This window comes from Rhea pennata, chromosome 3, assembly GCF_028389875.1.
Source record: "Rhea pennata isolate bPtePen1 chromosome 3, bPtePen1.pri, whole genome shotgun sequence".
In the NCBI taxonomy this organism is placed as follows: Eukaryota; Metazoa; Chordata; class Aves; order Rheiformes; family Rheidae; genus Rhea; species Rhea pennata.
Window position 1 is genome coordinate 113,561,350 of NC_084665.1, and position 142,996 is coordinate 113,704,345.

Consider the following 142,996-nt stretch of genomic DNA (forward strand, 5'->3'; position numbering starts at 1 on the left):
CTCAGAAAAGTGTTACCTTCACCTGTTATGTTTTTGTTGCATTTTTTTAAAAGCTCTCCAGGCTTGCAGCAGTTTTTAATAATGATGTAAATGGCATCTGTTTTCATTAGCAATATATGCACAGAGTTTTGGGGAGAGAAATAGCACTGTTAAGTTTGCTATTTTCTTCTATCCAACTTAGCTTTTACTTGAATAAGAAATTAAGGGGATATATTGACATGGTTTGCAGCTGGGCAGCAGTTTCTCAGGGCTGAGGTGAGTGCAGTTATCTGACAACATATCTGGTTCTGCTGTCTTGTCATGGCCCTGCCGGTGGGGAATGCTCTCAAGGGATGTCCTGGCAAAGCAGTTGTGACTGCCCCTGTGCTGTCCTGTGTGATGGATAACTGGAAAGCTTCTTGCTCCACCTTGGGGTGCCTGAGAGCTTCCCCCTCATTTCAGATCATCTACAGCTTGCAGAGAAGTCCCTCAGATGCTTGGCTTCTCTTCTGGCAACAGGCAGGTCACGAGATCGTCTTCCTGAACCCATGGGCTCCAGTTTACAGGTACTCAATCCCTATCCCAGGGCTTCCCACCTTTCTGCTCATGCTTTCATTGCAATTACAGTTCACATCAACCACTAAAGATTATGGTTTCAGCCCAGAATAGGGAAAGAGCATGTTAAAGTTTTTTTTTAAGTTAAAATTTATTTTTGTTGTCTGAGAGTGACAAAATTCAGCAGGTTCTTTCATATTTTAGAGTAAAGCAGTGTGAGAACTGTGGCTGGGTGAGGGGCTGGGATATCTAGAAATGTGCAGATGCAGTGAAGAGAAAGTGAGAGAAAATCCAAAGATTTATAGATGAGCCAGCTTAATGTAGCACTCTCCACCCCAAAAGAAAGTACAATAGACTGCTGGAAAGCTCCTGGAAGGGCTGCACAAGACAAGTAGCAGCAAATACAGTGTGTTCTTAACAGTTCCCTCGCATCTGCCCTTTATTCTGGGGTAATAGTTAGTGTGCTCGGGGAGAAACAGGTATCAGAAATGTCATGCTGAGGCTCTTGATGGTCCATGTGAATGTCACGTTGGCCGAAGGAGAGAAACAAGCCTGGCTGAAGCTGCCAGCAGCTGAGTGTAAAGGTGGCTGATAGCAGTGTATGAAGTGCAGTAATCTCACGTTTCATCTCAACATGAAACGAGGCAGCAGTCGGGCATTACCGAGTCAGTCCTGGATGTGGTTAGATCGCAGCCTACAGAAAAAGGGAGAGAGGGCTTACAGCGACCGTACGCTTAGAGTCAGGTTGTCGGGGAGGTGGACATTGCTCTCCTGGAAGCATATGCAAGGCCAGGGAAGGAGTCATACTCACCTTAATGCTGTCTGGGCTTCAGTGGGGGCACAAGGGCTGGACCCAACTTGAGAGTCTAGAAAGCATGAGAAATGTTTGAGGGAACAAGTGTCCTTAGCATGAAGGCAAGGAGATGATAGGGAGTAGGGGAAGAAGGTGTGTGGTAGAGCAGCGAGGAGATCTATAGCAGATTTTCAACCATATAAGGGGCTGTGCAGAGAAGAAAGGAGAAATCAGTTCTTCGTGCCCTTGGAGGATAGGATAAGAAATGAGGAGCTTAATTTTGCAAAAAGATTTAGGTTGTACATTAGGAAAAAAACTCCCAAATCACGAGGAAAGCAAGGCCATGGCAAAGCAGACGGTGGAAATGTTTTCTTTTCTTATGTCTCCATTCTCTCAACCACCAAATTATTAACAGCTGAACTATTTCCGATGGTGGGCAGGCAAGTTCATCCGAATTGGTTTCAGGCAAGTGTTTTGTGTTTTTCAGATCAAAGCACGGAGATCAGCACTTGGCCGTCTGTCTCCATGACAGCAAAACACTAATTTTGTGGGGAGGGGAGTACTAGGGGATATTTGAATTATGAATATTTTGGCTGCTGAAACCTGGTGGATAAACACTTGTTTTGCTCCTGGCAGATGTTCTTAGCACTACCCTTAAAGAAAGTAAGATATGAAGTTAGGGTGTGACCTGCTTTGTCTGGACAGTTTTGCTAGTTCTTTTGGAATCTGTTGATTTATGAAAAACATAAAATCTCTGATCAAGTTGTGAATAGCACATGAGCAGCTGTGGCAGCCCTGACTTTACTAGCAGAGTTTGCACTAGCGCTGATTCCCTGCAGCCTGTGGGACATTCTGGGGAAAGCCCAGGGCTGGGTGTATTGACCACCCTTGTGCGTTCTGTGGTGGATGGGGGCTCTGAAAGAAGCTCGCCTTTGTCTGCCCACAGGCATGTGCTTTGCCTGCGCTGCTTGGAGGCCTCCCTGTCTTTTTCTAATTATACAAAATCACAGTGTATATTTTGCAAGGCATGATACAGAGCTTATGTGTAACCTTCACTTTTGCATCCTGACTTTTTTGGCTCATAGGCTCTGCCCTTAATTGCTGTCTCCCATAGATTTCCTCGGTAGAGCACACATTTCTTTGTGAGCAATTGCAATTTTTTATAGATATTTCATTAGTAGTCCTGCAAAACTATCATTCTGTCCCTCTTTTTTCTGATATGGGATACACTTTTAGTCTCTAAGCCAAAGTGTCAGTGTGTGTCACCCTCCTGTGCAATGGATATGTAAAAACCCAGTGTCCTCTTCTCTTCTTGTATCTCAGAAGGAATGTGATGTGATGAATAATCTTGTGGTCATCCTGTACACTAGTGTTATTAGATGGTCTAATGCAACCCAACCTTAATTCACTAGATAGCAGACAGTGTAGAAGCCAGAAAACAGAGGGGATTTTGTCATTCTTAAGCTCACCAACATAATATAGACTGAACCAGTCAGAGAAAACTAGGTGGTTTTCAATGGTTGTCAGTGGTGTTTTAGACCCCTTTCCTACTCCCTGACATCTCTTTCACAAGTGTGGAATTACTGGAGATGTTTCCTTTTACAGAGCTCATCCATCTCCTGAAGTTTGTATGATGGCTGCAGAAAGGCTTGTTTTAATTCTATTGTTGATGACTTTGGCAGATTTTCTCCTTAAATAATTTTGAAGATGAGGAAACAGAGAGAGGAATGTGCATATGCACTTCGGGAGCCTGATGGTTGAAGTTCAAGCAATGAAGAAATCATAAATACCCATCAGCCTGGCAGGCCTGGTGATGCCCATCCTGCCTGGACTGGCTATCAGGGCAGGCACTGAGCATGCAGGCCATGTGGGGCAACTTGCTGCCTTCTGGGCTGAGGTTTCTTCACTATGAAAAGGGCTGAAGGAGAGATGATCCTGTCTTTCTTTGCAAAGCTCTTGAGAACTAATGAAGCAGAGGACTATATATGAGCTGGGCATTGCTGTTAGAGTTATAGATGAGCTATTAAAGCAGAAAAATGGAAAGACAGAGTCATTCCTTTTTGTCCCCTGTTCTCTCCTTGCGTACCTGCATTTCATACCAAGCAACAAACCATGTGCTTTAGCAAATGACTACTGAAGTACATATAAGGGGCTAGTAGTGAAAACTGACTTGTGGCATAGCCTCATTGCTCATATTAAAATTATTGTAACATAGCAAGCCAGATCCCCTCAAATGACAGAGAGAGAAGGGGAGGGCAGGGCAAGTTGCCCTGCTCAGCTTCTCAGTCCTCCTCCCAGTCCTGCTGTCACAGCTGGGAACAGCAGGCTCTGTTACTGGCCACACTATCCTTGCAGAGCAGGTGGAGACACACTTTCCTCACTGTGGGACAAGGCCGTGATTTTCTTGAGAAATTATGGGGCAAGAAGGCATGGAGCAGCATTCACAAAATTTTTATCATGCCTCCAGCTGCACTTGCTCCTCTAAGTATTTGCACATGCTGAAGTGTCCTGGATTTTGCTGCACTAACATGTAGACAAATAGCACACTTATTTCTAGATGCAAAATAGTGATAAGCTTGATAGGTTATGTTTGTAAGAATGAATTCTCTTCTCATGCACAGTTGCCCATTCCGTTAATATGAATGTCTCTAGATGAAAGGCAGTGTTTGGTTATCTGTTGTTTTACATTCCTTCTAAGTTTCTGACAAATCGAATTGATAAATGATATATGTGAGTAGATTCCTAGTCAAACTGCAGAGGTCCTACTCTGATATGACATGTCAGGATTATATTACAACCTTTAGAGATGCTGGAATGCCTTTTGTAAGATGGATTCATTTAGTGGTCAAATATATTGAATCTTTCATGACTTACTTGATGAATTAATCTTTCATTCCTATTCTAGCAATCAGAATAATAGATTGAGTTTTCTGATTGCTTTCTGGTATCATCTAGCAATTCCAAATGCCCAAGGACCTTCACAAGGCCTGTTGCTTGCAATATCAGAATTAAATATGTTAAACAGAAATTCATGTGAATCTTGCTTGCTTCACCATGGAAAGCATTTCCAGTTTAATATCTGAGATGTTACTAGTATCTGCATAGCAACTGCTTAGGGCATGTGCTTTTCTGAATGGCTCTACCTGACAGAGCATGACAACAGCTGTTAGCATGTTACAGATTATGGTTTTAGGCACAAGAAATTGTTCAAGTGCATTTTCTTGCCTGGATGATGATGCAGCCCTTCACAGAAATATTGTGATTTGCAGAGACCGCAGTAGAAAGGTGAAAGAACAGGGCAAGCATGTAGCAGCATGTTCACACCTTCACACACCTGCATCTCCAAGCCTTTGTGAGCCAGAGGTCGTGTTTCTCTGTGCTGATACTCTTCAGTGGGTTCTCATCCTCTCCCTGCTCTGTCTAGATCCATTTTTCATACCCACAAACTTATTCTATCTATGGCCTTTAGTGCCAAGGAATTCATGAGCTTAGTGAGATGTTGCATAACAGAATATAGTCTACATGTTCATCATTTTGCCAGATCCAAGAATTGGAGGGTGTTAAACAAAGCCAATTGGTGCTGAGATTGGAAACAGTCATTCCCCACCTGCCTTCGCTATTCCACTGAGCTGTTGCGACTCTCTATCGTACCTGTGCTCTGTTGTCCCTTCCAGCCTGAAGAGGACTGGTCTGTTGGATTGTCCCTTGCAGCCTGTAGCCCTTCTCTGTGTCCCTCCCACTTCTCCTCTTATTTTCTTGGAGGTATCATTACTTAAAACTCTTTCTAGCTCATTATATCCATTATCACTTCAGAATCTTTTTCATGGATGGTGACAATTTGTTCAGGCACCACTATCATGAAAGCAAAGCAAGAACTGTTTTTCTCATGTTTGTTTATCCACAGTGAATTGTGCAATTATAGATGTTTTTGTTGCTTTTCTTTGTTTTAATAAAAGGAAGCTATTCATTTAAAACCTATTTCTTTTAAGAACAAACTTAAACTATGGTAATAAAACTGATGATTTATTTTAGGACATGAAATCATGACAAGTATATTACGTTGCTAAGAACTTAAGTCAATGTAAATAAAATGTAGTATTCAAGAAGAATATGCTTATTTCCAAATTTAGAAAAAGAAAAAGCCTTAAGCTCATAAAAGTCACCAGAAAAATATCTTAAATAAGATTTCTTTTGAAATAATAGGACAGTTTTACAGTTATTTCATCTCAGCGGGAATACAGTGAGATTTTTTGTTTCAGCATGTTCAACTAGTTCAGCTCAGTGATGAGTTATTTGAAAGCAGAAAAACTGTTTGGAAATAGGAAAAGCAAAGTGTGGTTTTCCTGCACTAACAGAGAAATAGAAGTGAAGTGTGAGATTGCCAACTCTACTAGGTTTAATCTTTTGAAGGACCTGGTGGTTAGTTACTGCCAGTTCATTAGCCATAAAAAATGTATATGTTAATAAATGATAAACTTTTTCAATTATCAACAACTTCAATTATCACAGAATCACAGAAACACAGAATGGGTAAGGTTGGAAGGAACCTCTGGAGATCATCTAGTCCAACCCCGCTGCTCAAACAGGGTCACCCGGAGCATGTCAGAGAGCATCACATCCAGGAGGGTTTTGACTATCTCCAGAGAAGGAGACTCCACAGCCTTCCTGGGTAAACTGTGCCAGTGCTATTTCAATAAAGTTTTAAAGCATATATAATAAATACTTTTTTTTTTTACATTTCTTTTGTGCTTTGTATCTCTATTTTTAGCCAAATGCACCTTGACCAAAATTGCCTAGGAAGAAAGTCACAAGCAAATAACAGAACTGTGACTTCAGTTTTATAATAGGAAATTATGAACAATAAAAGTTAACAGTCTGGATGAATATGTACAAACACAGTAGATCTGTTATTAGCAGAAAGTATCACATGTCTTTCAGTTGGTTGCAAAATGTCTTATTCTAGTGGACACCAAGCAATAAGATTTTTTTTAGTTTAAGTAATAAATTCAGAATATGATTAATATTTCTTTCTTTCTGTCTGCAGTTTGCAGAACTTGTTGAAACTGATGGAAATTGCAAGTGATCCATCAGCTCTGTAGGAGCGAGCCATCTGCTGAATACATACCCTGAAAAGGCACTTTCTACTTCAGGATCCTCTGGTCAGCTGGCAGCTCAGTGCGCTCTCCTGCCTGGTCGATGAAATAAAAATAATCTCATAATCTTCCTTCCAAATCTATACATAGGCTATAACAATTAGATAGTCATGCATGATATCTGTCTATGGCAATAGGTTAAAATCGAGTGGAATGTTTACAGTTGGGAGACTGGAGTCATATATTCTGGCTAAAGCATTAATGCAATTTAGCGGCTATTCTAGGTAAATCTTATCATTTATAATAGAGATTTCCTGAGTAGAGAGGAAATGGGCATTCCTTGCTTGATAAGGACTCTGGCAGCCAGAGTTTGTGCCAGTTTTCGTTTTCAGAAGCTCAGGATCCCTTGGTGAGTGCTTCGTGCCTGCCACAGCTTTTTCCCATCCTGGGGTTTGGAGACTTTCCCCCACCTCCTCAAGGGCCATGCACTCATGGTGATCCAATTCTTCAACTTCCCAAGGGCAGGAGGTGGACACGCTGCTCCTAACCCCATCTGTAAACCTCAGCAACTTGCATGGACCTCCTTCTTGACTCTTCAGCATTGAGCAGATTCTCAGCCAGGGAAAATCTGTGTAGCCCCCTCAACTGCAAAGGAGACCAATTAATAGGAGCCGTGAACCTAGCCTTGTTTGTGCATATGTGTGCATTTTAACTCTAATATAAAAGAAATGTAGAGATTGTTCCTGTTGATAATGGCCTCTCTCCTTCATCTCCCCCCACTGAGGTATGAATTAGCTTTCTTGCTTCCTCTTTGATGAGCTAAACCGGGTGGCCTTCTCAGACATGGATTCAATTAACATGCAAATATCTGATTGTATAGAGAATAGCTGACACCTCTGTCTAGACCTTTGTGAACTTAATTCACCAAGTATTGTAAGCAAAATAATTGCTTCTTTTCTCAGGCTGTAATTGCTGAGTACATTAAACTCAGTGTTCAGGAAGAAATTATAGCTGTGCTATCAGACAAAATATCAGGAATTAATTGGAAACACACAATTTTGTGTCAGGGAAATACAAAACAAGGTCATGTAATTTCTGCCTGATGCATATAATTGTAATAATGTAAGACCTAATTCTGCAAGACCAAAAAAAATCACTCACTGAACAGGAGGCCTCATCACAAGGGTAATTTAGGAGTGGGCTGCTATTAAAATAACTGTGAATAACATTCATAACTAGATTTAAGTTAGGATAACAAAGAACTGCAGTTATTATTCAGAACAAAGCACTGCAGTTACTGTTTAGATAACACAGATATTAAATACGATCATAAGATGCATATATAGATAATGACATTTAAGTTTCAGGGAGCCAGTTAACTTGCTTTTATTGTATGCAGCTTTTTTAAGATAACTATAAAAGATGGCCTGATTAGGGAGATTGTATCTCCATTGCTGATTTGAGGCAGAATTTTCGAGTAGGTGCTTTCACTGCAAATCAGAGATCTAGTGTGGTCTGGAAAATTTCTTTAGACTGTGGTATTTTTCTGGATAGCCCAGATCAAGGAGACAGAGTTAGTCTTAAAAAGAAGATTAGGAATGAAAAATAAAATTCATTTCTAGCAAAGAAAATATGAAGAGAATTGTATTGGAAAGGAAGGCTGTTAGATGCTGAAGTCTCAAGTACTAAGCTCATCTCAACAAAATGTCTGGAACAGATTTATAAGCTTCGAAACAAGGTGTGTGTTGGTGCAAAAAGAGATTTTGTCTTTCCCTCTGTAAAACATCCAAATATTATAGTTGTCTTCTATTTTGGAAGGAGACAATAAAGCCTCTTTAATTATTCTTTCTAATGTAACATGACATTGCAGATGGAGGTGTGCATGGGCTTGCCTTGGATGAGTTGAGTGAGTAAGCAAGCTCTGGCACAATTACTGTGTAATGGGGAGGAAGATTATCCCTTGGAGAGTTTTTCACTGCTACTAGATTAAGCTAGTTAGGCTTATTTGTGCCAGAGGGGTTGTGAGTACGTTCAAATGAAGAAAAGACATGCTCCTTTTGGGGGATTTACTTGCTACCTTGGCAATGCTTCCCTTTCCCTGTCCTTCCTCTACTGGGGGTATGTGATAGCTACAATCCTTGTCAACTAAAATTGCAGCTTCTCTCACAGTTGGACCCCAAAGTTAGGGCCTCTGGGTCCTATTGTAAACAACAGTTTATGGGTGGTAGCATGTTGCATAAACTATAGGAGAAAGACACATTAATATGCTTATAAGACAGTCTCCACTGCACTCTTGGATTTCAAAAACTATTACCTTCTGCATGCGCATGCCACTCTGTACTCAAGATTATTGCCAGAATTTTAATTTACATGTTAAATACAATGTACTCATAGTAGTGGTGTGATATTACAGTGATCTTCTTATCTTTAATTTCAAATGCCTGAAAAAAGGAATATTTTATGCTGGTATCTGCATTATTTGTAAAATGTTGTCATTCATCACAATAATTTCATTTCTCCTCTCTTCCCATATGCGTATGCAACATATCGGTTGGATTTCACCATTTTCTTTCTCTTACTATTGAATATTAAATTTCTTAGAATTGTATTTTCTCTTCCAAATAAGACTGACCATGCAGTCTGATATTGCTTCTTTTCTGGGAGTATTAGATTTCTCAGTAGATAAAATATGGGTACTGTTAGATGGCACTGACATTTTTAAAGTTAAAATAGTAACTGATAAAATCAGCAACACAGACCACTTTAAACAACCTTTCATCTCATTCTGAAATTTGCAATAATTCTTTAGCTCACTCTGATATGGAAATTAATTTCACATAATGGGAAAAGACATATATAGGAGTCTTGAGAGAGCATATCTTCTTCTAAGTTATTGTGTAAGAGTAGCTCTGTTTTCTTTTTGATATTTGTGTCATTCTTTGTGGTAAATGACTAATGATGTTATCTTGGTATATGTGTTAACTTTCTGGGCAGTGGAAGATCTGTCGATCTGAAGAACGGTTATTACAATCACTCTGTGCAAGTTTTATAACTCCACGAGGGTCTGTGAATGGAAATTGGAAGCTGATGCTAAAACTCGTGGCTGTTTGTAGGCGATTGCTGTCTCACAGAGCAACATCTGAACTTCCAGCAGCAAAAACAGTAAAGATGAAGTTAGGAAGGTGGAGTTGCAAAAGGACCTCTGCACCAAAGTCCTCCCCTGGAGAAGATGCGTGTGGTTGAGGATGAGGGAGAAAAGCTGTGCTGATAATAGAGAGGTAATAGTGTTGATTCATGTTGTTTTAACACCCAGAGGGCAAAGCTTCGGGCTCTGCTGCATTGAGTGCTGTGTAAACACAAAACAGCCCTGACTAAATGATAGCAAATGTCAGCTTTGCTACGAGGTGAGAACCTCTTTCTAATTAAGGGTAAACTAAAATCCGTGACAGGCCCAAATTACTTGGAAATGTCATGTTCTGCAGTATGATGCAGGGTAATATAGAGACCTGCTTTGGAGGTAATTATACAAAGGATTCCTGAGCTATCTCCTAACCAGGAAAGGTCTTCTTTTGCCTTGTAAATCAATCCTACATTTTCTGTCTCGCAGAAGTTTGAATGGGGTTTTTAGGAAGAGACTCAGCATATCCACTGGCAACAAACAGTCGATTTTTTTGGAACTTAATAAAGATAGTCTCTGATTTTCAATATTACTAATCTGAAGACCATTACAGAGAACTTGTATTTCAACAAAACTTATCTTTTTTTTCTGTGCCTCCAGACTCTTGGATGAGGAGTACATTTAAAAACTAGATGTTGCATGGTTGTCTGACTTAGTTTCTGGATAATTTCCATTCTCAAATCCTGTTTTCAGTTGCTTATGCCTTTGTCAGACAAGTTGAAATCCAAGTAGATTACATATAATATTGCCAATCTCAGGTTTAGAGCGGAGCTGAAGGCAGAACTCTTCAGTTAAAATTGCAGTTATCTCATTTTTGAGCAGGAATTGAAATTCAGTAGCAGGGTTTGGTTTGGAATTGGATCAAATCCGGTCAAGATACAAACCTCTGAAAAAAAAAATCACTATTTCACATACTCTTGAGATACCTGCTAGTGTGGGTAAATTCTTGGAAGATTTCATCTCCAAACCCAAGGCTACAGCCCAGCATATTCTCTTGAGGTCTTTCTTTGTAATTCGGCCTTGGAGCCAAGAGCAAAGAAATGTTATAGCTGTAGCAGAAGCATATGGGTTCATAATGCAGAACTGTGAAGAAGAGATGAAGATGAGACAGACTAGTGAGTGTGGAACAGATGCATAGATAGGCAGGGGTAGGAATAGGAGCAGGGTGAAAAAAACACAGGAAAGAGCTAGGATATGAGACAGAAGAAGATGTGGGGGTGGTAGATGGGTCTGTAACCAATGAAGCGTACAATCTTCCTGAAACTGAATGAAGGATGAATGGGTTGCTTCAGCATCCTCCCCAGTGAATGGACTGGAAACAATAAGTAAAATGTGAGTCTCTTCCTATGTGAAAGAGTCTGCTGTCTCTGCTCTGCTAGCTTAGGCTGAATAGACCCACAGGTCCCAACAGCTCACTTTGGGTAAGCGCTTATTAAAGCCTTGAGATGGAGTGAGGAGGCACCTGAGATGCCCCATAGGCATGTTGAGCAGGCCAGTACATCAGAGAAAGCAGAAAAAAACGTTGTGGCATTTTTGTGGAAAGTCTCCTTAGTCACGCAGAGCTCTTGCACCTTGCATGGAGCACCCAGGTGCTGACTCCTGCCCTCGGGTTCACAGACTGGGTGTCTCCTGTTCCCAGTGTCCCAGGGGGCTTTCTCAGAAAGATCTGCATGCTGCTTCAGAGCTACCCACTGTTCAAGGCCACATACTGCCCCAGGCAGAAACACTTGGAGAGCAGCAGCTATTTTACCATTCATCCTCTCTCAGCTGCCTATCTGGAAACAGGAAATTCTGTCACTATTTAGCCATCTTTCAGGACAGTGATGTTAGAAACATTGTGTTGTTATGAAGCAGTCAGATATCACAGAGAAGCCTGCAAGACTGTTTAGTGACTTTTGCACATCAGCTGTATGATATGGATGACCTGAGACACCGATATGTTCTTTGAGCTCTGTTCATCCTGCACAATGAAGGACACAGACAACCCACACAACAGATATCATGAGAAGCATCTAATGAATATGTACAGAGATTAAATTCTGTTTGTTTTTCTTTCAGGTACCAGATTTTGTGATCTTTGTGACATTTAACGCAGTTTTAATTCTTAAAAAAAAAAAAAAAAAGCAACTAGTGGTCTGCTAATTTCAAAAAGCAAACCAAGAAGCAGCTGACTGGGTAGAACGGCAAGTATTCAGCAGGCACTGCTGTGGAGCACAGCCACCTCCAAAGGAACATGGCTACAAAATTAAGCAGATGAGTCTCTAGTGATAGGATTTGAGTAATACAACCGAAATGCTGGCAGACATCTTTCAGAGCACTCTAATATCTTATATAATATCAGCCTACTGATTGCTTTGCCAAGCTTCATCAGCACAACTGGGACAGACTGGTAGAGTACATCATACTTCAGGAAACATGATACTTAAAGGAAGAAAGGTGTCAAGGAGATGAGATATTAAACTTGATATCTTTTGGATCAGCACAAGCTGCAGAAAACAGAGCATTGCACATTTTTATGCAAAATAAGAAGCAGTCTGTTCACCTTTGCATTGTGAACTCCAGCACTAACATCTGGGAGATGGGTGTGCTTATCCTGGACAGAAGGCCCAATCTGGGTTGCAATGAAAGGACTGTGAAAGGCTGTAAGCATTTGAACACAGTCAGTGTGAAGATGTGAAGAAAAGCCCAGGACCAGGCAGGCATTAACCTTAGTAGGTAACTTGGGTGGGCTGGTTGTCTGCAGGCAGCAGGTCTGCAGCCTGAACATGGGCTGGGTGCAGTGACTCGACTGGGAGTATGGAGCAGGAGCCTCGAGAGCCTGGGGAAGTGGGGACACAGATGAGCCCACAGCAGGAGGAGGTGGGGGCGTGCTTTGCGCTCCCATTGAGAGCAGGGGATGGGCAAGCGACCATATTCCCATTGCGAATGACTGACGCAGGCGTGTTTTGAAAAAGAAGCCTTAAGTCCCTGCAAAGCTTTTGTTGGATAAGACTTTGCAAGAGGCATACGTTTCCAGTACGAGATTAAACCCCTCAAACCCAGCGGAGGAGGCTTTGTGGTTTGTCTTGCAGGGAGCCTGCTGTAAGACGCAGGACTGGGGCAAGGCAACCGACGGGCTGCCCATTAAGGGAGCCCTGAGGCACAACGAGAGGTGGCTGGCGATGCTCAGAGCATTGGAGCAGAGACCTGACGTTAGTGCTGGGAAAGGAACTTCCTTTGCATATGTGTATGTATATGTATACGTCTGGTCTCAGGTTTGACCAATGCAATGCAAACAATCTCACAGTCTGTGAGTGACCGTTTGTAGAGCTGCTGGAAAATAATAATGAATTTGCAAGAGAGAACTCAAATAATTGAACTTACTCGTTTGGAAATTTTTCCTGAAGCCTAGTTGGACTTTCACATGCCTTTGGCATGTGCATATCCTGTAAGCACCAGAAGAAATTCTGCATGCAGATCATGAAACAGATCTTTGAATGGCCTCTCGGAGAAATGGTGGGATATTTAGAACAAGTTGGAAAAAAAAATTCTGTGGGGCAACACTTCGCTGGCAGAGAGATGGCATAAAAGGCCAGCTTGATCATGCAACATATATCAACACAAAAAAGTGTTTGGGTCTTACTTTCAAAACAAGATAGGATTTGATACTCTGAAATACTGGATTTATCATAAAAATATAATTTATTAATTTACTGCAAATAATAGCATACGTTTCATATTGGCACCAGCCATACGTAGACTGAATTTAAAATGCTACCCAGGTCTATGACACTGTATCATGCAGCCTTGGTTTCCCAATCCCCAGATTGGGACCAAGCTCAGGGTTTCCCTTTTGCAGGCTGAAGGGACAAACTGGCATGTATGCCAACTACTAATATGGACCTGGGCAGTGTCTGGGCCCCTCTACGTGAAACAGAGCCTAACAGACCTTGAACATATCACAGCAGGCTTTTTCTTGCCTTGCAAAGTTTCAGATAAAATAAATTAGCCTTGAGACATACTTTCAGCAGAGAAATTACGTGCTTAACATAGACAAAGAAATTAGGTTCATGCATAGAACTTTACTAGAAACACAATTTTAATGGGACAGCTTTTTCTGCTACTGTTAATGATTTGCCTTGGAAATATGATTCTATAGCTCTCTACTTAAGTTCTTAATTTGAATAAAATACAATAAATTAGGAGCTTCAGCATCTGTGTCAGAGCAAGTAGGTAACATCTGAGAAGTCATGCCAAACAGTTCTGGTGACAGCTGTGCCACATTTCTATAAAAGCTGGTTTCAGTGCTGGTAACACCAGCATCATATTTGATCAATCATATCAAATCATATATTTCTGTTGCAAAAACACTGTATATCCAGCAGGAAGAAAAAAGCATCTGCTTGGAGCTATAACAGAATTTATCCCCTTCCCTTAGGCTCGTAATTTTTTGAATCACTCATTTAATTCTGTGGTTACTGCTCAGGATCTCCTGTAGGGTGTTTTGTGTCTCCTCTTCTTCCCTGGGAAAAAGGTTATACAGGGAGCTTCCAGCTGTGTTTGAGTGCTGTATAAATGCAAACTTTTTTAAAAAATCATCTTTTTAAAAAGATGAGAGCCAAGCATCTTTGTGCAAAGTTGCAGGAAATGATGGATAAAGTTTGGAAGCCTGTTACAAAGATGTGAGTGATTCTGCTGCTTGATATCTTTTTTTTGTATTTAATTTTGGTTTATCTTTAAATGAAGTTAAATGCTAGAACTGTCAATTTAGCACAGAAATGGTACAAAATCTGGCTGCTGAATTCACGTTGCTCAAGGCAACCTGCATTCATAGTCAAAGAAAAAGGTAGCCTATCTTGCTTTTCTTACAACAGCCAGCCAGCCATTTGGATGATGTATATACTGCTGTCTACTGTAAGTGTTGGTGATACTTTCCATGTACAAAATGCCATCAGAGTGACAGATATTCACTGACAATACATTGAAATGGAAAGTCTGCTGCAGTTCTAATAGAAATATCCTGGGAGAGTCTCAACTATGTTGAATTAAGGAAGGAAAAAGAGATCAAATGTTTTTTTGTAAGCTCAGTTAACTCCATGAGAATAAGACACAGCTGTGAATCCCTTAAAGGCAGTACACATTCTCTGCCAAGTTAGAAGGCAACTATTCTTCATAAATCTGTCTTTTTAAAATCAAGAAAATCAATTGCCTTGTCCATCCTTTCACTACGCAAGCGCCTGGAAAGAATCTTTGGCAGCACCTACGACTCAGCACCCTGCTTAGCAGTAGAGCCACCATGGAGGTAATGAAAAGCCTGTCAGTCATATATACCGCTTTATGAGGCAGATACAAAGGTATGTTCAGCTTTTAAATATTTTAAGCAAGCAGTCTCTATGTTGTTTTTAAACATTATCTGACCTCAATTCAAAGAAATAAGGTACTCCTACACATTTATTGTCTAGCTATTAGTCAGAAAAGTATTGAAAGATCTAGTAGTTTTCTTACATACGCTGTCATGGTTGCGTCAGCATACAGATCCCTGAATTATACCAACTGGCTTGGTTACAAGTAAGACAGTCAGTTTCTAACAGTCCTGCTTTGCCTTATCATCCTGGCTCTGAAAAATCAGAATGCCTTCTGCCCTCCCTGGTCACCTATGACTACCAGTAAACATTCAGCAGGCAGAACAAAGGCAGAAATTCTTGGTGTAGCTGTGAGCAATGCCTGTTATTAAAGTATATGCGAGACTTGGGAGGGCTGGTGTTCAAGAGCTTTAAGCTACTCGTTCTGATCTGGAGTAACACATTTGTCTTTTTTTGATGTTCTCTGTTTTTTTTCAGACAGGGATGATGCTTTGCAACCTTTATAAAGTGGTTTTTAAGACCGTACTAATTAAACTCACTGCTGTGGTCTGTCTTCTCTGGCTGCCATTTCATGGATTTACTAAGGCCGTGAAAAATCAACAAACATTATGAGAAAGGGCAAGGAGTTAGAATAAATTTTCTTTTCTCACGCTGCAGTGGGACAGCAACAAAATTGAGTGCATACATATTTTTTTTTTCTAAAAAAGAGACCGCATTGATGTCTGTACCTCATTTGTATTCAGCCATAATGAAACAAGGCAGGTAAATGAGATATCTGTCCTTATCAGCGAGCCTCCAGGGCCCCACAGCAGTGATAAGCTGAGGAGAGCTGAGGGGTGGGAAGTGCTATGTGATGGACCAGCAACAAGTCCTGGCTCTGCTGCTTGATGGCACTGGGTAGGATTAGGGCAGCTTGGAAACATGCTGTTTGCTGCCAACTTAATTACGGAGAAAAAGTGTAACCTATATATTAAGAAGTATGGGAAATTCTGCTGTGAGTTGGGAAATTTCTGCTTTACCTCTGTTGGCACAGTAGAAGGAAGCTCTGGAGGTCTCTAGTCACCCCCACTTTGAGCAGGACCAACTTCAAAGTCAGGTGGGGTTGTCCAGGGCCTTGTTCTGCTGAGTTTTGAAATTGCAGGATGGAGATGCCGTGGCTCCTTTGGGCAACCTGCTCCAGTGTTTGACCACCCAACCTCACAGTGATTTTTTTCCCCATTTGTAATCAGACTTTCCCTTGATGAAACTTGTAACTGTGAAGAACCCTGAAAGGCTGTGTGAATCTCAGGTGTGGATCATTTCTGCTGCAGAACCAGAAGGAATTCAGAAATGTCAAAATCTTGGTGTTGGCACTTCCAGGACAGAAATTTGAAGTTTTTATTTCATTTTAACTTTGAAGAGGCTTAGATGTTGACAGGGGATGTTGGGAGAGGAAAGGCTTAAGCAACATGAAAGGTGAACTGAAATATTATTCTTGTTTTGATCTGACCAAATTTTTTATTGATATTTGGTTCTGCACAAACTATGATAAAAAGATTTGAGTGTTATTTGCTCAGCTCATGAGGAGATCCAAGCACAGTTTGCTGGTGACTGTAGGTGGCTTTTGTGGGTCATCCAAAAATGACTTGGTGTCACTGGACTTAGACAAGAGTGCCTCCACTTTATCCCAATATCTCCACAGTTGTGCTAGCTGGTAGAGCTGCATTTTAAACCCTGAAAATGTGGAAAGCTGCAGCTATGAGTTGTCTGATAAATCATAGAAAAACAGTGCTAAAAAGATTCACAAGGGCTCGTTTAATCTTCTTTCCTGCCTGAAGGCAGGTTCTACCACTTCATCATCTCTAACCACTACTTGTCTGACCTGTTCTTGGTATGATGGAAATTTCAATCCCGACAGCAATCCAGTCCAGCCGTTTTCTGCCCTTACCTGTAGATTTTTTTTTCCTATGCATGCTCTGAATCTTGCTTGCTTTAACTTATACTCATTGCTTGCATTCACCATGGATACCCCCCCTCCACTGTAAGACAACATTTTACATAGCAGGAGGGTTATGTTTCCCCTCAGGTTTAACTTATTTGGGCCAAACCCTAGTTTAGTTGGTCTCTCTGCAGAGGTTGTTTTTGACACCTTTGCTCCTTCTGCAGCTGGGCTCTGTGGCAGTGCCACTCCCCAAGCCAGGGTGCAATACTCTGACTGGTGTGGAAGGGTAATTTCACATTTTATGGGCTCTGCTCCTGCTTATCTACCTGAGAACATCTGCTTTTTCCACAACAACGTGACACTGTTGATTCATGTTCAGTATACAGTTCACAACCACCCTCTCAGACCTTTTTTGGCAGAACTGCTGCTGCTGAACCCAATCTGTATTTGCACAGCTGATTGTTCCTGTCTACCCTACATGCGTTTCTACTGGATTGCATCCTTTTTTTCCAGGCCATTTCCCCAACTTGTCAGCATTACTTTGAATTGCCATTCTGCCCTCCTCTGTGCCTGTAGCTCCTGCTTGCATGATGCTGCCTGTAAGCTAATAAATGTACTCTCCCTTTCTCCATCATCCTTACCCTTATTGCTTGTTCTTCTCTTAAATTGACCTTTATGTTTTTGCACACATGGAAAAAGTGTGATACTTCTTCTGCCACACCCCCCTCCCCCCAGAATACCAGCCTTAAGAGCTGAATCTTGTAGAAACAGCTTTCTATTCCTCTTACAGCAAGAACTCGATGGAGGAGTTGAATGCAGTTTTGACGGATACAGTAATCCTTGCTTCCTCTACCCACCCCCCTTTTTTGTGCATAGTGTCAAACAGTTGCTGTACCTATGAAAGAGTGAAAGAGTACCTCTTTATACCATGTCTCCTTTTAAGCACATAGGGTTCAAGGAATGACACAGGCTTGTAGGAAAGCCTTTCACCTTTAAGGATACCTATGCTCTTAGTAAATGGAGACTACAGGAATATCATTGTTCACCACTAAGAAAACAATATCTGTTTAATAGTACACAGTACCAAGTAACTTAATACCAGGAATGAGTAACGTCATAAAGGGGAGTTCATGGAAACATGAGCTGATACGGATTTTTAACAGGACAGCAGGGTTAATGAACATTGGCTCTCATAAAATCGTCACAGGTTCTTTAACAAGCACAGGAGATTAGGACTTCCAGTTTACCTTGAAACTGTCAATTCATGAAACGTAAAAAAGATCAACAGATCGTGCAGCTTGGAAAGGATTGACACTGGGACTCTTGCTCCTGCCTGCTTATCCTTGGACATATCCTCTCTGCAAGAGGAGAGATAGAAATGCAAGGAACTTATATTTTATATAAGTATTTATCTGCCTTTACTGGAAGCATTGCAATAGCTGTGCACACAGAAATCAGCTTTGCAGAGCAGGAGTGGGTATGCTGGACACTTCCTTAACGTGTTGGACTTACTGCACAAGACTATACACTTTTGGGAAGAACTAGCGAGTGGCAATGGGTTTCTGCATTGTCTAGGGGCTTTTAGGGGTCAGGCAAGCCCCTGCTGCCTTTCTGCATGGGCCTTTGCCTGGGAGGTGCAACTGGAAGTGCTTGGTCCTGTGTTGCAGGAGCCATGCTGAATCATAGCCCAAGGCACTGCGCAGAGGGCCACCAGCGCAGCTTTTCTGAGGCAGTGATCCTCTCCCTATTTGTTAATCTGTGAATAGGCTGTGGGCTTCTAGCTTGCATAAAACTGAATTCTCAGGTGATCTGCTGTTGTTATTAAAAAAAAAGGCAATAAACTGCTGCCTGTCTGTGGGGACGGTCTTCCTTCAGAGAGCAGCACACAAAAGTCAAGCGAGTCTGTCCTGGGGAAGCCTGTACAGAGGCTCCGGGAGCCCACTGAGACTCTGAGGGCAATGGAGTGCATGGGGAGTGCACCACAAAACAGTGACCAAATGTTGGGGCCTCCACTATTCAATTATAATGTACTTTTTTCTTTCTGCTGGTCCAGGGTGCCTGTGTGCTTGCACGTGTACAGCACATACACACACAGCACATGCCAAGCACACAGCTTGACTCTGCGTGTTCTTCTGCAAACTGCAAACATCCTCCATCCCCTACCTGAGAGTGCAGTTTCAGTTAAACAAGCAGTCTTTCTGGCCCAAGGAACAAAACAAAACAAAAAAAAAAAACAAAAAAAGAAAAAAAAAAGAAAAGAAAAGAAAAGAAAAGGCAACCCCCCCCCAAAAAAAAAAACAAAAAACAAAAATGAATCAGACACTCTACACAGTAATGACTGTCTTAAAAATTGGGAAACTGAAAGAAAAGATCTTTGCCTGCTGACGACTAAATGCTCAGGGTAAATATTTTCAAACTTTCCAGGAAAAACATGGATGAGTATAACTGCTTTGAAGAGTGAAGGTCTGCTTTCTCAAGCAACACCTGAACTGCAGCATCTGGAGCTTTAAAAAACCTCCAAACGTGATAAGGCCTATAAACAAACTGAGATTTTATAGGACGAGTAGTAATAGAGTGGATGTGATATGCAGAGGCTGGGGGAGTGTTAAACTAGTATTACAACAAAGTATTTCAGAAAATAGCACTTTATGTTTACACCTGAGGCATGAATGCTAACCTGAAATAATTTCACTCATTTCTTTTATGCTTTCCATATTAAGAAGTGCTATTTTAGATTCCTACTCACTTCATCAGTCTAACCGCAGGGTCTGCTGTCTCTGCCTGGGTTAAATCCATCCCAGAGGAGCTCTGTACAAGACTGCAGTTCTGTTGAGTATGAATTTGACCCACTGTGCTCAGCTGTCCTACTAATATATCTGTCTAGGGTCCAAGTGTTCTCCCAATTTGTACTATAATTATCCTAAAACTAGATTTTTTCTAAGTTTCATTCCCTTGTAGCTTTTTATAGTTCTGGGAATTAATTATTCAGAGCTAAGGAAGTTCTCAGCAGCTCTTTTCAGCTTTTATGGACACTGACGCATTAGACTAACATAAAGTGGAGTGTGCACTGGCATTTCAGATAGAGAAAAGGGAATGGCTTTTACCAAATATTAAACATATTGTGTTCAGCGTTTTCTTCTCTGTGCCTCCAGAAATCTCTGCTAGGCACTGATGATCTCTGAGGCTAATAATGTCGATATTCTCTCCCTGTTTGCACCTTTGGAGTCACCCTTCCTGCTCTAGCAGCTGCTCTTGTGCTGGTGCAGGGGGCAGGAGGGGCTGGGACAACTGCAGGGCACCTGTGCAGTAGGGGGACACCAGCTCTGGGCAGACTGGAGCTGCTTTTTAAGTGTGACACTTGGCAGGGGCAGTGTGAGCCGTAGAGAGGTTTCTTTCGTAGGTCTGAGCTACAGGAGTGTCACTGAGGTTAGAGAGACAACGGTTTTATGCCATTGTCTATGTATGTGTGTTTTTAATTTTCCATGAATTGTAGCTATGCTATAGGCAATGGCATGGCATGGGGAAACCCAAGCTAGCTTTTCCCTAAACAATGTGGCAGGGAGCTGCAGGAAGCTTGGTGCTGACTGACTGACTTGGTGCCCCAGCTGGCCCCATAGCAATGTGGTTTTCTGTACCGGCGGGGTCGCGATACCCAGCACTACAAGCACCCGAGGCAATGAACCATAAGAGCACTTCTGGTAACCAAGCCTGCCAAAGCAAAACAGAAGCAAATCTATTTTATTTAACCCTTGAGTTGCTAAAGAGCAGCAGCTTTAGGAAGCCGAAGCAAAGGCGAGAGGACGAAGGGACATGTTCAACTCCTGATATGGGCCTGCCTGTCTTTGCAGGACGGCGATTACTAGCTGTGCTTGCTGTCCTCTGCCTTTCTCCTCTGGTCAGGGCAGTCTGCAGAGCCTGCGACTTATGGAAACACATCAATATATCGTTGTTTCACCTGGGACAAGGAAGACATCAGGATAAAGATGGTGGGGAGTTTGGACAAGACAAAGCACACTTCCAGTGTACAGGCAGAAAGCTGGGGACAGGGAGAAACCTCACTCTGCTGGCCCAGGTAGAGAGGATCAAGGAGAAAGGCAGGGCAGAGAAGTAGGAAGAAATCATCAGAGATGCCTCAGTACAGGTGGTGGAAGACATGTCCTTGGTCCTTGTAGTCCTAAGGCTTTGTTTGCATTTCACTTTGGTCTGAAGCTAGGAGGCACATTTGGAGAACGCAGATGCACCATACCCGTGGACCCAGCAGGTCTCTGTGCTCCGTCAGCCTCCTCGATGAGGAACAGAGAGGTTGCCCGATGCCGCTGTGCTGAGAGCAGTACCTTTGTAAAGACTGTCACTCTCTCCATAACATGCTTGCTCTGTGTGCCTTGTGAGTCATGGCAGCTTATTTCACTGTCTTTTTTTTCTTTCTCCTCTCCTCTCCTCTCCTCTCCTCTCCTCTCCTCTCCTCTCCTCTCCTCTCCTCTCCTCTCCTCTCCTCTCCTCTCCTCTCCTCTCCTCTCCTCTCCTCTCTTCCTTTTTCCCTTTTCCTTTTTCCTTTTCTTTTTTTGAAGATTGCCACTCAAAGCTCAATCCTCCTGCAGCAGGGAGCTGCAGTGAAGCCAGGGTGCCGCGTCAGAGCCTCCAGGCCTTGTGTAGGTGTTGTGGTGAGCAGGACGCACATCATTGACTCTGCAGAGGCGATACAGCAGTGGAAAATGAGATTGATCCTATTCTGCCTCCCACATCCTCGTTTGGGTAAGTGCAGAGAGTATGTACTTTAATTAGTGATGATGCATGAGGGAGACAGGAGATGAAGCAATGTTCAAATTAAGTAACGACAAAGCTGGTGAGAAGGTAAATATGAGATTGTGCAGTGGGGGGTGTGTTTTCTTTCAGTCTCTTTTTCCACAGCAACAGTTTGAGTTTTAATTTAAAAAGTGAAGAAATCATCATTGCAGCATTCTTTTCCAAACCTGTCACTTTTGTGGTCTATCTTCCATCAGGGTACCGTGTAAAACAGCACACTCCACTATATACTGTTATAAAGTCTGGGCAGCATTTATTTGGGCCTGACTTGGCTTCCACGGTTACCCGGGGCTGGTTTGCACCCAGCATACTGGCCCAGGTGTAGATCTTCAGGGTAGTAGTGTGTCTGGGAAAAGGTTGCTTCTCTAGCACCAAAAACAAAAAGGGACTACAGGAACATGTAGTCTGACACCTGCATGGCATAAACAGAATAGAGTTGTTTTTTTTTTTTTTTTCCTCAAATGGAGACTCCAACAGACCTCAGGTTTTCTACTGACACAAAAATGCCCCAGGACTTTGGTGTGTGAATAATCCTGCAGCGCACCCTTGCACTTGGCTCTGCTGCTCATCCCCAGAGTGTCTGAGCACCATGTGGACCTCTTGTGCTGAACCAGCTGAGAACGCTGAACACAAATATTCGATACACACCAGCAGGAGGATAAATTAGCATTTATTATTGATGGAGCAGCTCACTCTGGATGCCATCTCCAAGCATATGAAGGATTAGAAGGTGATCAGGAATAGTCAGTATGGATTCACAAAGGGAAAATCATGCATGGGTTCACCAAGGAGAAATCCTGCTTAACCAATCTGTGATGGAATGACTGGCTGGGTAGAGGAGGGGAGAGCAGTGGATGTTGTGTACCTTGACTTCAGCAAGGCTTTTGACACTGTCTCCCATAACATTCTCCTAGGTAAGCTCAGGAAGTGCGGGCTAGATGAGTGGACAGTGAGGTGGATTGAGCTCAGAGGGTTGTCATCAGTGGTGTAGGGTCTAGTTGGAGGCCTGTAACTAGTGGTATCCTCCAGGGCTCAGTACTGTGGCCAATCTTGTTCAACTTATTCATCAATGACCTAGATGAAGGGACAAAGTGTTTCCTCAGCAAGTTTGCAGATGATAACTAGCTGGGAGGAGTGGCTGATACACCAGAGTGCTCTGGTACACCATTCAGAGAGACTTGGACAAGCTGGGGAGATAGGCAGAGGGGAACCTCATGAGGTTCAACAAGGGCAAGTGCAGGGTCCTGCTCTTAGGGAGAAATAGCCCTATGCAGCACTACAGGCTGGGGACTGACCTGCTGGAAACCAGCTCTTCAGAGAAGGACCTGGAAGTGCTGGTGGACAAGAAGTTGACCATGAGCCAGTAATGTGCCCTTGTGGCCAAGAAGGCCAGTGGTATCCCGGGTTGCATTAGGCAGAGCATTGCCAGCAGGTTGAGGGAGGTGATCCTGCTGCTCTACTCTGCTGTGGTAAGGCTTCATCTGGAAGACAGTTCAGGGCTCCCCAATACAAGAGAGACATGGAGCTCCTGGAGCGAGTCCAGCGGAGGGCTACAAAGATGATGAAGCAACAGAAGCATCTCTCTTATGAGGAAAGCTGAGAGAGCCGGGCCTGTTCAGCCTGGGGAAGAGAAGACTGAGGGCAGATCTTATTAATGTGCATAAGTATCTGAAGGGAGGGTGTGAAGAAGCTGGGGCCAGACTCTTTTCAGTGGTGCACAGCAATAGGATGAGAGGCAATGGGTACAAACTGAAACACAGGAAGTTACATCCGAATCTAAGAAAATTTTTGGGGGGTAACAGAGCACTGGAAGAGGTTACTCACAGAGGCTGTGAAGTCTCCATCCTTGGAGATGTTCAAAAGCCATCTGTACAGGACCCTGTGCAACGTGCTCCAAGTGACCCTGCTTGAGCAAGTGGGTTGGACTAGACGATCTCCAGAGGTCCCTTCCAACCTTGGCCATTCTGAGATTCTGTGATTCTGTGATAAATGAACCTTACACTTCAGAACTGTTGATTCTGAAGTGGTTGACTTCCTGAGTTCCCTACATGACAGAATTCTTGTTTGCTTTGTAAATAATATAGCATTTAATTGTAGGGTAAAGAATACTACATCATAAAATATGGTTTAGAATGTATTTTAATCTGGTAAATGCCAAGTATTCAGGTCCTCTTTGCTACAGTTTTGCTTTACTAATGATTGCGGTGTTTCACTATGAGTCAGGCAACATCACAGGAATTGCTGAAGAAATTTCCCTGAAAACCTCTCTGAAAAAACATCTATGAGTCAAAAGAAACAACAGAATTTTACTGGTTCAAGCCTTGCTTATTTGGGTCTGTGTACTTAAAAAAAACCAATTCCACATCTGGAATGCTCTACAATTTGGATATTATTAGGATGTTTGTATTTTTATTTCAAGACTACCACAAAGAGATTGGGCTTACTATTGAGAAGGCTGCTCCAGCCGGAGTAGACAACCATCTTGCAAAGAGAATTAGTGATTTCCTGCAACAGTCGAGTGGCCTTTTTCCCGTGGAAAAATGCATTGCTAATACAAAAGAAAACTGTGAAAAGTGGTGCTGGTGCAACTCATTCACCTACAGTTCTTTCACTAAAAAATGAAACTGTTTTGCCATTAAAAGCAGGCTGTTTGCAGTATGAGCCCCAAGCAAAATGCAATTCAGTTGGACCATTCTTGGGAGTGTTTGTGTGCAATGGCAGTAATGTGCTCCTTGTGTGTTTGAGACTACTAAATTAATAGGCCAATGCCAAATGCTCAGGATCTAACAGTTTATGCAAAAGGCAAGCCTGTCCAGCACTTCTAAATACTCCATTTAATATTCCATACTCAGGCTCTCATCTGGTGCCCTCTGTTACTCCTTAATCTCTGGCAGCGTGAAGACACAGAAGGGCAGTTGCAGCCTGTGTCCAAAAGAACTGGGAGCATCCATCAGCATTCACATAGTGCAGGTACCCCCACCACAGGGGTACCCACAACTCTTCTTACCTGATGGGTTTCATTCTGTATAAAACTTAGTATGGTGATAAAATGAAACATCTAGCAGTGTTTGCACAGCAGGATCTGCTGTGGCTGTGCCACCCTTCCCCTCTGAGTGGTGCGTGGTGTACTGGCTCAGCCCAGCCCCACTGGCCTGCTAGGACTAGGCACCTTGCCAGGACGCCAGCAGGATGTGGACGAGGACACGGTGTCATGCTTTGGCCAACACTGCCATCAGTTTTTTTCATTGGATTATTGTCTGTTTGGAAGGGGAAGAAAATATCCTCTGCTTGAACCAAAGCCCTCATGGTTTGTGTTCTGACAAAAGGTGATTATACATCCCTGTAAACCGTGACTGCAAAGTCAGGGCAAGGTATTTGGTGAGGGTAGAGAGGAGCCTGCCCTTGGGAAAAGACATCCCATCTCAGAAAGGTGTCTTCGCATTTCGGCATGGCAGCCCAGGCGGGGGCTGTCGATGGAGGGTTGCTCGCCTGCGTGCGTGCCTCAGGATCGCCAGGTTCTTTTCACTAGTTTAGATCAAAGCAGAAAAGCTTGAGACCTTGCAGACATTTGTGCAACAGCACAGAGGAGCTGGTGATTATCTAAGTGTGTAATCAGTCTCACCATTTAATTATTAGTGTGCATTTGTCAAATGACCAACAGTGTGATTGTCTTACTTAAGTATTTTCTCCAGGCATACACCTCCATTTTAAAAATAACTAACATTTTTCTTTCTTAAAATGTTGTTAATTAATATTTTTATTGTCCTCCCCTGAGATTTTCTTTCTCTTAATTACCAACAGGAGCGCTACAAGAGTGCTCAATAGCTTGTGCCAACATTAATCTGACTTCCTCAGAATTACACCCACATGGCTTTGCCTTCAGGTATCAAAATGTAGAATTGAGCAGAAACCCCTGATACCGGGAGAAACCTCGCTTTTCCAGGTTCTCTGATTTCAGCATGCATTTAAGCAGACAGGAAGGGTGTGCAGACCCAAATGTCCCAGTAGAAAGGTTTCCAAACTCGGCAGTTCTCTGTGAGCCCTGGGTGAGGGGTGGTGGGTTTGGCCCAGCATGAGCCTGTGCCTGGCTCAGAGCCTCCCACCGCCTGAGAGCGGGGCAGAGGCCTGACCCTGTCGTGTCACCCACTGAGGCAGCTGCCCCTGACTCTCACAGGGCTCTGCAAGGTATCCTGGACCACACAGGCTTGCGGAGGGGTAAATTAGCATCTTGTCAGAGCACGTGTCCCAGAAAGAGCTATCAAATTTCCTTCTTTTCAACTTTTTTTTCTTGGGGGGTGACATATAAAAAACCCATCAATCTTACCAAGAGTGGCTGTGGGGAAATATTAGTTTTACTATATTATTTTTATTGTCCTGATTGAACCAAACTGCTTTGTTTTAGTTTTGCTTTTTAAAGCTTTTGTAAAAGCTTTTAATTTGGAGACACGTGTATTTTTCATGCTTAATTTCTGGATTTTTCATTTTTCTGTTGTAGTTCAGAATAGAAACAAGTAACAGTGCTGACATTTTCTGTTGCACAGAAACAGTTGCTTTTTCTTTTTCCACCCCACCTTTCTCAGCAAAAAATCTGCAATTTAGGGCCACAAAAGCAGAGTTAGGTCTATTGCATCCACAGGCACAACCGTTGTCTTTACATGGCTGTTGAGCTCGGTGAGACCTCTTCCACTTGCAAGGCTCCCTGTTATCTTCTGGTGTGACATATTAGAGGCGTCATTGCTGTGTTTTGAAATAGCTGCTGCTGCCAGTGTGGGGAAGCAAGGTGGTGGGAAGGGCAGAACCCCAGAGCCTAGGGCTCACACCTGGCTGTGGGGCCTGGGGGGACACCCGAGAGCCCTGCTGCTCTGCACTGATACGGGAAGCCGTGCTGGAGAACTGGATTCCTGATACCTGCAATTTAAAATAAACACATGCAGACGATGCTGCATAGAAAATTCAGATTTTTTTTTTCTTAATAGGTATAGTTAAAATAGCCCCCATGCACACCCCCACTTTGTTTTGTTAGGACAAATTCCAGCAAACCATGTGGCAAAGCAGTGCAGCACCAAACTGCAGTAAAGCACCGAGGCAAAAAAGGAGGCTTTTCAATTTTCCCTCTTTAGCAGGATTTTTCCTTTTTTTGTGTAAGAAGCTTTACTATTAAAATCTTATCTAAAACATCTAACCTTAGTGTCTTGCATAGCAACTGCAGCCTGGGGAGAAAATTCAAGTCCCTTTTAGATTCTCACATAATAAACTGGTAGACAACAGTAAATGAAATGAAAATGTGCTGGTTTAATTCATAAATTCTTCATCTCCATCAGTCCTAATCTTTTTTTTTATTATTATTTATTTATTTCCTCACTCAGTCATTCTATTAGCTGAGAGAACAACCTCACAGCCAGATTTGTTTTATGTTGCTTTAATCATTGCTCTCTGTGACTTTGAAAAGGACACCAAGTGTTCTTATATATGTAAATGTGCCTGATGGCTTTTGCTGTTCATATGCTAAGTCACACGTAGGCACTGTGGTATCCCTGGGGCAACCTTAATACAAATGTAGGTAGCAAAGTGCATTTTTCCTTTGTCCAGCTGTGCAGGCTCACATCTGCTGTTCTCGGGCTTACTGCCAATCAGCGCAGCTCTTACTATTCATTTCTGCTCGCAGGGGAAGAAAGCACCCAAGACAATCTCCTGCTAAGAGAAAGAAGAGCAATCATGCAATGATGGAGTATTGCCACTATTTTTTGTTAATCTTTTTTTTTTTTTTTTCCTTTTACATCTATCTGATGTTACTGGCACAGTGGCAGGCATAGCAATAGGCTGGAGAGGAAAGAGCATGCAAAAACTACATTAAACATTGTGCTGGTAACTAAATTCTCTGTATTCCCATTTTTTCCCATTCTTGCTCCACACTCTGATACAGTAATATAGTGATAATATAGTGATATTTACCTTTCTGATTACTTCATTGGTGCTGCAGATTCACCTGTAAATTCTCTGAATTCTCACCTGTAAATTCACTAAATTCTCTGTACTCCCATTTTTCCCATTCTTGCTCCACATTATATTTTCTGATCTAGACAGAGACTCTCAAGGGTAGCAGCAGAGTCCACCCTCCCAGCCCTCTCCACCCTCCAAGGTCATGTAAAACAGGGCAGGGAAGTACACTACAAAATACCACAGGGACCAATCCTGCTTTAGCAGGAAAGCACACTATAAAGACCTACCTACTCTTTTCCACCGCTGGTTTCTGCAACCCAGACAACCAGCAAAACTCCTTCATGTATTTTCTCTGGTAGTACATTAAATACCAGCTCTGCCTGTTAAAGCAATGTCGCTTGCCCATACTGTGGATGAGAGCAATGTGTGCAGCTGGCATTTCCCAAGTATGCTTGTTTGCATGTTAAGTCCAAGCTGGAAATGCAAAGGAAAGGAGTAAGGAGTTACACTGATGCAGCTGATTGGACTGCAGACCTCAGCATCTGGTAGCCGAAAATGCTGGGCGTTATAGATGAGCATCCAGGTTTTTAGTACTGAAAAACAAAACTTGCTGAAGAAAATAGTTCTGATAAAGAAATTTGCCTCATATTTCTGCAAACACCTGCCATGCAGTTTAGGTTTATCACAGTGAAATAACAACGGCTGCACTTCTCCATTACTGTTTTCATCTGAATTTCTCTAATGTGATTCCTTAGTGAGGGATTTCCAAAAGCAAGATTACAACTGGGTGGAAAAAATAACTACAATGTCTTTTGAAATGATGCTTTGTTCCATCAAAAGTAAGCTGTGATCACACTTAGTGATCGAAGGAGGTGCTGCTCGGACAGTGCTGCCCTGCAGCTCTTGCCCTGCCATTGCTCCAGCCAAGTGGGACCCTCATCCCTGCAATACCACCCATTAGCAGCGCTCATCCGGCTGGTCTCTTGCAGGAGAAGGAGTAAAGCTTGAGTGTCTCTTCCAGGAGAACTATCTCAAACGTTGCTGGCCTTGTCCAGGCCAGCTTTCTGCTGAAGACATCAGGTCCAAAAGTGGTTGGAGCAACTGTCTGTCTTCAGGGAAGCTGCTGCTGACCAGCCCTGCCTGATCTGCAAGTTCTTTTGATCCCAACACCCATGACTGGTATCAAGAGAAACAGTTTGTCAATCTTGGATCCTTGGCCACTGTCCCTCCTTCAACTTTTTCATGGTATTAAGAGGAGGTGACATCTCTGATTGCTCCTAGTGCTGGATGGCCCAGGTGAATCTGCAGCACTTGTGTGGCTTCAGTGAACTACTCAGAAAGGTAAATATCACTATATTATCACTATATATTCACTATTAAATATCACTATATATTAACTACTATATAAAGACTACAGAGTTAATCATATCAAACTATAGGAAGGTGGGTAACATTTCAGCATTAGCAATAGCCTTAACAATGCTACTATACTGCTACCATTGACATAACATGTTCACAATACTATGGCAGGTGCTTACAGGACAGCAGCGTACCACGCATTTCAAATACTTCAGTTTCCATTCAATCCTTGGACGATTAAACTGCAGACAGCAGAAGGAATTTCACACAGTATTTTCAAATTCAACATATTTAGAATGATCTAGGTCAATCTAATATAACCCCTGTTTCTTTCTTCTGAGTATAGAAACAGAACAAAGAACTAAACCATATCAAACTAAAGGTGAGATACCAAAGCAGCTGTAGCACTTAAATTTGTGAGGGCCCATGCTGTGTCATTGCAGGAATATTACAGATAGGCTTAACGAACACACACCACTGAAAAACATCTTCAGATAAACTGAATACACCCAGTAGGGCCAATTTTGTAAATGTGAGTTCTTTAAGAGGACATTAAGTTCTTGTATTAGGATGTTCAAGTATGCACTTAAGTGCATAATATGAGAAAGTAACTGCCTTCATATTGATTTTAACCTCCAAATGCAGAGTTTGATTGTCTTCATATAGTACCTTTTCTGAAAATGAGCTTCCAGTATTCAAATGTCACAGAGCAGGCAGGCAATGGTGCTGAAGAAAGATGCAATGGTCACACACTTATTTCTAAAATTAATTCATAACATCTTTTCATATCACAGATTGTGAGCAGCCAACAACTTTCTAAGGTTACCCCTCATTCAGCATTATCTCCCATGTAATATCTGTAACTCTAGGATTGCTCATTTTCAAGAGTTAATACTTAAAAATCAACTGAAATTTTGGCTGTGTTTATTGGCTATATGGATTGTACCGTTTTGTTTCTAGTCAATTAGAAGGGTGTGAAGCTGCCTCCCATCAGGCTCCCTCTTGCCAGACGTAACCCTGAGAGCTGTAAATCATGGAGGAGACCTCCAGTAAGCTCTTGCTTTGCTGACACCTACTCGTGGCCTGGAGGGTGGTGTGGGCAGCAGTGCCACTTCCCCACTTGCTGAGTGGTGGGGAAGGCCCAGGGCAGGCCTGAACTCTGGTCACATACCTGGCCATGTACGCCTGCAGTGGCCTCACGTGATGATTTGAGGTCAAATCAAGGGAATTACTCACATATAATGATTCTTTGTGAGGAGAACCAGACTTCAAGCATGTAAAGCTTGCAGCGATGGTGCTTAGACAGTTTTCTATTGTATGTTTCTGTCAAGCTGCTTCTGTTTTAACTGTTCAGGTTCTTTAGCTTTCACATTTGTTCTTTCCCTTGGGCTTTTATTTATTTTTTTTTTAAGCTGGAAAAATGGTTAAACTATTTCTGAAAGAGGTTGGAGAAAACAGTTACTGCTGAGTAACATTTTCATCTCTTTGCATCAATAGTTTCAGTGTATTCAAGCTTTGGCGTGTATGTGAAAGTCCTTTTTCTTTTTTCTTTTTTTTCTTTTTTTTTCTTTTTTCTTTTCTTTTTTCTTTTTTTTTTTTTTTTTTTGCTGTCCTCATAAAAATCTGTTGGACTTAGTACAGAGATAAGCTTCGGAAAACTGCCATTTTGTTGGTGGCAGAAGGCTTTTTTTGTTTGTTTCCCCCCTTGCCTCCCAAGGTTTGTCGCTAAAATCTGTGAATATCTTTTACCCAGCGTGGCCTTGATTTCAGCTATGTTGAGTTCTTATCTTGCAACTGCACTGACTGTGCTCACTTAGCCTCCTATACGGGGAGGCAGAGGAGTTTGCCGATAAAGCACAGTGGCTGCATTAAATTCTCCGTACATTTTTTTCACTTGCAAATGTTCTGGGCTGGAGCTGGGAAAAGACTTTTTTTCCTTCTCTCGATCCTTTTCTTGGCCTGTCCTGCAGGCCTTACATCTGGGCGACGTTTGCACTGGCCTCCCTGGGGAAGCAGATTAGCATCAATCCCTAAATCCCCTCCATTTTGCGAGGGGGTGCACAGCAGGCTGCGCAGGTCAGTACCTGGCGCCCGACAGCCAGCGCCGGCCTGCGGCGGGGCCGGACGAGCCCTGTGCGAGCGCTCAGCCTGGCTCCGAGGGCGACGGTACCGGATTTCCCGGCAGGGCTCTCGGCCTGGCCGGGGAGCAGCGGGGCGCAACGCGTGTGGGCTCGCGTGTGTTGCTGGACCGGCTATCTGCTGGCCCGCTCCCCAGGGCGCGGAGGACTTGCCACCTCGCACCGCGCTGCAGCGACGTGAGCCCGAAAGTGCTGCTCGAGGACTTTAGTTTGATTTCGGATAAAATATATAGACATGTTTGTGTGTATGTGTGTGTGCTTTTATATACATATATAAAAATAAACTTTTTTCCGCACGGCGCTGCCTGCCCGCGGCTACACCGCCGCGGCGGAGGCGCCCGCCCGGGCAGCGCGGGCAGCCGCGGAGCGGCGCGGAGCCGCCCCGCCGGCCCCGCACTTCCTGCCCGGCGGCGGCGGCCGGGGGGGCGGCCGGGGGGCGGGCAGGGCGATACCAAGTGGCCCGGCTCGGCGGGAGCGCGTCCCGGCCCGGCCCCCGCGCGGGGCTCGGCGCTGCGCACGCCGCGGGGCGGCGGCGGCGGCGGCGCGCTGCGCGCCCCGCCCTCCCCGGCGCGCGCTGCCCAGCCGGGGAAGTTGAGCCCCGTCTCTCGCTCTGCTCCGGTCCCTCGGCGACGGCGTCTTCCTCCCCCTCCCTCCAATGCGCCTCCAGCTCATTTCCTCTTTTCCTCCCCGCTCGCCGCGGCTCCGCTCGCCCGCGGCTCGCGTGAGCGCCGCGGCGGAGTTGTAGCTCCCAGGAAGCCGCCGCGCAGGCAGCCACTGCGCCCCCGCGCAGCGCCAGCGAGGCCGCCGCGGGACCCCGCTCCGCCAGCCGGGTAAGGGGCTCAGGGCTGCCCCGCCGCCCGCCTCGGCAGCCGCCCCGCGGAGGGGCGCGGAGGGGCGCTCAGAGGGCAAAGCTCGGCGGCTGCGGGCGCGGGGAGCCGCGCTGCCTTCTGCCGCCCGCCGCGGGCGCCTGGGGGCAGGAACCGCCGGAGAAAGGGGGCTGAGGGGGCTTGTGGAGGGGGCTTGTGGAGGGGGCGGGCGGAGCCCCGGCGCGGCGCGGGCGCTGCGCGCCTCTCCGGCCGCCGGCGCGCAGCGGGGCGCGGCGCGGCGCGGAGCCCCCTGCACCGTCGGAGCGCCGCGGAGCGGGGCGCCGGCCCTCCGCAGCCCGCCGCGCCCCGGGCGAGGGGAAACGGCAGCACTTTCCCCTGCCCGGGTGCTCGGGGCAGGGGAAATATATAAGTACATGCACACACACGCGTATATTTGTGTACGTGCATGTCTGCGTATGGGAACACACGCAGAGCGATGCGGTGTCTGTTCAGCCTGGGTCCCCTCTGATGGTACGGGAGTTACACAGCTCTGCTTGTGGTAGTTAATCGTTTACCCAGCAAAGTTCCCGCCGCCTGAATGTTGCAGGGTGTTTTGAGTCAGCTCCTGGAAATCCGGACTTCTGTGTGCCGCCTTCTGAAATGGCCTTTCAGAAACGCTGCCGTTCCTCTGCGGTGAACGGAGGAGGTTGCTGCCCAGCTGCCCGGGAGATGGCTGCGGCTGGGCCACCCTGGTGCCCTGGAGCGCAGGGGACACCTCGCTCGCTGGGGCTGCGGAGGCACCTGCCAGCCTGCGTGTGCAGCTGGCTCCGCTGACACAGAGTAGCTGCTGTAATACCCAGGATCACAAAATATAGTGAATTAAACAGGGCTAGTGTGTTTACAGCTCTGTTTCTATGCAAATAAGCTTCTGCTCAGTTTGGGAGAAGGTCGTGTAATGCATCATCTGAAATGAGGTTTGTTGAGAAGAACAGCTGGATATTCAGCAGGTCCATATCTCCTGCTTGCAGCAAGATAATTTGTAACTTTATGGCAAAACCCTGATGGTTTTTTTTTTGCAGGAATACTTATAGACAAGCACTGGAGCTGAGTATTGTATGGTAGTCCCATTCATGAATGCAAATCTGGTGGAGAGATTGAGTTTCTTCCATAGGGAAAAGAATGGAGGAATGAATCATTCCCTCTCCAAAGTATTTTGCAGCTTTCCCCATGACCGTTTGTCATGGCTTCGGGTCCAAAAGCTCTTCTTGCCTAGCGCAAAACCTGAGCAAAGACCAGGGGACTATTTCAGCAGACCATTACTGTGGTGAAACTGCACTGTGGAGGCTTTTGCCAGCATCGCCGGGGCGCTTGCCCAGCGGGCAGCGGAGCTGGGGACCGGGTGTCAGGGGGGGCAGCTCGGCGGGCCCTGCCCTTGCTCTTGGCTTACATCAGGTGCTCTTCGGTTTGTGTCAAAGGCTCTGACAGCAACTGCGTGCGTTTGGTTTCCTCTAGTGTGGTGGGACGCAGGAAAAAAGACAGATAATCTGCCCACGTCTTCGCTTTCGGTAGATGGAGAAATACTGACCAGCAGGGCGCACGCTGCTTCTTCGTGCCACCTATTTTTTTTCTGTTCTTTGCTTCTCGCCTTAAATTTGGGATTTGTCTCTGCTTAGAAGTTGGAGGGTATGGAAAAACATTGCATGCTACTATAGAATGGATGTCGCAATGCTGGCAGAAATTCTGTTGTAGAGTCAACTATACTGGCAAAAAAAGTGGTTTTTGTTGGCATAGCTTAGTCTGTTCGGGGAATGGATTGAAGCAGTGCTGACGAGAGTTCTGCCAGCTGCAGTCGGTGGGATTTGCTGTTACAGCTGGATGGCTGTACTGACAGCCACTTTTAAGTGTAGACAAACATTCAAAATTAGCGTGTAATTGTTTAGGTGCCGGCATTGTTGTTTCACTCAGTCGGTGCAGCGCCTGGCACGCTCATGTCTCCTTCTGCCACTGGAGTTCACAGGCATTGCAGTGACATGTCTCCTGCTGAACATGGCTCGGTTGTTGTGAGCTAATGAGAGAGATTACTTTGTAGCCTAAGCAACATTAAACTTGGATTATGACTCTGGGAGAAAAAAAAAAAAAAAAAAAAAAAAAAGCATGTGATCTCCTATTAGAAATGGCTGTAATTAAAAATACATGATATATTGGGCAGCATGATGTATTTTTTTTTTAAACAGGATGGTCTTCTTTAGAGTGTTGATGACTTTGGCTTGAGTGGGACCGCAATGCTGGTGGACCAGTTGGGCTATTCTGATTAAAATTCTATACTGTAGATATTTTCTTGCTGTTGGTGACACAAGTGTGATGACTTTAAGGAATGAGGCTGTGCTTTAAGCACACGCAAAATGCATTGATACTCGTGGGAAGAGGATCTGTTGCTTTTGCAAAGAACTACTGATCTTTCTTTCAAGCGTGACTTTTAGGTCAAATTCAATAACAAATGCAATATGTTTTCCAGTGAACGGAAGAAAAACATTTTTTAACATGTTTTTTCTTCTTACTCGTAGGATGCTCCACATAATGTTTGTGTATGGGATCTGTTTCTTTTGTTCATTATTTGTATTAGAAAATAATTTCAGTGCCCAACTTCAATATCTACATGGAGCTTAACTCATTCTGAAGTTAATTTCTGTTGGTAAGAGGTGATTTATCTTCAGCTCATGTTGACTGTATTACAGTCTTGTTTGGGAACTTAGGCCATGGATTGTGGAAGGATTTGCTCTTGCAAAATTGTTGGGCTTTAGCTTTAAAGAGCAGAAAATGTTTTAAATTAATGCCTGAAATTTTGGTTCTCCAATAATCCTCTACCATCCTGAGATAATAACAAATACAAACAGTTCAGCCTTTTGCTGAATAAATCTTTCATGGGTTAGGTGTGTTTTGGTGACTTGCTCATTAACCCATTGATTTCTGCATTGCTTGCCTCTTGCAAATAGATATCTTCTGCCTAGTCATGGAATCATATATTCAGTAAGGTTGGAAGGGCCCTCTGGAGATCATCCAGTTCAACCTCCCTGCTCAGCAGGGTCACCTACAGCATGGTAGACAGGGTTGCATCCAGGCGGGCCTTGAAGATCTCCAGACAAGGAGACTCCACAACCTCTCTGGGCAACCTGTGCCAGTGCTCCGTCACTCTCACAGGGAAGAAATTCCCCCTCACGGTCAGGCAGAACTGCCTGTGCTTCAGTTTCTGCCCATCGCCTCTTGTCCTGTCACGTGGGGCAACTGAAAAGAGTTTGTCCCCATCCCCTTGACACCCTCCCTTCAGGTACTTGTACACATTGAGAAGATCCCCCCTCAGTCTTCTCTTCCCCAGGCTGAAGAGGCCCAGCTCTCACAGCCGTTCCTCACAGGGCAGATGCTCCAGCCCTCTGATCATCCTCGTAGCCCTATGCTGGACTCTCTCCAGTAGCCCCATGTCTCTCTTGTCCTGGGGAGCCCAGAACTGGATGCAGTTCTCGAGATGAGGCCTCAGCAGGGCTGAGTAGAGGGGCAGGATCACCTCCCTCAACCTGCTGGCAACAGTCTTCCTAATGCACCCGAGGAGACCATCGGCTTTCTTGGCCACAAGGGCACATTGCTGGCTCATTGTCCAGCTGAATCTTCTGAAACCCTGTTACCTTTTTGGAAGTTCAGTGTCCTTTTCTGCTTAATGACTGGGAGACCTATGGGATCACCTGCACACTGAATTATGCATTCTGCAGTGACTGATAGTCTGTGGTGGAGCTTAGAGGCATGAATTTGGAGGGCAGATCCAGCTCATGATCTAAGAAATCCTGTGGTTCTTCTGGATTACATTGCATGAAATATGCCATTATTATTAGCAAATGCTGCTTATAATTCATAAACAGTGTAGTGGGTTTATGGGCACTTGTGACTAACCAGTGTGGAAGAGATCCCAAATAGTATTTCATGACTGTTTAAGTGCTTCTTGTTCTGTATGTGTATATTTTTTTTTAAGTCAGAGAAAGAACTACATTGTTTAATGAGTTCTGCCTGGTGATTTATATTAGTTGAGATCCTACTTCTGTATTGGCGACGTTTTATGCAAAAGATGCCAGCTGCGAACTGATCAGTTTTTCCCTTTTCTTGTGTGCCACATTTTTTCCGATGATTGAACTACCTATATGAGGCAAAACAATCCACTTGAAATCTGACTGGGGAAAAAAAACAGCAACAAAGCTTATTTTGCGTAGCTATAGTTACACACAGTTAATGCACCGCCAGCCTTTGAGACCTTCTGCCAATTTTGGGGGTGATTTCTACAGTTAAGTTTTCAGGAAGCTCTCCTTTCCTTTTCTGCAGACGGTAGACCAGGCTGACTAAATGGGAAATGGTGCAGCCAGATTAATCTGCATTCAACAACCAGGAAAGAAGAATACTTGCTAGTATTGCTGGAACCTTACCCTCTTCAGAGGGGTTTTGTAAGCTGATGATATTCCTTTAAATCACCAGTTGTGCTGAGAAACACTTGACGTGGGTGACAGGGACATCTGGAGACTTTGATGACAGGAGGCTGAATATCCAAAGCATGATTTGAACCTGCAGAGATGACCAGCAGCAAGTAGATGCCCTAAGGTCCTGACTGGCTGGCCAGGACCAACGGGTAAACTTGGGCAGCTGGCTTAGCCACTAACTTACATTTTTGTTTTTGGACAATGGCTTTATCATAATGAATTTATCAGCGTACTGGTCAGCGGGGCAAAGGTGTTTTTGTTTTTGATCTCACTGGCCATGCAGCAAGCCAACATCAAGCACATACTTTCCGCAAGTGGAAGTGCTGGAAGTGCTTTGCCGTGAACGCTGCAGGGAGAAGGATTGGTGTGCAAATGCCAAACTCCTGTAATTTCTTGAAAACACAAGCGTTGCTGTTGACTATGATTGATGGCATAGCTTGGGCATGGGATAAGGAAATACATCTTGCTGATGCCTGAAAGTTGGCAAGTGGCTGTTGCAAAGTCATTTTAGCATAGGCGGAGGTGGCGGCCGTGGGAGGTGTGAGGAAAAGAAACGCCTCCGGGGCCGGGGCACGTGGGTGTCGCGCAAGTCTGGCTTTCTGTGTCTTTAATTCACCTCTGCTCTGCACAGGCTCGCCTGTCTGTACAGAGCGGATGCTTTTCGCTGCTTTGAGGGAGCAGGATTTTTTCTTTTCTTTCTTTCTTTTTTTTTTTTTTTTTTTGGTAATAAAGGCCGTTATGAACAGGATTCTCTATTCTTGGCAGTTCTCGCGTTGCGCGAAGGGAGAGAGCTTGCTGCTTTGGGTCGTACTGCAAGTAATGTCAAACAAGCCAGCAGTTGTGGAGCGTCATTTGTTTTTTCTTCTTATTGGGGCTTTTTTAGTAGATGAATGGTGTTTCTTGAAAGGTATCGCTTGGTGTTTCTTAGAACAAAGGTTTTCCAGGAGCAGTGGCACAAACTTGTGTTGTGAAGGATGGGGAGCAATTTGGGGTTGGTTGATAAGAACTGCGGTATGAGGGGGTTATATGGGAGGAAGTTGTGTGTACATAGCACAGAGTTTAATTATAAAATGGGTGTTCAAAACGATCAAAAAGCAAGTAGGAAAAGGCCTAGAAGCAGCATCTGTTGAATATATTCAAAGACACTTGAAAGCTCTTCATCCTCTTCACCAAAGGTGATACGAACTCAGCAGCTTAAAATTGTGGCTTGGGAACATACAACTGGAGGAAGCTTCCTGGCCACTGAGTATTGTAGGCAGCTGGATTTTGCAAACTTGTCAAAGTGCCATCACGTATCAAGCTGGGATTTGTTTTCCTCCCACTTTAACTGTTGGCAGTGTGGTCAACATCCTTGCTTTCCTGACTGTTAGACATATTCCAGTTCCCAAGTCGGGATTCTTTTTAAATAGGTAATATCCCTGTGCTTTTGTGTTCCCTCAGTCTTTCCTTTCATTGGTATTTGCCCTACTAGTGCTCTTAAAAAGAGAAAGCCACAGTTTCTGTGAAGGTGATAGAAGAAGAAGACAAAATCAGTGTAAAAGGCTTTCCATTATTAGATGCTACTTGAAATTCTATTGGACCGAGCCTTGTTGCACTTGAGATAATGCATGCCAGCTTTGCTTCAGAGGGATTTCTAGAAAAATGGTGATCTTTTACGTAAAAGATTATTAAAAGAAACACTTATTCAAAATAAAAAAGGTATTTGAAATACATATTTTTTGCAGCCACCTTTTTGTGAGTAGTCTCTGAAAGTCTCATTCAAATGAAAATGAGTAGGTGCCTGTGTCAAACCTCTCTCATTTCTTCATGCAATAAAGCTTTGAGGCTGAAGTCCAGTGCTGAAGCACATTAAGGAAAGGTAACAGGCCAAATCTGTCACTAATGGGACTGAAAATCCCATAGCAAATGTAAGGACTGTAAATCCCCTGGGATTGGAGTTTAATGTGGAATAAATACTTTGAAATCAGGTGAGGAGTTGTGGAAGGCTTTTTAATTAATTAAAAATGTCTATTGCTGTTACTTTCTTGGCAGTGGAGCTCATGCAGGTTTGCTAGGTGACTTCAGTAAGGGCTGTGGACTCTTTTCAGGTTGCTGTGGAAGGAATTTGGTCGCTTTATGCCTGTCTGTCCTCCCCTGAGAAATACAGTACAAGCTGGAAGAATGCTGTGTTCCTCAAAGCCAGACTCATTTCGAAGGAGCAGTTCTGCCTAAGCATGTAAAGGGCTCTTTTGTGATTGTCAGAAGATGTATCAGAAGATTTTTTTTTTAATGGAAATTGGATTTCATTCAAACTGTGGGTAATTGGAGTTGTGGTAATGGTCTAAAAGCAAATGAGAACGGGCTTTTTAGGCTCCAGTCACAACTGCTCACGTCACACTTCTTAAAACATCCTTCTTTCCTAAATCTGGCCCTAAAGCTTCGTTATTGAGAGCTGTATGTTTTTCATGCAATACACAGAGTGAGGTAAGACCATTCTTAATTTTAAATTCATCCTCTAGTCTTCCTCTCCGGTCTCCTTAAGCATATCCTGGACCTGCAAACTGAATTGCACAACTAGCCCTTGTGAAGCCCTCTTGACCTCGGTGGGACTTTGCAAAAGAGCAAAGGGTCTGTTTTTGTTCTGTTCAGATTGAAAACAGCAATAGAGAGACTCCAGTGAATAATCTTCAGTTGCAGAGCACTTCCTCTGTTATGGAAAGTGAATTCTGTGATTCAAATGATTTCTCAGAGCCCAGACAGGAGAAGAGGAGTCTTTGCTGAAGAACATTGCCCATCACTCAAGCCCGCCAAGTTACTACTGGATTCTCGAGAACAGAGAACTGAAAAAAATCACTGTGCCAGTCACAGACACCGGGTGTCTGTCTTCTGACAAAATGGTTTGCCGTGTGCCAGTTTTGCTGGATCTGAGTTTCTCAGCAACACTGACTGTGATTTCTCTTCTCTCAGATCTCCTGGCGTTTGCCTGTGTCTCTCATCACTTCCAGTCTGGGTTGTTAGCAAGCCTTTAGCAAGGTGTATTCTCAACTTTCCACAAGTCCTGCGCCTTAAATGAGGCAAGCTGTTGTGAATTGATAGTAACAGAAACAAGTAAATGTACCGAATGCTCGTTTTCACAAGCATAATTCAAGGTAATCTCTTGAAATTATTCCTTTTGAAAGCAGCCATGTCCTTGCTTGCCTTTTTTTACAACTGTGGCCTGTTGCAGGACGTATTCAAGGGCCTTTTTCTTTGGCAACTGACTTGGCCATCATCTTCCTGAGGTTGGGCACCTCACAACCAGACGTTAGGTCCGTCTATGTTGGGAGATTTAGAATTAGCTGCTGCTTGTTGCCAAGTTTTGTTTGCAGGGTTGGTGTCATTGGCCGGCTCTGGGATCTTGTATACCTCTTTTTAAAGGTCCTTCTGGCTTTTTACACTTGGTAGGGAGGCATGTTTTTGACAAAAGTGCTCTACATTGCTTCTGCGGGGGAGTTTCACAAAAGTGAAAAAAACGTTTTTGAGAAAATTTAATATCCTTTTTATTTCCTGCAGCTCAAGCTGTACACATACAAAAGTCTGGGCTGACTATTTAATATTAATAGCCACTCAGCGGCTTATAACAGGTGTATGTCCTGGCGTAGGAGCCATTATGTGAGAAGGCAAACCAGTGGCAGCTTTTAAATGTTACAAGCAGTACGGCATCATACCTCTCAGTTCGCTTGCATATGTGCTTTGCTGTCAGCAGCCAGCCTGCCGCACCACCGCATCCACCCGTCCTCCTCCACCAGCTGGAGGAGCTGGTTCTTGTGGCTGGCAGAGAAGGAGCAAGTGCGTCTGCTGCCGTGGTTCGTCAGAGGCTGGTGGCTGAGCAAAAGGATGCTCGTGCCGCCTTTTTCCCTTGCAGTTCGCTCCGGGCTTGTGTCCTGGCTGCCAGCCGCTCGGTGCGTGCCCAGGTTCCCCAGCTGCCAGGGTGAAGCCGTGCAGACAGCTGAGCAGAGTCCTACTGGGCGTTGTTAGGCTTGGTTTAAACCTGAGCTCGGTGGCAGCATTGTTTTAGTATGTCAGTCATTACTGGAGGTTGATACTGTACAGTCTGCAATGCAGTGATTGAAGCATATAGGAAATTTTGCTCTTGAAGTTATTTTTCCAGCATTTTGGAGGGTCAGCAAGACACCAGTGTATCTGTTTGGTTTTGTTTTCAAGGGATTTTTTCTCCCAGCCTGTAATTATAGAGGTGAGAATGTATATACTTCTTTAAATGAATGAATGACCTATTCAGGCGTTTGTCAAGGGATTAACTTGGTTGCAGATTCCTTCCAGCTGCAAATAGCTGGATAGTGCAGGGAATCCACTTTTTATTTAGTGTAGAAGGGCCTGAATATGCAGACAGGTTTAAGGTTAGATGAGACACCTTATCTCTGCTACCATTTATCACTATAATTTGTTTTTTTGAGTAAATTTGAGCTTCTTTTAGTTCTTGGAAGTTTTTGAACTCTTTAGTCTTAACTGCCTTGTTATATCCCTCCACTTGATATCTTAGCTGATAAAAATTTGCAGTCCCCTTTAATAAGAGGCAGTGGACACTGTTTCTCCCCTGTGCAGCTACTTAGCAAATCTTATTTTAGCAGATACCCTCCTTCCCATGACCTTTGTTATTCACTCTGTTCCTCTGAAAGTTTTATCATATAACTTGAATGCAATGTTTAGTTTAGAGCATCCTGTGAAGCAGAGAAATGCAACTGAAAAGGGGAAGGGAGAGATAAACTTCCTGAGCAATGAATGCGTAATGACACAGTTTTGTTAATCGTATTAGGAAAAAAGTTTGCAAGAGGAAATAGAGTAAATAACTGGCACAGTTCCATCCCCAACTGCCTGTGTGCTTTTAATTGCAGGCTAATCATTTGTGTCCAAGTCCAACAAGGCAGTACGCAGCATTTGTCAACTGCCTGTTAAAAGAAAAAAAAATGCAATTCAGTAAGGGAAAAATGTTTAAGAGAAAATAATTCATCTTGTTCTGACACTTTAAATTAGATTTAATAAAATTTAATGTGTTTAGTCATACTAGAGTGCTAGAATTGCTGTGCCTTTCTATCTGTCTTCAATAAACAGGTACTAGAGGAGTTTTGTGCAGTATATAACCTTATACAACTTGCCTTTGGAGTCAGTTATGCGATAACATCAAGTTAATTGAACCTGGCTTCTCATTTTAGTGCTGGTGCTGTCCTGAAAGAGCCCTCCTAGCCAAAGTTTGCTTAACTGTGAATTTGCAAGGACTCTTTATGCCACTGTGATTTCCTTTTAGCTGTTTATGTGGAACCCAAGTCTGGGATGTGTTTAATACGCCAGATAGTTCTGCTTATGTGAATCTGAGCTAAGAACTGCAATGGTTATTTGTTGATACCCACATGGCTTCCTCACCACTCTGCAACAGGACATCACAGTGCAGGTGTCCTCAGTGGCCAAATGCTGTCAACCAACTTGTGACAGAGTCCCTTAGTGGGAAATACTCGAGCCAGAGATGTTGTATAATGTGAAAATGCCATCTTCAGCTTTTGGTCAAAGTGAGCAAAACTCCTCTAAAGCCAGTGGAATTGCCTCTGTCTCCACCCAAGATTAATCTATCCCAGAATCACCTGTGGTGTGTTTCATTATAGGCCGTGTTGGCTTGCATTTTTTTTTTCCTTTTTTCTCCCCTTTGCACAAGCTTCTTTCTATTAGTTTCCCCATTGTTCTCCCGGATCTGGCACAGATAATTTTTTGTGTTATGACAGCATCAGTCAGAGATATGCTTCTCATGCAGCACACTTCAGGCTGTGCTTCCGTCAATGATTTAACTGCTGCATTATAGCTGTGTTCAACAAGTAAGCCTTCAGGGATGCTGAGAGTGCGTGGGTTTTTGGAGCTGGAACAACAGTTACTGACTCTGGACCTAATCTTCTACCAATTTACGTCTAGGCTAACATATGTTTTCTGTGCTGTAAAGAGGGAGCTCCAGCATACAGCAAAAATATAATGGACCATAGCAGTGCCACTTGGAGTATTTCTTCAAAATTTCACAATAAAAATTGAAGGAATAGGCTGCATCATCTTTTAGGTTTTCTGACTACTGTGATCCCAGCTTTTGACATTTCAGAGCTAAAGCGTGACTTTCCTGCTTGTGTAGGAGAGTAAACTCTGAATATAGTCTTTCTATCAGAGATGCAACGTGCTTGGTTACATGGAGGAGGAGAGTTTATATTTATGCAGCCAGGTAAATAGTCTCATCGTGTTCTCAAGGTTTGCTAACTTACTTGATATACCTGAGTGCTAAAGGAAACCAAAGTAAAACAACTTTCCAGGGAACTAGGGGGAGATTATATTACCCCTCTATCCTCCTGTCCAAACCCAATAGCCCTACTCACCTCCCCTGGCCTCCTGCTTTTCCTGCTTTTCCTTCTTTCTCTCTCTCTCTTTTTTTTAATGATATACTCATGGTCTTTTCTGTATTGGCTCTGCATGAAAAGTGGACCTGGCCATTTCAGCTGGCCATTTCACTTCACTTCACTCTTACAGTAGTGTCAGGCTTGCTTGGCAAGCAGCTGGTAGGTACCGGTGATGCTGCAACGTGCTTGAAGTTGCAAAAAAATATGTTGGGAACGTCTTCAAATGAACTGCAGCGGGAGAAAACCTGAAGACAAAAAGCTGACAGGAGATGGCTATCTCCTGGAAATGCAGGCTATTTTAGAGCATCAAAGTAGCCTGGGAACCCCCAGCCTGTTTAGTCAGTAGATGCAAATGGTGCTCCAAATAGGCAAATACAGTCTCTGAGAAATGATTCGACCGCCTCCCCGCTGCTGGTTCCTGATGCAACCAGTGCTTGGTGGTTCCTTCGTTAGTTTGTCTGGCTAAAAATTGTCATTGTGAAAGTGGTGCTTAACGATGATGACTGCCAGGAACTTTCTGCAAGGATTTTGGGGTTTGTGTGACCATGTTTGTCTTGCATGTGCCTGCTTTGATGTGTATGGATTGAGGTGCGTTATTGTTCTGGTCAAGAAAATTGTGGCTAGCAGGGAGCAGGTTTAGGGCCACAAAGCAGATGGACCTATGGTTATTCTGTGGCTCAGGGGAGCCAAGTTCAATCTCTGCCTTAAACACGTGCTTCTTGCAATATTCCTTGGGAAGTTGCATGGCCTCTTTACATTAGCTTCCCGTTGGTGCAGTTGGGTTATAATACCTTTCTGGGGATGTTGCAAGGATGTTGCTTAGGTGAAATGGTAAAAGGAAAGGGGCTGTACTGCTACTAGCAGTATCCAAAGCAGAGAAAGGAGGGACAGCAGTTCAATCTGTAGCAGAAGTCTCAGCACTACCAGTTTGTGAGGGCATATCTACACCAGAGTCATTGCAGGGGTATTGCAGAGGGTACTTCAGTTAGCTTTTAAATTAGCCAGTGTCTAAATCCTTAGTTGTGGTACCTTGGAGCTCAATATGGGCTGCAAAACTTTCCCAGGAACCGAAGTAAATTAGCCTGTGCTGAACTGCAACAGTATCTGGGCTAGCTTGGATCTCCTTGAGCCACAATAAGTGATTTTGAGGATTTAGTCAGGTTGAAAATGAGCTCAGGTAGTGAAAATTCTTTGATGGTCAGGGTGAACTGGCTGACATCTCTTCTGTAATTTGGGGGCATTAAAGAAAACAAAGAAACTTGTCACAGGTTTGGTGTCTAAGCAACCATAAGACTGGCTTGTGAAGAATGATATAGTCCTCTGTAAGGAGTAAGATGACTTTCCTTGTGCTGTGGTTTGAGCTACCTGGCTCAGCTCTGGCTTACCTGGCTAGACTGGACTGCTCAGACCTGCGGGGGGGGGGGGGGGGGGGAGCTCTGAGTGCTGTCTTTCAAACGTGCTAATTTGAAAGGTCAGGGACAGAAAGGGAAGTGAGAAGGGATGGGTGGAGGACCCTCTCAAGCAGTTCAACACCAGGTATATCTTCTGGAATGGCCTCAGTCCTGGTGCATCCCCAAGCACCTGCAGCAGAGTGATAGTCAAAGATGGAGTGCAGTGATGGGTGATGAGCCCACTAGTGTAGTATAGTGTAGGTGACCAGAGGAAGAGGCTAGCAAATGGTGGTCGCACAGTTGTTTCTCAGCTGTCCTTGAGTGCTGCTGCCCACAAGTAGAGAAGACTGCAGAATATTGTGTCCAACAAGCCCTCATCAGTTTGCATTTAAAAGAAAAAGGAAAAAGAAAAAGCTACTTTTTGTAAAACAGCAGGTTCCAGTTGGAAAAGAAATTGTAAATGAAGGAGCTTTGCTAATTGAGAGCATAGATTTCATATAGCGCTGGAGGTCATCTCTGTACAAGCAGAAAGGTTGCTGCTGCACACACTGCTTGCAGGCAGATCGCACCGTTCGCAAAGGTAGCAAGCTAATAACAGTATCGATTTGTCTTAATGCAGTTATGAAAGCTGAACTTTGGAGGTGTGGGAGGGCCTTATCAGCAATCAGCACTGAGATTGATTAAGAATAACATCAGGTAAAAGAAAACAAATGGAGGCTAGAACAGGAGAGGGTAAAATAGTGGCCATTAAGGGAAGAGAAGTGCCTACAACACTTCAGGCTCCTCCATGAAGCAGAAAGAAATCTACTTGATAAATAATATCTACAGTAAAGCAAACGAAAAGAGTTAAAATCACGTTGGAGAGAAAACCAGAAAAAATGGTGCCTGCAACTGCTTTGATGCAAGCTAAGGCTGGTCCAAGCCTACCACGAAGAATTGCCTGGCCTGACTAGGAATACAGCACAATTAAAAAAGCTCATGGATGAGGCAGAGGGGAGTGGTGAGGATGGGTCATTGGTGACCATCGTGCGGAAATTTTCCACCTGCCAGATAGTTTAAACTGTGATCTGAAGCAAGAACTTGGCACTGGCATTCAGGACTATGTTTGCAGTTAGCAAGGGTATGATTTTTATTGGGCAGTTGGCCATGCCGAGTGTGACAGCTCATACGTGTGTGCTGTGCAGCAAGTCCTCTGCTTGGGTGCTGCGGGTGTAGGCTGCGGCATGGGTTGGCAGCACCGGCACCGGCATGAAGGCAGGCCCTCTCTGCTGAATATGTGTTGCCTGTCGAGGAGGCAAAAGGCTCCAAGTACGAATTAGAGGCCTTTCTGGTCTAAGCAAAACAAATCAGTTGTGTGAAAGGAAATCTGTGTAATTTGGGGCTGAAAGGTTCAGTTAACCATGAAGGAGGGAGCAGGAACAGTTACAAAGTGAAAGCATTTGTCCTCTTGGTTTCTCTGGTCTGTCTAGGAAGCTTTTTTTGCGAGGATGAGCTTTGCAAGCTGTTCTTTGGACCAGTCTCCTTAAGGTTTTTTGCTGACAGCCCTGAAAGTAGTAGATTGATGTACACACCTCTTCCTGCTCAGCCTCCAAAAGTTACTGATATCCCTTCCTTTAATTCTGCCTTGTAATTGAATTTCTACTATAAGTTGCTTCTGCTAATTCAATTATACCTTACTTTTAATTGACAGTGGATTTAAGTTCTTCATGCTCTGTTAGCAGAGAGATTAACTTCTGCTGTCCAGTTACCCTCTACTCCGTAGGGTTGGAGCAAAGGTTTTGTATGATTATAAGAATTTAAGTAGCCATTTTTTTTTCCAAAAGTCTTTTGGACTCCAAAATCTAGTTGAGGCTTGGGAAATGGCATGTAGTTTTTAATAGTGACCAGGTAATCTTGGTGCGCCAGATAATCGGCTCAGGTTGAGTGGGACATGCACAAGAAAGGCACAACAGCTCACAGAGGGGGCATCAGAATTGCTTCTGGGTTGTTTCCTGCCCTGCCATTGACCTGATTCAACTCTTTTGGAGCCTTTCCACGGGGTTTCATTGGGTTGGAAGCTTGGGCAGGTTGGCATTCATTTCTTCATAAAATGAAGATAGCAGGTTTTCTTCCTAAAAAAGATGTTAAACATAGAATTGTTTGTTGAAATGGTTGTATTGCTGCCAGTTTGCGACATTTGTGAGTGCCTGCCCAGTGAGAGTAATGCAGGATTTCATGGAGTCTCGCCCTTCCTTCCTGTGTGCAGAAGACGTGCACTGAAGGGGAAAGACATCAGGATAAAATAGGAAAAAAACAATTTAGGAAGCACTCACTTAAGAGTGTTTCCCCCCACCTTCTCCTGTGTACTCTGTACCGTAGAGAGCTGTGTTTGAACTCATCCCGCAGCTTTGGGGAGGATGTGCGCTGCAGGATTAGGTCTTTAGTAAAAGCTAGTGGTCTAGGACCATGTGTGGTCAGTGGAGAAGGCCCCTCTGGGGAGGGGTGACTGATGGTCCCATGCTGCAGCAGTATGACCTGACCTCACTTCTGCAGTACTTGTCTCTTCCATGTTATTTATGCAAAGAGCGCAATTTAAGCTCACTACTTAACTTTGAATATTTTATTTTCTTTGTGATGATTATATTTGAAAACCTGTGGAGAATTTGTGAGTTTCCATAAGAATGATACAGCAATAATATAGTACTGAGTTTTTTAAAGGGGAGGAGGTGGAATTATAGTACAGTCAGTCTGACTTTTATTATAGTATTTTTCTGAAAGCTAATAAATAATTTCCTATGTAAGTGTTTTTTGGGTGTTTATAAGTTACAGTCGGCATGGATTAGTTTGGAACAAATCATGTCAAACACACTAATTTCCTTCTATGGAAGGGTAGCAGGCCCTGTGGATAGGCAAAGAGTAGGTGATATATTCCAGTCTCAGCTTTTAGCACAGTTCTGATATTCTCAGAGAAACTGGAGAAAAGAAATCCTGGTGAAACTACTGTGTTACGGATGGTGCAGAATAGGTTTACTACTGTACTCCAGGATTGGCTCTGGTAAGTGATCAAACTCGAAACAGGTTTTCAGTGGGGATTTGCAGAAGTGGACCTCATGGCTTGGGTCTGTAAGCTATCACCATGATAATTCATGCTTCTGTTAAGAGGTGTTCAGAGTGAACAGGTGGCACCACACTAGTGAGGGTTATAAGCACTTGGAAGGAGGGATTAGGCTTTCGAATAACTTTTGGCAAACTGGAAAACGAACTTGGAGGTCTGAGCATTCACATCTGCAGGAGTTAATGATATATTAATGTAAATCCTATTGAGTGAGTTGGCTGTACAGACTAGCTAGGGAGTAGATCCACTGAAAAAGCATTTTAGGGTTGTGATGGGTCACACAGTGCTTAGTCAGTTGCTTAGAGGCAGACTAGAACAGGGATCTGAAAAACTGGAAATAAAAGATGGAAATGAGTGGAGTGAGTTCGTCTGGAGAGCAGAGTAAGGGATGGCATAATGGGTTTGAAATATGTGAAAGATGGCTGTGAGGGGAAAAATACAAAACCTCTTCTACATGTCTGTAGGGATTAGGACAAGGGATAATAAGAATGAATGGTATCATGAGAGGAAGAAGTTCCTGCTTGTTAAGGATGGTTAACCATTGAGGAGATTGCTGGGAAGCTTTGGTGCCTTTGCGATTGAGGCTTTATGTTGGATAGACCAAATGGTTCATGTGTCTGGAGCAGCATCCTGTGGTGGACTAGAGGCTTCTGTGAGTTGGGTCACAGCTAACTGGGATTTTGCTTGTAGAAGTTATGAAGTTACCAAATCAGACAGTTGTCAAGAAGGCTTTGGGTGCAATGGATCTGTAGGCAGCAGGATGGATTGGACTGGTGCTTCCTGGCCTTCTGTATCTGTGCAGTAGTTGGAGAAATTACACATAGTTCTGTCTGCCGTGGGGCTTTGTGGAAGGTGGGAATAGGAGCGAATCATTTATTTTTTATTTTGTAATTCATAGACTTTCAGAGATTGTGAATTGTAGGAGCAGGTGAACTTCTTCTAGTGCTCTTAGCGCTGATTCCATAAGTGCTGATGAACCGTCAGGATTTGTAGCTGGCAGCTGCCAAAGGGATGCAAATTACTATACTTTGCTTATTGAAGAAGAATACTCAGTCAGAAAGAGAAGTGATTTCTGTCCTTTCATAGCAGTGTATAATGGCTCCAGCAATCTTCAAATTGGCTTCCCCCTATTTCAGTTCCTTTCTTTTCTCCTGTTCTTAGATCTCAGCATATTAATAACTTGAGGTATAAGCCAAACAAACCTTTCCGCTATGGCATTTTGATGTAATCTGAAGTTGATTCTTCTCTATTTTGAGAGATGAGTTTTGAAGGAAGATGTTAAACAGGAAGAATAGTTTGGGTAGATTTTTTTCAATGCCATAAGAATTTGCTATCCAAACTCGAGAGCAGTCTGCGTTTTTCAACATGTGAGGTGTCTTCTATTTCAGGATAAATAATAAAATGCAAAAAAGGCAACAAAGTTGCAATTATTGCTTAGTTTAGAGTAAGAACCAGAGTTTTTGCATATTCAGACTAATTTTAGTTTCTTTTCCAATTGGGAAAATTGGTTTTGTAGAGGGGAGACTGAGAAGGGAGAGGTTGTCACTTTAAAGAAAGCTGTGCTGCAAAGCATGTTTGTTTTGTGTTTTCTTCAGGTAATTGAGCCCTGTGGACTTTCTCTGAAGAGGTTCCAAGATAGGTGGTGAGTACTTTCCAAATCCTACTGCATTCATGGTGCTCTTTTAATAAGTATAATAGAAAATATAAATGTCAACATTTATTCTGCAGCTGGTGCAGAAGTTCACCATTTGCTCAGCTTATGGTACATTTTAATTTTAGAACCCCATGAGTAGGGGTTTGGCACCAAAATATTAAGCTCTACCTCTGCACCAGAATGAATTTCCTGAGAGCTGATTAGTTAAATAAATATTGCATACATATTTTTAAACATTTGACTTCACCAGGGAAAATCTGTGCAGATTATGCTGTATTTTGTACTAAAAGACTACACTGTCCAGTGGGGCAAAGCTTTCTCCATTCAGAGAGCAACCTTCTAGGGAAAAAATCTGACCTTCTATTTTAATCTAATGGAATGGAACTTCTAAAGGTTTAAATAACCTGGATCACTCCCTCTAATCTCTGCTGTGTGTGGCTGATTTGGCTCCTGCCTGTACCCCAAACTTTTGTTTATTTCATATGTATGTGCTTTACTGGTTTCCTATTTGTAAGTAGACTAAATGTTGAAGCAGTGAAGAAAAATTGCAGAAAAATAAGATTCATACCAAAATGCTGATGTTACTGTGGTATAGCTAAAGACCTACCTCTAAAACTGATGTAAATCATTATAATTTCTCTTCCTCTGGTGGAGTTGGTCTTTTCCAGGGTATACAAACTAGGAATCTGCTCTGTGGTACCCTTTTCATTTTTTTTGCTGTTTCTAGATAAATATGTAGTCTGTTTCCTCTTTCTAGATTATTTCCAATGAGATTAACAAAATTATATCATTACACATTAATTGCTCAGGAAGTTTATTCTTTAGTTGCATTTCCCTAGTGCGCAGGATATAAGCTATTAGAGCTCTCATGTGTTCAGACTGGCTAATAAACTACAGTTGAATGCCCAAAGACTTTCATGGACTTTTTCCTCTTCAAATAATATGTTTTCCATAGATAAGGTGCCTTTTGATCCCGGATTAATGCAAAGTATCCATACTTTGCGCAGCTAAGATGTAACTGTGTTCACTTTCTTTTTGGGGCAGGGAAGGATGTTGGGGTTGGTATGCTGTACTGTGCTTGTGCCCACTTAAAAGTACGTGTTCATCTTCGTCAGAAAAGTTACTGTTGCTTAATGCCTCTTAAATCTAAATCTTTAAATCTTAAATGTATTTGTTATCAATTACATTTTTACATCAACAAAACAACCTTACCTAATAAACTCCATTAATCATGTTTTATGTATAAGGGGAACTAAATCAACTCTGCTAGAATTTGCACTGATGGTTGCAATAGATGTAGTTAGCTGGTCCTTCTGACTGAGGAGTGTCTTCATAAAACGTGTATTTTACAGGCCCAAACTGTTCCTTTTGCAACTGTTCCTGTGAGTAATAGCTTATGAACCTCTCCTCTCCGCTGCCCTCCCTGCAGATACCATGAATCTTTGTAATAAACCTGAATGCTATTTGTCCTGATAATTGCTATATTAGGACTTGAATCATTAGTTGATCTTTCTGAGATGTTGAAAGATGAATCAAACTTTCTCTTCCTCAGGGCAGAGTGGAGTATGGGATTGGTGACTGTAATGTTGTAGGTTTAAAGGCCAGGCAATTTAAAACTGTCAGTTTAAATTTTATGTATGATAAGATTTTCTTTTCTTGTTGTTTCAGGTAACATCTGAATAGGCTATAAGTGGAAAACTTATTAATACTCAAAAATATATGCACTTGCTATAGTTGCTGGGTTTTTTTCCTCCTTCATAGTGCCATCAGGTGGTATTTTGCAAAACCACAAAAGTCCTCCGGTCTTTCAGCAAGGCTTGGGCTCCTGAGGTACTTTTGTGAACAGGATTTAGAGGTGTTTATACATCACGGTTTTGCTACTTTTAAGCTCCCTGTTTCGCCTCTGTTTCACATACAGATGGTGTGTTCCAATTTGGGAATCCATACTAGTATTAAGGTACTTCTGTAATGCATATGGTTTTCATATGGAGGTTTATGGTGGTCTTGCTGTGTCAGTTCCTATTTGGCGTATTGTAAATGAAAGACCTGAAAATAGACGAGGGCTGAGTCGCTTGAGCATTTTTCAGAATGCAGTGTGCAGTTGATGGCACAGGGAGTAGCTTCAGAGCAAAGTATAGCACCTTAAAAATATAGAAGTGCTTGAAAATAATGTTGAATTTTACCCAAATTGAGCATGCTTGGAATTGATGGTGTCTGACAGCAGAAAATTGGCAGTCTGCACACGCTGGTGTGCTTTATGAAGCCTGGAGTGCATCATCGTATTCAGCTGTATGCTCAAATGGAAAAGGCAATGGTCCCAGTCTGGGAGTGTGGGAGCACACATTAAGGGTTTTTCTAGTGGGGTGTCACAGCCTCTGACTGAGCAAGCTACTTAGCCATATTTATTAGCTATAAGCACATAAATCACTCTGGGCACAGGCAAACTTGTCACTGCCTCTGCCAGCAGAGTGGCTGGAGGACCAGCCACTGACCACACTGGGGCCTCCATGAACAGGATGGCCAAACTGTCATCAGCACTGGGATCTCCTGTTCCTCATCCCTGGCCTCTTTCTGCTGCCTTGAGCACAGCTTGACCGTAGCATTGGTGCAGCTTTGTGTCAGAAGACTGTGGAGTGATATCTGTGCATAGTGGATGTGAATGTAATTTGGTCCCAGGATTTTCTGCCTTAGCCTTGAAGCACATGCAGAAGATAGGTGGAACCTTAGATTTCAAGGCGGTGGTGTCACTGCAGTGACGTTGATACATACAGGCTGACACATACATTGGTGTAGCCTTTAAACAAGTATCTTCCAACCCAGGGGCACAGAGTGAATAACAAAAGTTGCATGCTGCAATAAAATGTAACAGTAAATGGGGAACAGAGATGGATGTGGGACAAGGAGCGGCACCAAAACCATTTAGCAACAGTGTGGAAAGCCTGTGTGTGGCTTGGGCTTCTCCAATACCCTGTCAGCAGAAGTTGGTTTTGGGAGGTCATATTCAGCTCTGGAACATTGAAGAAAGTGGCTTTGGAGGAGATTTCCACAAGATGCATGCAGGGATAAGTATCTGAGGAGGTGGCTGTATAGTGTAGCTGAGAGCGAGCAGATTGGCACTGTGAGAGGTGAAGGACAGGTGGCTCTAAATGTGTAGTGAAGAATAGCAGAAACAGCCTATTGTTTGCATGTAATTGGGCTAAACAGGGCTGTTGGTGCTCTGGATTGTATGAAGACTTATGATTCAGCAGTGGAGTGTAGAGCTAGAAAACCAAATCCTTGAATTTTGAAATAGAAAATTTAAAGTTTATGCAACCAACAACTGAAAGACTTGCCCTATCAAACTTGAGAGACTTTTTTTCTAAACTGAAAACTGAGCTGAAACATGTTCAACCGTTATTTTCAAGGAAAGCCGACTGTAAGGAGGAGGAGGTCCTACGAAGTTGTTAGAGGTTTGGGGCTTCTTCTTTTTTTTTTTTTTTTTAATTGCAAAGATGCTTTAGGACTATGTGTCGCTTGTAACAGAAATCAGTAAAAGCTGTGGTCTTTGGTGCTTGGAGGGCTTGGAGGTATTTAGAAATGCTCCTGCACTTGCAGCGGCGTCATGTGCCGTGTTTGTGCCTCTCCGCGCTGCCTCTGCCACCCACTGCCGTGTGTTGCGGCTTGCTGAATTCTTGCTAGGTTTCTGCCTCCGCTGTCAGCATGTCAGACCTCCCTCATGCTGATGTCCTCCATCACCCAGGCGTCACCGCTGCCCGTCTGTGTCCCCATCCCTGAGCTCCTGTGGGGTTGCTCTCTCTGGGAGCGTCTAGGCTCCACAGGGAGGGATGTAATAATGAAATAAAGCTCAGCTGCACCATTCAGCTGGTTAGGTCTCTCCTAGGTTTCAGCCTGGGCATCTTCTGCTCTACAGCCTTTGAAAACTCCCTGGTTTGAGGATTCAGATAGTGTTTTCCTCTCTGCAATGTAACTCCTGGTTCTCATTTGTGTCCTCCCACCCACAATCCCTCAAATCCAGGAGGGATGAGGGAATTCAAGTTATTATGGAGTCTGTTTGCAGTGCCCAGCGTTGGCTCTTCGGCACCTCTGATAGGAGCCAGGTCATCCCAGGACCCCCAATGGTGGAGAGGAAGGTGCCTCGGGAGGCGCTTGTGCAGAGAACAAGCTTGAATTCAGGTGATCCGAACTGCAGGGAGAAGAGAGCCTCTCTGCACTCTCGCTGGAGGGACTGGGCTTGGGGGGATGCTTGGGCATGAGGTGGCCCCTCGCCGTGGCCCGGGTCCTCCTCGTGCCCGGGCGATGCAGTGGTACCCGGCTCGCCTGCGTGCAGCCCGTGCGCCACTCTGGCCCTGAGCGGCTTCCACAGGGATGCGAGAAACCGAATGTGTTCCTTGACTTGCCCGCCGTGCCTGGAGCTTGCCTGAAGGAACCCGGGGAAGCCCAGTGGCCGCCGGAGGGTGTGCGTGGCTGCTCCCTCCGTCGCTGCACGCGTGTCCCTGGGGAGCGCCGTCCCCCTGCCCGCCTAGGGAGGGAAGTGGTTTGAGTCAGTTCGCATGGTGTGAACTACCTGTAATGCTACATTTTGGTTTCCTGCTTTCAGGTGCTGAAGAAAGGGAGAAGTTTCATTGGCTTTAGCTTTTGGTGTTACCTTTCCCCATAGTCTGATAAAATCCTCTTAGAAAAAAAAAGAAAACCCTGCAAGGGCCATATGTCTGCTATATGTGCAAATGTACCGCAGCAGGAAAAATAAAGTGCAATGAACTGAGAAACGTTACGTAAAAGAACCAATGGGGAGAACGATGCCAAATGAAATACCTCGCATAAGTGGCTCATATAACAAAGAAATTCAGAACTATTTGTTATGTTTGAGACCACGTATCACTAATCAAAGCCTCTGCTTTTCCTGTATCCAGGAATTTTAAAATTTATGTTTGATTCTTTCCTTTTATTACTATTAGAAATAGATCCTATTAGGATTTTGACTATTGAGGCGTTTTTATGCTCTGTTGTTGATTTATTTTCTGTATGTGCTGTTTACTCATTGAAGGATTTTAAGGAAAAAGCAGAATGGGCATGCAACACTGCTCTTCATCTGTTCCTGTTTTTCTGAATGAATCTTCTGTCTGAATGCCTCCAGGCTTTGTGTGTGTGCCCGATGCACAAGTTCAGACTTTTGAGAGTCAGTATGTTAGCTTGTTTACCTGTTAAAAGCAGTTCTTGCTTTTAAAAATATGAGTTACTAGCCAAGATTACAGAAGTGGAGGATAGCAGGGTGCGGGGTTTGGCTTATTCTATAATAGACAGTGTTGTTTTCTCCTTTGTGTACTGTTCCTCCTACAAACACCACCTGTCTTCTACATTTTGTATAAATGTTGTTATATAGCATAAAAAAGGAAGTGTAAGCTAGTGCAAGTATCTCGTGTTGATTCACTGCTGTACAAACGTTCATCCTTTAATAGTGCGGGATTACAAGGCATTATCATCCTCAGATTGACTCAGGTGGTGCTATTTTTATTTAATCTGTATTAAGGTATCATTGCGAATCTTTGGTCTTGCAGCATGGGGGTAATACGATTTACTATTTTTATAAAAAAGAAAAAAAAACATGGCTATACAAATGCTGTCCATATCAAGAGCTGCAAAGCCTAGTCGTGAACTCCATGCTTCTTTCTTTTTCTTTAGTGAGTTATTAAAGTCTTTAATTTCCATGTCACCTCGGTGATGTTGGCCAGGCTTGGAATAAAATAGGAGTGTGTTGTGGCTTATGCCGAACTTTCTGCCTGTTGGGAAATGCTTCAGGTTAAGCTCTTCCCCGGCCCTCCGTAGCTCTCAGATCAGCCCTGCTCTTCTTGGTGAGAAGCGCCAGAATTGCATAAGGATTTGCTCCTCTCTCGTTGGTCACCCTGCTTGGTGACCGGGGCTTGGAGCCCCAATAAAGCAAAAATAGGTGTACGCCCTGGCACGGAGGACAGCCCAAGAAGCGCCCTGAGAGCCATCTGCAAGCGGCCCAGCTGGCGCCATGCGGGACCAGGGTGGGGGAGCCCAGCTGCAGGGCGCCCTGAGCATCGCCCACCACACACAAGGACCACCACTTTTTCAGAAGGGTCCAGAGCTTGGAGAAGCGGTGAGAAGTCACTGCCAAAAATCAAGCCACTGTGCTCCCAAACGGAGCTGTCTCTAGTCTGGCTCCCAGATCTGTGAGTATCAGCATACATAAATAATGGACCTCAACCTATTAAAAAAAATCAAAATAAGCACTTCCATCTCTTTCCATCCTCCATTTAATGATTAACGTTACAGCTTTCCCTTTATTACCAAGTATACCAAGTCTGTCTTTTCATTTACTACTTATGGTCTGCTTTACACAGGGAAAAAAAAAAAGAACGAAAGAAAGAAAATCTGCCCTGGTGGCTGCAGGACTCCAAAGTTAAGCATGGGCTGTGCAGCATTTCCATTATACGGCGAGTTTAGAAGCTGTAGCTTGTGAAGGTGCTGCAGGTCTCCCAGTGCAGTGCTGCAGCTGGCTTTCTCTAAAGCCTTTCAGTCCTATTCCCTGCTAACAACAAGCTGTTGAATTAGATGCAGAAATCATTTGATGAAATCTGGTCTCCGTTGTTCAGGGTAGATGAACATAAATTGTCAATTTTGCCATAATAAAATCCGTGAATGATTTTGATCTGTGATGTGTGCTGGGTTTCAGAAGTGCCAGGCTTGAAGGCAAGAACAAAAGTCCCCAAGTCCTAAACAGTACTCGAAAGCTGTTTTTAAAGTAAAGGCGAAAAACAAACAAACAAATCTGTCATATATGGACCTGTCTAATGCATTTTTCTTTTTTTAAAAAGAACAACAAAATCCCTTTCATTACGCCCTTTTTTTATACTTGCTTTTAATGTATATTCTAACTATTTTTAAATGTTTGGATAGCAAAGTTAGCCATTCAGCCAGCTAGCTGTGCACAGATTTACAGGTCTCAGCATTTTGCTGCAGCCTCATTGCTGCATTCCTGCTGCAGCCGGGGGCCTGGAGTCTGTTGCCTTTTAAACGATTTGCTTTGGTTTTTGTTTTGTTTTGCGAACACCAAGCGTTTCATCTTCGTTTGCGGTTGGATCCACGCATCTCTGTTCTGCAGGAGGCTCTGGTGAAGCCCAGCTCGTCATTCATCGGGTGCGAGCTGGTTTTGCCTTTGTGCAGACTGCGTTTCTTTGCATGAGATCAGCGTGCGTGAGTTAAGCTGGGCAGCTTTGCTTCCTTTTCCCTTAGCGCTTGGGATGCATAAATACTGTCGGTGGGTTACCAAGAGATCTTGTTTCTTAGCAGTCAAAATCCTAACCTATTTTTGAAAGTTTTCCTGGCTGTAACTGCTTCAGTTAAGGGATTGGCTTTGCCTTTTTCCAAGTTAGCTATTGGCACTGATACGATTCCTGCTGCAGATGTGGCGGTGCCAGTGTGTCAGTAGCTTATGCTTGCTCCGCTTCGGGAAACCGCTCTAGATTGACAAGGAAAACAAATATAGTTGTCCATCTTCTTTTCTAGATTTTGCTGTTGATGTCAAGAATGAACCATCGGGATTAGGGAGCTGGAAGAGAACTAAAATGTAGTTCCTCGACAATATCTGCATTTCTGCTTTCTTACAGAAGAGATGGGAGAAATTTTAATTTCTAGATACTTACTGGATGACTTAATTGCCTTTATCCTGATTTCCTAAGCAAATGGAGCATGGTCACAAAATGTGGTGAATCTGAAGTGGATTAAAATGTGGAATTTTCATTTCATTAAAAAATTTGAGTTTGATCTTCATCTAATTGGGGAGACAATCTAACTTGACATTTTCTTGAGTAAGATACCAGAAAAACACATTCAGAAAAAGGAGAATTTGTATAATTTGTGGAGAAAATTTCATTTTAGGGTATTTGCCACCAATAGATTAATTCATGACCTGTCAGTATTAAGGCATGTATTAAGGAATTTGTGTCATGTTTCTTTTGTTGTTGTTGTTGTTGTATACCGTTACTACCTACATGTCAGAATGATAAAATTATTGTGTTTAATTATTTGTATCGGAATCATAAAGCTAATTGGTTTTTAAGTCTTCTTCTGGGTCAAAAAAATCATTTCTATGATTTATAATGAAATATTCTAACTCTGCAACAAGCAGTGCAATTAATGTTTATATAAGAGTGTGAAAATGCAGAACTTCAAGATTCAAAACCTAGAACAGATTAATTTCAGAATATACTGTGATTACTTTCATTGAGGCTTGCATGTCTTTTAAATATGTTGAATTTGAGGAAAAGAGCTTTTTCTTCTGGTGTTCCTTTGGGTTTTTGTTTTTGCTTTTTAAGTTTGACCAAATATATTTGACAAGTTCTGCTCATGTAAGAGGATTGAATTGTCCCTGTTCACCATTATACTCGGGAGATGATTTACCTGCAAAAATGGCACCTGAATTGAGGATTGAGAGATGATGGAAAGTACAGAAGATGCTTCAAAGTGGGAAGCTACTGAATGTTAAATTTTGTCAAGTACCTGAGAAATTATTTCAGATTGTTCTCTTGAATCAATGCGCTTTTAGAAATCATATGTTTGATCTCTGAAGAGTTCGGTTTTCTAAGCTGCCGGGTTCTTCCACTGTCTCCACCCAGTCGGTGGCTCTGCCTGGGGTCCCCGGTGCCCTGCAGCACGGCACGAGCGCGGCTACGTCCGCCTCCGCCAGACGATCGATCCCTCCATGTCGCGGTGGGATCCAGGGTTTATTATGCGTGCGTGCAAGTCAAAACCTGCAAGTAGTAGTTTAATAATTGAAATGCCAACCTACCCGTGAGTACAATGATGCGACTGGATGCTTTCATAAATCTAAGGTTAGAGATGACAGTTATGATGCATGGCACTGGGAGAATGTGAAACTGCAGTCATTAAACAAAAATGCGCTTTTAAACTAATGGCAGCTGCCTAAACAGTTCTGCAGTGAAACAGATTCCCTTAGGCTACAGTTCTTCAAATTATACAGGTCCTATTGACTTTTAAAAACAGGGAAATATTTTGTTTTGGTGCTGTAGCTGTGCTTTCACATTCATTCCAAAGGTCAGACTAGGCTTTTGCTAGGTTTTCAATCGGAGATGTTAGAAAATGACGGATGGCAGTGTTTCTAGATAATTTGTTTATCATAATTCCCCTGAATTAAACCACCTGAAATACCAGGTATTCACACGTTGTTTCTAGATGGGTTTTCAAGCCAGCGTGGGCACACTCTTCTCCTTCCAAGCTCAGATGTACTTAAGCCGGTAGGGAGTTCTGTGCAATGTCTCTGTTATGCAGAATTGTATCCAAATATCTCCATCACAACCTCTTGGGTGTTCTAACTCCTGCTGTTTTCAAAATGATGCACAGTAAAACAGCATGTTGCCTTGTTGCCTTTGAAGTCATCATTCACAACCTAAAAGAGGAGGTGCTACGATGAATGAACTGTCTTTTCCTTAGTACTAGGAAGACCCTGATGCACACAGGCTACCTATGCTTTGAAGTGCCTTGGCCAATTCCTTGAAGAGGCATTTCAAGACAGTTTGCAGGTTGCAGAGGGCTGTTCATTTGCACACCCCTTTATCAGCTGTCCACATTCACATCTTGCGCTTACTTGTGGTTTTTCCCCTGTTCAGGCTTGGCCTTGTCTTGAAAACAGTGTTTTGTCTGTGTCTCTCTGCCCCTGCTCCTCTCCCCCACCCTTTAAACTTTATCAGAACACGTCATCCTTTTATTTTTTCCTTTTATTACAAGGAACAGAGAAAAGGACAGAATAACCCTGAGTGTGAAAGGATGCTGAACAGCAGAGATCATTTTCTTTGTTAGTGAAATTGTCTAAGTGAAATTCAGCATGATGGTAGGTCTGTGTCATTAGATGTTTTTGTGGTCCTGCCATGACAATGTCTCCGCTGGGATTGCTGGCACATATATTACAAGATAAGCAAGTGCTCTTTTCTTAGGGGGAGCAGGTGGAGCACTGGGAAGCCAGGTTACCTTCCTGGACCTACACACAGGATGGCACATGATGCCTTCTAGTCCCCAGGACATCATCCATCAGAAGAAGATGCAGAGCACCTCTGTGGAAACTAGCTTTGAACTGACCAAGTGAGGGCCTCCCAGAAATCGCAGTGTGTGTCTAATACAGCCAGGCTTTGGGATGTTGCTTAAAGGAGGGAGGGAAAAAAAAAAAAAGGCTGCTTATCTCAACTGGCTGCCAAACGGCTCAGGACAGGTCCTGCTGCCTTTGTTACTTCTTGCATAATACTGGCTGGGAATGGGCAGGAAGTCTCCTACATACTTCCTGAGGTGAACTATGATGTTCCTGTGGTATTGCCGTAGGTGTTATTTATGATGCCATCACATCTAGTTATGCTCAACTGAGACTGGACTTTGTTATGCTGGAAAGTGGAAGTGGAGATAACAAGAGTTTACAATGGAAATAATAATGTCAGATGGTGTGAAGAAGAAAGTAATTTGGACCTTTAACAATGGAGAAACTGCTGTCTTAATTCAGCCTTGATCTTCTATAAGCGTGGGTTTATAGCTTCCTCCCCTTATCCTTGCTTGCTGAGTAATTCTGATTGATTTTTAAGCAGACGATTCCATTGAAGTGTATGTGAATTCTATTACGACCACTCACATTTCATTGTGAAGCCCTCAATGTCATAAAATGACAGTTTGAAGTTGAATGTTATAATGCTCTCTAGTTTTTCCAGGAGCCCTGCAAAGCTGCTAAACTTAACAGAAGTTGGAAAGGAGAGGTAATGAGCATACTGGGGACCTTCTGGCAAATCTGAGGCATTGAATGCAGGTTTCAGAATCTGATGAGTTGTCTTCCTAATTTCATTAGAAATCCTAGCTCTCTGCAGGTTTTGGCTGTCTTGTGAGACTTGGATAACGTACGGGTATTTCCATTGCTTTGGAATTGTCCTTTGTTTCCTTAGTCTGTCATAAACAAAAATGGGTTTCCTGTGGGTAGTGTTCTGTGGAAGAAGAGAGCTGTCTAACTACTGTGATTTAAACAGTATTTTCTCATTCTTGGAGAGTACATTGAGTCTGGAGAGGAAATACAAGCAGAGAGGTTGGGTTAAATATAACATGAACATTTGAACAGATGGCTGACCTTTGTAACACCAAGAACCATTTCATTTTAGAAATTTGCAGGCTGTTTTTTAAGTTTGTCATGCTCTGTACAACCATCTGAGTGTAGATACATGATACGATTTATTAGCTTACCACAAGGCTTTGCTGGTTGATTTTCCTGCTGTTTGAATTGCTGAGCTTTAGGTAGAATATGCAAAATGAAAAAACCAGCATGTTCATGTGGCAGGAACATTGATGTTATCAACTCTATTTAGGCAAAGTTTCTTAAAACACTTGGAAGCTGGGGGAGCAGGTTGATGCTCCCAGCTATGCTGGAAAGGGGGCTGTTCTTGCAGAAAGCAGGGTCCCTGCTGCTTTTTCAGAAGACCCTGGTCCTCAGTTTATTTTGATCCCCTGAGAGAGCTCAGCCTCAGCGCAGGAAAGGGATAGGGAACAGTTAACTGTGGACAGAGAAGAGGCGGATGATCATCTTGCCCCAAATCACTTAACCGTCTTAAGGGTCTACCCTTGTCTGCCTGAATGAGCCAACTAATCTTCGAGGTAGCTGTACAAGTATGTTCTGAGCTCTGTGTGGTGTGAAGAGAGAGAAGACACAAAACATTCACATTCCCCTATTGCACCTTTCTTGAAAAAGCTATTCTGTGTACACCTGATTATTGGTAAAGGAGAAGTGCTTTTTGGAGCAAATTGTTTTAAGCTGGCAGATTCTCTGTCATCTGGAGGCTTTTAAATCGAGGTTATGTATAATTTAAAAATATATGTGGTAGGCCAAATAGGAGTACTGGTGCAGAAATTCTTTGAGTTTTGAGGTATCGGACTAGATTGGTTATTCTCAGATTAATTATTTCTGTGTCTGCATGTGAGATCACAGCTAATTCCCAGGGCTGCACTTTGGCCAGATAGTTGGCAACTTGGAAGAATTTCTGCATGGTGGCCTCATGTGAGGTCCTTGGCATCATCCGAGAGAACTGCTGGGACGAACGACTCTAGGAGTTGGTGACATCGGTCGGAAGGGGGGGAAGTTTGTGAAATGCTCCAAAATTGTCTTTGTAAGATGCACCACACGTTAGTCAATCGAAAAGTGAATGGAAGAAGAAACCTGCCTCGGGGGAGCACATATTTGTTTTACAGTAGGGTAGTCTACCTTGTCACTACCGTTGGCTTTTGTTAATTCCTGTTAATGCTTCTGCAGGCTGTGCAGTTGCTGAAATGGAGCGTGGCTGGCCTCGAGTCAGTGAAAGGCTTGTATCAGAGCCACTCCGAGACAGGGCATCTGCAAGATTTCTTGTTCGACTTCTGTAAATAACAACTTGACACTGTGAGAATGTCTGTCCTTTCCTGTTGCTTCACTCTGCCAAACTTGCCATTTTCTGACAAACTGTTTTAGAAAGATATATTTGGCAAACGGCTGTTTACTTCATTCTTCTCTATCACTGTTCCTTGTCCATGAAATGCGAATCTGTTTGCATGCAAGTTTAGCAGCAACATAGATCAGAGAGTTCTTTAAATTACAGTTGCTTTCTACTTTTTTAAAGCTCCTTTTTCTCTCATAATGGAGGAACTGCAAACACTTCATATCTGAAGAAGGCAACTTCAATACGTACAAAGCCTGCAGCTATTAGAAGCTGGAACAGCTGCACGGTCAAGTTCCCTTGCTTACCCCAGGAGTTTGAGCTTTCCACACTCTTAGCATTACAGAGCTATCACGAAGAGAGTGTAATGGGGATTAGATTTGCAGGGGTAAGTTTATTACGTCTGCAGAAAGCTTCTGCTAAGGAGCAGTGACCCACGTTGGGTCTCTGAGCGCCGCTGGCACAGCTGCTGAGCCAACGAGGGAAACTTCTCCATAATTACATTCAGCAAGATTGGTTTGTCAGGAGGACTTGGTAGACTTAGCATTTTTTTGAAGAAAAGTGATTTCCTTGGGCTAGGTGCCTTCTCTGAAGCAAATTTACCTCTGCGGTGCCATACGATTTGTTTCATTTTGCACTCTCAGCAGAATGTTTCTTTTCTATGGTAAATTAAATACCCCTTCATAACGAACCTCTGTGCAAAGCTGTTCTGCTCATCCTTCTCAAATCATGAGGGAATAAGGAAGAGTCCATCAATGACATGGGTTGCAACAACAATTTGTTGTTGTTTTCTTTGATAAGTTTAAGGCTGCCTCTGCTGAAGTGAGCCACGGCAAAGTTAACATGCTTTGCACATCGTTACTGCAATATGAAACAACATCGGCTATCACAGCCTAGCAATGGATTTTCATGGAAGAATGTGGAGCATAGGGACTGTAGATATAAAAGGAAATGCAATTATAAAAGAAAAAGAGCAAACAGTTGTTTATAATCTATAAAAATTGATACTCACTGCCCTCAGGTTTCCCTTCCTTGCCTTAAGGTTTTCTCATTAGAAGCAGTTTCTGTAAATACCATCTCTTTTCTTTCCCTTGGAGAAATCTCAAATTGCTGGGCTAGAATTGCTGTCTGCGTAATCAATATACCTTAATCTACATGACATTCTTTTTCCTTGAAGTTGGTAGTCAAGATAGCATGTCCAAAACAAATGAAAAATGAGACTTAAATTCAACTTGACTCACTCACTTTATACTCTTCTCATAATTTTGCGAAATGAATATTTCCAAAACAATTACTTTCAGTGCTAAGTGGGCAAGAAATGATTAACGTGCTTCTGCTTGAAGACAGCCAGTACAGTAGTGTTTTTGAAATAATTTTTGAGCCTTTTCCACTTTCCTTCCCTACAAGAATGTTTTAAAGATAAGACACTGACAATAAAATAAATTGTGATTCATAGTGTGGCCCTCTTTCACTCTACTCCTTTTCTTCAGTGGTGTGATTCTGTCTTACACTGAAAGGCATGTAACGAAAGGGAAGTCTTAGACCTTAGATGTGAAGTCTGTCCTGAGCAGAAGAACATTTAATCTTCTATTTCATTTTAGGTGTGCGCTTAGATTATCATCAGGTTAGCTGGATTTATTTGTGCATTTAGATGCATGCTAAATCTGGGTGAATAACGATACTTGAGAGCTTTTGTTGATCTGAAGTTGCAAGTGCTGTTCTTTGTTAGTTGATAGCATCATGCAGAGCATGTGACGATATTAATTGATCATCTTTTTACTGCCTGGCATAGTCCTCATAATGGACATATCTGCTTAAGCCCTGGCTTTATTTTCAGAAGCTGCCTCTAGTTTTGCCTACATGCTGCAGAGGGAGAACTTCCCAGCACTTAGTTAAACAGCTGTCAAGATGAAATTAGGAAGATGACTAAACACTTTAAAATGCAATGATTTGTGAGAGAAGAAGCAAGGCTGAACTGAAAAACTGCAGAAAAGACTTCACTTTGGTTTCTTACGCATTTTGTAAAGTTGTGCGTTTTTAACATTTTTGCAGCCACAAGTCACTGTGCAACGTACAACATTGCATTGATGCAACTGATTCAGAAAAAATCCTCTAGTGTCTGTTGGCGCTGTGGACTTTTGTATGTGCTAGTTCTGTTTTTAATTGCCTTTCTCTCTGAGGAGACATCCTCAGAGTACTTCCTCAGGTTAGAGGTTAAGCTGGTTTTCATTCTTTTGAATAGCAGCGATACACTAGGTTGCACACCCGGCTGAGCAGGCTCGTGGCTCGTGAGTAGTAGTGGAGCTGGGCACAAGTCAGGGAGTTACTCATGTAACTTCTGACACTTAAATTATTCCAGTTGCAGTTATTCCAGCAACACCCCTCTTTTTCTTGGTAAGCTGGACAGTAATAGGTTTGTTGTGCTGACTTATGTGAAGAGAATTCTGTTGTTGTGCAGACTTTGACTCTCAACAGGCTGCAGATGCAAAGCCAATTACTGCAGGTGGAGTTGAATGTTGGTGTGACGTAGCTACAAACCTGCTCACACCCATGCTCGCTGAAGCTACAGGATTCATTAAACAGAAATTGGTGCTGGTCTGTGAAAGAACTGTGTCTCCTTGCAGGGAATATTTTCTCTTCCCCCTAAAATGCAACCCTGTAATCTGTTAGTAACACTTTTGGTGGAGATAAAGAAGGTTTAAAAGTTGGATCATAATACACAGTTTGTTTGTTTTTTAATCTTAACAAAAGGCAGCTCTCTCAGGTAAATGAATCGCTGTATTTTTTTAATTGCATGTGGCAGAAGGAACAGTCATGACAGGCCTTATAAATGATGCAAGTTGCTTTTACTCGGGATGCTGGAGTTCGGGAATGAACTCTAGACAGACATCTGTGCTGCATTAAGGCTATGCAGAGCAAAGCCTCTTTATATATTGGCCTCTTCAATATACTTGCTACCAAATTTTAACAGAGAAACGTGAGGCACATGGCTCCCATGCAGATACCGTTTTGGTATCACTTTGGTGCCTGTTCCAAAATGGATCAAATTACCACTGTTTAAAAACAACCTTCTCTTCCCCATACCTCCAAGGGAGCCTGTGCTGCAGCTCCTACCAAATGAAATAAAACAGCAGTGATGTTCTGGTGAAATCAGAAAATGGATTTGAACGTAGTGAAGGAGAGGACCAAGAGCAATTTTGTCTGTGGGTGCTGAGGGGTGAAACGATAGGAGGCAGTTAACCTCACTTAATCTTATATTTAAAATAATTTTCTCTGTGCATCATGAGACTCTTTCATCATCCTGTCATTTAAGTTTATCTTTAAGCTGATGGTGGTCACCACGTTTAGAAATACCAGATTTTAAGAGTCTGTGTTGATTGGGAAGACCAGTCTGCTGCTGTTGCAGAGAGGAACTGGTCCACTTCCAACTTGGAAAAAAAAAATAAATTCCCTCTTGGGTGTTTGCCCCTACTGAAAGACTGTTCACCTCCCTCCCTGATTAAAAATGGCTCCACTTTTAGTTTGAACTTATTCACAGGCAGTTTAAGATTTGCTTTTGGGTCAGCATTGTTTATTTTTTTCCTCTTCTGCTGCATCACTGTCCTGATGCATTTATAGCAAACGCTCCTCTCCCTCCTTGTGCCTTAATTTTGTTAAGCTGAATCTGCCAAGTCCTGCTAGCTAGTCTGCCACTTCCCTTGCTCTGCAGTCATACAAATGAAAAAAAAAAGAAAGAATATTATAATCTTTGTTCTTTATTTTTATGTATGTGGTCTTATTCTGCTTGACTTCAGCAATTCCACTTCGCTTGCTGACCTCCGTGACATATCCATCGTTGCTGAGTGGCCCTTCCTTTCCCTTCCTTGTAGGCGCTATGCTTCATTCTAATACTCTTTGGAGGTGTGGGACCCGTTCCCCTAGACTTCCCCCACATTGCTTGGGGTTATAAATTCCTTTTTATTTATTTATTTATATATATAATTTTTTTGGCAAAAAGCTTCTTGCAAGTTTGTTCTTGAGCACTTCAGGCCAGTTGACTTTCCTAACTAGTTCCTTTGATTCTTCAAAGCTTATAGGAAATTGGAAATGTTAGTTTCTGTATTTCATTTCAGAGTGTTCTTCATAACACGTTGGATGGGATGATCATCATGCAGCAAAGTCACTCTCTGTGACTGGTAACCCTGCTGCTTACAATGTCTAAATTAGTATTGCCTTTTTCTAGTTTAGCAACTGGAGGGTTAGATCTGTTGTCCACTGCCTCCAAGAGTGTCTGTGGTCAGCTCTTACAATTAATATTAGGCTCTCCAGTTTAATATATTGAGGAGCTACAGTAAGACAGAAAGGCTCGGGGGCTTGATCTGGGGAGCTTGCCATCTACAGCGTGCTGCGCAGTGACTCTGCAGGGCTGTGGCGTGGCTGCTGGCACCGTGCCGGTGTCCCGAGCATCCTGTACCCGTCTGCCCCCGTGGGCCGGCCGCAGCTGCTGTGCTCCCAAATTTCTTTTCCTTCTCATATCCTTCTCTCTTTCCTGATCTTTTCATGTCTGACTTTTCCATGGTCTTACCCTGGCTCCCCGTAGTAATGTGTTAACACTTGATCTTTTTCCTTACTCATGATCTGTGAATTTCTAGCTATTTAGATACCATCCTACCTGACTGCTGCTATCGGTGCTAATACACTCTGTTCTCCCAACTTTAGATGGTGCCTTGTGCTTTTTCTGTCCACATTTACCAATCCCCCTCTCTGTTTATTAAAACCAGATGTGAGAATTAGCTGATTTTCCTGATTATTCTGTCTCTAGACAGAATATGTCTCTAGGAGACATATTTGTTTGTTTTGTTTAAAACTCTTGTCAGCCATGCCTGCTCTGAGCAGGCATATCTCATCTCCTGAGAAATGTCCTCTTTCCGTGAATGCCTTCTAGTGGCTGAACATCCCCAAACTCCCCTTGCAATATCAGTTCTTGAACCATATGGATGACATTGCATATAATGACTTTTCCTTCTTTTTTAAGGTCACAAGAACGCCCTTGGAGATTATGCTCAGAGCCTAGGCTTGGTCTCCTGAGGCTCCTTCTATAGCTTAAAGAGAGGTAGGCACCTCTAGGGAGCATCTAAAATAGGCTCCTGCTCTGAATTGGTTTCCTAGTCTACTTCTCCCCCTTGGCAGTGAGAGCATCCTCTTCTGGGCTAAATTTAGTACTATTCACATGCCTTACTCATGCATGCATGGTTGAGGTCTCCCTTTGCAAATAGAGAGCCGTGGCCCGTCCTACCAGAACGTTAAAGATAAATCTATCAGGGAGTAAAGAATTTGGATACTGTAATAATAAAAAGACCAAATAAAATAGAGTAAGGAAACAGAAAGCTGAGAATGGCACAGAGGAGAAGACTGAGACATGGGGTGGAAAAGGAGATGGAGGAGCCTAGTATGAGGGAGAAAAGTAAGGCCCCCAGCGTGCGAGTTGTGGCCTTGCAAAGACAACTGAAAGGCTTTCATGGTACAGAAATGTCTTGCAGAGTCTCTGAGGAGGAAGAATGTGGCCAGATTGCTGTGTTTACAGAGAGTGATTTTTTTATTTCCCGTTAAGAGGGTAGACACAATCAGATTTCTACTCTGAGCTGTCTTATATTTTTAGCCTGTGATTGGATTGCAGATGCACACTGGATATTTACATTTCTGGAGGCAGGCTCTGGTGCTGTCTTCTTAACCAAGATCCAAGTTAATTTGCTGAGCTTCCAGATGGAAGCCATTCGTTTCTCTATTATAAGTTTGCAGGAATGCTTAATTTAATCTAGATTTTCTAGCTCAATAGTTGGCTTATTCTAACTTAAAGCATTTTCCTTACTTCACCTTTTCTTTTGTGTGTGTATATGTGTGTGGTTTTGGGGGAGATTTTTTTTTTTCTTTGAGCTGAATTATCTCCTTGTGTGGAATAAAAGAAAATGAGTTTTGCAGAAGGAACCACCTGTGTGTCATTCATCCTGACTGGAAGCTCTTAAGCAGCAGACAGCCTCTAAAGAGCAGACATCTTCTAAAGAAAGTTTTCTAAGAAAGGACTAAGTGCCAGACGTAGCTGGTGGAGCCTCTTAGCACTGTTTCACTTGGTTTGTTGAGGCTGAATAAATTTTGCTAGGTCCTTTGTTTTAAACTGTTTAACAATCACCTTTTTATTCTAGTCTAGTACATGTGCTGAATAAGGATGTTGTTAAACTACTGGCTTTTCCTCTGTTGCAGTAAGATAAGGATATTTACAGGAGGAACTTCATAATTTTCCTTAGCAACATTCAGCTGCTGGTGAACTGAGTGACTTGTGATTGTATTATAGCCATTTCTTTAATGAAATTTTAAACTACATGCATCTTTACAATCACTTCTGCCTGAGGTTCTTAGATATCTGTGTAAACACTGTATATATATAATTTCCGTTACATGCAGTCAATACCGAGCAAGGAGATGCAGTGCAGACAGGTAGTTTTAGCTCACGAACCAGCCTCTTGTTTTCATTGTGGTAGGAAAAAATGACGCATCACGTTTTTTGCTATTTAAGTTTCAGAATGAGTGCATTGAACCAGCTTGCAGTCAACTTTATTGTTTCTTCCATGTTATGAATTCCCAGTGCTCCCAACAGCCCAGTCTCATTCCAGGAAACACCGGAGTTGGGTGCAGAGAGGCTGGAGCCTAGGTGGCTGAGTTAACAGTGTTTGGTTATTTGGTTAACTATACTCAGGCCAGAACTATCTGAACTATCAAAATGGTGCTATAAGGCTTATTTTATTAAAGCATTGTTTTTCTCCTTACTCTCTCAGTGTAGAAAAAGATGAATGTAAAAAAGAAATATTATTCGTATTAGAAAAAGAACATGGAGTTCTAGTTTCTGAAATCCAGCCATGAGATGAACTTTGAAATTGTCAACCTAGAAACTTTCTCCCCGTCATGCTGCACATGCACTACAACTGGTTCGGGCTACCTGGTAAACCCTATTAAGGCAGGAGTGTCAATGCAGTGTATGAAACCTGAGCTCAGAGGAGTCAATTTATAGCTACATCAAGAGTATTGTGTACACACACAATACGGCTTTTCTTTCACACCTAATCTAGGACCTTGGCAGTTCTGCAGTCCCCTTTACCTGCTCAGCAGCTCAGGTGCTGGACCTTTGGCAGTGCCGAGGGGCAGCACAACAGGGATTCAGGATTTTCTTCTGGCCTCTCTTTACAGCACCTGCTCCTCGCCACGCTCTCTTGCACGGGAGCCACTTGCTGGGCTCGGTAATGTAGCTCGTGGGGCACAGTACGCCCTTCAGTCACCAGGAGCACATCAGGGAGAGGGAAGAGAGGTGTGATATTCCCTAATCTCTTTAAACTTCTCAAGCTCCACTCTTTGAGGCAAGTGAGCTTTCCAAAATATTTTGAGGCAAAACATGTGAGTGTGAGAGTGTGAGTGTGTGTGTGTGTAGAAGCAAGGTCAAAGGGACCGAATGCACCAGATCTACAGGGGCAGGGTAACGAGAAGCTGAAGCAAGGAGAGGTGCTTGGTCTTTATGGGAAGGTCAATTTATGCATCCATTTGCAGTCAGGCTGTGGAGTTAAAGGCAATGCCATTGCCAGTTTTGGGGTTTATGCTGGGAAGTGAGAAAGGACGCACCTATAAACAGTTTCAAGCCTGTAGAAATCCAGCCACGGACCAAGGACCTCCTGTGTGAACATGTGTCCGCAGACTGTTTTTAGCTCAGGCTTTGGCATTTTGTGACCACGCTAATGACATGTTAAGGAATTGCCACAAATTTTATTTAAAAATAGCACAGTGTTACTGGAGCACAAACTCTCAGGGCTGCAAAGAACAGGGCAAATGTGTGTCAAACTCCAGGACTGTGAAGATGGCTTGAGCAGAGCGCTCTGCTTCCTGGAAAGAGCCCGAGATGGTCCTTAGCAGCATGGCCAGCCCCCCGCGGGATGCTGCTGCAAATTGGAAACAAACATGTTAATAGAGCATATGAGCTTTCTGCACACTTACTGCATCACACAGAGCTACTTGATTATAGGGACAGTTTATTTTATGGGTGTGGGGGGGGTTATATTCTTATTGGGAGCTGTTTGTCAGTCTGCACGGAAGTCTGACTAGCTGCGAATTGTTAACTCCACAGTATATGTTGACCTATGAAGTGAAGGATGTGGCAATAAACACAGTCCATTAGGCTGCTAAGGTGCTCTGTAGGCTTCTTTGGAGATTGGGAAGCAGAGGACTTGACACTTAAATGCCTGTCCTTGGGAGCTCTCTTGTGCTCGGTGAGGATGTCTGCAAGGCCTTGCCTTAGGGGCTGACAAGGCAAGGTGATGTTTGGTCTCTTAGGTGACCGTGGTGTTGAGCACCTTGGTGTGTTTCCAGAGGGTGTATTGTACAAAGGCTGGTAAAATACAGGTAAGTAAATGTCTCTAGTATAGCAAAAGTCCAGGGCTGTGCTAACCAGTACGATCATTTTTCTTTTAATTACAGATAAAGATTTAATTTTTTGTTAATAATTATGGGAAAATCTTTGGAAATAAGACATGCAATGATTCTGGCAAGCTTTGTGCTCTGTGGTAGTGCCTTCAGGACTCTTGGCTGTTAGTGTAACACAGCGAAGCACTGAAGGAGGGGGGCAGCAGGATTACGCCGTTAGGTTGCCCGTCCTGGCATTTGCAGAAGAGGCTGCGGTACTGTCCAGGGCAGGATAAAGGTGTATTTTTAACCGCTGTTTTGACAGGACAAGTTCGGCTGCTTAGTCAAGGTGAATCTAGGTTGCAGCATGACTAAACAGTATGTCCAAGTGCAGCCTGCCCCATGCCCGCCTGGGTGCTAGAGCACGCTGACCTGTTTAGAAAACCCAGTCCAGCGGTTTAGACTGGGAAGACAGTTTGCTTAGACTAATGCAAAGGGTGGTTGTTAGCACGTGTAATATAATGTCATAAAACCTTCCCACAGAAATATTTTGCCTTTGCAAAAGTACTTAAAGGTATCCAGAAGGCTCCACTGACTTTCATGAATGTACTTTTAATCGTACTTTAGCAGACTTCTGGTTGGAGTGGCGCAACCATCTTAGTTTCCTGTTCTTATATTCATACTTGTCTTCCTATTACTTGTCAAGATTCTGGAAGTGAAAATTATATGTTTGACAGCCTGCTTGTGATATTTGAAGCTGTACAGTCCTTTCTTACGCAACTGTGTAATCATATACCTATGTGAATTTTTCTTTTCTTGGAAGCAAAAATCAGTAGTTAGATACTAAACACAAGACAGATGCCTTCTTAGAGTTTCAAGTGGCTCAATTTTATATTTTAAGTTTATTTTCATCCAAATGGCAATTTGCACCTGTTGTTAAAAAGTAGTATGTTATGCAGAGAGTAATGAATGCAGTTCCCTGGCTAGAGTTAGGCAGCAGTTCCCGTCAGAGCCGTGTCTGTTGCTTGGCTGACTGCTAAAGAACTGGTATAGCATTTGCTAATGATCAGTCATAAAAACAGTACCATGATTAATTAGGGTTTTCAGATTTCTGAAACAGTCATTTCTGTTTTAATAATGTCTGTGTGTAAGTGATCCTGTTCTGGCTTAGCTTTTCTCTTTGAACTGAAACTGAAACAGCTTGTAAAAGAGAAATTTGTTTTCCTTGTGTGTGTTACAACAAGTGGCTGACAAGAAATTCTCCAGCCGGCGTGGCCACATCAGTCTGTTGACACAAATTGGGTATTTCTGCAAATTTACTTGCCCCTTGAATGTTCTAGGTTCTGCTCTGCTTAATGCAGAAGTCTTGCCGCTGTAGGCCTGGGTATGTAGGTATGGGCATGCTAACGTGTGCCCTTTCTACCTTATTTTTTGAGAAAGAGCTATGAATTTACAGTTGGCTTGTTTTTTAACTCTAGGGGATCTTTTAGCTTTTCGCCTTTATTTTACCTTTGAGGGAAAGTAAATGTCATACCAGCAATTTCCATGGTAGGTGGGTGACTTGCTGGATGGTCTCCTCCTGGCTCTGAAATCCAACCTTCAGAGCAGTAGACTGCCCAAGTGTCGGTGTCACGGAGAGCGTTCAGCCCTTTCCGCCTGCTGGCACCTCCCAAGCTAAAGTCTGGGGCTTTTCTTCGGCTGCTCCCATATCCAAGATCTTGTTAACACAAACACCCAAGGATCGGTGTTGGAAAAGTTACGAAAGAAAAGTAAAGCCTTCACAGACTCAGCTAACTTCTAGCTATTAGGAGGCCAAATCATATTTAAATGGATGGGGAGGGACAGTGATCTGCTGTCCTTTCCCTGAATCATCTCTTTCGGGCACTACATGTTGGAGCCCGGTCCGGAGACCTTCTTGGCAGGAGGCTGGATAGGCTCCCGGGGAGCATGTGGGGCAGGGGCCGCAGCGGGGCTGGGGCTGGGGCTGAGGAGCTGGGTTCAGAGCCTCCCGAGCGAGCTGGCCCGCAGGGGAGCTCCTGCGCTGGGATGAGCCCGGGGTTATCCAAGTGGTTCCCAGGTCCGTGTCTGACGCCTCCTGGGTTTTGCCCTGCTTTAAGGAGGATCGCTTATCTCCTCCTTCATGAGCCCCCACGGAGCCGCGTTTCCATTGGGGACCTGCCCTGCGGGACTTCACCGTCCTCCCTCCGCGCCAGCCGGTCCCTGCGGCGGGCGGCCCTGGGCTGGGCTGCAGCGGGGAGCCTGCGAAACGCGGCCGGGGCCTTTTGCTGATGGCTGTGCTGAGTGCCGGACGTTTTGCAGGAAGGCAGGGAAGGGAGAGATGAGCAGACACCACGGTTAACCGCGGTTATCTGCCTGGTTTCCCTCGGGCCAGCAGTGCCGGAGCCGTTCCTTCCCATGCTCGCTTGTCCGCTTCGTGCTCTTTCTGCCAGAGCAAAGGGAATGCTCAGCTGAAGGGAAGGAGCTGCTTTTCCCTTTTTGGTGTGGTATAATTAATTTATTTTTTTTACTCCCCTTGGGCAGGAGCCAGATGACATGTTTTCACAGCACTGCAGCACATAATGCTTTGTGCATTTCTTTACTTGAAAGACTTATTTCGGCTTTTGAGAGACTCTTGCTTCGCCCCTCCAGGAATCGGGATGCTAAGGGATGTCGTGTTAACACACACAGTGGCACAGCGATGTCTGATCTCCACTCCACCGTCTCCCCAAGAATTTCTGCGTACTGGAGGAACGTTAAATGCAAAACCCACTGCGGGGCGGAGTGAGAGGGAACGGGCGGTTTATGCATACGCTTTTGATTTGTATTTAAAAGAAAAAAATATCTAAAAATAAACTCCTCACTAGCCTCCGCTTCCTGGTTAGTGCAGGGGCTGTAGCAGAGGACAGAGCAGCTGGAGCTGTGATGAGACTGTCCCAGCTCCAGGAAGCCCCCTCGTGACTCTGCAGGCCTGCAGCCGGGCACGGCGGGGTGAGCGGGGCTCCTCGGGCGCCGCGCTGGGCACCGCGGGGGCTCCGAGGATCGCCCTAGGGGAGAGCCACCTCCGCGGCGGCGAGCAGCGCCGGCCAGGGTTTTGGGGTGCAGGGATGCCTGTTTCCCACGGCGCGGGATGGAGGAGGAAGAGGAATAAGGGGGGATCCCTGGGCGAGGCGCTGCTGTGGGCCCCCGGCGTCGCTACGGCAGTGCCTGCAGCGTCTGCCAGCCGTCGGGACGCCGAGGCAGAACAACGGGGCGCTGGCTCGCGGCCTCCGGTGCAAGGTGCGCGGCGGCAGCAGCGGCGGCAGCACAGTCGTCTTCAGCTTGCACCGCCGCCTTTTCTGGGTTTTCTGTGCCCTTTTCTGGGCATCGTGTTTCCATTGCTCACGTCAGTCATGCACGTGATGGCTCTGTGTAAAACGGGTTGCACTTCGGTGCTGTGAATGTCTCCAGTAATGTAAAGACGCTGCTTGCACTGGTCCTACGCATGTAGGTCCTGCATCAGCATGAGCACGCAAAGTTGCATGTGAAAGGAGGCGTTAGATGATTGGCTTTAAACCCTAAAACGGAGCGAGTGGTTTAGAGATTCAGAAGGGAGGAAGCAAATCTGGATGAAACGGGACAGTAGATAGAGCATTGGTGTAGCAAACAGAAATACATAAAAAATGCAGTCTATTACACAAATGCAACGGTGCAGTGTGATGATGGTTCGGTCAGAGCTAAACTCTAGAATTGTGAAGGTGTTGCTTTAAATCACAAATGTTCAGGCACGTGAATAACTTGGCTCTTGTGGTAATGCAGCTTCTCACAGGAGCAATGCTGCTGCTATGTGGTTTTGCGCCTCTGCCGTGTGATACAGATGCTACAGGGCTGTTGCAGACAGGAAGCGAAAACTGCGGTGCCTAATTGAAACTCGAAGGGAAATCGAAGGCAAGCAGAAAGCAACTGCAGAATACAGCTGGGGGGCAGCTAAGGCCGCTGCCTTCATAGAAAGGGGAAATTGGGATCTTTTTTCATTAATGATACTACATTTGCTTATTTTCAAGAAAGAATGAATGTGCCCTGTGCACACGGATTGTTAAAAGTTCATGGTAATAGTGTTTACAAATAAGCTGATAAATGTGATAGGAAGTTGCATAGTTTCATCTGTTCTATACACACCAGGCTGAAACTCCCCTAGGTTATTACTGTGGCCAGTAACAGATATTTCAGGAAAATTCATGCAGCATATAGTTCTAGCCTAAGCTGCCAACAGGGGCTATTTCTTTCCTAACCATGTGAACTAAATTTGTTTTGTTTCAGGAGTTGCTTTACCTTGCTTTTCCCAAATCCAGAAGCCAGTTGTTGATTTGGGACAACACAACGGTATGGATGGATCTCTTTGAAAACCCTCCTAAGTGTTATGCATGATTTTTCATAATAATCTGATTCCTGCTAGCATATATATCATCCGTGTATTTATGTTGCGAATTTGTGCTTCACAGATTGTTAGTTCTTTGCAGGTTTGCTAGGGTTTCCCACTAGTCCATTTTATTATGTAAAATTTACACTGAGAAAGGAAAGTACCTATGAGATGAACGAGTGCCTGAGTTTGGTCGATCGCCACCTCAGTTTTCTCAGTTGTATTTACTTGTTTTCCCAGCATGCAAGAGATTTGTGTTTGTAGTTTCAGGCATGGATTTGCAGAGTGGGAGGACTACCACGTTGCGAAAGGCTGATGGAGCAAACGGGTAACGGCAAGCACGGTGGGCTGCCAGCCTCGGCCGGCTGAGAGCTGCCGCTGCCGGAGCAGCCTAAATACCAGGTGGGCGAGCAGCAGCATCTCTCATCAGGAGCAGCTGCTGTGTTAGGTGTTGGTGGACAGTGGTTGTTCTAGTTGCATCTGAACGGTGCTTTGGAAGGTGCCTGGAAGCATTGCAGATTGCACATCTCCCCAGCACGCTGGCCAAACTGGCAAGTGGAAAAGCAGAAGAGCAGAACTTGAGACAGCCTGTGTACGGGGGAGCGAAGCAGCAGTCGTGCCGTGCTGCTTCGGTGGCATTTTTGAACACAACAGCCAAGTGAGGATTAAAGTTGCTTAATTTCTGGAAGACTGCACAGCTTAGCACAAGCAACTGTTTTAAGTAAATAATCATAGGTGAAAAGGAAAACTTGGCCGGTCTCGTGGAGCAGAGCTGTGATGATGTTCAGCAGAAATCTCTTTCTATCATAGCAAAGGATTAATAGATAATATCTTTCAGTCTGTTGGTTCTGGTCCTCTGCTTATATATTCATTAATCCACATGAGAAGGAATGCAACGAGGCAGGGAAACTGTGAGGCATCGTGAGAGCTTCTTGCCCCAGAGTTTTGAGATCCCCTATGTTCAGGCTGGTGTTTGACTGGCCGTCATCACCAGGAACCAGCCAGCTTTTATTGACCGCCAGCTGTCGTTTTACAGCTTTTGGAAACTACAAAAGTTCTGTGTCAAGCACATGCACTTTGTATGGTCGGTGAGAGAATTCGTCGCTGGTCACGGGAAAGGGGCAGATGCTTTTTCAGCAACCGCAGTTTTGGAGTGCTGCTACCCTGTGCTCAAAAACCGCTTCTCTGCACGGGACCCTCCAGCGCTTGCAAAGGGTCTGGCTTCTGCTCTTGCCTTTTTCCCCCCAGAGTGTGGCTGCATGCGTGCAGCCCGGTGCAGCAGCCGGCTGGGGAGATGCTCTGCGCTCAGGCTGGTGGGTATGTCCGCCGCTGTCCCCTTCTGCAGGAGGCGATGTCTCAACCAAGACATGACTAACCACTTATTAAAAGCAGGTTATTAATCCCCTAGGTTTTTCTCTCTCTCTGCTGAAGACCTGGCTATGGTGTAGGAATGTTCTTCTGTGCCTTTAGTGGTTTTAACGCGTGTCGAACTCCATGACCGATTGCTTCAGCAATCAGATTTGGTGTATGAAACCAGTGCCTGATAGAAACTGGCTGAAGTGATCTTCTAATTTAGCTTCTCTAAAGACTTGTCTCCATTTGGCCAGTTTGCTAGCTTTGGTGGTTGGTGAGGTGTTTTATTTGCAGGGTGGGAAGGGAAGGGTTGGGTTGTCTTTGGTTTTTCACAATGACCCTGCAATAGCTCTTTGCCTCTTTCATGTATTATAATTAGGCTGAGAAGCAGAGTATTGAGTGGTTCTGGCTAAAGCTGGCCCAAAGAGCATTTTTAGGTCTGCTGTTGTATGAAGAACCGTTTTCTTCTTTTCCGATTATACCTGCCTGCTTGTATTGTAGCAACCGCTCGTGTAAGAGCGTTGGCGGAAACGAGCTGGCTCAGCAAAAATGGAAAGCCAGACTAATCTCGCGCTGTGATAAATGCTTACCGGTCTGTCTGTCTGCTGGCACTCCCAACAGCAAACCGGGATGGGGGGGAGGGAGGGAGGAAAAAAATAAAGAAAAGAAAGAGAAAGAAGTCGGTTCACAACCAGGCCACCGAGACGGCAGAGGGGCTTGCAGAGGCGGTTCGGAGCCGGCGAGCGCCGAGCGGGGGAGCACGCGGCACAGCCCCGAGAAGCTCTAGATGCGAGGCCGGGGCCGCCGCCGCCTGTCCCGCCGCCCCCCTCGCGTAACCGGCCTCCGCGCTGCCTCCCCCTGCTCTCCCGGCGGGCCTTCGCCGCCGCGGCCCTGCCCGGCCTCTGCCTTCTCCCGCCGGGAACTTCCCGGGAAAACTGCCCCCCTGGGGTTCTGCGAGCGTTTTGAAACGCGGACCGCGAGTTTACCTTGTTGCACGCCTGGTTTTGCAGCTCGGCCTGATGCCTCTGCTCAGTGGCGTTATTTACCAAAGCTATACAAAAAATAGTGTTTCTATATAATAATAGTAAAACTACTGGCTTTTGAATAAATTATATACATATGTATATATATATATAATCAAACTGAGAGAAGTGGAGAAATGTAGAGATTAGTAGAGCATAAATAGAGAGAAGTGAAGTATCTCTCAAGAGTTGCAGTGATCTGCATGGCAGATCTGTTTAGAATGAGGATTGAGATTGATCTTTAATATTTAGGAGTTTAGTTTGTTATGAAAAAACAGCATTAATAAAGTTTCCAAAAAAAAAAAAAAAAGGTGTAGATCAGCTGTCGTAGCTGTCTGCTATACTTATGACCCTCTTCATTTCAGGCAAGTGTTAATTGTTAGTGCCAGATTGGATTTTCTCTTGCGGACTGCTGTCATGTATTTTAACTTATTCCTGCAAGTTTCAGTGCCAAAATCTGCATTTGCTCGCTGCCAGAGTCAGTGATGCTTCTTAGCTGGTATTTATACTGTACTTGAAAACTTTTGGCATCACTGCTAGATACAGGTAGGAAAATTCCCGTGTCTAATGGGGAAAAATGTTCTTCAAGTTTAAGACACGAGGCATCTGATGTTTTCAGTCAGGGTAAATTTCATGGTATTTTATGGGCAGGGAAGCAGCGGTGGGAAAGAGGTCCATAACCTTTAGTGTTAGAGGAAGCACGTATTTTATTCAGGCTTGCCGAGTGTTACCGTTTATGCAGCATCTCCTCTGTATCCTCAGTTCTTGTCCTTGACCCTGCCCAGGACTGATTTGCCAGGCTCCTCTGTCTGCTCGGAGCAAGCCGGGCTTTCCGCGGGCTTTCCCGCGGCTCCTGGGCTCCGGCAGCAGCCGGCGGATGCGATCCCAGCCCGGCGCCGCAGCGGCGAGGTCTGCCGCCTCGGAAGCGCTCACCAGAGCGGCGACGCGGAGCCGGGGCACGTCTGCTGCCGCCGCTCGCCCGGCCGCTGCGAGGGGCTGCCCTCGAGGAGAGGGGAGCTGGTCGGAGGAGGAGACCTGCGCGTTTTGGGGGGCGGGGGGGTGCACGCACAGGGGTGTTTTAAAGGGGCGTGCAGAAACGCGCGGATTTCGGAAGCCTTTTCAGGACGCCGCCGCGGCGTGCCCGGGAGGAGGTGAAACGCAGCCGGTGTTACCCAGGCACCAGGGCCGGTGCCGTGCTGCAGTCGCGTTCGTGGGGTTCGTGTGAGCAGCACGGGAAGGCTTCGCCGTGACTGCCAAAAAGGAAAAAAGGAAAAAAAAAGGCGGGGGGAGCGTGCGTTTCTCCGCGGCACAGGTCGCGTGCCGCCTGCGAGCGCGCTGGGTCCGTCAGGGTGCGTGAGCGCCTGTTTGCTGAGCTGTTGCCCGTGGCCGTAGACGCAGAGGCTGAGGCTCATCGCGCTCCGAGGTGTCTGCAAGCTGCAGGTCGCATTCAGTGGTGTTTTCTGTAAGCTTTTTTTCTTTTAACTGCTCTGGTAAAGGAGAATTTTTATTTTCCTAAGCAAACTGCCTAATGGCCTTTCTGTTCATTACAGCTGTTCCTCTGCTGCTGCCAAAGCTGAATCTCTCCCTTTAAGAGAGAAAAGAAAAAAAAAAATCCACCACAATAGCTGGATTATGTATAAAATACAAATATAGATATGTGAGAAGCTGCACTTGCATATATTTTCGCGTACACAAACCTTATTGAATAACAAACAGAGAGGGACTGTGGTCTCCCACAGTCAAGGCTGTGGTTAGATTACTTTGTTTGTTCCGTGTACAAGCCTATGTGTCTTGTTTATAAAATAAATACGCCCTGATTGCCTGCTGTCCCGCTGGATGAACTGGAGGACTGGTCCTCCCCTGTCACAGGGCACTTAGAGCTGGAGAAGAGACTGGAAAATCCACGTGTGACTCGCACTGAAAAAATCAGATCTTTCACGTGGAGATGGTCCAAAAACATGTTGGAACACTTATTTCTTACATTGTTTTTCCACTGAATTTCTCATCTCTTCCATTAGCCCTTATCAGGAGATCACTTTTTGGAGCTTTACATTTAGGAGCGCGTGGATTAAACATCTGACGCCATAAAATTGCAATTTATCGTTAACATGAAAGAAGATCAGGAGACTGTTCTGAAAGAGCTGGGCAACCCGGGAATGGAAGGAACAGAAAAGGCGTGAAATTTGGTGGAAAGCTCTGCTGTCCAGGTAGTGCGCCTAGGGGCTCACAGCCGACATCCCTGTTCATAACGGGGGGAAAAGCTGCTCCCTCCCTTGGAAGCACGGTGAAGAGCTGGCCCGAGTCCCCGTGGCGAGGCAGACCCTTGCGTTCCTGCGCGCAGAACGAAGCTGGGTGCTGGTGGGACCTCATGCAGCCTGGTGCACCGGGAGGCGTTCCCAGCCGTGCCAGCCAGCATGGCACAAGCACGGAGATGCACCACCCTTGGGCGCTCTCCTGAGCGGGGAGGCGATCCCAGGGCGCAGCTCGGCTCCCCACTGCCTTACCTCGCTCGTCCTCAGGAGCTCCCGCTCATGCACTGAGTTTCTGTGTAAAGCAACTGCCTTCCCAGCCCGAGTGCTTCGCCGCGGTTAGCGCCACGAGATGAACCTGGGCAATAGCAAAGGAGAACTGCTGACGCCAACAGTTAGGTCTTGCTAGAGAAGCCCAAAGAGGGTAAGGTTTGCACAGTTGCCTCTCAGCAAGAGGCAGGAAAAAGTCAGTGCAACGCGTGTCCATTGGCTGTTGGGGAGTTTCGTTGTTCCTGCTGTCTCCTGTGCAGCGTTACAGTCTCCCGTGTGGCAGAGGGACAGCCCAGTGCCACTTCTACCCGAGCATGGCAGAAAAGCAGCATGCTGAACCTCTTGCTTGGCCTGAGCTCTCCTAACATTTATTTTTATCTAAATGTTGATGCCATATCTATGTGCTGCTTTGAGGACCGCAGCGTGACAGTATTTCTAAGAAAAACAGCTTGTCTACAGGAATACTGAAAATACTGGGCATTGGCTGTATGAAAGCGTGAGTATGTTGAGCTACGTTTGCACTGACATACCTCTGTATTTAAGGCGTTAGGGCAGAGCAGGGTAAGGGGAGCTCTTAGGACGCTGAGATGGTTTGAAACCAAGAAAGAAGAGAGCGATAATCCGTAATAGTCCTCTCGGCTGGATTTCCCAGGACTTCAGCACTCGGCGGGTCCGTGTCGGTGCACGCACATCATGCACGTTAGGTCTGTTGGCCTCTGAGCCTTTCCCCTCTGGTTTAGGGCCGCATGACGGAGCAACAACAACCAGGCAAAGCCTTTATGTCTCGTGTTGCCCAGCGGGGAGGAGGTTTTGCCACCCTGCTTAGCGCCATGCTGCAGGAGACCTCGATGCACTGCAGCCAGCGGGCAGGGGAGCGGCGGTGGCATCCGCATCCGCGCGGGAGGCAGACATACGAGGGCAGCGCCGCCGGGATCGCTTCCGCGCCCGACCACCCCCGGCGGATCCGTTGCAAATTTGGTGTTCCCAGCAGCTATTTCTTACTCTCCGCTGTGTAATTTCAGCACGACGAAGCTTCCTTCCCAGCTCCATGCTCGCAGGATTACTTTGATGTGCATTAACAGAGATGACAGAGGGGTCTTACAGCAACAGTGCAATTATTAAGTGCGTTTTGTTGGCCGGTGAATGCAGAACCCAGTTGATAATTGCTATGACAAATCATTTTGACTTTTTTACTCCCTTGTAAAAGTGGGAAAAAGTTGGAAACTTTCTCTCTTCCCGATTTGGAACAAGTACGGTATCGATGGCTATCTCTGCAGGTCAGAACTGCGGACGGCTGTTCCACCCTAGGGGATAATTGCTCTGTGTAAAGCCATTCATGAACTAATTTTTACCTCCTGGAAGTTGGTTTTGTTTTTTCAATAGCATTTCAAAGCAATGCCTTTTCTTACCAGTAAGCACAGCATAAATGTGTACACAACTCAGTTCTTTCTGACCTGCTAATATCTTTGGGTTTGCTTGTACAAGATATCTTAGAATATATTTTTTCCACATTGCTTCTTAATCTGTCTAGCCTGATGTTTTCCAAACCTGTGATTTCTTTACTACTCTCCCTTATTTTCCATTATTAAATCCTTCTAGCCTACTGAAAACATCTGAGATGTAGATTTAAACAACTTAAGCGCAGCCTGAGCCTTCCTCTATTGGGTTAATAGGCAATGTGTGCTCCAGCACACTAAACGTGTTGGAAAATGACTGAACAGGCTTCCTTCCCATGTGCCCACTCTAAGGACAGCAAATAGGGCAGGTGAAAGGTGCCACAACTGCGTGATACATGCATTAAAAATGGCTCAGGCAAATGATATAGCTAATGCCGTCCTGTACAGAGAAAGACCTGAGTGATCTGTGTCAAATACGGATAATTGTGTTTAGGATCTGATTCTGTTATGTCCAAGCAAATTAAATGCTTCATTAATACTCATTAGGACAATTTTTGGGTCAACCTCGGTTAGCTACTTATCAGTATTGTGTCCCATGCTACCCAACGTATGGGTTGTCTTTGCTCTGGTGTTGTGGGTCTATGTGAAGGGGGACAAAAAAGACTGGAGACTGACAGACTCTCAGTGTGGGAGCCTAAAGGGGGAAAAGGTGCAGTATAAATTTGAAGGAACAGAGTGGATGTGCGGAAGGAAGGGAGTTTTTGAGAGATACGGGTAGAGCAAGGTTCACATCTTGACAGATAAGAGTAAACAGGCTGTTGCAGCCACATGGTCTTACAAGAAAGGGCTCAAAGGTAAATGGAGCTGACAAATGGGTTTGGTGTGATATGCAGCTGGTATTGCAAAGTGAAAACAGGGTATTTTATCAGCTTGTGGCTTGATCTTTGACTTTCCTTTCCCAGGATAAGATCTTGTCAGGGCAGGTCTAGGTCTACATCTTTGGAAGGGGAGTTGAGTGAACTGTCCTGATCTTTTCTAAGGGGCAGAGGGGCTTCGCTGTCAGCGAGGGGCTGCTCTCACCAGGACCACAGGCAACCTTCCCCCTTTCCCAGTGTGGGCAACGCAGCCCGCCAGGGAGATCCTGCACAGCCCTGGGTGCTCAGCTGGCTCAGCCAGGTCAGACTTGCTTCTAGCAGCAATACTTTTGGTCTTCAGCAGTGTTCTGGAGGATTTTTATTTAAAGCCCTGTCCTTTTTATGGGCTCTAGGAAGTAGGAAGTGTTTCCTCCCTGTAGATCCCTATCCAAATCCCATAGACTCTCTTGTCTGCTTCCTTGCAATCCCCACCCTGCTTGGAGTTGCTCCAAGTTCAAGCACACTGGGGGTAGCGTGCTATTGTTTGAAAGGGTCATCCTTAGATGTGTGTCCTTTCCTTTGCTCAAACAGCGTTTCTGAGTCGGAACGCCAGCTGAAGAGCAGTGTCTGGGAGTGTGAGTAAATGTCTGACTGCCTGCCCTGCCTCACCACCGCTCAGGCGGTTTGAAAAGTTGGTGTTGCAAAGAGGAAATACAGAGGCTGACCTTCCTTTGAAAATGTAATTGACGTTTTCTTATTCTTTTTGTTTATTTGTGAATCTTTGAGGGGGACGGGCAGGTCTCAAAATAAACTTCACAAATCATGATCTGTTTCTCTGGGGTATTGAATCAAGAAGCTCAAAAAAGATGTTGAACACAAGGATCGGGGAATCTGAAATGTTTTCAGGGTACTGCATATTGTCTTCAGAGCGTGGAAGGAAGATGTGAGAGTATTTCTGTTGTCCTGAATATATCTCAGGAAAGACCAGCAGCAGGAGTCTGGCTTTATTGTCAGAGGTGGGAGAGAAAAGATTGAATGAGAGGCTTCCATCAGGGACAGGCGTCTGCTGGAGAATCTACCTGGACTCTCCGTGGGCTTGACCACTTTGAACTGAGCAGATGAAGCTTCATTTCCTTCCTCTTTCAGGAACCTCAGCTTCAAGCCTCTTCCTTGATGCCAGTGTAATTCCAAATATTTACATCAGTGTCAGAGCTGGTTCCCATGACACTGAAGGTTGTGTGTCCTCTGGCCTTTCCTTTTTAACATATGTACTGCAAACAAAATACTGTTAACAGGCTTCAAGGCTAAGGGAAGCAGTCTTGCTATTGCATGCTGAAAAACATTTGCACACCATGGAAAAATGCATCACCTCACAAACCGTTAACTAGTACAGTGTCCTTCATGAATTTACCCTCCTTTTAACCACCACCACATCCTTTAAGCACTTATTTCCTGTTCTTCTAGGGAGGGAAAAATACATAGTAAATTGTTGTGTTGATGTTATACAAATGCTGTGCTTATGGAAAGCTTTTGTTGACATGCCTTCTCACACAGGTTACCTTCCCCATGCAGAAAAGTTACTGAAAATTTAAAGGTATAGATTTGTCATCCTTGAGGAAAGGGTTATTAAAAAAAAAAGGAAAATCACACACTGGTTGCTAGTGTGGATATTATCTTGTGAAAGATGTAGAAGTTGATTAAAAAAAATACTGGGTTTAGTCGGATTTTCTGTAGCCTTTTAGAACTGAAATTAAGTTATAGTTGATACCGGGTATAGCTTGTGGTCTCTTCACAGACCAGAGTAATAAATAACAAAAGTGAAGACCTGCTGAGAGCAGTAGCCCTTCCACTGTCATGGCTGGACCAAGAAAACCTTACCTCATGGTCTGATATGTTAAAATATTACTCACAGCATGTGTGTGTGTGTATATATATTTTTTTCCTTTGCTATAATCGAATGCATAGGGATAGTACAATCTGAAAGAGAGACATTGAGGTGGTATCAGAAATGTTTTTTTCATGGGGGGAGGAAGAGGAAGGAGAATGTCCACCCTCAACGTAAATGTTCAGAGAAGACACTTATTTCCTATTTTTCCGGTAAAGATCTTCACTGACATGACACTGAGAGTCAGACTGGGCAGGATGTGCTGAACGTGTGGTCTCAGGTTGAGGTTAGCATTTTAATTTCATGCCTCTTGGGATACTCCCTGCTTCAAACTTATTTCATCTTCTTCCTGTTACCTTACCCATTTAGGAAGGAAAATACAAACTTTTGGTGACTGCTGGTATCACTTTGATATAAATGTAGAATTCAATTTGACTCGCTTTTCCACCACTGCCTTGCCCAGCCTCTGCTGACAAAGAGTCAACTCCAGGCAGCCCTCGCCTGCAGCACTCGAGAAAGCACGTTCAGTGCTTTGCTGGGGATGTTGCTGTGGAAGGAGCCTAGTGGTGAAGGTTAATTGGAAGAAGCGATACCTTGACTGCTGATTGCATGCTTTGCTTCTGCAATGATTAGCATTCAAATGTTGAATGCCTCACAGAAATGCCAGAGAAGAGAAAGGATTTTCATACGGGTGTTCTTTGTCTCACTAAAAATGTCATTGTGTGTCTGGGTGAGGCTAGCTGTCTCCTCAGATATGGAGCACTCTCTTTCTACTAGATAGACACTGTCGTGCTACTCTTCTGCATAATTTATAGCAAATGCTCTCAGGAACAAATCACACCATTGAGCGTTCAGGACTATTGAAAGTTGCTCTAACTACTTAGTGCATCAACCTGGATGCAGATGCATCTCCCCGTGGGAGTAGGCTGAGCTATTGCATCAGCCTCTGCTGCCAAGGACTCATTTGCTGAAAGAGCCCCACAAGTGCAGTTCCTGACAGGTCTGCAAGGGGATATTGCCCATCTTTGTACTGCTTTTTCAGAAACTAGTCATGAGGTAATCCAGTATCTTCTCTATCTTCTGGAGAACTTTGCCTGTTTTTAATAATGGGAACTTCACTGAGAAGTGAGAGGGGGTATGGTGTATATCATCACCCTGCCTTGTGTGTGGTCAGAGAAATGGTCTGTCCCATCACTGCAGGCCAGCCACCTGGGCATCTCCACTGTGTAGTGAGCACATCATAAGCTTCTGGGAGAACATTGTGAGTTTGCTTCAGCTATGTTTCTTTCCCTCCCCATATCAACGTTGCTTTTGTAGTTCAATGTGAGGTATGTCATGTTGTGTTCTCAACGCAAGGAGGTTTGGGGTTGTCCTAATACCAACCTGAGCACAAACCTTGCAGCACAGTACTGCCATGCCTCACATGGATGTTTTCTCCAAAGTGTGTGCTGGGTACATGGCAGTCTCTGGGCTTTTGGTATCCTCTATTTAAAAAAATACCGTATGTATATATATGTGTGTGTGTGTGTATAGATACATATATACACATGTATACATATATACATCCCTCTAAGGCAGTACAGTCACCTGTATCAAGATGTGAATAACAACCTCAGCTGATGTAGAGGTTGGACTGATTTCTACCAGCAGATTTGGTCTCCTGCTGCCTAAATTGCAGCATCTGCTGGAACCAGGTTCCTTCCATACTGGTGAGATGCTGTTCTCACATAGTTATTTTATATGGTCTTTACACCCGTACAAGAAGAAAAAGCTCTCTAGGTTGGATTTTTAGATTTTTAACTTACGTATTTCTTCGTTCAACAAACAGGAAAATAGAGGTGTGAAACGTTTAGATTACTGTCGTTATTGGTTGCTACTGAAGGGAAGGGAGAACACAGTGTTTTGTGAAGAGTTTTGGTTGATTGATTAGTACAGTGTATTTTTATCTACAGGTTAACCAGTGGTCGTTGTCCTATTTTTACATTGGTGGTCTGTGTCAAAGATATCATTAGAGGTGAGATTTGTTTAGAAACCTAGATAAATAAAATAATTCTTCAGGCATTTATATTGGATTTGGGATTTTTGGAATAAAATATGGAGTTGTAGTAAAAACTGGTAGCCACAGCTATATATTTGATAGATGAAAATGGTAGTGACATGGTCTTTCTCTTTTAATTTCTTTTCCTGATGTTTCATTATTTTTAATTAAGTATTTAAATAAATGTTGAATTTTTATTAAAGGTAGTAGATGGGGGTATCTCCAAAGCCAGAGTTTTCATCATCTTTTTACTAAATATTCCTTTGTTAAATAACGTTTTTAATTTTTTAAAAGTTTCTGCCTGAAAATAAGCCCAACCCTCCCCTTCTTCCCTAATTTAAAGAGAAGCAGCATTAGCTACCCTAAAATCCTCTTGACACCTCAAAATCTCGTGTGTCAGCACAGCACATGCAGCTGGGGAAAGGAAGGGCATCAGACCTCTCTGTCCCCCTCTGTTTTTTGTTTTTCATTTTAGCATCATTAGCAGTGATGATGGTCTGGCAAACCAACTTCTGAGAGCTGATCATCAGCCACTATCTCTTTTGCAAAAGAGAGTGTCCAAACTGTCTAACTTCTGTGGGTGATGGCTCTGACACTAGAGAGTTTGTTCAGGTGCAGTTGGTTGGCTCCTGATACTGGAAATTTTTGGCTAATTATTCTGAAGCACAAGAATAAATTTAATCAGCTTCCTTTCTCCCAAGGCTGTGATTATTCTGTAGAGAGGACAGGTATGCAAAAAGCAGGAAGAAAACTGTATTTGTTGCTGAAATCAGTAGGTATGCATCCCTGAAACCAAACTTTTAAGAGGTCTGTATGCCATTGAAAATCCTTTAATGTTTTAAGGACTTTAGGAAGCTGGCCTTGCGCACCAGAAGTAGAAAAGAGATCAAGATACTGCATCTTCCTTAGTGCTTCAGAGTACTCAACATGAGATCCAACACAAAGATGATGAAGGGACTGGAGCATTTCTCAGATGAGGAAAGGCTGAGAGAGCTGGGCTTGTTCTGCCTGGGGAAGAGAGGTTCAGGGGGACCTTATCAATGTGTATGAATACCTGAAGGGAGAGCATGAAGAAGATGGAAACACACTCTTCTCAGTAGCACCAACAGACAGGACAAGAGGCAATGGGCAGAAACTGAAGTACAGTAAATTCCATCTAAAACATCAGAAAACACTTCTTTACTGTGAGGGTGAGAGAGTATCAGCACAGGTTGCCCAGAGAGGTTTGGGGTCTCCATCATTAGAGATGTTCAAAATGCACCTGGATGCAATCCTGTGCAACATGCTCTAGGTGACCCTGGTTGATCAGGGAAGTCGGACTTGGCTTATCTCCCGAGGTCTCTTCCAACCTCAACCATGCTGTGATTCTGCAAATATCCCATATTGCTGGACTGTGTATTTGAAGTATTGTTGCCAGTTCCATTGACACTGTACACAAAAATGCTAAGTGTCAGGGGATGTCCAGCAAGTGAAATAATACAGTAATCAATTAAATAAATTCATCATGTGAAACTTTTAAAATGAGAGAACAGGACAACTCATCCTTGCTATTTCTGCGTTTTTTATTTTATCATTCTATCAGCCCTGCCCTCTGCTGATTTTTCCACTTTGCTTTGCTTTGACCTTTGCAGCCTTCGAGGATGGAATGTTCTCTCTGGTTCCTCGGTTCGTATTCAGCACCTTTCCCTGTCCTGTAGGCCTGCAATCCAGAGGTTTATTTTATGTTATATGTCACAGTAATATCTTAAATTAACACGATTTGGATTTTCCCTCGTGCAGCCCAGCCTCCTCAGAAAAAGACCTTGTGTATTAAGGCATTGTGCTGACGTGTTTTCCTTGCTGTGTAATACTGTGTAAACAAGCTTTAATATTTTTTTAAGCCTTGCCAACTTTGCACAGCATCCAAAGACAGAATAAGATTGGCTACTTCTCCCTCAATTTTATTAAAAAAAAAAAAAAAAGAGAGAGGGAGGAAATGAGGAAAATCCACTCTTGATTTTCCTTTCCTTTCTCAAATAACAAGCTGCATCACTGTCTAATCTGCTCCCACCCAAATTAACCCATTTTCCTAATTTACTCAAAATATTCCTGTGCTTTTTTTATTGCTTTGGGAATATTTGCCCTTTACACTAATAAGCTGTCCTCTCTGAGCTGGAAAACATTTTAGAGAGCTCCCTGAGGAACTTCCAGTTTTCTGGTCCTAGCAGAGGTGTCGGGTTTTGCCTGCTGCCTGATTTGCTTCTTCAGAAGAATTCACGAAGGTTGGGTGTGTTTTGCGGTCCGTTTCTTCGACACGGCAGTGCCTTGCAGCGCGGTGGTGGTGTAACTGTACACTCAACAGCAGCCTCTTCTCCAGGCGATGGATGTCAGTGCCAGCGAACAGCAGCTCCCTACTGCTGCTGCCTCCACCCTGTAGCATGTAGGCACTCGGCCTCGGCTCTGCGCACGGGCGGTACGAAGGTGAAATGGTTCTCGGGTTAATGCGCCAATGCGTCACGTCATGGAGTAATGGATTTTCTGCGTGAATCAGGAATATAATCCTGAGTACAGTGATTTAAATGTATGTGAAGAGTCCAGAGCGTTATAAGCGAATTTCTTCAGTTCCAGCGGTTGCAGCTGACTCCGTGAAATCAATGAGCCGTCCTAAAAATACCCTTCTCCCGTAGCTGTTTGCAGGATTGGCGCCTTTGGTTCTCTGTCCATCTTTGGAGAGCTGGGGCAATAGAGGTTATCCACAATCTATGTTTTTCATCTATGCTCCCTGACATGGGATCGGGTTTTCAAGATCACTTAGTAGTGCCCGTGTACTTGTTTATGGTTAAACTTTCAGAGTAATACAGCTCTAGGTTGGTGACCGCCTTTCTGCAGGCAGTTTAACTTAGATACCCAAGTTGTTGCTGAGTTTTCTGAATGTGAAGGTGTGGGTGGTACAGGTGGTGGTCATTCCCCTTCACCCTGTTTTTTTATAATAAGCTTTTGAAGATGATCTAGCTTGAAAGCGAGTTGCAAGTAGGCAAACATGCATTTCTTAAAAACAGCATCGATCATTACAAGTGAAGAAGTTGAACATCCCATTTTTTCTAGTATTGTTTGTTCTTTGCTTGCCTTCTGGTCGGCTTTGTTTTTCTTTCTGTTTCAAGCAGGGCAGCAGAGGAAGTAACTCTGGCTCTTACTGAAGCAAATCTGTCAGGCATTTAACCCTGCAGCGCTTGCGCTCTGAAGTCTGCGGGGGCATTTGCAGTGTTATTTTGGATCTCAATTTTTCTTTTGTCTAACAGTTTCCATTATTAGCTTCTGAAGATGTGGAAATGTTTCTTGTGGCGTTTCAGCTTTACCCAAAGGCGTTGCTTTTGGCCCCAAATGGGTGGTTTGTAAATCTGAAGCTGGTGCCGCGGTAGCTGTTACGTAATGGTTTGTGCTGCTTTTGCCGTAGGGCAGGAAAGAGGTTCACATGAATTTACCAGGAAGGACCAGATATCTATAGCAACGTATTTGTATATCCTGTAGCTGCCTGTTGCAGCCCTTGTTGCTTAGGATACTGGCATTAAAATGTATAAAAAAATCTGCTCTTTGATTGAGAGTTCATTATCTGTCCCAGGCCTGTGTAACTGGACATTTCCCCTTGCTGTTTAGATTAAGGTTGTTGACTGTCTCTAGGCAAAAAGCAGGCTAGAAAATATCTTTAAATCCATTTTGCAGCATTTGCTACATTGTCTTAGCAAATGGGATTTACTGAAACCATTGGTCGTGCAGTCATTGCTCTTCTCCCAGTCCCAGGATGCAGCAAGGTGACTGTGCTGCTCCACAAGCTTCCCCCAGCTCTGCAGCCCCCAAGCTGCAGGTGTGGGTGATATTGCAGGGTCTCCAAAGGGAGGAGGGGGGTAGGGAGCCAGGTGTAGAGCTGCTTTCCTCCTTTTTTTCAAAAAAATAAAATTTATATAATGAAGTCATATGCAGTGAGCTGTGGGTCCTGGTGAAGACAGAGTTTGGCCTTTTATACTGTTAGGTGTTTGTGACTAGCTCGATCGAGTACCCAGAGAGCTGCACCAGGCACAGAGCGTGAGAAGCTGTCTCCCTCTTGTGGCTTGGTCCGTGGGAGCCTCAGCCACCTTAAATAAGTTTCTGCATAACCGAGTTAGTAAAAATTTGGTGCACAGTGGGTCGAAGAGGTACTGGCTTGGGAGAGAGTTTCTAAGAACAGCAGTGCAGAGAGAGCAGCACATTTGTCCCAAGGGAGTTGCACAACTGTGACAGCACAGATCTTTAGAGTTTATTTTGGATAGCTGCCTTTTCAATAGGAGGACCAAGCTGCAAAAACCCATCAGAACTAGCTGATTTTTCCCCAAATGTGTTCCAGCCCTGCGATTCCCATTCCCATCTCCCCTCTTGGCTGCTGGACCTCACTGGGAGCGCAGCGGAGCTGTCCCACTGCAGGCAGGTGAGACACAGGGCAGCCAAATTGCCCTAGAGGCAGGACTTCCTCACGGCTCTCGTCGTCATCTGGACCTAGGAAAAGGAGTCTTGAGACTTTTTCCAAGCAAAGTCTTTCTTACATGATGCTTACATGGCCCCAGTGGGCTGAGTCCCTTCACCGTTTTTTCCGTACCCCAAGGAGGAAGGGATCAGAGGTTGAACTGATGCTCCAGCTGTTTTCATAAGGAAGTTTCCATCAATGTGGGAACAGCACTTGTGTTTCAGACCATCTTAGAATGATGTTTGGTGCCTCACTTATGCACTTCTTTTGCTTTGGGCTCCTGCAATCCCAGAGGTGCAGGATTACAGCTGTGCTGAAGCCTCAGGACCATCATGGATCATGGACATGCTCTTTATGTTTTATAACTGAGCACTGTGAGATGAATGGTCCTAGATCCCCCTGCAAAGCAAATAGCTCACATTATATAAAAATTATTTATTGTAATTCTCTGTGTGCTGTCTTTCTCTGCGGAAGATTACCATAGTCCTACAGACAGGCATTTCATAAATTTTCTTCTTTTTACTAACACTAAATCAGTATCCAAGGAGGCTTGCACATGGAAGTGCATCTCTAAGGAAACATTTCTACTTTTGCAGCCTTAACTGATTCACTAAGAGAAGCCCATCAAGTGTTCAGTTCAAAGAGTTTTTGTATTTAGAAGGTTTGAAATAAAAGCAGACTTTCTGGGATATGTGCAAAAAGACTGCTTCTTGCAGTGACTAGTGGTCAGCTGAGAGTTGATTTAAAAAGTAGGATGAACTTTGTCGTAAGTTTTTGAAATACTTTGATGAACAGATCATAGAATCATAGAGTCATACAATCAGTAAGGTTGGAAGGGACCTCTGGAGATCATCTAGTCCACCCCACCCCTGCTCAGCAGGGTCACCTAGAGCATGGTAGACAGGGTTGCATCCAGGTGGGCCTTGAAGATCTCCAGAGAAGGAGACTCCACAACTTCTCTGGGCAACCTGTGCCAGTGCTCTGTCACTGGATGCTGAAAACCAGTCCATTTACTGTTAAAATTATAGAATTGCCAGTTTAGCTATTTTGGAGTTAGCTGTGGTTATTCACTGTTGTGCTGCATGATTAATAACTTGCATCAGTGAGTAAAAAGACTTTTACTCGTTGCTTTTTTTTTTTTTTTTTTTGCTATTGGATTATTACTTATTTTTTGGTTATCCTAGAAGAACAGAAGATATAAAAGTTCAGGTGGAAATTCTCTAGTATCTTGGTTTCTAACTTGGCCGCATGCTGGCACCTCTGACAGCTGATGTAGGTTAGAGAGGCAAGCAACAGCGTAGCAGAATTTTAACCAAGAGTTTAGCATGAAACTGGAGCAAAAATGGATCTGCATTTTCCCCTATTTGAGCTTTCTGTGACTGAGTGCTTCCATGAGCAGTGATACACTTGTAAAGTCTGTTGGTCTGCCATGACATTTCCAAGCTTTTTCTTCTCTAATTGCTTCAAAAGCATTTCTGTGATTATCTTTTTGCTTCTGTGGGGAATTCTGCCTGGATGAAAGTGCCAGGAACTCTGAAGGCTTCTGTTTATCACGCTGAGTGGGAACCAACCTCGCCGCAGTGCGCATGGCTTTGCTCTCCTGGATGTCACCCTTCACCTTGGTGCACTTTTGGGGCGGGGAACACAGGGGTCCCATCGCTGCTGGGGAAGGTGTTAGTGATGGGGATGTCCCTCCTCCCTTGCTGGTCTCCTGCTCGGCTTGGGTGAGAAGTGCCCCCCGCCCCAAGAAGTCTCCTTTGAGAAATGTGAGGTCCTTGTGGGAACTGCCTGTTTATTTTCCCATGCTTAGACCGCCGTCAGACGCCGAGCCAGTCCAGTGATTGCTCAGCAGCATCGTGGACCTGTTGCACCCAGAATTTGTTTTGCTTTGGGCTTGGGGTTGTCTTGGGCCTGTTCTGGGAAGTGGGCTGTGACTGTCCCTACTCTCCTGAATCTGTCGCTCTTGGACAGTCTTCCAAGCGGTCAGTCCTGGAGATCCTGGAGAAACCTCTTGCAGGGGACGAATGGTCCTTCGCGCTCAGGCCACGCAAACGCTTTCTCTGCCGGCTCACGGCTGCTGGGGGCCCGGGGAAAGCAGCAGGCTCCCTTCCCGAGACGCATAAGCTGCCGGGCACCTGGTCAAGAAGGACGTCAGGCATCGCGCGGGCCATCTGCTTTGCCCAGCTCTTGTCGAATAGCCTTTCACGCCGGCGGCCACGAAGGGCTTGGCGTGCGGCAGCTCCCTGCCTCCTCGTGGCACTGCCAGCCGCGGGGCCGCGGGAGGCGGCTTTGGGGAGAGCATCTCGTAGCAATCGAATGAAATGTCAATTGGATGCCAGCAGCGGGGAGTTCTGTCGTGATTAATGAGATATTTAGGTATTTCATTTTGTAGGAGCTACCTGAAACACAAGTCACATCTAAGAGCTGTTTTTCAGATGTGCTTTAATAAATTAATGTTAATAGTAGTTATTTAATTATTCTCAACAAATCGGTTACAACAGCAGGATTATATTTGGGTTGAACACATTACAAAGCCTTTTATAAAGCTCATACACTAGAAACAATTGTGTTTAAAACTTTGCACATTACATTTCTGATATAATACGATCTAAAAGAGGAAGAATTGAAGTGACCTGTAATTCGTTGAATGCAAAGATTACCCAAATGTAAAGCTTTTAAAGCTGAGGTTAAATGACTATCCCTCCTAATAATAGGATGTACCTTACTGCTATTAGTAGTGAACTTGAGTAAATGAAGTTAACATGTTTTACCTTTTTTTGTTGTCTAGCATCTTAAATAGGATTGATAAAGATATTGCAGGAAAAGGGAGAAATGGTATTAATCATTTTCAGACCTCTCTTTAGCTATCAGTGTTAAGGTCTGTTGTGCATCCTGCAAATGCAGCCCTGCGCACGTTAAAGCCGAGTTCGTTTCTGCCGAAGTCCCGGTCCTGCGTTACGGGGGTCTGTCGCTGTTGGTCGTTCTGGTCCTCCTGCCCCCGTGCCAGGATCACAGGGAAGCACAGTGAAGCCTGGGAGAAAGCCGCCAGGAAGGCAGATTGCTTCTGAGCTGGGCTCCTAGGAAGCACTCAAGCAGCTTACAGCAAGGAGGTTCACCAAAGGACAGAAACTAAAGGAACCTCTTCCCTAAAGGACAGAAAACCTAATGTTGCGATTTTTGCTTTTAGAACAGAACCACGGTTGATCAGTTATTTGCTCCAAGGCACTGTTTGCTGCAAATTGACTGCAACAGAGCAGAATATTGTATTTTCTGCTCTCAGCACAGCAAGGATGGATATCTGGAGCAGGGGAGATTCAAAGATGGAAAGGAAGCAGGCACAGGTGGGAGCTGGTGGTTAAGTGGAGGGCTGCCCTGTGCTTCCCTGAACACTGATGATGTCAGGGTCTGGGAGTTTTAGTTTTCCTGCAGATAGGGAGCAAGCAGGGATATGTCAGGGACCTGGAAAAACTACGCAGTGCAGTGGACAAAAATAAAGCTTTGAGTTGAAATATTTGCAATTTTTATAGAAAGCAGAAGTGCTAGTGATAACGCAGTTTTCCGTTAAGCCTGATGCATTGTATTAAGGAGCAGCTAACTTTTTTTTTTTTTTTTTTTCTGAGCATTAAGCCACAGAACAGGATGTAGATTTCTTACATTGCTGAGGCAATGCAGAGAATAACAGGAGTAAAAATAAAATGAGGTTAAGTTCAGCTATTACTGATCTCTCTGCTATACAGCAACTTTCTTTATGCTGGCCTTTAACATTTTTCAGGTTTTGATGCGTAAGTAGGATTGTTACTGTCTGGAAAGTGCTTAGTCCCTGTTACTTTATCTTTTCCCTACATTTATGTCTGCATGGTTTGTTGCTTAGCAATTCCTGTTTGCCGCTATTAAGGAATGGGACTGTGTAGGTACCCATGAGCTTTGGTCCGTGTCTGACATGCCTTCTGCACTGGCTTTGAGCTGGTGTAACAGTGCCATAAAAGGCTGCGCAAAGCAGCATCATTTATGAAGGACTCGGTCCTTTTGGCCATGGGGATCTGGATTTGACTTTGTGCAAACCTTGAGAATAAACCCCACTACTGCCATTGTGAGTACCTTCTCCTAAGGTTCCTACAGATTGCAATTTTGTGTTATATCAGACCTCTTCAGTTTGGAAAAGGAAATGCAGCTGCTCGTGAAGAACCTTTTGAGTCAGGTTGGGAGCCAGCAGCACTGCTCCGCGTTGCTCTGAGTGTCAGCACATTGGCGTGTAGCCATGCCCCTGCCTCTCACTGAGCCAAAAATACATCATCATATCTTTTTTTTTTTTTTAAGTATACATTGCCAGTCTTTCATTTTGTCAAAGGCTTTGCTGCTGCAGGGCCATCTCCGCTGCCCAGGCACCCACACAGTGCTGGCACTGCCAAGCTCAGCTGTAAGCGCCCTTTCCAGGGAGCTGAGATATTTATTGTACCAGCTCCCTCCTGAAATCCTGAAAAAAATCAGCAGGTTGCAGTGTCTTTTGCCATGGTGGGGAATATTAAACTGCTACTGAGTAAGCTTATATAAAAATACAGAGCCTGATAAACCTGAACAGAAGCTGGACCTTTTCAGTTTTCCTGATAAATGCCCATGTGAAGGCTATACAATTGCTTCCCTGGCTGCTTTGCCAAACATTTTGTTTTAAAAAGCTTGTTTTTCTGCTTATCTAGGGAGGCAGAGAATTCACATGTACATTTGTGTGGAGGAGGCTTTTGGAAGCTGCTATGGTTGGGCCAGGCATGCAAGGAGGCAATGTGAGGAGGATGGAAATAAGGTTTCAAAGAGCATCTGACCCCTGCTAAAGAGGGTTGGCATGGAGCTGCCAGCCCGTCCTGCTTCTCGTTTCTCCCAAGGTCACGCTCACTTTGCTATTGCAGTTTATGCTTTTTATCATCACTGGTGTCTCTATCAGCTCCAGCTTGGTAATAGCCCATCAGCCTGTTCAGGGTGCATCGAGGAATGAGCGAGTTGGGATCCAGGCCAGGGAACTGCAAACTGTACGGTAGGGAAGGAGCGGGACTATAGCGTAGGAAAAAAATACCGCAGACTACATAGATGCTGCCCAAACAGTCTTTCCTCTACCTGCCGAGGCAGACTAGTAACAGAGAGGACCTGGAGGAGAGCAAAACAGGTTAAATGAAATCAGGTGTTTTTCTAGTGGAAAAGGTTAATCAAATAGCTGGGCCCTTTCCTTTGCTGGCGGAGTGCCCTTTGCCCCTACCTGGGTGGCCTGCATTTTGCACGCTCACTCTCCACGCGGTGGGGAGCGGCTCTGGGGTCTGGCGGTGGCTGCGTGTTGCTGGCCACCTCTCCGTGAGCGCCTCGGCACTGGGCTGATGTCCCTGCTTTCTTGCTCCTCAGCAGCGCGAGCTGAGCCCCGAGGAGAATGGGCAAGCAGAACAGCAAGCTGCGCCCCGAGGTGCTGCAGGACCTGCGGGAGAACACCGAGTTCACGGACCACGAGCTGCAGGAGTGGTACAAGGGCTTCCTCAAAGATTGCCCCACGGGGCACTTGACTGTGGAAGAGTTCAAAAAAATATACGCCAATTTTTTCCCTTACGGCGATGCCTCGAAGTTCGCGGAGCACGTGTTCCGCACGTTCGACACCAACGGCGACGGGACGATTGACTTTAGGGAATTTATCATCGCTCTGAGTGTCACCTCACGGGGCAAGCTGGAGCAGAAGCTGAAGTGGGCCTTCAGTATGTATGACCTGGACGGCAACGGGTACATCAGCCGCGGTGAAATGCTAGAAATAGTGCAGGTGAGGCGAGGTCTTTATTTTCAGGTTCGTGTTGTGGTGTCCTCTTATCCCCGAGACATCTGGAACTGGTGATGCCTGCCCTGAATAGCTGGGTGCCTCCTGCCAACAGCTGGTGCTGGAGAACAGCTGCTGTTGCTGGGCAGAAGGAAGGCTCCCAGCAACGGGTTCCCGAGGGGGCTCCTGAGGGCACCATCCCGAAAGGGCGGTTCGGAAAGGTGACTTGACCCGCAGGGTGCAAAGGAATAAAAGGTCCAAGAGGGCAATGCATCTCTGCAGAAATGGACTTGAGCCAGTATCTTGTGGCTCTCCCTGGGGATTTTTTTTCATGTGGTTTTGACGGTATCAAAAATACCTACATGCAAATTTTACTGACTTGATTAATCTCAAACTTAATACCACAGACTTTGAAAATTTCAACTCTGAGTCAACAGAAGCTCAGAACAAAAAAGGGAAAGATGGTCCCTCCAGCTCACGGCTGCCCAGGGACGCTCCCTTACGGCTCGTGTTACTCGAGCTGCGTCGGGGAGCGGGGAGGCGTGCCGAGCAAGCCGTTTGCCCCGTGGGGTCCCGGCCCTGGCGAGCTCCTCCTGAACGTGCCCGCCGGTGGTTTGGCCTCCGACGTGGGCTGCTTGCCATGCCGGCCACAGCTGATGTGTGGCCAAACCACAACTATGTTCAGCATCTGCAAAGCACTCTGACAGGCAATGTGAAAAATGTAACACACCTAGAGAGCAGACTGGTTTTTGGTCCTCAGGGCTGAGCAGCGATAGTTTAATAAGAGAATTAGGTCTGCAGGTGTGGGACCTTTCAAGTGGATGAGAAAGTGTTGTCTTTATTCATATTCCTGTAAGCCCGGAAATGTGTTTCCTTACCCCTCCACAAAGAGCCCCCCCAAATCATATATATTCATATTTGCGTGTAGTCATGCAGCCACACGTATGTATACCTGTGTGTGTGCCAACAGCCAGCCAAAGAGATGATTGCTTACTCAGTTGCAGAAAACAGACTTATACTCAGCTGTCTTAACTTCTGTGTTTTAGCTTAATACCACTGGTACGTTAATCTAAATCCTAACTTTCTGTTAAACTGACCCAGTGGTGCGGGTGTTTCTCTGAAGTGCAAATGAATACAGAAAAGAAAACTAAAAGAATCTGGAGCCTGAAATCCCTATTTGTTTTGGTTTATAAAGTCCTGCAGCTGCCTGCCAGGGTCAGCTGCCCTTTTTATTGCTACAGGCTTAAATTCCTTTTCTGAGTCCTGACGCTTTATAGCTTGGGTTGTTTTTTGGCTCTATCTCTGTTTTCTGATACTCAGGCAATCTACAAAATGGTTTCATCGGTAATGAAAATGCCAGAAGATGAATCCACTCCAGAGAAGCGGACAGACAAGATCTTCAGACAGATGGACACAAACAATGACGGTACGTCCCCACCAGCAGCCCTCCGCGGCCTTCGGAGCGAAGGTTTCCCAGCCTGGCGTGAGCCGGAGCTGCTGGCGGTGCTTGGGGACGGGGGGAGACGCGGGGCTCTTCTCCTCCAGCCCGCAGCAAAAGAGGAGGAGGCAGCGCTGGCTGAGAGGCTCTTTTTGGGTGGTAAAGGCAAAAAAGAGAGGATGGCTCCCGTCGCCCCTCTCCTCCTCCCTGCCGCAGCCCCAGCTCCGGGCACTCAGCCTGCTTCCCCCGCGGGAAGATCCCCCGCGTCGCCGCTCGGGAGCCTCTGCTCGGCCGCTCCGGCACACCTGAGGTTTCCTGCAGCTGCTGTTCCCACCCGCCCGCCGTTTCGCTGGTGAAACCTCTTCTGGAAAGTCTCCTCCAGACGGCCGCGGTTGCACCCGGTCTTGCTGTGTTTACTGCCCTGCAGTCTGCGCATGGAGGGAGGTGGTAGCTCCCGAGCCCGTCGCAGAGCCCTGTGGTGTATTTATTACCTGACAGCGTGCCCGTGACTACCCCTCCACCTGAGCCGGCTCATTCCCCGAGGATTGAAACCTGCAGGCAAAGAGGAGCAATTTCCTCTCGCCAGCAGCCTGCCAAGATGCTTCGCTGTGCCCTGTCGGAGGTGGCGTTTTCCCTTGGAGTCACCCCGCACAGCGGCCCAAGGCAGGAGCGTCCCTGCCGGCCGTGACGGCCGGGGGCTTCGCTCGGCAGCATCAGCGGTTGATAATGCGGGGAGCCACTGGAGCAGAAATTTGAAGCTCTTTCCTACTGAAAAAGGAGATATATTCAGTGAGAGTGAGGGTTTAGATGAGTCTACCTGATCTGTGCTGAAATATGCGGACTTGTAAAAATGTGACCTTATGTAAAGAGAAGCTATTTTTTATTTAGAATAATTTTATGGTTGCATTTTGGCATCTGCTACTACAGCCGTAGGGTAAATTCCTGGCCTTTCTGACGTCCTTGAGTGTTTTACCTTTGACTTCAGCAAGACCAGCACTTCATCCCATGACTTTTTATGTGGAGAGCGGTAGCGTAATGTGATTAAAGATTTTTTTTTTCTGCAGAAAGTGTCACCTACAGATGTGCAACGGAGTAGTGATTGCAAATCCTGCCATACATACCTTCCATCTGTTGCACTTCATAACTGAAATAGTGTCATCCTGTTCCCAGTAAAATACCACCCCTGCAAGCCATGCATTGCTAAGTAACGCAGTGCACAGGCTGAGGTGTGCGATAGCCCGAGTCTTAGCCGGGAGCTGGGCTCGCTCCCCCGCCAGGCAGACCAGTGGGATGAAGAGAGATATCTTGTACATGTGCTCTTGCTGACTTCCCCATTTGACTGTTGGACATTACTAGCAGATTTGTGCTTTTCTTTGAAGTATTGCAAGGAAAGAGGAAAACTGATAAACTTCCTAAGCCTAACAAGTACTCCTTCCAGACTAACAAAAACTTAGGAAAACGCTTTATTTGGAAGCATTAGCTGAAAAACCTGGAACTAGGAAAGAAGTATGACATCTGTTTCTGAGCTTCTGTATGTTTCTACAAGATGAACATTTACTCATTTTCCCACACTTGACCTGATTTGGGTGCTGGACACTGAGTGCAGTCCTTTCTGCTGTTCCTACAGGAGGCTGAGACCATCTCAATGTGGATACCTTAAAAACATGCTAGTAAAAAACAGTGTGATGAATTTGTGCCTCCCTGCATCCTAGGGCACCTGGCCGGAAGCGGCTGGGAGCACGAGCAGCAGGGAGACCACCAGACTGCCCTTTCAGAGAGACAGCAGTGCCTGTCTCCTGTGTTTCATCTGAAATGCAGGAACATTTCTGGGAGTGAGGACCTGTGTTTTTAGGAGTAAATGACACGACCGGGTAGCTGGCAAGCACTGGTAACAACTGCTTCTAGCCGAACCAAGCCTCACTCGTGCTTTGGGCTCGTGTCGTCTCATCGCTGATTTAAGCAAAGTCCCCAAGGAAGAATCACCCTGGGGGAGCTCCCCTTTCCTTGCCCTCTGCTGGGGAGGCCGCAGTTCGTACCTGTAGCAGGGGAGATCTCTGCAGACTGTTCAGGAAAATTGTCGTTTCTCCTGCATATTATTATGGCTTATTTCTGTACCTCCGTGACTGTGTAGTATGTCTTGAGGGGAAATGTTAGAGGCACCGTTCGGTTCAGGGCACTGAACAGAACAGCGTCAGTGATGTTAGTCAAGGCAGGGTTCAGCTATGGGCTTGAGGCAGCTTTGGAGCAGGGGACTGGTTCTGCACTCTGTGGAAAAACCTGCCGGAGGCCAGACGGCCAAGGGGGACAGATCCTGGAGGCAGCCGGGGCCTTCTGCTGCGCTGTGCTGCACCACGCCACGGGACTGTGCCAGCCGGGACTCGGGGGTGGTCGCTCCTCATCTCCGCTCCTCCGGAGACTCGTGGATCAGAGCCATGGATGTATATCCAGTCAGTCCCAGCCAGCGGAAAGCAAAGATTTGTAAACCAGAAACACAGCCGAGTGAGGTGTGGGAAAGCATGGCTTGTCCAAGGTTGGCTTTTCGGTCTGCCCTGTGCAGTGTCCCCGTCCTGTACAGCCAGCAGGTCCTGCAAATGGTCTGTAAGTGTAGGAGAAACCATCGCTGTCCAACCTTACGTGCCACAACAAGCCATCACAGTGCCAAGTGAAGAGATTTGGGATGTTTAGATCTAAAATGTCATATAATATGGACATCATTTTCAGAGCGCACATGTAGACAGGTGCCAGACATCGTATTAATGTTTTGGTGCAATTTGTGTAATCTGGTTCAAGGCAAAAACTAGCAAACGATATTAGAGTAAATGGGTTTTCTTATTTGGTAATATCTTTTAAAATAAAAAATTTCATTTATTATGCTAGATTGTTTTACCCAGAAATAATGCATTTGGGCTTAAAGGCTGGGGAAGGATTTGACTGTGATGCATTGCGCTATAAATCCCTCCTAGATGCATTTGCAATAAATTAAATGTACATATATTGCTAAATCTTCTGTGAGTAGGGTTTTTTTTAAGCTACAATGATGGCAGCATCAGGAATGACTTTTTTTCTTTCTCTTGTTTTTTTCTCCCTTCAAGGTAAACTGTCCCTGGAAGAGTTTATTAAAGGTGCCAAGAGCGATCCCTCCATCGTGCGATTGTTACAGTGTGACCCGAGCAGCGCAAGTCAATTCTGATTAAACTGGACAGTTTGCAAAGAGAATACTGGCTTGTCGTTCAAGCTTTGCTCGCAAATGGATGCCTTCTCAATCATTCCTCAGCAGTTAGCGGATAAGATCCCATTGCCAGGTTGTGTGTGTCTGAGTGAAACGGCCCTCGCTCCTCTCACTAACACCAGTGCAGTTCTCCTTTGGCAGCTCCATTTCTGCTTCCCCATAATGTTATGGTTCACTCTACACGTGTAACGTTACTTGACAGGTATGTTTACATGCAGATACAAAGAGTTCAGATTGCTGGTGAGATACCACTTCGCTTAGTCTGTAAGAACGATGATGTTCTAGTAGTCCCGAGGAGATACTAGGTAGGACTTTTATCCAGCGTAGCAGATGGTAGGTAATTTATTTTGCTTCAGAAATGAGTATGTAAAAAATGTGGACTGAATGGAGTAGAAAGTTCAAAAAAAAAGAAAAAAAGAAAAAAAAAAGCAGCTTTCCTGGGCATGGTTCCAATTTTCTTTTTGAGGAAAATTGCTTGCACTTATCTAATGGTCTTTACTTTCTTTTAATATATATATAAATTATATATATATGGTGAAGTAAAATTTTAAATATTTAGGTCATCTATTTAAGGCATAAAATAGAATCCAAGCTTCGTTTCTTCTAGTTGTCAGTGATTTATTCAAATCTTGGAGATTGTTTTTTGTGATATTTATGCATTACCAAATTGCTGTTCAAAAAGAAATGCATGACTAGCAGTTTGTGGATATTTCGCTATGTTTAATTACTGAATGCAAATATTTGTTCATTTTTACTGTTGATTGTTCCAGCATTACTGTATTAACAAAAGACCTGAAAGGAGTAATCCTAATTTTGTATTTCTCAGTGGAGTCCTACTTTCTGGTAGTTGCTGCGTTTAAATGGCTTTTGAGTGATATGAGGTGACGTGACTCGCACTGCTGTCCTCAACTTTGCTACACCTCCTACCTTTTGCTGTCAATATGTTAATAGTCTTGTGCATTCCAGTGTTATTTAATATCTGCCTAATGCCAAGAAATAATAATTGAAATAAAAGACTACTTTTCTTGTCAATACCTGCCTTGTTTTAACCCATACAACAAATTTGTTTAATCCCATAAATGGCTGAAGGATAAGACTGATTCCCATGTCCTCATTGTGGCCAAGACATGTTTCATTTTAAGTTTCTTTCTTCCTGGAGATCCTGCTGCACTAAAGGCAGGAAACTTAGAGGTATTAGGATGTGTGGTATCAGGAGCCCTTCTGCATAGTGGTTTGGTCCTCCTTGCTCTCCTTTGGCTTGGCGCCGTGTCTCCCACCTCTCCCTGACAGCCCTTGAGTAGTGTGGCCTGTTTATTCAAAGAGAAACACACCTTGTTTCTGCCTGTGTAAACAGGTGCCTTGTCCGTAGGCCCATGCTGTAGGAATAATGTTTTTGGCTGCAGGGGTACAGAAAGCAGTTTCCCCCGCGTTCGTCAAGCCTGCAACTAGCTGCTGAAGTCTGTCCTTTTTTGCAAAGTACTGAAGTATCAACAAATGCTTTGGCATTAGCTTAGTTTTAAGCAGGTAATTAAGGGATTTTTGCTATGTAGGATAGCCTGCTAAATCACAGCACTAGTTAGGTGTCAGTAGGATGCATGCAGAATCCAAATGCAGGTGCATTGCTAGGTCAAAGTCAGGCTAAAATACAGACTCACATCAGTGCTGCCAAGCAGAGAAGTGTTTTCTTTGGTTTTTTTTTCTAGAAATTCAAATTCGAGCTATTAAACCAACATTCCTTTCAGCTGCAACACCCTGCTGACAAGCAAAACCCTGAAAGTTAAGTTAATCAGAAATCTGTTTTGCTTTCCCTGGACAAGCCAGGCAAAAAAACCCAAAGTAATACAAAAAATATTCCATATTTTTTGCTTATGGTCTCTCTGTAGCCTATTTATATTTATTTTGTCTGCGGGAAAATGCTGCAGTATTAAAATTGCTGCAGATGCTCTTACACTAATGGTACTTTTTGCATGGACTAAGTGGTTGACTATTTAGGTGCACAAGGTCACCGGTCCTACAGCAGCACCAGCTTTGCCTCAGTGGACTTAGGCATGTGTCTGTAGTTGGAGGAATGTGTAAAACTCTCTGACCACAGCATCTGAACGCGCAGCTTGTTTGTGTTGTGGCATCTTGAAATGAGTCAGTTACGTTTTTAGTCAAACGCTGTGCAATATCCTTTTTTTCAGGTACCAAAGATCTAAAAGCTATTTTGGTTTCACATCTAAAATGGCATCAGCACTTCCCTCATCATTTGTCTACTTTTATAAAAGTCGTCCTTTTTTCGTCTTTTTCTGCTATTTCGCCTCTGCTGCTTTCCAAGCTTCTGTCTTTGGTGAATGGCAAGTTTGAGTAACTATTCAAAAAGCCCCCCCCAAAAAAATGACAGAGTTTGAGTTCTCTTAGCCAAAAATTCTCATTTCTTTGACTTCAGACATTTTACTTTGAAGTATGCTGGCATTCCCTGGACAGAAAACTTGCTAACCTCCATAGGGCTAGTCCAGCAGGCTGGCAAGCCACCGGCTGGTGGCATTCAGACTGGGGCTGGGTCTCAACTGCCTAGTTGCACATCTCTCTTTTGCCTTTCTCGCTGCCTCCTCAGACTTTCCAGTCCTGGGTTCAATATTTTGGGCTTCGACTTCCTGTCACCCACTAGTTCCCCAATTTGCCCTTGTGGCAAAGACAGGCAGCGGCATGCTGGGCTGCTCTGGGAAGAGCCTTGCCAGCAGGTCGAGGCAGGCGATCCTTGCCCTCAGCCCTGGGGAGGCCAGAGCTGGAGTGCTGGGTGCCGTGCTGGGCTGCCCTGCACCAGAGAGGTGGGGAGCTGCTGGAGCGAGTGCAGCAAAAGCCTGCACGCCTGAGGAAGGCACTGGAGCACCTCTCAGAGGAGGAAAGGTGCCGGCAGCTGGGCCTGTTCAGCCTAGGGAAGAGCAGGCTGAGGGGGGATCTTACCAAGGCAAAGAACTCTCTGAAGGGAGGCTGGCAAGAAGACGGAGCCAGGCTCTTTTCAGTGGTGCCCAGGGCCAGGATGAAAGGCAGTGGGCACAAACAGAAACACAGGCAGTTCCGTCTGAACATGAGGAAAAACTTCTTTGCTGTGAGAGTGACTGAGCGCAGGTTGCCCAGAGAGATTGTGAAGTTTCCTCCTCTGAAGATGTTCCACACCCACCCTATCCAGGCGGGATCCAGCGATCCTGTGCAGTGTGCTCCAGGTGACTGTGCATGAGCTGGGAGTTTGGACTAGGTGATCTCCAAAGGTCCCTTCCAGCCTCAACCTTTCTGTGATTCTATCATGTGTGCAGGGCAGGTAGGGCTGGGATTTCCACAGCAAGCTGTGCTGGGTACAAGTGCCAGGCTCCAGCCCTTTTGGAGCACCTCGAGGAGGATGCCTGGGAGAAGTGGTCATGCCTGGCTCCCGGGACACTGGGGAGGGCCTTGAAGGCAGGCTGAGCTCTCCCAAAGTAGCAGAAACCATTTGATTAAAGGCCAGTGATGTCCTGGAAAGGGGCTCAGCCCTGTGTGCCAAACAGCTGTTTTAAGGAAAGCAGATCTGCTTCAGAGGCTGAAGTTTTTTGCGTCTTCAATCACTCGCTAACTTTGAAGAGCTCCTTTGAGAACATACCTGCTTTCCTGAGAGGTAATGAGGAATGAGAGGGAAAATTACAGGCTTGTCCTCCAGAATGTTTCATTTAAGCATTGATCTAGGCAAAGTTCAAAAATGGGTGAAGCCTGCAGAGGTCAATGAAAAACTCTGAGGGAGGCAAAGCTTTATGGCTGAGCAGTCTTCTGGGTGGGTCCTTCTGGCGAGGGGGTGCTTAGGGGCAGGGGATAGTACAAATGCATAAATCACTTCTTATGAAATAACATCCAAGTTATTTCCAATAATAGAAAACTTCAACTTGTTAACTGGCTTGGGTGTTTTGGCAAACTGTATGTTGAATCAAAAATAGCCTAATTTAGCAAAAGTGGAATTTAACCAAAAAAAAAGTCATAAATGGATCTATTTTTACCACCCTTTTATAAGCTATGTAATTATTTTCTCACCACTGAGATATCTTGAACTCTGAAAGCTCTGGGTAATTACTACATAAATTTAGGCTTTTCTGTTGGAATTGTAGGTCCTATTAAGCTAATTCAGAATTATGTCATTGCCTTTCAAATTAAGTTAGTGTCTGTCTGGTTGCAGCATAACTGCAGCCTGGGTGGCAGAGGTGCTTGGATTCAGTCCGGTGTTTCTCTGTTGTCAGATTTGCATTAGCCGTTTGTTTCTAAATAAGGCCCCTTGCAACGTTTTTATAGCATTAATCTCTGAGTAATGAACTCTTGTGAAGAACAACATGAACATTTCTGTAGCTGTTGGGCAGATGGTCTCTATCAAATAGTCCTCAATCCATTACGCAGGGCACCCTTTATTCATATTCAAAGGTTAAGAGCAGACATCTATTTTAATGGTCCAGTGGGCAGACTGGCATTTTGGGATCCACAGACTGTGTGAAGTCATATCTATGATGAAGCTGATAACTGCTATTATCACTTTGGGGAGGGGAAGGTTTCTCCTGGAAAAGAAGAAGAAAAAAAAAAAAGAAAACAAAAAAAGAGCAGAGCATCTCTCTGAGTAAAAGCTTTGGAGATCTGCCTGCATCGGGTAACTGATGTGTCCATAGCCAGACCTGACATGTTGTATGCATTTCCCAGGAGGTACAGGTTATTTTAACAGGCTGGTGCAGGGAGTGGGGCCAGTGCCAGCTTCTCCGTGGTCCTTCCCTGACCCACCCAGATCCCTTGATCTTTCCTAGGGCTGGCTTTGCCAGGGTGCCAAATTTCCTTGGTTCCCAGAGGAGGCTGAAGCTGCTCCGTCTCTGTGGCAGCATGTGCCTGGGGACCCGTCTTGGGACAACTTAGTGACCACGATGGGCTGGCGCTGAAGGTGGGCACAGGGCTCGGCACAGGGATGCAGGCAGAGCATCCACTGCCTTCACTCATCTGACCTCTGTGTTGTTTCAAAGGGAGGTCTCCAGATGTTGCACCTAATTTCAACCCCTTCCTTCACAGAATACTCAGAAATGACATGTTTCTTCTGTTCCAACACATGAAAACACTGATCTGTCATACATGCAATGCTTATGCACAGTAGCACTTTCAGGCTGCTCTTTCCCATGGGTCTCATCAGCTAAACCTCTCAAAGCTCTTCATTTGAGTCTTTCCACATACACAGAGAAGTGCCCTGTTTTGCCTGCTTGTCCTGGTTGCAGCCCATTCAGGCTTAACCTCAGCCTCCTCGGACCCTCCAAGGGCAACTTTCCTTCTGGGATCCTGCCACAGCCGCTGGTGGTTTTCCTGAGAGAGGAATAACTTACTCCAATCAAAATCTGCATGATTTGGGTTATAGCAGGTGGGAACAGTCTCTCGCCTGATGGCAGGACACAAAGTCCCTCCTGGCCCCACACACAGTCCTGCATCTGAGGTATATGCAAGGGAGCCTGGTTTTCCCTGCCGACGCTGGCTGTGGCTGCGGCTGCTTCGCAGGGTGTCCTGTCCTGGTAAAGACACCCACAGTGAAAATTTCTGTTGCCTTTCCTGGGGCTGTGCCAAAGCCTCTCCAAGTAGCTGTTTGCGTTTTACCCTTTGATTTTAAACAAACAAAAAGAAAACTCCAGAAAGTCCAGCTCTTCCAAGACACTGGCTGTGCCATTGGCTACCAATTCAGCCATTCCCATTTCTACCCACATCCACGGGCTACAGCTTGCTGCTGATTAGGGTCCATGAAGGCAGATGTTATCCTAGTTGAATCTAGCAGCAGAGTTTGCCCACACTTGCTCTCCTGAAAGCCCAATTATGTGGCTGTACACAGATCTACTCAAGCCTGTCCTCACTAGGGAAAACCCCCATGAGTTTGTGTTACGCACATGTTGAAACACCTCTTTAACACAGTCTTCAACTTGTTCGTACAGGAGAAGAAAAGAAACTGCCTTGTCTAGTTGATGTCTTAGGTATGCGTAAGTGCAAGAGCAATCATCCTCTTTTTCCAAGTTCTGTTAGGGTTGTATCCTATACTATGCTGAGCATTTTTAAATAATGGAGAAGTCCAAAGTAGGTAAAGGACATTCAGTATCTTCAAGGCGAGCTCTTTTTCACCTCTGCAGGACTCCCGTGTTGCTTTTGAGAATGTTTTTCCTGCATCTTTAATGTGACGGTAGCTTCAGGGCCAGCTTGTGATCACTTCACTGTAACAGTGCAGGTTGCAGGTGGGTCAGTCAATGTGGACCTGCTCCATTGCTCCCTGCTGAGATGGTTCAGCAGGTGGGTAAACCTAAAGCAGGAATAATGCAGGGCAAAAATGAAATAAGAGAAATCAGGGGGTTCTTTGCAGACATACCTCAGGTACTCAGATTCAGAGGATACTGCCAGCTAGCACTTATATCCTATGAGGATATATCCATATGAGGCAAATATCCTAATTATATATCTCATATGGAAAAAATACAGGAACGGTATAGCCAGTCCCCACATCCCAACTCTGGGCTAGCTGCCTAGTGCTGGGTTTGGCCTTCCTCTGTGGCTATTTCACCAATGTTAAGATTCCTTTGCAAGTATTTATTAAAGTGTTTTGGGGACAATTGGGAAAAATGCCAAAGCCCCATGTGAACACTGAGCACTTCAAAAGGAATAGCAGAAACCTCTCATCTATAATGCTGCCTTTGATGGAGACCAAACCTTTTTTAAATACAGAAATGCTGAGAGTATCTGTCAGTATTCAGTGTTATTTTCCTTACAATTTTCACACTTTCTCTTTTTTAATACATTTCTGGGCCCCTTTCAGAATAAATGATTGATCCTACTTTTCCAGGGATGCCATGGGTAGCAGGTACAAAGCTGATATAGCTCATTCTTCAGGGAAAGATAAATTCAATGAATGTGCATTAATATGTCATTAATAACAATGAGTACAAATATAGCATGTGCTTTCCTTGGATAAAATAATAGCTAAACTAGCTGAGTTTATTTTATAGTGTTGCATGGCCATGGTGTTGCTTTCATTCAGAATTATTAATGTTTACAAAGCTCATAGTGAAGAGGCTTGATGTTGGCTGAAGTATTGCCAGGCACAAAGCTGGCAATGGCGTCGTGTCCTTCTCCACCACGCAAACAGGACAACGCACAAAGCTGCCCCCAGCCCTGCTTGGGCCAGGAGACAGCACAGGTATTGCAGAAATATATGTCACATGCCATGGCAAGCCCTGTGCCTGCAGCTCTTCACCTCCTTCCTTTACACACTCAAGTGCCCTGGCAAAACTGTAGCTCCTGGGAGATGCTGCCGGGACCTTCCAGGATCAAGGCAACCACGGCCATACAGCAATGAGATGGCTTCATCAGTACAGTTTATCAATCCCACAGCTGCTCAGCTCTTTAGTAACTGCCAGCACTGCTGCTGGAAACTGGGTAAAAAACAGGAAGGGCAGGGGGGAAAGATTTTTTACCTCCTTGGAGTGCACTGTTTTCTGGTGATGCCTGCAGATGGAGATGCCAGCCACGGGCCACAGGCAGGGGTCCCAGGTGATGCTTTCCAGGCAGCAGGTGCTGGTGCAGCTTTGCTATGGGAACGCCCCCACAAGAGTCAGAAATAATTATTTGTCCCCTCAAAATACAGAAAGTTGGTTGAAGAAAACTTTCTTTCCATTTTGGATGACTTGACAGCCCCAGCATTTACCTCTGCAAAATTTTGAGACAAGATCTGTTTTGCAAGATATTGGAGTGGGCCAAAATCCTCCCACTGACACGCAGGTGTGCAGCTCTGCGTGGGACAGTGGCCGCACCATCTCTCCAGGGGCAGCAGGCTGTGGAAGAAAGCAAAGAGGTGCCTTGGTGCTGCAGCCTGCTGGACTGCTTCTTCCTGGAGAGGTGGAAGCAGAGGGGACGGGGCCTTCTGAATCCCTTCATTTCTGATCCTTCAATGCTGTCCAGGATATAGGAAGGGGGCAAAGGAGGCTACAAAGGGCATTTACAATGAGTTTCCATATTCCAGGATCTGATTCTCAAAAAAAAAATGACATTCAGACATTCCTCCACCAGTCGGCTAGGTTTGTATTCTTCATTGCATTTCCATGCTCATTTTTTAAGCTTTATTTCTTTAAGCACCAGCCACCATTGCACACAATGCTGAAATTTTGGTGCTGTTATTCTGCTTGGGTTTTTAAACTTCTATTTCACTCTTGAACTAGCACCAGTTGACAGTAATTTTGATCCCTTCCCATGCCTGTGAACACAGGCACTGCCAGAAACCTCTGCAAGTGTACTCACAGCTGAGTGTGTATTTGAGCAGTGGACAACAGTAACAGCCAGATACCTTGCCAGGACTAATCTCTTACTCATGGCTCTCCTGTAGATCACATGGCTACTTTTTAGATCTGACCAAAAGGCTGCAACCATCATTTTGAGTGATACAAAATGTCTTGTCTGCTGGAAATCTTTACTGTCTAAGATGTGTTCTTTTAACCCAAGTGCATTTGGTTATCTGAGATGCTCTTCTCCTTTGCATGTGTCAGAAAAGCTGCTGTCATCTGGAACAGCCTGGCTATTTATCTTCAGCATTGAAGTTAGGAGAACCTGCAGAGTCTTCATTCCTTGTCAAGGGCCAAGGTTGAGGCTCATCATCTTTAGGTTATAGTGCAATATGTGCACATATTTAAGCTACTCAGATTAAAAAGCATATACAGTAGTTAGTAGTTGATACTGTGGATCCATGAGCCTTCACAAGCATTAACTGGACATATACACGACCAGATCAGCTGGCAACACAGATCTGAGCCAGCTCAAGGCTCAGAGACTATTAGATTTCAGACAGGCACTGCTGAACAAGCAAGATTAGCACATCAAGAGCAAGATAGTGTTACACCTTCATCCCAGGTCACAGGAGCAGGGATTCCATCTGTTCATGGTTGCCTGACTAGTGACCCCACTGCATCAAGCCTACCTTCATCACACATGGACTTTCCTGCACCATGTGGGCAGCATGCAATAGCTGGTGGTATGTGCAAAGAGTTTAGCTTAGCCAACTGGGTGGAAGTTCCCAGAGCTGCCTGACTTCCTCAGCCTATGGTAAATGGTGGGAGATGGTTAACCTGCAAATGTGAAAAAAAATTGCTGTCAGAATGGGAATTGCGGTGTAAGAAAGGTGGTGTGCTTAACAGCAGGCTCGTCCTTCATTGCAACCTCGGGTGCTCACCAGGAACAGCCTGGGCATCACTGAGGAAAGGCAGGCTCTGATTTTCTGGTGTCCAGCAATCCCCAGTTCCTATCATGCCATAACCAGACAGACTGGGTTTGGGAGAGTTGTTATCAGGACACAGAGCTGCGGTGTAAAGATTTGCACTGCAAAACCTAGCAATATGATAGATGTGAGAGGTCTTGAGGCTTTGCTGGTACCCTGAAGAAGAGGTAACACCTTATTTGTTGTTCTACTTACAAGACACATTTCTTCCTCAAAAGCCAGATTACTTTGTCATATTGTAGGTCCCTGTAGATCACCACTTCCATTGCCATCAGCTCTAGTTGGTCTGGCCTTGCACATTATAACTGCATCTCCTGTAACACCTCCCCGGCTGATGCCATGCAATGAGCTAAGGTGCCTCTGATACCAGACCACAGTATCACTGTGCTGACCTCTGGTGTCTTTATCCACAGCCTCACTCACCTTTTGCATTTACCATGTCAGCAATCACTCCACAGCAATGGGACATGCACTTCCCCATCCAGGAAGGAAGACACAAAGTTTTGGTGCAAGATTCAAGGTTGGTTTCCATGTTCCTGCTGGAACCACATCTGTCCGCATGAAGACTGTGAGAGAAAAGGGGACCCAATGACAGCATGATGGGTGCCCAGTGCTTGGCTGAATCCAGGGACACTACCACCACCTACACAATTTTACATTCCTGGGAGGTAGCCCAGGAGGCCAGAGAGTAGCCACACAAGCAGGCTGGTGGCCTAAGAGAAAAATCCCATCCGGCTGCTCACTGTGTGGGTGGGAGGGAGACGCTATACCAAAATTATTCTGCATTCCTTGTATCCAGCTGGTACTTAGCCTTGCAGGATCTTGTGGTACAGTTTCCAGCAAGCCAGGCTTTGTGTTGCAACCCTTGGCAGCTCAGCCTTGCAGACTTTCCAATCCCAGCTGCAGAGGTAAAGCACTCACCTGGCAAACAAGTGCGCAGGGCTGGATGAACTGCACAGTCCACCACAGAGGCAACCTGGAGAGAAGGAGTTGGGGTTAGTGGTCCATAGGCCCTAGCAGACAGCCTGCTGATGCCTATGCCAACACAACATCCAATGCAGATGCAAAAGGTGGTGAACTCTGGGGGCTGCTACACACAAGGGCAGGTTACCTTGCAGGGACACTGTGCTTGCAGGGAGCAACTGTGCGGCATTCGGGGCATGGGTTGGGTGAGCAGCAGTGCAGAGCTAGGAGGAGCCTGCTGCCAGACCAGGGCTCCCCGTGTTTGAATGACCACCTTTCCTCTACTCTACACCAAGTTCAGATGCAAATGAGCCTTAGAATGAGCTGGTGCATTTGCTGCTTGACTGTGCCTATGGCCATCCAGTCCCTATGAAACATGCCCATCTCAGAGTCCTTTCTCAGTGTTACAGTTGTTTTGTTGCTGGTGGTTAGAGTGCCTCTGTGCTGCTGTTGTACACATTTGTCATCCTGGTTGTCTGGATATTTCCAGAGACATCAAGATTTTCCTCAAGCAAGACAAGGAAAGCAGTCATTGTTATCCCCTGAATGAAAGGGAAGCAGTTCTTTCTCCTCACCTCCCAGTAACATTGCAGGTCCCACACAGGGGCTATTTTCGCATTGGCTTGCCATGAGACCCTCCACAGCTGAGCTTACCCAGGGAGACACAAAATGGTAAGAATCTTCTGATGAGCACCTTGCAGTTTGCTTACTGGACTGGCAAGCAGGACACAGATGCTCCTTGAATATATGGTCTTTAGCTGATGGGAAATTTTCAGCTGATTTGGTTAGCCAGGGAAATTGAGCAGAGATGGACCCATCTGGGCCTGCAGGGAGAGGGAGCCCCGGTAGACTCATATGGTCTGCTATCCTTTTACAAGCAGCTTCTGAACTAGATGAAATGACATTCAGCAGCAAAAACTGTGTCCTAACAACAGCAAAGGGCAGTTACAAAACACATATCCCCAGAGCCACTGGCTGCATCTGGGCTGGCAAAGTAAGCAGTGCCTTGGATGCTCCCAGGAGCTCGTTAACTCTTAAGATCTAACTCATCAGATCATTAACTGGCATAATTTTGGCACTTACCAAACAGCACTTTCCCAATTACTTCCTTGGCACAGTTGGGAAATCAGCATCTATCCTGGTCCATGCCAAGTGTCTCAGACACACTTGATGTATGCATGGAGCCATTCATTCCAGCGAGGGGAAGGAGAAGGGGCTCACTCAGGATGAGAGGAGACCGGGTCCTCCTGGGAGCTGTGCAAGAGATGTTATGTTGCTAGTTCAAAGTGCAGGTCAGGTTTGTAACATGATATGTTGGTCATGGCCCAGCACTGTCAGGAGAAACATGAGGGCCTGTGATGGGGGCCTAGAGGAGGAAGCAGAATGGCAAGTCTTGGGCAAAGCTGCCAAGGTATGGGAATATGGGGTACCAAGCAGTGGCTGGTAGTGTCTGGTGGCCTCTCTTTGCCAAGGGACTTCCGAAGAAGTATAATCAGGGTCTTGCTCCACAACTGCAAAATTTATATCACCAACATTTTGGAAGGAGCCAAAGATCTGAAAGTGTGACCTGTGAACCAAAGGCACAAAGAGGAGATAAGGCATGAGAAAAGGATGGGGACTGGTTGTGACTGAGCCTGAGGTGCAGCAGAGGACCATGATAGCAGGTTGCCCAAAGAGCCATCTGAATCAGTGGTAGCCATCAAAGCAATTGGCACAGGTTTGACGTGTCTCCATGAATTCATGTGAGACTGACTCTTTGCATTGCTGCTTTAGTGATGGCAGAGGAGTCCAAAAGGCAGCTGCAGCATGCCTGATGGGGGATGCTCCTTGCTGTTCAGGGTGGCAATGGTCAAATGGAAATGGTTTGCAGTCAGTGAACCCTAAATGTTCATCGTTTCTCAATTTCAGTAATCCTGCTGTGCACTGTATTGGAGCCCTGCTCTGTCAAGGGTCTTTAATCACTAAGTTCTTAGATGGATGCCCAGGTTGTCCCATCCTTGCAAGCTGGGGAAATACCAGGAAGAGAAAGTCGATGAGGCCTTCTATAGACAGCTGGAGGTGGCCTCACGATCACAGACCCTGGGTCTCATGGAGGACTTCAACCAGCCTGACGTCTGCTGGAGGGACTACACAGCAAGGCACAAACAGTCCAGGAGGCTCCTGCAATGCATTGATGATAACTTCTTGTCGCAAATGGTGGAGGAGCCGACGATGAAGGATGTCCTGCCGGACCTTGTCCTTACCAACAGAGAGGGACTGGTTAGAGATGTGAAGGCTGGGGTCAGCCTTGGCTGCAGTGACTACGAGATGGTGGAGTTCACGATCCTGCAGGAAAAAACTAAGGTAATAAGCAGGATTGCAACCCTGGACTTCAGGAGAGCAGACTTTAGGGTCTTCAGAGACCTACTTGGAGGAGTCTCATGGGTTAAGGCCCTAGAAGGAAGGTGGGTCCAAACATCACTTCCTCCAAGCTCAAGAGTGGTGCATCCCTATGAGTAAGAAGTGCAGCAAACGGGGCAGGAGACCTGCAAGGGTGAGCAAGGAGCTCTTGGCCAAATTCAGACAGAAGAAGAAAATACACAGAATGTGGAAGAGGGGAGAGGCTACTTCAGAGAATTATAGGAATGCAGCTAGAGTATGTAGAGATGTGGCAAGGAAGGCCCAGCTGGAATTGAGTCTGGCAAGGGAAGTTAAGGACAACAGGAAGGGCTTCTTCAAATACATCAGCAGCAAGAGGAGGACTAGGGAAGATGTGGGCCTGCTATTGAATGGGGCAGGGGCCCTGGTGACAAGGGATACAGAGAAGGCAGAATTACTGAATGCCTTCTTTGCTTCAGTCTTCACTGCTAAGGGCAGCCCCCTTGAATCCTGCAGCATGGACGTGAGGGAGAAAGTCCAGAGAAGGGAAAACTTTCCTTTGGTTGAGGAGGATAGGATTAGAGACCTTCTGGGCAAGCTTGATATCCACAAATCCATGGGCCCTGATGGGATGCACCCACGGGTATTGAGGGAGCTGGCGGATGTTGTTGCCAGGCCACTCTCCATCATCTTTGAAAGGTCCTGGAGAACTGGAGAAGTACCTGAGGACTAGAAGAAAGCCAAAGTCACTCCAGTCTTCAAGAAGGGCAAGAAGGAGGCCCCTCACCTCCATCCCTGGTAAGGGGATGGAACAGCTCATTCTGGTTCTCATCTCTAAGCATATGGAGGAAAAGAAGGTGATCAGGAGTAGCCAGCATGGATTCACCAAGGGGAAATCCTGCTTAACCAATCTGATAGCCTTCTATGATGGAGTGACTGTCTGGGTAGATGGGGGGAGAGCAGTGGACGTTGTGTACCTTGACTTTAGCAAGGCTTTTGACACTGTCTCCCATAACATCCTCCCAGGCAAGCTCAGGAAGTGTGAGTTAGAAAAGCGGACAGTGAGGTGGATTAAGAACTGCCTGAAAGGCAGAGCTCAGAGAGTCGTCATCAGTGACGTGGAGTCCAGCTGGAGGCCTGCGGCTAGTGGCGTCCCCCAGGGCTCAGGACAGGGTCCCATCCTGTTCAACTTCTTCATCAATGGCCTGGGTGAGGGGACAGAGTGCCTCCTCAGCAAGTTTGCAGATGATACCAAGCTGGGAGGAGTGGCTGATCCACCTGAGGGCTGTGCTGACATTCAGAGAGAGCTGGACAGGCTGGAGAGCTGGGCGGAGGGGAACCTCCTGAGGTTCAACAAGGGCAAGTGCAGAGTCCTGCACCTAGGGAGAAATAACCCTAGGCACCATGACAAGCTGAGGGCTGACCTGCTGGACAGTAGCTCTGCAGAGAAAGACCTGGGAGTGCTGGTGGATGACAAGTTGACCATGAGCCAGCAATGTGCCCTTGTGGCCAAGAAAGCCAATGGTCTCCTCGGGTGCATTAGGAAGAGTGTTGCCAGCAGGTCAAGGGAGGTGATCCTGCCCCTCTACTCAGCCCTGCTGAGGCCTCATCTGGAGGACTGTGTCCAGTTCTGGGCTCCCCAGGACAAGAGAGACATGGAGCTACTGGAGAGAGTCCAGTGTAGGGCTACAAAGATAATCAGAGGGCTGGAGCATCTGCCCTGTGAGGAACGGCTGCAAGAGCTGGGCCTCTTCAGCCTGGGGAAGAGAAGACTGAGGGATGATCTTCTCAATGTGTACAAGTACCCAAAGGGAGGGTGTCAAGGGGATGGGGACAAACTCTTTTCAGTTGTCCCATGTGACAGGACAAGAGGCAATGAGCAGAAATTGAAACACAGGAAGTTCTGCCTGACCGTGAGGGGGAATTTCTTCCCTGTGAGAGTGACAGAGCACTGGCACAGGTTGCCCAGAGAGGTTGTGGAGTCTCCTTGTCTGGAGATCTTCAAGGCCTGCCTGGATTCAAGGATGTCTAACATGCTCTAGGTGACCTTGTTTAAGCAGGGAGGTTGGACTAGACGATCTCCAGAGGTCCCTTCCAACCTTACTGATTCTATGATTCTATGATCCAGACAATTCACGGCCACCAAGCAATATGACTGTCTTGAAACTCATCACCTCTTGGCTAAGACCACCAGTGCCTCATAGAGGGGTGCAGAGCTGACTGCATGAGGAGGGCAGTTCCTTGCTGCTTTGCTTTATACCACTTGCAAACACTTTTCCAGGGAAAATAACATATGGCTGAAATAGCTCTGCCTTTCCCTGCTGCTCCTCTGCTCTGAGTTTGCCTTGCGCTCCCAGTGACATGCAATTTCCATCTCTGTCCTGGACCAAGAGTTACTTCAAAGTTTTAACCTCAGAGAGCTGTACAGTTCTGTCTTACAGGCTTTTTCTGAAATAAGATTGCCTGTTTGATATCCTCCTCAATAATGTGTTTTAAATCACCTTTCAATCACCAGTCATTTCCAGATGGAGAAAGCTGCTTCTAGAAAGTGAGTTTCATTTCTAGTGAGTTTTTGAGAATGGCTACTAACCTTTGGTCAACTGATTCCTCTATGGCAGGGGAAGGGGAGGGGAAAATGGGAAATAGTAGCACATCCCCATAGTGATCAAGGCACTACTGTAGGAACACATTTTCCAAGAGTCTTAGGGCTATATTTGGAGCCCTACCTGGGCACCGCGGTTATTTCGTGCCTTCACCTGCACTGGGCACTGGAAGCTGGCAGCCACAGCTCCTGTGTTTTTTGGAATTGCTCAGTGATCTCTGAAACTCAGAGGTATCAGCACCTAATCAAAAGGTAGTTGTAAATAAGCCATGAAGGACATTACAGCTTGTGTCCCATTGCCAGGTATGCAGCCACCCCATCTCATTGATGAGCAGTGAGATCTACCCACCAGCTAATGATCATCTAGGTCACGCTTTTTCTTTAGAATATGGAAAAAGGAAATTTTACCCTTTAAAAATATAGTGGTGCCACAAGGAGGTTAGACCTAGCTGCAGTGGGTGGCATTTGGGGATTTCCTCTATAAACCAAGTTCAAAGGCATGCTCAGTAACTCTGCCCAGGTGATCTGAAGGATTTTTTGGCACTATGCAGAACGACTGTAGGTATAATGGCCTCATCAGGCATCTTGGATCATTAATGACTGTTTGGCACTGAGTTGGTACTCTCAGCTGGGGTCCTCTGCTGCATCCTGGGCATGAGGGAGAATATCACAGGCAGGGCCTGTCTTAAGCTTAGGCTGGACAAAACTGGTGTGTCACCACATTAGACAGAGAGAGGGAGCGTGCGTGTGTGCGCATGTCCATAGACCCATTTTTGTATTCCAGATTTCATACAAAAGAAAGACATTTTCTGAAAGGAATGGATTTGACCCTGGCCCATTCTCATGCTTTGCCGTGTATTTTACAGTAGCAAACAGCTGTCATCTCAGAACAGTGATGTTTTACTATTATGCTACTAGTCTGAAACCAAAGAGCCAAGTGTCAGTACTTCATTTCTCTAACCAAAAGTTGGAGCTGAAACAAGTGTCCCTTGCAGCCATGCATTACAGGGGACAAGGCTGAGAAGCTGCATCAACCAGAAATGCCACAGGAAAGGTTTCATGACCGCCTCTTAAAAAGAAAAGCTGCAAATTGCTAGGATCAGATGGCATCCATCTGAGTGCATTTGAAGAGCAGAAAAATGAGAGTGTAACCTCTCATTTATATCAGCCTTTGGCAAACATGATACCAGATTTTTTTTTTTTTTTTTTTTTTTTTTTTTTTTTTTTTGTTGCTCCACGGACAGTCTGAGGAACTCCAGACCAGTAAGACTGAGATATGAATCAGAAAAATTGGTAGGAACTGCAGTAAAGATCAGACATTGTAGATCCTAGGATAAATGTGATGATACATTAGAGAAGAGACAAAATGAGCTTTCACACATGGAAGCCTTGCCTCACAAATTTATTATCAGTCTTTGCAGGAATGAAGTAACACATTCTTAAATGATCTGAAAAGGGATGAATAAATAGATATAGTGAGATGATTAAGCTTGCTAATGTCACAGAACTGTCTAGGATCATCAGAGATGCATGCAAAGCATTGCACAAATATTACTCAGTTTTATTGGCTGGGTAGTAAAAATGTTGGTTGAGCTACCTAACAGTAACTGCAAAAGATACTCAGAAAAAAATCTCTAATGATTCATACTCAACCCTCTGCTCCAAAGTAGCATGATACTGAGATCATTTTTGTTAGTGATCTGGAAACATCAGCTCAGTTCTCAGCTTGTACCATGGAATAGGCTTGTGGAAAACCTTCAGGTTCAGGATGTTACCAAACTGTGGCTTGAGGAAAAGGGTTCTCTGGGCACTACACATGCTGCATAGGGTTACAATAGCCTCCAAAACTGCCCTCTTCTGTTCAGGCATAGCAAGCTCCCCAGGATCAGCCTGTCAGCTGATGTTCTGGTGTCTTTAGCTCCTCATTGGATGATCTGAGCTTCCAGGGCTATTTACATGGCAGCTGGTACCTAACTAAATCAGGTACTGTGTCACTAGTACTCGAGCAGAACGATGCTAAATAGCTTCACAGCTGCTTAATGCCAGCAGAGAACATTTTGATCAGCCCAGTGACCCTCTGGATAACACAGGCCAGAGAATCTGCCTTGGTAATTTGTGTATCAAGCTTGTACCTTTGGCCTGAGGCTAGAGACAGTGCTAAACATCTGCTGCTGGACTACTGAGAATGACGCAAATACTCTTTTGTCTTAAATCTGGTACTGGCTCGCACTATCTATCTCTTTCAAAGAGAAATTACACTTTATTGCATGGTATTTCTCAGGACAGAAAATCTCATTATGCACTAGCAATTTAGTGCTTAAGAAAATCTAAGTAATAAATAGTTTGACCAGAGTTGCTTTTTATTCCGTTCCTTTTTCTGCCTGTGCACATGAGCACCAGCTCTTGAGAAGTTTGGGGGGACTTGCAAGGGGCACAGGGAGACTCATGGGGGGCACTAGGGGGCTGCTAGTTGTCCTGAGTCTGGAGGCATTACTAGGGATGGTGCTGGTCCTGCTGCCACTGTCCACCAAGTGGTGGTGATGGCTGAGGGAGACACTCACACAAGGCTTTTGGGAGCCCTGGCAGCAGTGCCCCCTCTCTTGGCAGCCACTGTTGCCCCCAGGAGTCTCTGCCACATCTTGTCCTGCCACCTTTGGGGAAAGGATTTCTGGGGCTGCCAGCAAATCGTCCAGAGGGGACCAGATCGTGTCCTGGGCAGGATAGACTGACTCTCTCCGCTCTCTCCTCCTCCCTTTGCACCATCCTCCTACCAGGTGAAGAGCCCTGGGTTTATGGCATCGCTCTTCCCTGTGAGCCCTGCTTTGCTGTCAGTTCTCCTCAGTGCAGGTCGATCTATTTGATTGCAACCAAGAAATTCCCCCCCAGCACACCGAAACCAGCCCCGCTCAGATGTGAATGAGGTGATAACCCAAGTCTCGGGAAGAGTTTCAGAGCCGAAGGCCTTGGCCTGCTGAGGAGCAGATGGCAGCAAATGCCAACTCGCTATTTTGGGATTAACAAGGAGTTGGTGAGAACCAGTGGACCAAGGCAGTCTTTAACGTGAGCTGCTGCTGCCATCTAGCATCCCCTGCTGTCAGCATTTTGTGTCCTCCCTCCTCCCATGTTCGCTTCTGCTCTCTCCGTCCTCCCTGCTCTGAGCTACTGGGGAGAAAATGTCTGTTAAGGCCTTGTTTTTTGTTCTTCCTTCCTTTCTGAGATGCTGCCTTTGTTGCTGCAGGACTTAGCATTGGGATATGGCAAAGGGGTGCTAAAACTTCATTAAAACTATGGACTAAGCTCCCCTAGATATTAGCCGTGCAGGTGCTCTTTCTCCACACCAGTGTGGGCCTCCTTCAGCACCCTGCAGCTCTCCTGGGGCAGCTCAAATCCCACCGAGGACAGGGCACTTTTACCAGCGGACAAATGCTGTTTCCCTGACATTTCCCTGTTGAAGAAGGACGAACTAGCAGGATGCCTGGGTCCAATTCTCCTCTACTATGGGCTTTTCTTGTAAACCTGAGTTTCCCTAGGATGGAACCACAAAGGGAGAAGGCTGAAAGTGCTGCTCAGCTGCTGCTTCTCAAATCTCCAAGTGCTTCTAGACACCTTCCAGTGCAGTTTGCCAAGTTTCAGGTGCTGGGGGGACATGGGAGTCCCCCCACCACTGGGATGCTCAACATGCTCCCTGCCAGCCCTATGGCTTAGATCAGCAGCCCTTACCATCACTTCTTTAAAGCTTTTTTTCTTTCTCCTCTTAGTGGGACAGGAGCTCCATGGTGGCAGCCGCCTCAATACAGCTCAGCTCCTTGGCCCTGTACTTGGTGCAGGCACGAGGGGCTGCCGGTGCCTTATAGCCAATCCAGACCCCCCTGACTTCAGCATTTGCTGTTGATGAACACTGAATCTTGCAAAGTGACTAGAAAGAAGGTGGCATACATCAGTACCACGAATCTACCCCGAATCATAGAATTGGTAAGGTTGGAACGGACCTCTGGAGATCGATCATCTAGTCCAACCCCCCCTGCTCAAGCAGGGTCACCTAGAGCATGTTAGACAGGTTTGCAACAAGGACCCCCCCTTGCTGAAGCCCGGGCTTGAACCAGGGACCTTTAGATCTTCAGTCTAACACTCTTCTTGCCGAGCTATTTCAGCCCCCTGAATCAAAAGACAGCATGCCTAACCTAACCCTAGAAGCAACAAAGAGGCATAAAAGAGCCTTGGATGGGACTCCAAGCAGGAGGCTGGAAAGTGATGGGACATTTGAGGTAAAAAGTCACTCATTTTGAAGTGTTTGATGTATTAAAAAGAATCCAAAGCTCTCTGTTTTGCATTTCTGTGAACAGATGGAGAAGGAGTTTTGTTTGGTTGGAGTTTTTTTTGAGCTGCGTAATAGTTTTATTATTACTTTGTGCATACTTTTTCCTTAATGCTTTCTTATTTGTGTCTGTTCTCTCTAATAATGTCTTGCTTTTGCTGTAGTCCTGCACAAGAAGGGGGGATTCATTTGAAAGTTTTCCATTTCCTATCTCCCGACTCCTCTGGCTCCATCGGACAAAGTCTGGTGATGCTTTTTGAACCCAGCTCTGTCTTGTGGGCTTTCGCTGGGCTAATCAGTCACCACGTAATTACTGCTCACAGGATCTCCCTTGGCCCCGCTCCGCTCGCAGTTGGCTGTGATAGCCCTGCCAGGGATTGAACATGCATGGCACAGCCAGAGCCCCAGCACCTACCTCCTGGCGAGGCTGGCGAGCAGCTCTGGCAGGATGCACAAGGAATTTCCCTCTCCCAAACCAGCAGTTTCTGGGGCTAGTTGGATTTCATTATGAGAAATATTTCTTGATGTGTGAAAGTGAAATGCTGCTGCTGAACTGTATTTTACAGCAGGAAGTGGAGTTTTTAAAAGGGATTTTTTTAGCTAGCAGTATGATTGATGTCTTTTCTTTCTTCTTGCCCTCCCAGAAAGGGTGGCAGCACCTCCATTATCTTATTGACCTCTGCATTCATGTTTCTTTGTTAAAGCACTGCAACTTAGTTCCTAGTAAGAGTCCCAAAATGTAATTTATATCTTGTTAGCTAAAAGCACTGCACAACTGCTTCCCAGCTGTGTGCAGTAGCAGCTAAATATGTAAGTGATGCTTACACTCACTGAGTTTTAAGTGCCCATCTCCTTTCTGTTCCTGGGATGGGGAGCTGCATTTTAAGGATGGATGAAATAATATGTGTGACTGTGAAGGACTCGGTTATCCTTTCTGTGGAGCAGCAGCAGCTGCAATTGCACTTTCTCAGCTCACATCTGGCACTAGTCATGTGCCCAAAGTAAATAGACTGACCCTGCGCATCCCTGGCAATGGCAGGGGCTTGCTACCGTGCCGCAGGAGCACTAGTGCTCTGCATCACCGCCCTGTGAGCATCTCTGCCTCCGCATCCCTCCCCGAGTGCTATGTAGCCTGGCAGCACCTAGACCATTTTTTGGCTTGCAGTGGGGGGCTGGCTCTGTACTGTGATGCAGAGTGAGCCAGTTCACCCTCCACAAAGCTCTTTTGACAGTGTGAATCAAAGTGAGTATAACTGGAAGGTGTTTTTTCCTGTTTTCTTCTTCTTTTTTTTTTTTTTTTTTTTTTTTTTTAGGAGGAGAATACTGTGGGCAAGCCTGGGAACAGCTCCCTAAAATGAGGAAAAGAAAGAGGGAAAGATAGTTTCAATGTGCTAATGCTTCTATCTGTAGGCAAAGGCTAACAGATACGAACATCATGAAAGCATCAAGAAACGCACACAGGCAAGGGTCTAATATTAGTTGGACTATAGCAATATTTGCTAGACAAGATGGGTGTTTGCAAAAATACGGGTATTTGTATGGCTGCAAATGTCTGACTGAGGGAAGTCCCTTTGCTCACCAATACACAAGCGTTCGGCTGCAATGCGGGTGGCACCCTGTCTCTCCATGCTGGGCTGGGGTGTCCTGAGGCCATCATGGCTTGTGTCCGAAGCCCTTGCCCAAAGCCCTTGCCTCTGCGCAGAGGACAGTCTTTGTGGCTGAGACCCTCTGCATGCTCATAGCCAATTTTCCAAAAATGGCACTGCAGTGGTTCAGCTGCACTAAACTCCTCCTGTACGGACAGGCGTACAGTTCACCTCGAGAGCAATAGCAAAACTTTTCAAAAATAAGTCTCATCCCCAGATATGCTTCCTGCTCTAAATACAGAATCACAGAATGGTCGATCTTGGAAGGGACCTCTGAAGATCATTTAGCCCATCCCCCCTGCTTAAGCAGGGTCACCAAGAGCGTGTTAGGATGTATTTTTAATATAGTCAAATACAGCATTTTTAACTAGCTAAGAATGAATTTGAACTGAAGACATTTGTGACATGGGTACTCAAACCAGCCCAAGCCACAGAGACAGTAACTGCCTTCAGACTAAAAAATATCAGGTGAGACATGCCAAAACCAGGAATGCTTTTGTAAAGCAAATTATTCTGACTTGTTTTAGTACTCATTACTGCTTCTTTCAGGAGGAAATTAAAAGTGAATTATCATTGCAATTACTGATTTTTTGGGGGGGACAATCAAATAACAGGTAATCACATGAAATCCTCATGTAGTATTTTTTGATAAGTATTATTTGCAGGGAGAAGGCCATCGTTTGATCCAGAAAGGAAAACCTTGCCATTTCAATCTGATTGTGAGGTGATGGCTGTATTTAACTATGAAAGATCTGTTTAAATGGTAGCTGCCTTGCTGGTGGCAGTGTCTGCTTGTGAAGGCGCAATGAGGAAAGCTCTCCCTCCAGGCAGGAGATTGCTCCTATGCTGAGTTGTGAGCAGGGTGGCCCCACTCAGCCCAGCCTGCAGCACTGCCTGGTTGCAAATGCGACGGCAGGGCTCATTCCTGAGACTTGTCTTTTCCCAGGAGATTGATTCATGCATTTGCTGGAACTGTTTGCCCACAAGGCCTGTGTTTTAATATGTGTAGCCTACAAGTTAGCAGTTTGAAAAACAAACAAATGCCAACTGTGAGATAAATGCTCTGCTGTGAGTTAAATGCTCGTGCAGAAACAGGGAGGGAAGCCTGCCCTAGGGTATGCTCTACTGCCAGTGAGTCCTTTTCCTGTCTTTTATGCCCTCCTAGCCTGCCCCCTCCAACTGTTCTCCTCTTCTCTGCTAGAACACTCCTATGATTTGCCAGCTGCTAGGATGGGGATGTAGTTTTTGAGGACCAGTGTTTTTCCTTTTTTTCTAATGTATGTAAAAATACATTTGCACCAACTGGTCTCAGTTGAGCCATAGTTATGGAAAGAGTCTCAGCTGGACTTGCTTCCGTCCATTAGTGGCTTCATTACCAAGAAAGGGAACAAGGTAGTGAGAAGGCATTTCATCATATCAGAGAGATAGCTCGGTATTAACCTGAAATACTCCTCCCTTTTATTCCAAAAGTTATTCCAAATGAAGAGCCACCACTCTCAGTGGTGCCAGTGAGCTTCCTCAAGTGACATCAGCAGCAGGAATGCTGCGGTTCCTGCAAAGGGCTAGCTAAGGCCATTTTCCACAAATGTGAAGGAGTCAGCACTCTTGAGATTACTAGCAAGAACTGAGCTGAAGGATACAGGCTGTTCTTGGCTCAGCTTTCATATTTGCTGAGCAATTATGTAAAGAAGATGCAGCTCCTCCTTGCCCTGTATCAGACAAGCTTGCTCTAGGGAGGAATAATTAAAATTTTCAGTTAGAACAACTGGATTTGATGAATGAATGTGGCAAAACCGCAAAGGCTTCAATGGCCCAACCTTTGGGAGGAGGGGAGGACCATGAAAATGAATTGTTTTTGGCTAGCAATTTGGTAGTTGCTTTATTACATCTTTGTTGTGCTACATGATGGTCGCGCTCACAGTACTAAATGTATTCCCAGGTAGGAAACTAAGGAGTCCCCAGAGTCAGATTGGTCTTTACCGTGAATGATTCCTGCACTTAGAATATTTTGACTTCAAAAAAAAAAAAAGTGCAAGTGGACCACTAAGATTCCATGAAAGCCAGCTTCACAGCAATTTTGAGATGAAGGAGAAATATATGTACTACACTTAAGCATCCCAAAGCCCAGAATATCTGCTCACTGTAATTCCAAGTTTAAATGAGAAATATGTATCACACTTAAAACCACACACTATTGTAAAGATTTATTACAAGTACCAGTCAGTCAGCTTGCACTCACAGCTGTAGTGACCAACTACCCAGCAGTTCAAGATTGTGGAAGTGCAAAATTAATTTTTAAACAGACGTTAACAGATCCTTTTAAACATCAGGGATTTTCCTAATGCTTACGTGGTTTACAGAGCACCAGCTGAGGCTATAACATAGAACAGGAAGATGGAGAAAACTGAGGTCAGTCATCTATTTTGGGGAAACATCACTAAGCTATCAAAAATATCTTAGCTGCCAGCTGAAAGTTCTTTTTTTAAAAAAAAAAAAAGAGAGAGAAAGAGAAAAAAGAAGAAAGAAAAGACAAAGCCTATTAAAACATCTAAAATGGACCAATCAAGACAATTGGGAAAAAAAAGAAAAGAAAAAGGAAAAAAAAAACAAAAAACAAAAAACAACCAGCTGCCTGCCAAGTTTCTTTCAGGCAGCTGACTAGCCTCCAGGAATGATCAGTTCAAACCACCTGCTGGGAATGGTCTTGACTGCTGTTACTGAAGGTAACCAAGATTGTACCTGTTGCCCATAAAGGGAAGAGAATAGGCCCTCACACTGTTTACTAGTACAGATGTTATTGCTGAAGGTCTCACTACAGCTGTACTTCCTTCTGCCTCGACCATCCAGAGTCTTCAAGTAGAAACTGTCAAAACTACCTACATCTCTTTAGAAAATTGTACACCTTACAGCATTACTTTTTCTATATATGTTAAATTTTCCTCCAGTGTTTCCTTCCATGTGAAGAGTTAAGTATCCCTATGAATTTGGAGAAGCCAAATAAAAAGCCCTCATCTGGTTACAGGGAGTTTCTCTGAAAATAGACACAGGCTTTTACCTCATTACACATATGTCCTGAAGTCTGCTTAAGTTCAGGAACCAAACACCTGGCAAGCTACACTTTTGGCTGTGTGAGAAAAGGCAAGTGCTATTTCAATCACAATCTTGAAAGCAGGAGTGAAGCAACCTCAAAAAGTGATAAATATAGATGCTTCAAAAAAATCAGGAATGAGATCATATAGTTGCTTGTCTACTCAGCCTATAGACTAGAAGAGTTTAATCTCAGCTGAAAGCACAGAGCAGAGGTTAAGAGGTCTTCCACAGCTGCTCCTAGCCTTTGAAAAGGATTTCATTTCTCATTTTCCTGGAGACATTACTATTTCCACTAGCAATGTTACTTTCGAATGACCTTTCAGTTTCGTAATTTACAATAGAAATGTTAGAGCCTTACATACTTACTTAGTAAGTTTTCCCCTTTACACATCAGGCATTTGCTGAGATGTGCAATGCAGGATCATCTGGCAAACACATCTGGAACAAGGACCTGCAGATCATTTGTCCAAAATATTTTGCAATTTTAGTATAACAGTTGGCAAATTAGCATCAGGTTAGAATGCTCTACTTAAGTAGAATTGATTTCATCAGCAGATCCTGTACTAGCTAATCTTTAGTTAAACTTTAATATCTGGATTAAAGGTGATCATAACTGACATTAAGTAGTAAATTACAAAACTATCATGTGCATTTTCTTAAGATCACATAAAAACTTTAATTATAGTATATGCAAAGACGTAGTATCTTTTTTGCTTCCTCCAATCAGTCATTTTATCCTAGTCCCCTAGGCAACAGTGGGGAGATACAAGTAATGGTATAGACAGCCACATAATGTTCCAGTAGCTTAGTCTTCCCCGTTACATATTTTATACCTTGGACATTTAACAAGTAATGTTTTGGTAGTAGCCATGGAAGTCTACTGTGCTGTTTTCTCCTCATAATTAAAGATTGTGTTCAAACACCCCATAAACAATAGTTTATAGTAGCTGACTACATGTGAATAGGAACTGCACTACATTCAGCAGTTTACAATACACAACTGTGTTAATTCCTTGTTTAGTAGTCAGACTAACGGGATCCTATGAGGAAATTGTGCAATTTTAGATTTTTTAACTTGGGTCTTTAATCATATGTGATGGAAAAAACTTGACTAGTAATTTCCCCTCTACCCATTAAGAAGTTCCTTCACTAGAAGGCACTTGAGGGAGTATGAGGGGGAGGGAGAAGGGGTAGGCAAGCAGGGCACAAAATGGAAATTGTATTTTTCTACTGTTAAAAAGCTCTCATCTACTCTAATGAGAACAGAAGGTCACTGATTTACAGCAACTTCTGCTCTTATGTGCTACAAGTCATTCATGACTAAATCATGTTCTATACATTTAAAGGACACAACCAGTTATTTCAATATACTTTATTTTAAAACAGGTAGGTCACAAACACTAAGCTTAGCCCATTCTGCCATACACAAGCTACAAATACTTGTTTGACAGTTGAGGGTTAGTCTTTAGTAGCATATGTGAAAGTGAATAAAAATCCATATAAAACAATATTCAAATAGTTTCCATAGGAACACAGATAAATGTGACCCCCATCTCCTAGTTCTTTATTTTGTTGCATTTATGCCAAATCTAAGCTTAAAATAAAAAAAAAAAACCTTAAAAATTCTAGCAAGAATTAAGTTAATGGTCCCCCAAACGCCCTAAATTTGATGACTAAACTTGCAGTTAGTTACTAAGTGTTGTCTATACATTAATACTAGCTGAAGCACAAGTTGCTGGATATTCAATTCCGCTTTCCCAGGCGCAAGAGAGTGGCAAAGTAGCAACATCCTGCTCTTCCACTTCAGCTAGGAACCCTTGCTCCTTAATCTGTTGCATTAATCGCCTAGAAAAAGAAAGAGAAGTCAAGAATATTTCACTACAATGGGCTACACAAAGCAGCTAGACAAAGCATTTTGGTCACTGCCAGTGAACTAGAGTGCCAAAAGAGTGCCAAAAAAGTTACGTTTACTCATCAGCACCTACCTGTACCTGCATCTATATACCACATACTATGAGGATTTAATGACTTAGCAGTCATTACCTCAGAAATTCAGACTAACATCGCTGATTGTCCCTTACCTCATATCTCCACATTCTTAGATAACAGACTAGATATCTAAGGGAGCCCACCAGTGAGAGCCATTTAACTTTTCATACTCATGACTTGTACCAAAAAGACAAGCTCAAAACAGAAGAACTTAACAGATCTGGCTAATTTATGCTGCATGTAATACAAGAAGTTGTGGTGCTACATTGCCCATTCACTACCTTTTATTTAGATGTATATGATCTTGTCTCTTGTACAGTCACCTAGCTATTATAGTTGTACATCTTTACTTGTAGATGATATGCCAGAAAGCTTTGCTCTGTGCTACAAAGGCCTGCAGTATAATCCTACTGATACAGCTACTTTTCTGTTTTCCTAATAGTATTCAGCAAGCTACAAACTTAGAAGAAAGTGTAACTGATGGAGTTCTCTAGCTCCAGTTAATGGAAGGTAACATTTGTAACAACGTTCCATGTGTTGTGAGCGGAAAGACACCAGCCAGAGGCCAGGTTAATGAAAGGACTGGTAGCATTAGCCCTTTAAAAGTTACTTTTCCTGGAAGGCAGTACAACACAAGTAATTACTAATTGTCATAATTGTTTTAAGCATGCAGCAAAAAACTTTAGAGGCATTGCCTTTCTTCACCCCACAATGAAGCTTAAGAAAGCCATAGAAGCAAAACTACAGCCCTTTTTGTGAAGGGACAGCCAATTAAACATGATCAATTCACTTCAGATATCTGTATCAAAAGCTCTCAGCAGATTAAAGTAATGCCACATGAAAAGCTTAAATTACTAACCATGCTGGTCTTGACATCACATAGTATATTGTTGGCCTCTGGAATCCATTGAAAGTAGAAGCTGCTGCAACAGTATAGGCACCCATGTTTTCAAATAGAATCCAATCGCCAACTTGCAACTCTGGCATATTGAAACGCTCAACAATACGATCTAAACCATCACATGTTGGTCCCCATATACTGCAGGAATAGCAACTGTCATCTGGTTTAAGTCTCTAAAGAAAGGAAGTTGAGTACAATTAGTAGGATAAAAGCAATATCCTAATTAGTCTGAGAAGCACAGCACACCACCTTTTCCCACCACGGGAAAGCTACTTGCAGGTTCTTTTCCACCCTTGGTTTTAAATTAGTTCCACTGTACGCTTTATCAGCCAAATATCAAATCTTGGCTACATGGAGGGAGCAACAAACAAAGAGCAAGTAGTATGAAGATTTTGCTATATCTATGTAATACTTCTGAAATCTGAATTCACATACCTTTTGCAGAACTGGTTTAACATGTGCATGATCATATAAGATACAGTTGAATGATCCATACACTCCATCATTCACATAGTACATGAGAGTTTTGTCATTTGCATCCTCTTCATCTGGAAGAATTGAGACACCAGTTAAGAGCTTGGAGAGAAAAATACATTGGGCTAGAAATAAGATTAGGTCTTAATTTACATACCATCAGAAGCCGTTTGCTCCTTTAATACAACTTTTTTTGCAATTATGTTGACTGCCAGTGTGAAAGCTGATGCAACATAGTATCTTCCTGGTTCTGCAATAATATTTACTCCTGAATCCAAGGGAAAGTATTTATCCAGTGCTGGATTGATTACACTCGTGATCTAGGGAGCAACAAGTTACATTTATTAGTACATCAGTAGTTAAATCAGGTCATGTTCAAAAGTCTAGAACTAAGTCAGACTTATATGCCCACAATGATATGCTGGGTCAGTTATATAACTTCATATTTAATCTCTACTGATTGCTTTTATTTCATAGTCACTTTTATTGGTATAGAATTAAGGTTGTACAAGACAAAGTAGACAGCACTTAAGAGCTTAAACTGACTAAAGAACTCAGTCAAGTCTGCAGTCACCCCTCCTAGAGTCATTAAACAAGCATTACTCTCCTTCAAGTCCCCACACTTCAACAGGTGACTCCTAGTTAACTTGTACTTCCGCTTGTCACACAATATCCTCCATTCACCAGATTCTAAAGGATCTTAAGACTCAACAGGTTTTGTCATCACTTTTGAAATCCAGTTGCCTTTACAAATACAGAATTATTTCCAAATTCTGAAGATATCAATGATTAAGCTGTCTCCAACTGAAGCATTAATGTATTTGGCTCCATGGCATAATACCAGTGCCCATTTTTCTTGATACTTCATGTTAGCTAATACAATACTAGAAGCCAGCCTTCATCAATATGTGGGCTCGTGTTGCCTCACCTGTGTACTACATTATTAACAAAAGCCTTATTCTGCAGAACTCTTTGCAGATACCTTACATAGATATCTATTATCATTTATTAATATTTTGGATTGGCAGATGCTCTGACAGTGCTGAAGTAAAAGTCCTACTAATCCTCAGCCACCTCTCTTCTTCCAAAAGAAGTATTTTTGTGTGAAAACCGTTTCTAAATTTGGTTTATGACTACACAGATTCTTAAACATGTGTCTGTATACTAACATAAAAGCAAGATTTTATATTTAATCCATAAAAAAAAATTCAAAAAGATTTCACAACCTGACAAGTTAACAAAGCTATACCTCTTCAAATTTAAGCTTGACATCTTCAGAACCAGGGAAGCCACCACCAATATCAAGCAGATACATATTGAAGCCAAGCTCAGCCTAAAATGAGATTAAATAGAATAGTGTTAATATAACATTCTTAATTTATCATTTCAGCTTAACAAGTAAAGTCAAGTCACTTCATTAACACTTCAGGAACATGAGCTAACTGATCGATTTCAGCATTTGAAACTCAAGTGACTATTACTGATTTTAATGCATACCTAGCTGAGTTTTGCAGAGCTGCTGTCAAAGTAAGCCATCAAGACTTCAAGAATTCCAACAACATGAAGCTAATGACTTATCTTTTAACCCCTTCTTTTCCACAGTTATTTTGCCTTTGATTCAGTTTGCCACAACAGTTCAGGAGCAGCACCAGAAAGAGTCAGTCTATACTTACTCCCATATCGAACACACAGCGGGCATCAGAAATGGCTTGAACAAAGGTCTCTGGGTCTGTACAACCACTCCCAACATGGAAGCTAGGATAGAGATACAAGGTATCAGTTGCCATTTGGTAGCTCTGAGTGAAGTTCATACTAAACTCAAGTCTCACTGTACATCTCTAGTATCAAGTAGACCATTTAAAGAATGCTCATTTGATGTATGTTTTGATACAATCAACTCACCTAACTCCAACAATGGCAAGGTCAAGTTCTTTTGCCCGCTCCAGTAGAAGCCTACTAGTCTTAAGGGTAGCTCCAAATTTAACACTCAGACGACAAACTGCTTTGGAATCATCAGTGGTGATGCGCAAGACTAACCTAGAAATAGGAAAAAAAAAAAAAAAAAAAAAAAAAAAGAGTGGTTCACAAGCTTAAGCAGATCACTTAATCAGCCAGGTATGACCTTATAAATGAAGACCAATCTTAAAATAAGCAAGCTTTCTTGTCTGTTTCCCCCTAATGTGCTAGTAAACTATACAGGATTAGATTTCAATAGCTAGAATCATGTCCTAACTAATAAACGGCAAGTTTTAGATAACAGACATTTTAGCAACCTGGAAACACCAAACAAGAATTACAGAACAATTAACATAACTTACTTGGCTTTTGGATGGGCCCTTGCAACTTTCATTAGTTCTACTTCGCTATCAAAAGTCATCATCCGTACACCACTGCTGGCAGCATGCTTGATTTGAGATACTTGTTTGCAGGGATTTGCATATATTATTCGCTCAGGAGGTACGCCAATGCCCTGCACCAGCTGTATTTCTGTCTGAAGAAAGAATCATAGAATCAGTAAGGTTGGAAGGGACCTCTGGAGATCATCTAGTCCAACTTCCCTGCTCAGCAGAGTCACCTAGAGCATGTTAGACAGGGTTGCATCCAGGCAGGCCTTGAAGAGCTCCAGACAAGGAGACTCCACAACCTCTCTGGGCAACCTGTGCCAGTGCTCCATCACTCTCACGGGGAAGAAATTCCCCCTCACGTTCAGGCAGAACTTCCTGTGCTTCAATTTCTGCCCATTGCCTCTAGTCCTGTCACACGGGACAACTGAAAAGAGTTTGTCCCCATCCCCTTGACACCCTCCCTTCAGGTATTTGTAGACATTGAGAGGATCCCCCCTCAGTCTTCTCTTCCCCAGGCTGAAGAGCCCCAGCTCTTGCAGCCATTCCTCACAGGGCAGATGCTCCAGCCCTCTGATCATCTTTGTAGCCCTCCGCTGGACTCTCTCCAGTAGCTCCATGTCTCTGTTGTATTGGGAAGCCCAGAGCTGGACACAGTACTCGAGATGAGGCCTCTCCAGGGCCTCATGAGAGAGATTCCTTATTTTTGGACAGATGATCAAATTAATCAGTAAAATAAAGCTGAACAATTAAGCATAACCAAGTACTATCATCTTTACAAGATGTGTTCATATATACACACACTAACACTTCAAATACATAACGTCTTACCTTACTGGCACAATCAAATCCTGCACCAAGAGCAGCAAGTGTCTTCACTACAGCTTTGCTATCATTACATTTTACAGCATAGAAAGGGGTTACTCGAGGAAGAGCTTTATGCCATCGCATGTGCTTCTTTACAATATCCCCAAGGTCAGCAACATAGAAGGCATCTTTATCGTCCTGGAACAAACAGATAAACAAACAGTGAATAACAGAGCAAGCTTAAAGGTCATACATTTGAGGAGACTGCCTTGCAAAGATCTGTAAAGGCAACTGTTCCATTTAACATAGATTTGCAACATCATGAAAGCAATCATCTTCCTATCATACTTACAGAAGACGACACTTCATTTATTTTTTGGTCGAGGATATCCTTGGCAGTAAAGCCTTCATCAAGGAAGGTGAATTCAAATTCTTCATTGCTGAAGCTGTTCATGATTTCTGAGATTTCGGGTTTACGTCAAAGGACTTAAGTACAAACTGTTGATCCAAAAAAACATTCGTTAGTTCATTCTGATTCATGTATGATTATATAACCATAAGTTATGACCACTACAGTGATCATATGATTCATACAGTGATCATTTTGGCAGCAGCAAAGAGTAGAAACTCTTATGGATGATGGATTAATTAGAACCAAGGAGGCACATCACAAAAAACAATTTGTTAGATTCAAGGCAAGTTATGCTCTGTTCAGCAACTACATGATGTTGTACTGAACTTACTCAAGAAAAAAAAAAGTTAATATCTGAAAGTATATGATTTTTAAGTCCCTGGAAGTTCAGTCTTTTTCCTTCACTCCTATACTAGTACTGCCTCCAATACTATGACTAGTGGTAAAGTACTTTGACACTGGCACTTTTCTAACATCTCTTAAGCACTTATTTAATGCAGCTCATTGGTCTCTGGAAAAGTGGTTTAAACACTGCTACAAGTAGAATTTAGGTACTTTATTGACCTCTGAACAGACTCCAGGTGGGAGTCTGGTACCTCGATCTCACTGCAGTTCAGATCAAGCATAAACCAGTGAAAGGATCAGGGCTTTCCCTGAAGCTGCTCTGTTGGCTGTTAGAGCTTCCTTGTTCTATCCACAACCTCCAGACTACACAAGGAAAACATCAGCTGTCAGGAGTGGTAGATACATGCTAGAACACTGATTCCTAATTGTGGTCTGCAGACACAAATCTTAACAGTGATCCCAATTAACAGTTGATAACAGCACTTTACAGTAGTCCATAAATCTGTGTGTTTAACAAGTCTACTGGCCAAGAAAAGTCTCTGAGAATCTGAACTAAAGTGCATTCCTCTTCTATCCAAAACCCATGAAGTCCATGCAAGGTATGTGGGTCATTCATTTAATAGGCAAGTCCAAATACAGAATAACAGGCTACTCAATTAAGCTGTTCAGAAGTGTATTACAGCTTAAAGATATCAACATTGCAAGTGACTCACAGGGAAGATATGGCTTCATGTAACTCGATCCAGCAGCCCTCTGCCTTCCCTCAGCTTTTAACACAATCTAGTCATACAGACAGGACTGAAGAACTATGCCATGCGTAAGTCATTCACTAACATTTTTAGTTATATCACTGTTCCCACCTTTTTCAAAAAGGCTGTTTATAGAAGAAAACATAGGTTATCTTTCACAGGTTTTAGAACATTGTTAACCTGTAAAAGGTTTAAGACCAAAAGAATCATGCAGTTCGTACACTATGTATACTACAGACATCCATCTACTGAGGGACTTAAAATCTATGATTACACTACTTCATTTCAGCCTTCAGAAACATATGGTACCAAGGACAGAAAACGTGGCTCCTGAGCAGGAACAAGTGACAACACTACTTAGCATCTTTTGATAGTTTCTCACTTATCAGGCAAAGCCGATTTGAGATCCAAACTAGATTAAGCTTTGACTCTAATGAAAAAAATACCTAACAACCCATCAAGTCTCATTCTCCCACTGCTCTCATTCACATGCAGTGTTAATTCCCCCAGAAGCTGGATTAAAGTCTTCTCTTAAAAGCCTGTTTGGAAAAGCCCTAAGAGACGACAAATACAACTGCTTTTAACAAGCTGTTCCAGTACTTGTTACTGAAGGGAACCTGCATCTTACTGCAGGATTATTTCAGCAAGACGTAGTTATGCAAAAGCAATTCAGGCATTTCTAATTGTGGTTAAAGGAATCGAACACCATCAAGACAACTTTAGCTTATCCTCATTTATCTCAACTCTGTATAGAGCTGCATGAAATGCACTTTTCCTTTTAATCTCTAAAATGGATGGTACTTGTTACTGGTCACAGCAAATCTATTCTAGCAATAACTTCTTCAAGAAGTCCTTACAAGCCTTCATTTGTGAGCTATCTCCATCTTATTACACAATTTTAGCTACACTCATACAGAACATAGACAACATATGGTCATGTACATGCAAAATACAGCCTTCCAGTTTATTTTTCTACTTGGATTGTGTGCCAAGTGTCTACAGCTTCCCAGAAAAATAGGCAATTTGTGCTCATTTAGAAGGTGCTCTCCAGAACATTCCCTTATTCAGAAGCTGTATTTAGGCACAGCTGAGTCATGCCTGCAGGCTTTGTAGTCAAATACCAAAGCAGGCGTCTAGAAAGGGTGCCTGAGGCACTCCTGACCCTGGAGTTAACAGTTGCTCAGTGCTATCGGGAAGGAAACGGCTGGTTCATCTATTCTCACTGTGACTACTTTACCCCCCCCCCCCCCCCCCCCATAAACTCATACAACCCTTTGGGAGAGCCAGCTTCCCGGTTCAGCCGGGGTTGTGTGGTCTGACTCGGGAGCGGGGCACAATGAATCCTCCAGCCCCTACTACTGAAACACCTCAAGAAGTCATTTCAGTTTGGCTTTCGTGCCCGTGCTCGGGGAGGGGGGGAAGAAGGGGCCTTTACTAAACAGCCGGGAGCCCCCACCCCCATACTGGGTCCGCCAGAGGAACAAGCAACGGCTGTCTCTCCGCAGCAGGGAAAGGCTTCGGCCTCAGGACAGGGCTCAGGCAGGTGTGTTTGGGAAAGCGCCCCGCGCCAGGGCGCCGAGCTGCCTTGCGCAAGGGTGAGCAAGGGCGCCCCAGGCCCTGTTCCTGCCACGCACCTGCCTCTCCCCACCCCGGAAAGAGCCCAGCGGCCACGGCGGGGCCGCCCCCTCCGCGACTGCCGGGAGGCGCCGCCAGCAGCTCCCCGCGCAAGCCCGCCTGACCCGTTTGCAGCCGCCCGGAGCCTACCTTTCCGCCTCTCCTCCCTCCCGGCCTGGGCTGGGGATTCCCCGGGCGCCGAGGGAGGCCCCGCGCCCGGCGGGAGGAGCCGGCTCCCAGCCCAGGCCGCTTGGCAGCGGCCCCGGAGACACGTGGCTCCACGCCGGCCGGCTTCCGCCGCGCGCGCCTGTCGCCGCGCCAACGGCCGCCGCTCCCCCCCTCCCCGCCGGACACACCCCTCGGCCGCCGCTCGCCTCACCTCGGGCGGCGACGGCGGGAGCCGCTGTCGAGCCTCGCCGGCGGCCGGTGCCCTCGCTCCGAGCCGCCGCCGCCTCCTCCGAGCCGGGCGCGGAGAGCTAACGGCCGGGAAGCGCCCTGCCTGAGGAGGAGCGGGGCGGCCGCGCGGCGCTGCGCTGCGCTGCCGAGCGAGCGGGGCGCCGCGGCTGACAAAGCTTCGCCACTGGCGCGGCGCTCCTATATATAGGGCAGCCGGCGTCGCTATGGCAACGCACCAGCTCAAACCAGCCCCGATCGGCTGCGACCGGGTAGGGACGGTGGCCAGCCGCTATTGTGACGTCGGCGGCGAACACGGGCGGCGCGCGCCCCGCCCCGCCCCCCCGCCCCCGCCCCGCCCACTCCTGCGGTGCACTGAGCGCGTCGGGCCTCAGCGCGGCTCCGCGCCGCCGCCTCCCGCGGCCCGCGAGCCCCGGGGCGCCCCGCACTGCGCGGGTTGGGCTCCGTGACACCAGCTGGGTCCTTGCGGTGCCCTGCACGCACACTACCTCGCCGTACCCCTTCCTTCTCTAACGGCTTTAACGAGAGATGGTGTCGTACGCCCGAGGCCGCCCGGCCGGGCTGCGCGCCTGAGGGGACGCGCCTGTCCGGGCCGTTACCCGGGCAACGTGTCCCTTCGGGGACCGCATCCTGCCCTGGTGTCAGCAGGCGCGTGGCCGTCGCTGCCCGCCCCTGCTGAAATGCCGCTTTGATCCCGCATGACACGTTTTGAAAGTAAGGAGAAAAAAGCATTTATTGCGCAAATGAAAGCGCATGGCAAGTGCCAAAGGAAGGAAACCGCGGGCTGGCGCTGGGCCAGGGAGACGGGAGCGTGATTCCCCGGGGGCCGGTGGCGGTGCCCCCGCGGGTGCCGGGCTCGGGGCGCGCGCGAGGCCGGGCCGGGAAAGCCGCTGCCGCGTGTCCCGCCCTCCGCTCCCGTGGCCGCGCGGCGTGGCGAGGGCATCGGCAGTGCTGAATGGCTCGTCCTCGCGTGTCCGGAGGAGTAACCGCGCCCGGCGAGCGAGCGCAGGGACGGCCGCAGGCGTGCCCGGGAAAGAGGCAGCGATGGCCGTCGTGGACGCGGCAACCTGAGGAACCGACTCGTCCGTTGGTTGTCTGTAGGTAACTAATGCTGATGTTTTATCAGCTTCTTAAATGAAGACCTCCAGCGTGTTTTATCCCCCGCCCAGGTTCTGTCTGCGGATGCTCCTCGGGAGCTGCTGGCGGGAAGGGCTCCTCGTGTGGAGCGTCAGGTCTAGAGGGAGGTGTTGTGACACAGGGGGACCGTCGGGCCTGTAACCCTGAGCTGTAGCGCTGCAGCTCTGTGTCTGGTCCTAGAGAGGTGCCCTGGTCCCCACACTGGGTGCCACCCTGAGGGGACCTGCCACGTGCCTTAGGTGAGCATGGAGGCACATCCTTCACTGCAGCTGGAGCCATGTCCTTCACTGCCAGGGTGCCAGGGTACTGAAGGCCTGGGCAGCTGCTTGAAAGCAGATCAGAAGATGCGCTGGTCTGTGGTGGTAGAGCAGAGCAATAGTAGTAGTTCGGGTCCTGTGGGCAAAGAGTAGACAAAACCCTGCAAAACCCCTTGCAGTCACCACTCAGCTTTACTTACCTTACATGAAGCAGTTGCCTGGGTCAAAGATGTTTTCCAGAAGAGGGCACTGGAAAAGCATTTGTGGACAGGCAGCTGTGACCACATATTCCTCACATTTCCCATCCTTGCTTGCTCCTCAAGTAGGGCCCTAGCTGCTCTTGAGGGAGGCATTGGGGAGTGTTTGGCTACCCGGTCACAGATGTCTCCTACATCTTGTGGCAGCAGGGATGTTTCTGTCCATGTCTGTCTGCGTCCAGCAGTCTCAGGGTCCTGCCTGCTGAGTGACGGGGTCTTATGGCAGAAGGAAATTCTCTGTTCATATCCATCCACATCCAGCAGCCCCAGGGTCCTGCCTATTGAGCAACAGGATCTCACAGCTCTCACTGAACTCTGAATCCGGCAGGAGCTTGAGCTGAAACCCTGCTCCTCAGCAAGGTGAAACAGCAACAGGCAGCAAAGCTCTTCTTCACCTCTGTCCTCCCCACAGTGTCATGTGGCACCAGCGTGCATGGCACAGAAAGGTCTCAGGAGGGTCCTAGTCCAGGTTCTGCTTTGGTCCCAGCCTTTGCATAAGCATGTTTGCAAGCGGAAACTCACAAAACCAGTCTGTGTGCAAACAGAAATACGAATGTGAGTCAATGAAACCCAGTTTAGTGCAGTTAGCATGCTATAAATAACAATAACATTTATTTTCTTCCCGTCAGTTTATAAATGAAAGACATTTTGGCCCTTGCACAGAGAAAACAGCTGTAGAATTATCCTTGTCATTCAAAAGATGGCCGTTAGAGGAAACAAAGTATTTCCAGGATACTTTTTTGCCATCCTTCTTTACACATTTTCAAGGGGATTGAACTCTATGTCTTGCCACTCAGTGCTACAAATGTGATGTAGCATGTAGTTTGTTGCAGAGTGGCAAACTAAAATAGCTTCTAGCAGTGGCAGGAAGACTAAAGGGGATCAAGTGACCAAAAACCTTCTGAAGTAACTGGAACCTCTGCTTTATAGCTCGACTGCAGCAATATGCACAGTTGTGTTTTCTAACTTGGAGGATATTATCCCAATATGTTAAAAATGAGTCATTCAGAGACGCAAGCCATAAGGTGAGGCACATAAGTATCTTATCACAGCAGCAATTTTGTGCTTCTTAGGCACTTTCAATCTTTCACATTTACAGATTTAAGATTTTAAAAAATCATCAAATATTGCTGTTACATACAAATATTTTAATATACTTGATACTGCAATGTATTTGAATATCAATCTCTGTGTGCACTCAGCACTCACCAGACATACTCTGAACTTCATAAGACTTGGCTCTGATGTTTTGTTATATTTAATATATGGATTCTATAGGCAACATATAATGGGATAATGGAACTTTAATATTTTGTATTCTGATAGACCCTTCATCTAATCTTACCTCACTGAAGATAATGTCAAAATTCCCTGTGAGTCAGGAAGTGTGAGATTAGGTCTAGCACACTCATGAGCATTGCTTGAAAAATAGAGGTCAGCCTGTACAGTGGAATCAGTGGAGAGAAAAATGTGGAAGCGACAGGTTTATTTGTGTGTAAAAGACCAGCAGACTATTGAGAAAATGAGGAAGCAATGACCAGTTCTAGTAGCACAACACTGCAGTGTTCATATCTCAGACCACATCTCTTTAGTAGATACAATGGCAAGTAGGCATTACTGGGACCAAGGGGATCTGCTAAGCCCAATATTGCTATCACACATGATTCATAGCCAGCTTCTGAGTGTTCTGTATGTAAGACCTTGATTTTCTTCAAAATCTGCCTCTGAATTTTAGGAGGTTTCAAACTGAGTAAGGAATCATGCAGTGCTCGTGAGTGTATCTGGATGTCACATTGAATGATGACCAGGTGGCTTTCATGCTGGAATTGATCCTGTATTTGTCTTGTCTGGCACATGCTGCAATGGTCATTCAGAGAGCGGAATGCTGTTCAATAGTGGAGAGTGGCAGTAGGGTCAGATTCTTGAAAAAGGTCATCATTCAAAGCTCATGACCCTAAGTGAACACTTCCTTGTATCAATCTTTTTCTTAGTCTAAGATCTCTCTCATGGATCAGACCTTCACTGTGGTCAGTGTTGTGCAAACATAGCAAGAACACAGACTTCTTCAGCAAACTTGCAATTACTGGTGGGAAATTTCCTGTAAGATGTGTGGAGGCAGGTGACCAACTTTGTGGCAAATGTTGGTGACCAGAGCCTAGCCTGTAAGATTTTGGGTATGCACATTGTACCTGCTGGCCTTTGCTTGCAAAGGTTTATGTTTGGTTAATGTGTGTCCACATGCAGAGCTTTGGATACACTAATGTTTTGTGGTAGAAGTATGAATAACTGGGAAGCTTAATACCTCAATTTTCACTCCCTGTCTTCTCCTCTTCTGCTGACTTTTACTGTTTTCAGATAGACAAGCAGCATTAACATATAGGACAACATCTTGTTTTCTTATAGTAAAGTAGAATGTGAGAAACTTTTCAGAAGTTGTATGGTTTCCCTGGGTTTATGGCAGTGCAACATTAGACTTCAGTGAAAATCCCCAGTAGGAAGATCGGTAACATGAAAGGTTGGAGTGAACATACCGAATAGCTCATTGAATCTTTGACAAGACCCAGAGCTTTTGGAGGAAATGGGAGACTACAGTACAATTTAGTAGGTTATAAATTCTGGATATCATAAATGTGACAAAGGCCCATTCTCTTCTATGACAATACCAGATATAGATTGTGTAGCAGACAGTGTCACAAGACTAATTGAGGATGTCCCATATCAGAGGGAGGGAATAAGACATTGTCTGGATCCTACCTTTCTGGAAAGCTTTTAATGCAACAGAAATATTGTGAGTCTACACAACAAATGGAAAGACTTTGAAGAGATAATGCTTTGGTTCCTCACTTTTAATTTCTCCTTAGCGAGATGCAAGAGTTGCAGCAGTCTCAGCTACGTGATGTCCCCAGAGCCAGCTTGAACCTTCTCTTTCACATTCATATCAATGTCATTAACTACAAACGGCCATGAAGCAACACTTCATAGCTCAGTGCTTGACATTTTGGAGTATGATTGTAGTTTAATTCAGGTTTATTTCAACCTGGTGAAGAGGAGGTTAAGGGGTGATCTAATAGCAGTTGAATGGTAGCCACAAAGGTGGTGCAAAACTCTTCTCAGTATTGCCAGACTATACATTAAGGGCACAAATTGTGGCATGAGAGGTTCAGGTTGGACACTGGGAGAACCTTTTCCTCTAGGAGAGTAGCACAGCAGTGTGGCAGGTAGCTAGAGAGTGGTAGGATCATCGTCCTTGGAGATTTTCAAGACTCAGGTAGAAAAAGCCATGGCTGACCCGATCTGGTGCTGGCAACAGTCCTGCTTTGAGTGAAAGGTGGGACAGGACTCCTTTCCAAATACCACTTCTAGTTCTACATTCAGACAAGGGCAAGGGTGACGCAGACCTTACAGCAATTTTTCTGGCACAACCCACCAAGCATGCAAGCAGAGTGGTATCTGTGTGCTGGGGACATCAAAGAGGGCAGGAGAAACATCATGACAAGAGATGCTTTTCCTGAGCAAAACACTCCCTGGCTGTTGCACAGAGCTGAAGCTACCTCTGTTTTTGGGGCCCTGAGCTTCAGGCATAGCCAACAAGCAGGATAGTGGGATGCCCTCACAGTCAGGAATGGCCAAGTGGTGCTCAGAGCCAGAGCAAGCAGCAACGAAAAAACGAGACCTCTCTTTGAAAAGGGGACTCTGGACTCCCTGACTTGCTGCAGCTGTAGCCTTGCTCCATGCCGTCCTTTTGCAACTTGTGGAATGGCTCCTTAAATGCTACATTCCTCATTTTCTTGCAAAAGTACAGCTGGAAAGGGCCAAATCAGCAAATTCTGTGAATTGTGCTTAAGGAGTCCTGATGAAATCCCACATCTCTTAGAGACTGCAGGAGGTTATAACTGAACTAGGCTTCCATTGACTCTCTTTTCTAGCAGATTAAATAACTCTCTAGAAAACTGAGCTTTGGGAGGGTCAAAATTCAGATCTGAATATTGCGGCCTGATCTCCGTCCTTTCATTAACAAGATAGACTAAGATACTGCTAGGAGCAGCAGTTTCATGAAGTGGGAATAGAAGATATTTGTCTCACTGTGAAGCCTGGAAGCACACAATAGTCTTTTCATTTTACAAATGCACTCAATCCTGCAATTGTCCCATGCACCGGACCTGACTGAAGTCAAGTGGAGCTCTGTGCGTGGCATGTTAAACCAGAAGGAAGGATTAGGCCTGCAGAGCTATATTTTCATCATAATGTTTGAAGATTTACGTGTATAACTACGCAACCCAGGGTGAGACTGTGCCTCTAAGGCAAAACATATGAGCTCATATAAAGAATTTATCGTTATAATAACAATTTGCATTTCTATAGAAACTTTGATCTTAGGATCTCAAAGTGCTTAACAAACACAAATTAATTAATCCTCACAACTCTCCTGCAAGGTAGACATGTATTATGGAGAGACGCTAGCAGCTAGCTTTCCATTTTAAGTCTCATTTTAACTACCTCCTAACTTTGCCAAAACTAAACCAATACACACAAAAATTTCACAAGCATGATCTTGTCCTAGGGTAAGATCTTTTTGAAATTCTGGGGAAAATTGGATAAGATAGTTTAAGATAAGCAGGTTAAATGGGGAGACCAGGAATATATCCATGAATGAACTAATACATATAAGCCAGTAGTCCAGAGGGGAGGGAAATGCAGAATTTGGGATAGACACTTGCTTCTCCATAATTTGTCAGCGTGGAGATTCCAAGGTGGTAAATGATTTTTCATTACCCATTATATTATTTATTAGTTAAATGAGGTAGATAAATGCAAGAGGTGATCTGCTTTTGTAAATGGAAAGGTCATTCTCCAGGAGCTGCATTTAGCTCTGTCTATAATGAGAAAATTGCATACTGCCTCCTTCATAGAGTTACTCTTTAGAGCAGGGCCGTATTGGGAAAAGACCAGAAAAAGAGGCCCAGCAATGGTCGCATGTCCTAGGTTGAATATCGTCTTTCACAAGAGGCTGCTAAAGTTAGCCAGAGAGCTAGAGTCTGGCAGTGTGCCTGCAGAAAGGATGGAGAGCAAAAGTAAATTCTTCCTCTGCGTGCCAAAAAAAAAAAAAAAAGCCCAGGAGAATCCACCTCTGACTACTGAAGTACTCAGACCTCAGGCCCAGGTGTGGAGGAGCAAGTAGGAGTCTTTCCTGTTTCCTTCTCTCTGAAATAGGTGGGCAAGGTGTAGGTGGACAGCAGGGTGGAGGCTTGCCTGTTGGCCAGTACGCTGGTGTTAGCCGTTTGTTCGAGCAGAGTTATGCCAGTAGTAAATTGCTGCCACTCCCAGGAGGAAGGAGGAGGACAAGGGATTATGACTCAGGTGTCTTTAGGGTGGTACAGCCTGCAGGGACTGTTCCTGAGTTGGTGTATCTTATGCTATACACTTTCCTCAGGGCCAAGCCTAAATCAGGATCTAGCCCCCAAAGAAAAAGTCAGTACATGACACAAGTTGTAACTTCTGTAATTCAGCCTTGTACTGATTATCAGCTGAAAACTTTCACAGGGCCTCTGGACTTGAAAGAATGACTCAGATCCTATTGCTAGGGACCAAGCCAATGACGCTGCACACTGATATGTTGTCCATCCCACTTGCTCCTTACCTTGTACTGATATGATGCAGCACCGAGACATGATATAGTTGTCTCTGTATTACAGCCAGATTTGAAAGACCACCTATAGCCACACCGGTAGCCTGTAGCAACGTTGGGAACAGTGTCAGAGCCCAGTCCAGGGCCTCAGCTCTGAGCTCATCCCTCCTGAAATTACCATTAGTGGTAGTCTCTCCTGCTCCTCCTTGGTACTGGTAAATGTGACCTCCCAGGAGGCAGGCCTTGAGGAAACGATGGCTTGTAGACTTCCCAGATTAGCAGTGCTCCCCTTTGACTACAGTTCTCTCACCGTAAGGTTGTGCAGATCGACTGATCAATATTGAAAATAACTCTGCAAAGTGCTCGGGTAACAAATTATGTATGAGTAAGTAAGACAATCTATGAATATCACTGGCATTGCGACAATACACAACCTATTGCTAGGATGTGGCTCAAGTCATGCTATGTAGTTAGCCAAACCATGTTACTTTTACTAATTGTAATCAGGTGATCTTATACTTCTGTGAGTAGGTAACCTCTGGCCTTTGTTTTCCACAGATTCATAGCTGTGCAGCAGGTATAACATAAGGCCTTTTGCTATCAGTGTTGTTGCAGTGCTGTTATCAAGGGAGACTGGGATAAGGCTGCAAGGCCAAAGTGTTTTTCAGGCTTCAGAGGAATGAAAACCTTGATGCTTCTGCTTTTATTCGGGTCACATTGTACCTCTTCAGACAGTCTTCCAGGCTTCGAGAGTGCTGGTATTGGGCCTTAGTGAATTTGAACTTGGCCTTTGATAGCCATCTAAATTTTCCCATGAATGTGCTCTTTTTTTACAAAAGAGCATGAAATAGACAAAAAGCACAACAGAAATGAAACACGGGAGATATTCTCTACTAGTCCATCTTGTCATTATTGTAGTATTCTGGAAATCTGCACACATATGAAAAGGACCTCGCTGTATTGCACGGGGCAGTAATCTTCATTGTAAATTGTTCTGTTAACAAGTGCTTTGAATAAAGTCTCAAATGTAGGGTACCAAAGCAGAGAAATATTTTGAATTTTGATGTCTGAGCACTAGCCTATCAAAGCAAGCAGTAGGAAAGGATTATGCAGTATAAGCAGCTTTGCATTGTTAAATCATACCTGCAAAGTTGTCCAGTTGCTGTTGGTTCCTTCGCTCCTTCCATGTGTGACAATGAA

General features: G+C 44.8%; 2 protein-coding genes across 5 annotated transcripts; one reads left to right on the top strand and one right to left on the bottom strand.

The window, feature by feature from the left end:
* Window positions 1-31,669: 31,669 nt before the first annotated feature.
* On the top strand, window positions 31,670-101,268 carry HPCAL1 (hippocalcin like 1). Of its 3 annotated transcripts, XM_062573028.1 has the most exons (5): window positions 31,670-31,931; window positions 48,903-48,949; window positions 95,173-95,575; window positions 96,890-96,995; window positions 100,100-101,268. In XM_062573028.1, exons 3-5 carry the CDS (start codon window positions 95,198-95,200, stop codon window positions 100,195-100,197), a joined length of 582 nt encoding a protein of 193 aa, XP_062429012.1. In that variant the 5' UTR covers window positions 31,670-31,931; window positions 48,903-48,949; window positions 95,173-95,197; the 3' UTR covers window positions 100,198-101,268. The 3 variants fall into 3 exon arrangements, with proteins under 3 accessions (XP_062429012.1, XP_062429013.1, XP_062429014.1); XM_062573029.1 differs by lacking the exon at window positions 48,903-48,949; XM_062573030.1 differs by lacking the exons at window positions 31,670-31,931; window positions 48,903-48,949 and adding an exon at window positions 74,189-74,208.
* Window positions 101,269-125,829: 24,561 nt separating this feature from the next.
* Window positions 125,830-134,690, bottom strand: ODC1 (ornithine decarboxylase 1). 2 transcript variants are annotated; one of them, XM_062571158.1, is made up of 11 exons: window positions 134,485-134,690; window positions 131,338-131,483; window positions 131,010-131,183; window positions 130,155-130,327; window positions 129,739-129,873; window positions 129,510-129,591; window positions 129,086-129,169; window positions 127,994-128,156; window positions 127,798-127,910; window positions 127,321-127,535; window positions 125,830-126,317 (listed from the first exon to the last, which is right to left on the bottom strand). In XM_062571158.1, the coding sequence occupies exons 2-11, from the start codon at window positions 131,437-131,439 to the stop codon at window positions 126,176-126,178; spliced, it is 1,383 nt and encodes a 460-aa protein (XP_062427142.1). In that variant the 5' UTR covers window positions 131,440-131,483; window positions 134,485-134,690; the 3' UTR covers window positions 125,830-126,175. The 2 variants fall into 2 exon arrangements, with proteins under 2 accessions (XP_062427142.1, XP_062427141.1); XM_062571157.1 differs by lacking the exon at window positions 134,485-134,690 and adding an exon at window positions 134,256-134,374.
* Window positions 134,691-142,996: the final 8,306 nt, after the last annotated feature.

Bases quoted from the DNA above. Each gene is read 5' to 3' on its own strand.
- HPCAL1 (XM_062573028.1), top strand. From the start codon at position 95,198: ATGGGCAAGCAGAACAGCAAGCTGCGCCCCGAGGTGCTGCAGGACCTG. The intron at 95,576-96,889 runs GTGAGGCGAGGT...TCTGATACTCAG, and splicing joins AAATGCTAGAAATAGTGCAG to GCAATCTACAAAATGGTTTC. The intron at 96,996-100,099 runs GTACGTCCCCAC...TCTCCCTTCAAG, and splicing joins GATGGACACAAACAATGACG to GTAAACTGTCCCTGGAAGAG.
- ODC1 (XM_062571158.1), bottom strand. From the start codon at position 131,439: ATGAACAGCTTCAGCAATGAAGAATTTGAATTCACCTTCCTTGATGAA. The intron at 129,874-130,154 runs GTAAGTTATGTT...TCCTATTTCTAG, and splicing joins AGGGCCCATCCAAAAGCCAA to GTTAGTCTTGCGCATCACCA. The intron at 126,318-127,320 runs GTTAGTAATTTA...TTCTTTTTCTAG, and splicing joins GTGATGTCAAGACCAGCATG to GCGATTAATGCAACAGATTA.